Source organism: Daldinia caldariorum, assembly GCF_022478825.1.
Source record: "Daldinia caldariorum strain CBS 122874 unplaced genomic scaffold F4812scaffold_6, whole genome shotgun sequence".
NCBI lineage: Eukaryota > Fungi > Ascomycota > Sordariomycetes > Xylariales > Hypoxylaceae > Daldinia > Daldinia caldariorum.
In genome coordinates this window covers 47898-176065 of record NW_025953042.1, presented here as the reverse complement: position 1 = coordinate 176065, position 128168 = coordinate 47898, and the positions used below count along the sequence as shown (strand labels likewise).

General features: G+C 47.9%; 39 protein-coding genes and 1 non-coding gene across 40 annotated transcripts; 22 read left to right on the top strand and 18 right to left on the bottom strand.

Moving 5' to 3' along the window:
- Positions 1–2711: 2711 nt before the first annotated feature.
- On the top strand, positions 2712–3484 carry F4812DRAFT_450675 (uncharacterized protein; the record flags this gene model as incomplete). Its single annotated transcript, XM_047936117.1, has 2 exons — positions 2712–3239; positions 3362–3484. The coding sequence occupies 2 exons, from the start codon at positions 2712–2714 to the stop codon at positions 3482–3484; spliced, it is 651 nt and encodes a 216-aa protein (XP_047790968.1).
- Positions 3485–4759: 1275 nt separating this feature from the next.
- Positions 4760–5873, bottom strand: F4812DRAFT_458179 (Dihydroneopterin aldolase-domain-containing protein; the record flags this gene model as incomplete). Its single annotated transcript, XM_047937326.1, has 2 exons — positions 4760–4957; positions 5043–5873. 2 exons carry the CDS (start codon positions 5871–5873, stop codon positions 4760–4762), a joined length of 1029 nt encoding a protein of 342 aa, XP_047790967.1.
- Positions 5874–7171: 1298 nt separating this feature from the next.
- Positions 7172–9028, top strand: F4812DRAFT_458178 (uncharacterized protein; the record flags this gene model as incomplete). Its single annotated transcript, XM_047937325.1, has 3 exons — positions 7172–7786; positions 7887–8076; positions 8142–9028. The coding sequence occupies 3 exons, from the start codon at positions 7172–7174 to the stop codon at positions 9026–9028; spliced, it is 1692 nt and encodes a 563-aa protein (XP_047790966.1).
- Positions 9029–9718: 690 nt separating this feature from the next.
- On the bottom strand, positions 9719–12360 carry F4812DRAFT_423977 (uncharacterized protein). The gene has a single exon (XM_047933797.1). It carries the CDS (start codon positions 12221–12223, stop codon positions 10100–10102), a length of 2124 nt encoding a protein of 707 aa, XP_047790965.1. The 5' UTR covers positions 12224–12360; the 3' UTR covers positions 9719–10099.
- Positions 12361–12585: 225 nt separating this feature from the next.
- F4812DRAFT_338083 (protein serine/threonine phosphatase 2C) lies at positions 12586–14543 on the bottom strand. The gene has a single exon (XM_047931618.1). The coding sequence runs from the start codon at positions 14164–14166 to the stop codon at positions 12958–12960; it is 1209 nt and encodes a 402-aa protein (XP_047790964.1). The 5' UTR covers positions 14167–14543; the 3' UTR covers positions 12586–12957.
- F4812DRAFT_338067 (uncharacterized protein) lies at positions 14465–16405 on the top strand. The gene has a single exon (XM_047931614.1). It carries the CDS (start codon positions 14744–14746, stop codon positions 16049–16051), a length of 1308 nt encoding a protein of 435 aa, XP_047790963.1. The 5' UTR covers positions 14465–14743; the 3' UTR covers positions 16052–16405.
- Positions 16406–17870, top strand: F4812DRAFT_338068 (succinate dehydrogenase ubiquinone iron-sulfur protein-like protein). Its single transcript, XM_047931615.1, has 3 exons — positions 16406–17137; positions 17214–17365; positions 17440–17870. The coding sequence occupies exons 1-3, from the start codon at positions 16759–16761 to the stop codon at positions 17758–17760; spliced, it is 852 nt and encodes a 283-aa protein (XP_047790962.1). The 5' UTR covers positions 16406–16758; the 3' UTR covers positions 17761–17870.
- A 423-nt stretch (positions 17871–18293) lies between these two features.
- F4812DRAFT_338079 (uncharacterized protein) lies at positions 18294–19853 on the bottom strand. Its single transcript, XM_047931617.1, has one exon. It carries the CDS (start codon positions 19726–19728, stop codon positions 18376–18378), a length of 1353 nt encoding a protein of 450 aa, XP_047790961.1. The 5' UTR covers positions 19729–19853; the 3' UTR covers positions 18294–18375.
- Positions 19854–19945: 92 nt separating this feature from the next.
- Positions 19946–22214, bottom strand: F4812DRAFT_338033 (RNI-like protein). The gene is made up of 3 exons (XM_047931612.1): positions 21907–22214; positions 21473–21851; positions 19946–21410 (listed from the first exon to the last, which is right to left on the bottom strand). The coding sequence occupies exons 1-3, from the start codon at positions 22076–22078 to the stop codon at positions 20225–20227; spliced, it is 1737 nt and encodes a 578-aa protein (XP_047790960.1). The 5' UTR covers positions 22079–22214; the 3' UTR covers positions 19946–20224.
- A 1-nt stretch (position 22215) lies between these two features.
- On the bottom strand, positions 22216–23579 carry F4812DRAFT_338036 (Thioesterase/thiol ester dehydrase-isomerase). The gene is made up of 3 exons (XM_047931613.1): positions 23380–23579; positions 23234–23282; positions 22216–23173 (listed from the first exon to the last, which is right to left on the bottom strand). Exons 1-3 carry the CDS (start codon positions 23497–23499, stop codon positions 22413–22415), a joined length of 930 nt encoding a protein of 309 aa, XP_047790959.1. The 5' UTR covers positions 23500–23579; the 3' UTR covers positions 22216–22412.
- Positions 23580–24894: 1315 nt separating this feature from the next.
- F4812DRAFT_458170 (uncharacterized protein) lies at positions 24895–26470 on the top strand (the record flags this gene model as incomplete). The annotated part of the gene is made up of 4 exons (XM_047937324.1): positions 24895–25163; positions 25215–25590; positions 25649–26056; positions 26168–26470. The coding sequence occupies 4 exons, from the start codon at positions 24895–24897 to the stop codon at positions 26468–26470; spliced, it is 1356 nt and encodes a 451-aa protein (XP_047790958.1).
- Positions 26471–27205: 735 nt separating this feature from the next.
- On the top strand, positions 27206–29417 carry F4812DRAFT_423957 (FMN-dependent dehydrogenase-domain-containing protein). The gene is made up of 4 exons (XM_047933796.1): positions 27206–27407; positions 27504–28796; positions 28868–28941; positions 29028–29417. Exons 1-4 carry the CDS (start codon positions 27377–27379, stop codon positions 29118–29120), a joined length of 1491 nt encoding a protein of 496 aa, XP_047790957.1. The 5' UTR covers positions 27206–27376; the 3' UTR covers positions 29121–29417.
- Positions 29418–29447: 30 nt separating this feature from the next.
- F4812DRAFT_458168 (uncharacterized protein) lies at positions 29448–31205 on the bottom strand (the record flags this gene model as incomplete). The annotated part of the gene is made up of 6 exons (XM_047937323.1): positions 29448–29747; positions 29839–29984; positions 30038–30131; positions 30185–30421; positions 30572–30907; positions 31140–31205. 6 exons carry the CDS (start codon positions 31203–31205, stop codon positions 29448–29450), a joined length of 1179 nt encoding a protein of 392 aa, XP_047790956.1.
- Positions 31206–40661: 9456 nt separating this feature from the next.
- On the top strand, positions 40662–42875 carry F4812DRAFT_337937 (uncharacterized protein). The gene is made up of 3 exons (XM_047931611.1): positions 40662–41275; positions 41351–42295; positions 42346–42875. The coding sequence occupies exons 1-3, from the start codon at positions 41152–41154 to the stop codon at positions 42726–42728; spliced, it is 1452 nt and encodes a 483-aa protein (XP_047790955.1). The 5' UTR covers positions 40662–41151; the 3' UTR covers positions 42729–42875.
- A 1081-nt stretch (positions 42876–43956) lies between these two features.
- On the top strand, positions 43957–45670 carry F4812DRAFT_423946 (RNA-binding domain-containing protein). Its single transcript, XM_047933795.1, has 3 exons — positions 43957–44088; positions 44153–44527; positions 44601–45670. Coding segments are annotated over exons 1-3 (915 nt in total). The 5' UTR covers positions 43957–44086; the 3' UTR covers positions 45139–45670.
- A 284-nt stretch (positions 45671–45954) lies between these two features.
- F4812DRAFT_423943 (TPR-like protein) lies at positions 45955–48905 on the top strand. Its single transcript, XM_047933794.1, has 2 exons — positions 45955–46518; positions 46586–48905. Exons 1-2 carry the CDS (start codon positions 46345–46347, stop codon positions 48350–48352), a joined length of 1941 nt encoding a protein of 646 aa, XP_047790953.1. The 5' UTR covers positions 45955–46344; the 3' UTR covers positions 48353–48905.
- Positions 48906–50276: 1371 nt separating this feature from the next.
- F4812DRAFT_458165 (Ser-Thr-rich glycosyl-phosphatidyl-inositol-anchored membrane family-domain-containing protein) lies at positions 50277–51084 on the bottom strand (the record flags this gene model as incomplete). The annotated part of the gene is made up of 3 exons (XM_047937322.1): positions 50277–50398; positions 50455–50829; positions 50886–51084. The coding sequence occupies 3 exons, from the start codon at positions 51082–51084 to the stop codon at positions 50277–50279; spliced, it is 696 nt and encodes a 231-aa protein (XP_047790952.1).
- Positions 51085–53202: 2118 nt separating this feature from the next.
- F4812DRAFT_337723 (uncharacterized protein) lies at positions 53203–54669 on the bottom strand. The gene is made up of 2 exons (XM_047931610.1): positions 54021–54669; positions 53203–53959 (listed from the first exon to the last, which is right to left on the bottom strand). Exons 1-2 carry the CDS (start codon positions 54477–54479, stop codon positions 53324–53326), a joined length of 1095 nt encoding a protein of 364 aa, XP_047790951.1. The 5' UTR covers positions 54480–54669; the 3' UTR covers positions 53203–53323.
- A 1284-nt stretch (positions 54670–55953) lies between these two features.
- Positions 55954–58169, top strand: F4812DRAFT_423933 (FAD/NAD(P)-binding domain-containing protein). Its single transcript, XM_047933793.1, has 5 exons — positions 55954–56601; positions 56674–56831; positions 56883–57112; positions 57173–57575; positions 57638–58169. The coding sequence occupies exons 1-5, from the start codon at positions 56039–56041 to the stop codon at positions 58078–58080; spliced, it is 1797 nt and encodes a 598-aa protein (XP_047790950.1). The 5' UTR covers positions 55954–56038; the 3' UTR covers positions 58081–58169.
- A 647-nt stretch (positions 58170–58816) lies between these two features.
- Positions 58817–59390, top strand: F4812DRAFT_423930 (uncharacterized protein). Its single transcript, XM_047933792.1, has one exon. The coding sequence runs from the start codon at positions 58874–58876 to the stop codon at positions 59111–59113; it is 240 nt and encodes a 79-aa protein (XP_047790949.1). The 5' UTR covers positions 58817–58873; the 3' UTR covers positions 59114–59390.
- A 696-nt stretch (positions 59391–60086) lies between these two features.
- Positions 60087–63831, top strand: F4812DRAFT_458162 (FabD/lysophospholipase-like protein; the record flags this gene model as incomplete). Its single annotated transcript, XM_047937321.1, has 4 exons — positions 60087–60232; positions 60363–61396; positions 61470–61695; positions 61752–63831. The coding sequence occupies 4 exons, from the start codon at positions 60087–60089 to the stop codon at positions 63829–63831; spliced, it is 3486 nt and encodes a 1161-aa protein (XP_047790948.1).
- F4812DRAFT_337619 (pre-mRNA-splicing factor ATP-dependent RNA helicase PRP43) lies at positions 63802–66511 on the bottom strand. The gene has a single exon (XM_047931609.1). It carries the CDS (start codon positions 66447–66449, stop codon positions 64176–64178), a length of 2274 nt encoding a protein of 757 aa, XP_047790947.1. The 5' UTR covers positions 66450–66511; the 3' UTR covers positions 63802–64175.
- Positions 66512–66657: 146 nt separating this feature from the next.
- On the bottom strand, positions 66658–67420 carry F4812DRAFT_423911 (ACN9-domain-containing protein). The gene is made up of 3 exons (XM_047933791.1): positions 67131–67420; positions 66980–67079; positions 66658–66926 (listed from the first exon to the last, which is right to left on the bottom strand). The coding sequence occupies exons 1-3, from the start codon at positions 67338–67340 to the stop codon at positions 66853–66855; spliced, it is 384 nt and encodes a 127-aa protein (XP_047790946.1). The 5' UTR covers positions 67341–67420; the 3' UTR covers positions 66658–66852.
- A 121-nt stretch (positions 67421–67541) lies between these two features.
- F4812DRAFT_423909 (uncharacterized protein) lies at positions 67542–69640 on the bottom strand. Its single transcript, XM_047933790.1, has 2 exons — positions 68005–69640; positions 67542–67951 (listed from the first exon to the last, which is right to left on the bottom strand). Exons 1-2 carry the CDS (start codon positions 69253–69255, stop codon positions 67892–67894), a joined length of 1311 nt encoding a protein of 436 aa, XP_047790945.1. The 5' UTR covers positions 69256–69640; the 3' UTR covers positions 67542–67891.
- An 886-nt stretch (positions 69641–70526) lies between these two features.
- F4812DRAFT_423908 (uncharacterized protein) lies at positions 70527–73730 on the top strand. Its single transcript, XM_047933789.1, has one exon. It carries the CDS (start codon positions 71022–71024, stop codon positions 73629–73631), a length of 2610 nt encoding a protein of 869 aa, XP_047790944.1. The 5' UTR covers positions 70527–71021; the 3' UTR covers positions 73632–73730.
- On the bottom strand, positions 73567–74618 carry F4812DRAFT_337571 (Rab5-interacting protein-domain-containing protein). The gene is made up of 3 exons (XM_047931608.1): position 74618; positions 74282–74502; positions 73567–74203 (listed from the first exon to the last, which is right to left on the bottom strand). The coding sequence occupies exons 2-3, from the start codon at positions 74345–74347 to the stop codon at positions 73913–73915; spliced, it is 357 nt and encodes a 118-aa protein (XP_047790943.1). The 5' UTR covers positions 74348–74502; position 74618; the 3' UTR covers positions 73567–73912.
- A 761-nt stretch (positions 74619–75379) lies between these two features.
- F4812DRAFT_t69 lies at positions 75380–75451 on the bottom strand. The gene has a single exon. It is a non-coding gene; the product is annotated as a tRNA-Trp (tRNA).
- A 731-nt stretch (positions 75452–76182) lies between these two features.
- F4812DRAFT_423902 (Mysoin-binding motif of peroxisomes-domain-containing protein) lies at positions 76183–78929 on the top strand. Its single transcript, XM_047933788.1, has 3 exons — positions 76183–77372; positions 77429–77880; positions 77937–78929. The coding sequence occupies exons 1-3, from the start codon at positions 76549–76551 to the stop codon at positions 78572–78574; spliced, it is 1914 nt and encodes a 637-aa protein (XP_047790942.1). The 5' UTR covers positions 76183–76548; the 3' UTR covers positions 78575–78929.
- Positions 78930–79089: 160 nt separating this feature from the next.
- On the top strand, positions 79090–80831 carry F4812DRAFT_423895 (proliferating cell nuclear antigen). The gene is made up of 4 exons (XM_047933787.1): positions 79090–79499; positions 79558–79987; positions 80079–80368; positions 80435–80831. Exons 1-4 carry the CDS (start codon positions 79458–79460, stop codon positions 80450–80452), a joined length of 780 nt encoding a protein of 259 aa, XP_047790941.1. The 5' UTR covers positions 79090–79457; the 3' UTR covers positions 80453–80831.
- Positions 80832–80989: 158 nt separating this feature from the next.
- Positions 80990–82947, top strand: F4812DRAFT_423890 (Ribokinase-like protein). Its single transcript, XM_047933786.1, has 4 exons — positions 80990–81410; positions 81542–81621; positions 81701–82034; positions 82179–82947. Exons 2-4 carry the CDS (start codon positions 81582–81584, stop codon positions 82798–82800), a joined length of 996 nt encoding a protein of 331 aa, XP_047790940.1. The 5' UTR covers positions 80990–81410; positions 81542–81581; the 3' UTR covers positions 82801–82947.
- Positions 82948–83210: 263 nt separating this feature from the next.
- Positions 83211–83840, bottom strand: F4812DRAFT_458153 (deoxyuridine 5'-triphosphate nucleotidohydrolase; the record flags this gene model as incomplete). Its single annotated transcript, XM_047937320.1, has 1 exon — positions 83211–83840. One exon carries the CDS (start codon positions 83838–83840, stop codon positions 83211–83213), a length of 630 nt encoding a protein of 209 aa, XP_047790939.1.
- Positions 83841–84297: 457 nt separating this feature from the next.
- Positions 84298–85851, bottom strand: F4812DRAFT_337467 (uncharacterized protein). Its single transcript, XM_047931607.1, has 2 exons — positions 84518–85851; positions 84298–84409 (listed from the first exon to the last, which is right to left on the bottom strand). The coding sequence occupies exon 1, from the start codon at positions 85635–85637 to the stop codon at positions 84633–84635; it is 1005 nt and encodes a 334-aa protein (XP_047790938.1). The 5' UTR covers positions 85638–85851; the 3' UTR covers positions 84298–84409; positions 84518–84632.
- Positions 85852–87719: 1868 nt separating this feature from the next.
- Positions 87720–89245, top strand: F4812DRAFT_458151 (uncharacterized protein; the record flags this gene model as incomplete). Its single annotated transcript, XM_047937319.1, has 2 exons — positions 87720–88271; positions 88331–89245. 2 exons carry the CDS (start codon positions 87720–87722, stop codon positions 89243–89245), a joined length of 1467 nt encoding a protein of 488 aa, XP_047790937.1.
- Positions 89246–94057: 4812 nt separating this feature from the next.
- F4812DRAFT_423874 (Ser-Thr-rich glycosyl-phosphatidyl-inositol-anchored membrane family-domain-containing protein) lies at positions 94058–95942 on the top strand. The gene is made up of 2 exons (XM_047933785.1): positions 94058–94567; positions 94638–95942. The coding sequence occupies exons 1-2, from the start codon at positions 94345–94347 to the stop codon at positions 95321–95323; spliced, it is 909 nt and encodes a 302-aa protein (XP_047790936.1). The 5' UTR covers positions 94058–94344; the 3' UTR covers positions 95324–95942.
- A 2132-nt stretch (positions 95943–98074) lies between these two features.
- F4812DRAFT_458149 (nitrate transporter) lies at positions 98075–99848 on the bottom strand (the record flags this gene model as incomplete). The annotated part of the gene is made up of 3 exons (XM_047937318.1): positions 98075–99443; positions 99511–99590; positions 99684–99848. 3 exons carry the CDS (start codon positions 99846–99848, stop codon positions 98075–98077), a joined length of 1614 nt encoding a protein of 537 aa, XP_047790935.1.
- A 3464-nt stretch (positions 99849–103312) lies between these two features.
- Positions 103313–104928, top strand: F4812DRAFT_423854 (uncharacterized protein). The gene is made up of 2 exons (XM_047933784.1): positions 103313–103844; positions 104010–104928. The coding sequence occupies exons 1-2, from the start codon at positions 103651–103653 to the stop codon at positions 104665–104667; spliced, it is 852 nt and encodes a 283-aa protein (XP_047790934.1). The 5' UTR covers positions 103313–103650; the 3' UTR covers positions 104668–104928.
- Positions 104929–105123: 195 nt separating this feature from the next.
- Positions 105124–111250, top strand: F4812DRAFT_423852 (uncharacterized protein). The gene is made up of 3 exons (XM_047933783.1): positions 105124–105754; positions 105811–109637; positions 109693–111250. Exons 1-3 carry the CDS (start codon positions 105277–105279, stop codon positions 110833–110835), a joined length of 5448 nt encoding a protein of 1815 aa, XP_047790933.1. The 5' UTR covers positions 105124–105276; the 3' UTR covers positions 110836–111250.
- A 1279-nt stretch (positions 111251–112529) lies between these two features.
- F4812DRAFT_450664 (KAR9-domain-containing protein) lies at positions 112530–115733 on the bottom strand (the record flags this gene model as incomplete). Its single annotated transcript, XM_047936116.1, has 4 exons — positions 112530–114634; positions 114665–115031; positions 115062–115376; positions 115461–115733. The coding sequence occupies 4 exons, from the start codon at positions 115731–115733 to the stop codon at positions 112530–112532; spliced, it is 3060 nt and encodes a 1019-aa protein (XP_047790932.1).
- Positions 115734–118671: 2938 nt separating this feature from the next.
- On the top strand, positions 118672–121421 carry F4812DRAFT_423847 (uncharacterized protein). Its single transcript, XM_047933782.1, has 2 exons — positions 118672–120831; positions 120960–121421. Exon 1 carries the CDS (start codon positions 119215–119217, stop codon positions 120814–120816), a length of 1602 nt encoding a protein of 533 aa, XP_047790931.1. The 5' UTR covers positions 118672–119214; the 3' UTR covers positions 120817–120831; positions 120960–121421.
- A 96-nt stretch (positions 121422–121517) lies between these two features.
- Positions 121518–123572, top strand: F4812DRAFT_336993 (P-loop containing nucleoside triphosphate hydrolase protein). The gene is made up of 4 exons (XM_047931606.1): positions 121518–121923; positions 122034–122420; positions 122505–122961; positions 123034–123572. The coding sequence occupies exons 1-4, from the start codon at positions 121713–121715 to the stop codon at positions 123152–123154; spliced, it is 1176 nt and encodes a 391-aa protein (XP_047790930.1). The 5' UTR covers positions 121518–121712; the 3' UTR covers positions 123155–123572.
- The last annotated feature ends 4596 nt before the right edge of the window (positions 123573–128168 follow it).

Here is a 128168-nt window from a genome sequence, read left to right as displayed (position 1 = left end):
CTATCCAATCCAATCAACTCCCTTTTTTTTTCATCTCCATTTTACTTTCGTCGTTTCGTCGTTTCGTCCTACCCGGCTGCTAACCGGTAACACTAGTAAAAGTAGTGACGAAGCCAACTCACACTTGTTTTGAAGATCTCCGAGAATTAGAGCTTCCATGACGAAACGTATATTCCTTCTCATTATAAAGGAAGTAGTTTTCCAAGCCTCGTCGTCCTGTGCCCTATACTCTCTGTGTTCCTCTATCCTCGTGTCTCAGACTTGACAGTTCGCCTCTTCGTGTGGCGCTCAATCACATGCCGGACTCAAGCGGGGGGGGAATAAGGAGAAAGAAAAAAACATGCGATACGTTGCAGCCCTTAGATTGAAAAAAAGATCAGACACATACCTGGTGAACTTGAACGTCCTGTACCCAACTATCTGCAGTCTGGCCTGATTGGAAGTTGTGCGAAGAGGAAAGGAGGACCATCCAAGTAACCCAGGGGAGCATATCGTCCCCCTTTTATATGGCTTGGTTTTCTTCTAGTCGTCCGAACCCCTTGATGGTTGCTCCAGGAAATTATCGGTAGCCCCATGGCCACGAATCGTGCTTCTATTACACTAACCTTATTCTATTACAACCCATAAAACAGAATATCTCGACAAGTATCTCCGTTCCGATTGTTCTAGCCTTAGATTTAAACACAATTAAACAACACGAATGCCTAGTACTGAATAGGACTGTAGTAGATACTGTGCCAATTCGATATGCGGTGTAGTGTATATCTCCCTTGTACCGTACAGCAAGTGGTACTGCTATGTATAGCACTTCACCGCGAATATTCGAGTCTCAAATGGATCACCTCCTCGAAAATGCCCCCTTCAAAACAGGTCAGGCTAATCCACTTGCGGCATTTGTGGACATGGGTTAGACCCTGCTAAGCTAGAAAGCTAAGATGGCTGAAAGGTCCACCGCGACGATATTCACGTCGGACTTGGTACGGTATCCTAGCCACGATAGTTTAGGTATTTGGGATGCCCTTCGCGGGACGGAATACTGCAGTTTCTCCAACATAAGGAGAAGGCCCGTTTCCTACCGCAACGGACAACGCCATCCCACATTAGACAAGTACGGGTATAGGACGTAGGGTATCAATACATTTCCCAGGGCGTGCAGGCTTAGAGCGCTTCAAGGCTGAAAAAAAAAGGGATATCCAAAAGATCTATCACATTTTACCGACATTCGTTTGACAACAATGGAGGGTGGGTCGAAGTTCAAAAGTTGGCTTGGGCTGGCATCCGCAGTTCAAGTCTAGCCTGACCGGACTCCTCCAAATATGGGTGGGTAGTATTTTCACCTCCTTCAATGTCGTAGTTGGCATTCAAGCTACCGATAGAAAAAGATAGAGAAGAAAAAAAGACTCTTTCCTACCTACACGATCCAAGGTTTCTCGTTTTGGATAGGCGGCTTTGTCGAAAATGTTTTCTACGCAAACCCCTCTCGGACGACATTCGACTTGCCCCCAAGGTTCTAGTCAGTAATAATATATTGGCAACATTATATCTCGCAATAACAAATATACCTTCCTCTCCACTAATAATCAATTAGCTCACCCAATACATGGTTTCATTTCAGACCAGCGGGAACTAAAGCGCGTACTAAGTTCTAGAGCAATCCACTTGATATTCGTTTAAATGAAATTCTCATATCGGTTGGTTTGGAATAGCTACTATGTAAGGCTATCGAATACCAGTGAAACCGCCAGCCGAGATGCTTCGATCGAATCAGGTCTTAGCGAAAGGTGGGTTTTTCTGTTCAGAGTTGATTTGAGAAGGATGATTCAAATTGATCACTCTAGTGAGATAACGATGACGAGACTACCTTAACAACGGCTGCCACGTCAGTTTTGTAGCAAATAAATAATCGGGAGGTTTCCACGTGGGGGCTATGCGGTTGAAGAGAACATGGATTAATCAATGTAAGTACCTAGGTAGGTAGGTGACGTAGACTTTTAAACAATGTGTTTTGTCTTTTGACTCTTTATATTGACTTCATTGCTTATTGAAGAATACCTAATATTACATAGTATATATAAAACACCATATAAATACCCCTTAGGTAGGTTGCGCGGGATCGATATCTTCGCGACTAGGCAAATGAAGAGCCGCATCTGGCTAACCTTAATTGCTTTGCCAAAGCCTCAAAAGCTTGAGTTGGGATGTTGCCTTTTGAAAGTAAACAATGCGGCGATAGCGTTTATAGCATCTGTGGCGTTCGCAGGGACAGAGTCAAGGAAAATCCATTCGACTCCACATGGCGATGCCTACCACAGTTGATTGGCCAATGTTTTACGGTCAGCAGTGTCCCCTGAGGTTCTCGAATTCCAAACTGAACCGATTACCTCTCAGCCCCCTTTCCAAGATTTCGCTTCGTTGCACGGCACCTACCATACCTACCTAAGGTAAATAACAAATATTGACAATATTTCCCCAAATTGGAATTCTTTGGTTGCACTTCCCCGCTACCGTCCTTCAAAGGGGTATCGTCTACATATTAGCTAGCATTTATCTATCCGGTGATTGTAACCACCTGCTCATCTTTCGTCCGTTCTCGCCAAGGGGGGCGGATAGGGACGCTGTTATCAACGAAGATTAGGTACTGATACTGTTATCAAAGATACTTGTCTACATCACCTAACCTAGGTAAACGTGTACTCCGTTGGAAAAGCGAGATGGGAAGCGTCAGCGACTTGCCTTATTGGCAGGTGAACGTACCCGAAAACGAGAGGACGGAAGAGTGTCCGGAATTCCTTCGCAGCCTAAGCGTCAAGGATATCGGCATTATCGGCACGCCAGACTCGGAGTACACAGTGGCGACGTGGGCCGAGGTCCAGAGGATCGTAGCCGAGAACCAACTGGGCTCGTTCAGACGCATCCCCTCCGACCTCAGGCGGTACCTCGAGTACACGTGGAAGCTGAAGCGGGACTACGGCAGCGTCATGAACTTCGTTTTGACTCAACGGCTCCACTGGGACGCCCCCGTGAAGCCGCGAGGCGGGCCCTTCGAGTTCGAGGACGACATCAAGATCCTGTGGAACGACTGGCCGTACGGCATCGACCCCAGGATCGTCCACCTCGTCGTCTGGACCAAGTTCGAGCTCCCCGAGGACCCCGTCACCACGGATCTGACCGACGAGGCTCGGGCCGAGATCGACGCCTACGTGCAGAAGACATTTGGGTCCAGACTCCCGAAAGATCGCGTAAGTGAGAATATCTACAGCCCTTCAGTACCTAGTCTCGTCTCGCCCCCGTACCCCTAGGTACCTAAGTTTAGCCACGCTAAGATGTTTGGGGGGGGGGGGGTTAGTACATCTGGTTCAAGAATTGGAGATCCTTGAAATCCGTCCAAGCCGTAGAGCATTTCCACATCATGCTCTTCGACCCGGACCCCAATTTTGTCGAAGAAATCACGCACGGCGACGTCCCGTCTTGCCGCAAGGTTTGACGTGGCCTCGTTTATTAGGCGCCCCCTTCATGATAGATGATAGATGATAGACGATAAATATGATGTAGCCTTGGCTTTCTATGAAGACTCAAGATTAGACCAGCATGGACGGCATGTACCGAGACGCATCCTTGTATGCGTCAGGGATCCTGCATCATCATAACATGAATACCGAATCTGAGGTAGGAATCCATCGTTGGAGAAACACATAGACGGCTAAACCTGCCTCAAAGTTCGTGAGTCATGAATTGTGTATATTCATCGTGTTTGGAAACGAGGCTGACCAAGCCCTTGTAAATCCTCACGAATGTAGTTCCCCGTCCGGCTTCGCCTCGTCATACCACCCTTCTGTCTCAAGTATGATCAGACATTGAGGTCACGATGCTAGACCTTGTGCTGGAACACAGGCTATCCATGTTGATGGCACAAGGCCACGTCACAATCCACTTATGTAGCTTCACTTATGCCAGGGACCGTGTATCGTAGATCCCAACCCGGAGCTATGGCAGCCCTATCCGATCAATCAAAAGGTACCAACGGGGAGTTGATAAAACTACCATTCTATACGCGTGGCGACAGATTCCACCGTATTATGTTACACGCATAGAAGTCTCTCTATCTGATTCCCACAGATTTCATGTCCATTGGACGGCCTGTTGCATATTCCAGAACAGTTTGCTACCTCCTACGGTCTCTCTTTCACGGCACCCGGATGATGTTAAGTTATTTTTAGTTTACGTTAGATACCGATAATGGGGACAGTTGAACTCCAGTAAGTTTGATGTAGCTTAGGTAGGTTAGGTACCTGTTACTCGAAATTTTCAAACTTCGATAAGCTTTAGGGAGAAAGGCATAAGTTTACTAGCTACCTGTCTGTATAATGTGTTTCGATCATCACCATGTCCCTAGGAACGTTGACCGGATAAGACATGGGAATGCTTCAATACGGGACTTCACGAGAGGTATATAATGAAATTACCGACTTCCAGCGAAGAGCTCCGTGAAGGTAAACCAGTCTCTTCGTAGAGACATGTGCCCAAGTTAAGATTATGAAGCCTTCTATCTATAAGGCGACAATCTTGTAATATAGTAGCACAGGAAGGTTTTCTAATATGGATATATTTCCTACAACGTTAGAACAGGCAAGTTATATGCGTTGTATCACACAACTTACCACTTGAGATATCCACCGTCGTCCTGCATACCTACCTAGAACCTATATCGACGTTTCGTCGGAACAGCAACCCCTTCTTTCCCTTTCGCTAGGCCGTAGAATCACGACCCCATTGTCACTTCGACGGCTGGGAACTCGGCGGTAGGTATCGCAATCGGCTTCTCCAAGCAGACCTTTACCCGCCACCCCCGGTCTTTCATGGGCTTCGGGTCGTCAGCGATCCTGAAGTCCGATAAGATCTTATTGCCGACGTGGGATGCAAGAGCCTCTAGCGTCTCGAAGGACGAAGACTCTATTGCCTATTTGCATACGCGTAAGCGGCATTTCAAGACCCCGGGTATTTCTGTACAGCTGCATAGTATATAATCGCCTTGGTGCACTTACCTCTACTACGATAGCCTCCAGCTCGGTATGTATATCCTCCGCGACATCGAACTTATCGATCTCGACATCTACAACGAGCATCTGCTTGGCCTTGCGCTCATTCGGGTTAACACCAATGAGCGTGGGAATGTGCAGTCCATGGATGCGCAGGGTGCGAGAGTACGATTGCAGGGGGTTCTGGTTCGTGTCGCCCTTTTCTTTCTCCTGTTCTTTCGGCAGGTCTTCTCTGAAGCTCGCCGTCGTAGTCAAGCTCACGCCGGCGCCGAGGAGAGACGCCTTGGGCAACTCCACGGTGAGCGACAACGAGCGCAGGCGCGCCGCGTGCAGGAACGGCAACTGGTCCAGCGGAAGCGCCACGCGGCTGCCGTCCACAACGCGCCCCGTCATGCGCACCCACAGAAGCTCCATGACGTCCGCGGTGCGCGGGGTCGCGACCTCGGCTTCGTAGCCCGTAGCGGCTACCGCCGACGCCGCCGTCCCGGCCTTGGAATCAGGGTCGGCGGCATTGCCCTGACCTAGAAGCTCGAGGCTACCGAGCAACGCTTTGCTCAGATTGCCGTAGTGCACGGTGCCGGAATCGAGCTTGTCGGTGTTCGCCGACGAGGACTCGCTGACGGCGAAAGGGACCGCGAACGAGACCTCGGACGACAGGAGCACCGGCTGCAGCTTGCCGGAGCGGCCCCAGGCATCCCGGCCGATGGGGATGGAGCTTCGCAGGTTCCGCACGCGGACGACGGCGACGGCCTCGCCCGCGTCAGCGCGAGCGCGCCACGAGCTTACGAGGGGAGCCGGCGGGTCGGCTTTGTCGTTGGTTGGGGGCGCCGGAGACATGTTGGAGTTGAGGATTGGGGATGTCTTCCAGAAGGAGGACAGCATTGCTATAGGTGAGCTTTGAGATGACGCAAGGTCAGACTAGTAAATAAATAGCGGGTTTGCAATGGTGGGGGTTTGTTCAGCTGGAGGAATAAGAGTGAGGTGCCTAAGTCGTTACTAGGTAGTTAAGACTTCACATGTAATAGGTATCACACTTGACCTTGGAAAATTATAAGTGTGTACCTTTAAGGGATCTATTTCGAATAAAGATGAGACGACGAAATCATAGATATAAGGTTAGTTAATAAAGGAGGTTGAAAAAAGCACGAACGAAATGATGTATCTGGATTCTGAGCTGTATTTAAGAGGCCCCACTAACACAGTATTACTTCATTAATAGAAGACAGATTGAAATATTACTAGATGTGTTGTTGAGTTGTCCGTAAACAACTCACCAACTCATCTACTCATCTACTCATCAACATCAAATTATTCAACTTAGGCAAATGTTCATTAATGTATATTCTAACCGTATTATCAAGCAACCAATGTATAAATAGCTCGTTAATCAGACAGACGACAACTTCTGGTGAGATAGAATAACTCCATCGGTCCTGAATTCAATTTGAAGGTAACAATATATCGATCATAGCCTGGGTTAAAGAAGTGCAATAGCTTCTATTCTGCCCAACATATTTGAAATAGTTAAGTAATTTATGAGTTTGGCTTGCAACCGACAGAGCATTAACTAACGCTTATATAGGTAGGTACCTGTGTATTAGAGTAACAAGCACGCCTTATCTCCCAAATATGCCTCTTCCCGAAGCCGCACAATTAAAAGCCCATGGCCTTAGGTAGGTACGTGTCTTGCAGTTGGAATAGGAAAAGAAGGATCGTATCTCTCTCGGTGACTTAGACGACGCACGGGAGTGAGGACGTAATGTATAAGTTGTATGCTATATGAAGTGGTGAAACAGTACCTACCTAGGTAGACAATATCCTATCTTATCCTCAAGAGAACCTTACTACTTCACACGAAACAGCCGACACGTAATCGATACACTGTAAGGTTGGCAGGTACGCAACTATGCTACCGCGTAAAAAGCATCTACGACCACGGGAAAATTACTGGCGTTGAGGTTTTTTTTTTTTCTTTTCGAGTGCGCCAAACACTGTACAATAAATACATTTAACATCTTCGTCCACGCTTGGACCCACCGGACTTCCAACCCAATACAATATAACCATTTCGCAAACAACGAGACAAACGAGAAGGAAAGATAAATCTTTAATACCAGGGATCAGAGAGGTCCAAGATGGTTGCTTTACCGGATGGCCTAACCCTAGGCTCTCCGTCCCCAGCTCGCGGCCGTTCTGTCCTCGCATCCAAGGTTTTCAGCCCGGGATCTGTCGTCGCCGTGTTTGCTCACGGCGAAGGGGCGCCTAGTATAGCTATCCCGGACAACCTCCAACTATCGCGGACCTGCCACTACTGTCTGGCCATAGCGTCGGACGAAGATCCCGCTGCTACTTCGCCCGTGCGCGTGCGTGCTTGCACCGGCTGTCGCACGGTCTACTACTGCTCGCCGAAATGCCAGAAGGCCGACTGGGCGCTCGCACACGGCCGCGGCGAGTGCAAGGCTTTCCGACGGGTGCGGGCTCCCGATCCTGCTTCTAGCTCGTCTGGAAAGGGAGAAGACACCAGCCATCTAGTTCTGCCTACTCCCGTCCGGACTCTGGTCCAAGTGCTCGTGCGCCCGGAGATCCAAGCCGCGATGGCGGAGGTCGAGGGCCACGTCGAGACGGTGCGCGCTACCGACCCGGACGTGACCTGGGCCGGCATGGAGCTCCAGGCCCGCGCCGCGCTGCATTACTTGAATCGGGAGACGAGCCAGAGTAACCTGGCGGAAGCGATGGAGATATTGTGCAAGGTGAGTTGAAGCCGGGAATTTACTTACGGCTACGTACCTACGTACCTATCTATATACATGCTTGCTTGTCTCGCTCGCTCCTGAACCTAACAACAACCAGCTACAAGTCAACTCTTTCAACCGACTTGATCCAGACCTTGGCCAGAGCGGAACATACTTGAACCCTGCACTGGCTATGGTGAACCATTCCTGCATACCGAATGCGTTCGTGCAGTTCATAGGCCGAGCGGCCATCTTACATGCATACCGAGAGATAAAGAAGGGCGAGGAGATAGAGATCTCATACATCGGTAAGTTGTTTGGCATCGACAAATCTCCTCCCTTATTTTCCTTTCAACTACTCACTTTGTACCAGAGTCCACAGTGCACCGTTCGCAACGCCAAGAAGCGCTGAAGACGCGGTATCGTTTCGAATGCGCGTGCCCGCGATGCAAAGAAGACCTAGACGTCTACCAAGTCTGCCAGCGGTATCCGCATCTCGAGCTGAACTTATTCAGCCTCGTCCCCGACCTCGAGAAACTGCGACGCCCGCCCGTCAAACAGCATCTGCAGTCGAACAGACCTCTGCAGAAGTATATCGAGGAGATCTATCCAAACTGCACCGAGTCGCTGCAAGGCATGCCGCTGCCGGAAAAATCCAAACTGCTCCGCCAGCGCTGGAAGCTGTGCGCGCGGCTCCGCCAAGCCGAACTATACGCCATCGACCCCCTGACGCAAGTCATCGTTGAGGCGAGCGTCTATTTCTGCGAACAGGCCAACTTCCCCTACGCCCTGGCATTATCCTGCTTCCTCGCGCTGGACATCGACCCGTACCGCGGCCCCATGCCCTTCCACGGGCAGCGGGTCAAAGGCATGCTGTCGATCGCGAAGCTGCTCGCCAACACGGCTTCGACCGCGCCCTCGACCGCGCCGGGCGGCAATGCCGGGGCCCTGTCGGCCAGGATCTCGCGGGCGCTGGGCAAAATGGACCAGGCCACCATGTGCCAGACGGTGCTGGCCGTCGTCGTGCACTACTGCCCGGCGGCGCACTCGACCGAGTGGCAGGTCTACCGCCAGGCGAGCGAGCTGCTCCGGGACCTCGAGAGCCTGCCGGGCCGGGACGCCGAGAACGCGCTGATCGCCGCTTTCGCGAGGGACCCGACCCGCGCGGAAGAGGCCGAGTTCTTCAAGCTGCTGGTTCTGGACCCGATCCGGGAGCTGGCTGGGTTTGCCCTGGAGATCATGGATGCCGAGTTTGCGTGATGGGATTAAGAAAAAAAAAGAATTAACTGGGTTAGGTACCTAAGGCAGAAAGAGAAAGGGAAAGGGAAAGGGAGTGAACATTTTCACTGTGCGCAAGTCGAAATGCTGCGGGCTTGGTACCGTTAGGTAATTATAGTAATGCCTTATGACATATTTCTCTCTATTCTTGGTGTTGCTTACTAGTAGCACACCTCTTGTGCTTTTCAAACCCACTTCGGACATCTCTTTTTTAGGGGACTCTTCTCTATGGGATTTGACTTGGTATAACTACCTATGAATAGCCTCCTCTCCTCCTAAGTCGTTTGAAATGAGTACTCTCGCAAATAAAGGTGAACTCGCGAAGCCGTATTTCGTTGACTGAATATTACAACACTATATTGTATCTATTAACTGAAATAAAGGCACGAAGACATATTCGCAGTAGCGCCCCTTAAGCCGAAAAGTATACTTTCTACCCTTTGGTTCGCTCTTCGACCGATCTCGGTAGCTGTACTAGTAGTAAACGTGTACCTTGATGTCTTCGCTCTTGGATAGGCTCTTTGAGGGTCTTCTACTTCCACTATCCTCGGTAAAGATACTTCCTAATACTCATAGTGACTATGCTGTGCTTAGGTGTCTGCTTTACAGTTGGCCTTCGGAACTTAAGTAAGTATGCGCGCCTCGAAGAAAACTCTACAAGAGACACTACAATTCGCCGGCATAAAAATAGTTATATCATTAGATGCCTATACCTAAGCTCTCGAAATAGGACTGTATCTACCTAGGTCATGCTGACCCATACAGCACAAGTAACCTTAGGTAGAGGTAGGTAGCTAGAAAAAAAGCCCAACTACCTGCTTCGCAGAACTATCAACTACCAAAGGTAGCTATCCCTGACGAAGAATAATAGAAATTGGGGGTATCTTAGAATACCAATACCAAACACGATTCGTAGCTCGTAGCTCGTATCTCATATATCGCCTACCCATTGCCGTACATGCTTCCGGAACGATGAAACTGAAAAAAACACGAAACACGGCGGATTGGCCTATATGTATAAAAAGAAAAGTTACACGGAAGCTAACTTTTATTTCATTTGACTCCGATGAAACCGATGCCGTTACGCGCGACGCTAACTGCCTTCTTCAGCGCCTGGTCCTCCCTGTCCGTCCATTTCACGCTTAAATTGTCCCAGTTGCTGCCGGGTGTGTTGTATTCTTTCTTAAACTGAGCCTGCATGGCTTGCAGGCGCGCCATCTCGCGCGGGTCGCCGGAACCGCTGAAAACGATGAAACCCGTACACGGCGGTAAGGAATCGTATATGCGCTTGATTCGTTGGGTGAGGTTCTGAACACATGTTTCGAGGGACATGTTGGAAAGATCAGGAGGCGGAAAGTCGCTCTTCCCATTCCACCACCCCTGGAATGCCTCTAGCTCACGGAACCGGGCAAACACAAAGTCAACACCGCCAAAAGGTATCTCTTCTCCGGCGGGATCGCCTTGTACTGCACGCATGATAGCTTCCGCCACTTCTTCGTCCGAGTTGCACCCGATCGGGAACGTCGAAGCTGCTCCGGCACCCTTCATTGGGTCGCCCCAGTCAATCATAGCGCTCGTCTTGCCAACTTGAACGCCCCCTTTGGCTTCAACCCCGCCATTTGCGCGGTAAGCCTTCCCCGTTCTCGTCAGCCGTCGGAATAGATTTTCACCCGAGTCCTGATTCCCCCAAGCTTTTCCCTTTTCGCATTTCTGTTTCACAAGGTCCAAACATGCCTTTGCGTCCTCTATGGAATCGTGCCCCATTATGCCCTTCTGAATCTCACGCTTCAGAAAGCGCTGTGATAAGAACTTAAGACTGTTTTTCAAAGGAGGCCCTCGGTTATGTGGAAAGAGAATAGCAGTGTCAACGACAAACGGGTGAGTAAGCCGGAGCGCTTTTAGATCCGACTCTAGAGAATGTCCTACAAGGATCGTGCGTGGATGGAGAATTTGTAGAAGCTTGGCCTGTATGTCTCCAAGTGTAGTGGTCACAGGGGCTAACATCTGCTCCGTGATGCCAGAGAAACGAGTGACATAGTCGAGGATCGGCTTATCTGGCTTGACCAGCTCGTCGAGAACAATAGTTCCATCCCAACCTACGAGGCTGATCCTCGTAAGGGAGTACTCATCGGGCCCCGTCACGCACATCTCACAGTCGAGAGCCAGAATTTCTCGACCCGCCGTGACACTTCCTTGTTGGATTTCCTCTTCGGGAACGTCTCCATCTTCAAGGTTCTCCACGTTGGTATGAACCCATCCTTCTAGATCTTGAAAGTTTTTGCGCCGCTCCGCTGGTATGCAGGCGGGATGTAATACGTACCCGTTTGCTAGGAAGTCTTCTGGCATCGTTAGAAACTCGGTGATCCTTGTGCGCTCATCCTTCCAACCCTTCGGCTCCCTCGCAGGCTGTACGCCCCGTTGGCTCTTCTCTTCTTTCGTCTTCTCGGTCGGCGCCGTGAGTACGGTGCCGAGTGGTGAGCGGATAGTACCATATTTCTCGTTGCCGGGAGTCCTGACGGGCCACAGGTGACTGAACATGTCTGCGAAATCTTTCAAAATCTCAGGAAGCTCGTTCTTCTTGAGAAGTCGCGGATAATAGTCATCCGGAGATGTTAAAACCCGAGGTCTCTGGTCCGAATCAAAAGGCTGGTCATTATATGTCGCGAAATCGACGTCCTGCTTGAACATGGCCTCTTCTAGACCTGGTACCATGATGGCGACAATCTTTCGAAATTGTGGCCGCTGAGAGATTGCGACCCATTGAGGAGCTGCACCTTCTGCAAAGATGTAAAGGATGAGGTTTCGCAGCGAGTCGAGCGCGATCTTGGATTGGAGCTTGGCATTGTGATTGAAGGTGATTGAAGGGTAATTGCTTGATTGAGGCGCGGGAATCTTCTTTTCCTTGTTCTCCTTTTTCGACTTCTTGGACGAGCGCTTGCTTACGGTTTGCCATCCGTCGTCAGCTTCGTCATGAGGTCTAGATCGCTTCAGGCTACCAGCTTCACTATGGCTAGTACCGGTCGAGATATCCTCGGGGAGATCTGTGGGAATGTGCGGCGACGGAGCTTCGACGCCGAAAACTTCAGCTGGATCAGAGATTGACAAGGGTCCATCAACAGGTAGTTCAAGCGAGTCAGGTAAAAGCCCTTCCACTGAAGGGGTGATAGTATTGTCCATGATCGTGGGTTGCCAAGTATCGGACCAATTATAGAGACAATTATAAATAATAGAGGGAGCTACAAAATCGGATACATTGAAGAATGGGAATTGTATGTAGGGTTGTATGTAGTATGTAGAAGTTTTGCAAGTTGCAGGCCAAGAATTAAGATAACGAAATACTTAGGCGGGTCCGTTGTCCCACTTAGAGCTTATATATATAGTATGTGCATAGGTATGTACATATGCGTATAACTATGTGGGGGAGGCTGGGATTTCTAGGTAGGTACCTGACCAGGTACCTAAGATCGACCATAATTCCCCACAATAGTCCTATTGGCCAAATTTCATTGAGAATACCTTAGGTACAATATGAACCACGCCGCAGATCTAATGTGGTAGGAGGTAGTTAGAAGTGAATTAAGGGTATAATGCTTGTATACCACAGCCCCGTAGTTATGTCAGTACGATGGATTTACTCGCATGTCTACAGTCTACTACCTCTTATCCTCAAATATGCAAGTCGTTTCGAAACGTAACTAAGGTAGAGAGATATAAAGATATATATACATACGCAGCAGCGAACACCATACAAATACGACCCGCCTTCCCTTATCCGTTCGCCTGCTTTATATGCAGAATGCTCGTCAAAGATCGATTCCTTCCTTCTTTTGAACGCCTGATGATGCATAATTCTATTTTTTTTCTTCTTCTTCCAACTTGGCGTGCAATACAATACCATTCATCGTAGTCTTTTATAGTTTGCTCGTCATTGCTTCTGGCTTTCCATCTTCGGAGACTACTATAACGATGACGCAGATGTCGTCAATTTTCCCGCCGTGCCAGTTCTCTTGGGGATAGTATTTCTGGACCTCTTTAGCAAATGGCCCGTCAACGTGCTGGCTTATGCTCGCTAGCTTGGCTGTGGCCACGATTTGTGTTGCCAGTCCGCTTTGAAGTGTGAAGGGCCGCTGCAAGGAAAGTTTTGGTTGGGTGTATGGCAGCAAGTTGTCAGCGACGAGTATGCCGCCGTCACTTGCTTTCCAGGCGCCTATATCAATCATTCGCTGGCTAGCTATCCGAAGGATGTCTTGGTTGAACAGATTATCCCAAACTCCGTCACTCGCGAAAATGAGTATGTCGCCATGTTTTAGTGTGTGCTGTGTGACATCCGCATCTCTGGGATAATCGCACAATTGCGCGCCACCAAATGCGGCGGCACGTGCCAGCATGCTGGCCGGCACGATGGATAACTGATACGGAGTGTTAAAGGCGTGCGTCTGCGGCTCCGAATAGCTATGTACGGCATTCAGGCGCAAGTGCACAAATCCCGAGTCACCCAAATTAGCAACTTCTAGCCTACCATCCTCGCTCGCGATACCAATCGAGGCCGTGCTACCCCCAGCATGAATGGATCCATCCTTGCATACGTCATCGTATCCTCTCTGCATCAGTAATCTGGCTGTTAAGGACACACCAGTCGCATCTGATCTGTGCTCATAGGCTGCTGAGGCCATATAATCGCAAAAGCTATGCGAGAAGTCGGCTGGATCAACTCCACTGTCCTCCCAACCTCCAACGCCATCGGCAATGCCAAAGGCGATGGCGTTCGTGTCACCCACACGACTTATAAAGAAAGCATCCTGTCCGCTCGCAGGTCGCTTCGATTTGGGGCGCTTCTGCGTTTGGATGCGATTATAAGGATTGAAGTGGAAGACGTCAGTCGTCGAGTCGAACTTATTCTTTTTAGAGGAAAATGAGGCGGCTGCATGGTATGTGAATCTGCGCGGGGAGTCCGTTTTCGACTGCGACTCTTGGGATCGAAGGGTCGTTTGCACGGATAATGCTCGAGGGAATACGAATCGCTGTCGCAAAGCGGTCGAGGATGGAACCAGTGGCCTTGGTTGACACGAGATATTTGGAATTAAAGGCCTGGACAGTAACCCATATGTCTTGGAGAGCATCGTGATTTAAGCTGAAAAAGGTGGTTTCCCATGAGTGGCCACAATCGGTGATAAATAAACTAAACTAGGTACCCGACTTATCTCACCTTCTTCACCTAAATTTTATCTCTCTGAGATGCAATTAGCAATGTTCTAATTTCCTACCTTGAACTAGGTACCTTGAACTAGGGACACCGGACTGTGCTTGAAAGGCAAAGTTATGACAGACGGCAGCAGCTGCATGGAAAATGGTTAGCCTACATAAAATACCTTATGTACCTACCTAAAGGCCCAATGCATGCACCCCTTCTGACCCTCATATCCTTGGCATTAGTTTCGTTTTGCACGTGCCATCGTGGAAGACTCGCGTTTGGCGACAGACTGAACCCCACCTTAGGTAAGCCTACCTACCTAAGGTAGCTGGCAGCGCTGGGTAGGTACGTAGGTAGGGATCAAAGATAGAGAGATGTTGCGTGTTACATAGCTTAAGGCAGGTAGGTGCGCCTTGATCGTTTGCAGATGTCCATCAGTTCTAACTTCGTTCTAATTTCTCTCTAAACCTCAACCACTATCATCACCAAATATCCGCATAGCGACAATGTCCCCAAACCTCACTACAATCCCCTTGGAAATACTGATCCAAGTCACTTCATATCTCGATACTCGAGACTACGCAGCTGTTCGTTTGGTCTGCAGGAAACTCGAATTCTTGCTCTTCCGGCCATTTGCTCAAAAATACTTCACTCTCATCTGGTTCATGAGAACTGAATATGATTTGCAGGCTCTTGTGGACATATCGGAGTCCCGCCTATCACCCTACCTAAAGCACGTACTAATCGAGGAGGATATCTTCTGTTGGGGAGTATTCAAACAGAGAGAAAACGATAGCTATTTTATAAACAAAACGCTCAAATGTTTACGCCTCGTATCTCCGCGCGAGAGACTTAAATTTCTCGAATTCGCTGCCGAGCAGTCGGAATTCCTCAGTACCGGACGTGATCGGGAACTGCTTATCAAGGCCTTTCGCAATCTCCAACTTGAAACAGTCGAAATTCGTGGTTTACCTTTTTTCGGTCATTACAAGATTCGAAGTTCGGGAACTTATAAAGCCTACAAGAAGACCAGATTGCATAACAGGTTCTTTACGCACCCTGACTTGCGCCCTGACTTGCAGCCTGACTTGTTCGAATGGGACCTGTTCGCAAAATGTGCGCAATCCGTCCTACTTGCGTTAGTAGACTCGAGAGCGAGGCCGAGACGATTTAAAATTTATGCAATGTTGCCGGCAATGAATGGCCGAGCACTCAACATCCCTGACTTCCCAGAAGATGCCGTCCAGTCCATGGCTTCTAGCCTAGAAACTATGGAAATAGAAATAGATTCGGATCGCCCACCTGGTCTCGAATATCCTTTTAACAGCGTCATTTCACACGCAACCCATCTCAAGAAATTACGCATCGTTGCCCGAGTTAATTCAGAGTTTATCCAGTGGCTGGGGGCTCCAGTTTCGCACAATGGTTATAACATACCACCTCCCGCACTTACGGAACTTCATCATTGCTCGCTTAGAGGCTGCAATTTACCTATGCTGAGCCTCCTTTACCTCATTCAAAAGTGCTCGAGCCTCCGGAGATTGGTCGTGTTTGACGTGGAGTGCCTTGATTTCCGTATGATAGATGACTTGGGCTCCGACGAGGCTGCACTTGTTCGACTTTTGAAGAAGATACTCCAGTCAAGCACACATCTCGAGTTTATCTGCTTAGTTAAGTTGAATTTGGTGCGTTGGGAGAAGCGTGTCGTTTTTTCAAGAAACAATGGCCCTCTACGCCCATCATTCATTTACAAGGGGGAAAATATGAAGGAGGAGCTTGAGGAACTAAAGATTGCGGTGGAGGCGGTGGAGTAAAGCCATATAGTAATTTTTCGAATGATGGTTATAGCTTATGGCAGATTAGGCTAATAACTGAAGTTATTTAAATAGCTAAGAGGCATTCCTCTGTTGAGCGGTTAATAGAGTTGTCATCCTGTACCTGTGGTCTGTAATAACAGCGTTCAGTGATAGAGGGGGCCGGATGGGTACCTAAGGGACCTCCAGTTATCAGGATATGAAATGCATCTTCCATCATTGGTCTACCTAGTACCTACCTAACCTAACCTAGGCTAAGGTACTAGGTACATAGGTACAAATATTAATGCGATTCATCATTCATGTGCAGCGCTGAATCATTGACCTAAAACAGTAAGCGTCCGCGTGTGGAAGTCGGGTCGGAATGGAAGACGGTCCGTACGAGTTGATTAATTGAAAGCATGTGATTGGCCGGAACCTTCGATGCCAATAGCCGAGGGCAAACCGGGTCGGGTGGGAAAGTTCGATGATGGAAGACTTCCATTTCCTCTTTTGCCACTATTCCCGATAGCAACTCTTGTTTAGAATAATTGCTCGGCCGGTTGATTGATTCTCTTTCATCTTTAATATATTGTCCTAGATTTTTTTACTTGGCTCTTCTATAAACTTTCCTTCACCTAATTGCCAATTGCGACGGCAATCAATAAGGGAATCGACTAGCCAAACCAACCAAATCAGCCAAAACCACTCTCCCAAATTGGCCCGCAATGGCAGCTCTCCGCTCAACCTCGTCACGGCTACTTGCCGCTGCCGCCTCGCCGCGATCCACCGTGCTCCCTTCCGTATTCGTGCGATCAATGGCTTCAGTAGGCACCACCAACGTTGATGCGATCCCGAAAAGCAGCACCGACACTCGCATGAAGTCGTTCCAAATCTACCGATGGAACCCTGACACCCCGAGCGAGAAGCCGAAGATGCAGACGTACACGCTAGACCTGAACAAGACGGGGCCCATGGTGCTCGACGCCCTGATCCGGATCAAGAACGAGCTAGACCCCACGTTGACCTTCCGCAGAAGTTGCCGAGAGGGCATCTGCGGCAGCTGCGCGATGAACATCAACGGGACCAACACCTTGGCTTGCTTGTGTAAGTCGTCGTTTTGGCGGCGACGCTGAAAAAAAAACCAAGACGTCGTTTGCGGCTAACAATGTGCTCCTCGTAGGCCGCATTCCCACCGACACCAGCGCCGAGATGAAGATCTACCCGCTCCCCCACACATACGTAGTCAAGGATCTCGTCCCGGACTTGACGCACTTCTACAAGCAGTACAAGTCGATCAAGCCGTACTTACAGAGGGACACCCCCGCCCCCGATGTAAGCCACCAACCCGCCATAAATACTATCGTCTTTTTTTTAGTTTTTCAATACTAACAGTGTTGATTTCGTAGGGCAAGGAATACCGACAGAGCAGAGCCGAGCGCCGAAAACTAGACGGCCTGTACGAGTGCATCCTGTGCGCGTGCTGCTCGACGTCCTGCCCCTCCTACTGGTGGAATGCCGAGGAGTACCTCGGCCCCGCCATCCTCCTCCAGTCCTACCGCTGGATCGCCGACTCCCGCGACGAGCGCACGGCCGAGCGCAAGGCCATGCTCGACAACTCGATGAGCCTGTACCGATGCCACACCATCCTCAACTGCACGCGGACCTGCCCCAAGGGCCTGAACCCCGGTCTCGCGATCGCCGCCATCAAGAAGGAGATGAGCTTCTAAGCTAAGATAAGCGGAGCTGAGCTGAGCTGAGCTGAGTTAAGCTAAGCTGGACCGAGTTGGGCGAAGAGTAGAGAGAAGAAAGTACCGAGAAAACTTGTACGAGTCCCTATTAAACGACTTGACGAGACGAGATGAGTTGCGAACCAAGGGCTTGGCTAGACCGGGCTGGGGGTGGGGTTGCGAAGTGGGAAGAAAAAAAAAAGGGAGGGAGGGGAGGGGAGGGGGGAAGGCAACTGTATAAAGCTGGACGACGGGATATGTACCTACCTGATGCTAAGGGGCCCTTCTTCCCGTCCGGTGGCCGGTTTATAACGTCTTTAGCCGCGTTCCTGTTTTTTTATTATTATGTTTGCGAGCATGGTTGGAGTTGTGAGTCTCGTTTATTCGGCCTGGCAGCAATCAACCAACTGTGATATCAAATAAATACCTACACTATTTGCTTACGTTACGCCGTGCGACCACATTCAGGGTCGGGGATTATCTTTTCAAGTGCATGTATGTGTACCTAGGTACATAACCTAACCATAGGTACGATTCGCCTTGTTTATTACAAGAAACATCATCAGTCGCAAGAATTAACACAGCTCGACTCGAACAGTTTCTTCCGGATCCTGTTTAGATCTCAACTAACTTCTCGACTTTCTCCGGTCGAGTTTGCGCCTCGTCGCTAGCTGCAGCACTGGCTTTCTCTTCCGTAGTAGCGTCGCCCTTGCTCTCCTCATTTGCTTCTGGCTCCGTTGACGCCGTGGCGGGTTTGCTCTTACTATCTGATTCCTTCTCATTTTCCTTGCCCTTCTCCTTGCCCTTCCCCGCTCCCGCTCCCGCTCCCGCGCTTTTATTATTCTCCTTCTCCTTAGCCCTGTCCCTCTTCTCCTTCTCCTTCTCCTTCTCCTTCTCCTTCTCCTTCTCCACCTTACTCCTCTCCCCGCCCCGCTGGTCGTGATACCGGGGCGTGCCAGCAGCGGATTGGTGGACGTACCATCCTACGCCGGTGCCGGTGCTGTTGGCGTTGGCGTTGGCGTTGACGAAACCCCCCGGCCCGAAAGCCATGCTCACCGCCGTCGTGTACCACGCCGGGTGGTGCGCGAGCCCGACGTCGCGCAGCCCCGCGGCCGTCGCCGGCATCTCGTGCGCGTAGCGGCACTGCGCGCCCCAGCGGCACGTGCCGCGGTGGCACCAGTGCTTGCAGTACGTGCTCGACGGGCTGCCGCTCGTGTGGCTGTGGCCGCGACTGCTGGTTCCGGGGCGGAGCGTCGTGGTCCTGGTCGTCTTCGTCGTGGGCTTGCGGGAGGAAGGGGGGTGCCAGGATGGGAGGAAGTGGGGAGGGGGTATAGGGGGCGTGTGGTAGGAGGAAGGAGAGTACGCTGGCTCGGGCGCGTGGAGGATCGGGTATAAGGGCGGCGTAGGGCCTACGGGTGTAGTGGATGAATGGAACTCAGAGACCACTGGGTCGATTCGCAGGCTTGGCGTTGATATTTCCTCCGCTGGTGTGGGCGATGGCAACGCTGTTGTTGGAGGCGGCGGTGAGGCGCTGGTGGATGCTGCGGTTATGTTGTTATTGGCGTTCTGTTCCGTCTGTACGTGATGATCATCATTCTTGCGAGGAGCTGGTGTACCTTGGAGGCTGTCATTCATGAACACCTTGTAGAAGCCGGGATGTCGAGGCACAGTTCCTAGGTTCCTGAGACCCACGGTCTGCTCGACGCTGAGTTCTCGCGGTACCCCCGACAGTTCGAGCCATTCGGGCAGTTGGTCCACCGCGATAAGAGGCACGATAGGTCCGGGCGTCGTTACTGTGCCCGACGCCGTGATCTTCGTGCTCCCTGGGCGGACGATGAAGTAATGAGGAAGCGGCATCTGGTTTTGAGTTGATGGTGAGTCAGGGGGGACTGAGCTTGAGCTGCGGGTTCGCTGCTGGCTATTCGCTCTCGCTCCCGCTCCGCCGCCAGTGTAGTCTGAGTTAGCCATACTTGTATCAAGCTAGAGGTATAGAATATAGATCATGCTCTGGAACCCTAAGGTCTAATGCCAACCTGAGTGACAGTGTTGACTGAGGATGATGTAGGTTTATTACCTAGGTAGCTTAAGCTGTGTGTGGTATGTGTCTGGGCTTTGACTTTATGTTAAGCGTGTAGTAACCTATAAGACAAACCCTTGGAGAGCCGTCTGGGTAGATGCCGGTTCTGTTTGCTTGCCAGCGTTGCAGCGCTTGTCTGTTTGTAAAACTCATGCAGTCGAGCCCGTAAAGATGGATTGGTGTTAGACACTATTTACAAAACGCTGCAGTCTAAGGCATGTACATAGCCTGTCTCACTGCTCTCATTTTCTTGTCGAGAGATTTCCCAGCTTGGGCTATTTAAAGTACACGATTAAGATGGGCGCTTAAACTAGTTTGAATAGTCTCTTCGATTTTATAAAATCTCATACGGGTAGAATGATAACTGCTTGGATTACCGTTTCATCATCAGGCCTCAACTCTGATTTTCGCCTCCAAGCCATCAACACAGAACCCAAGCTGCCGCGGCCCGTCTTGCAGCTCTACCTCTCGTTTGACCCACTTGCCAGTCTTTGTATCTACTGGAGAGCCCTCTCCTGTATCCACGGCTTCTCCCGCTTCGCCTTTCTCTTGTTCCTCTTCTTCGTCGCTGCTGTCTTCAACTTCGTCATCGAATCCTCCAACCGGATCCCATTCCCCAGTCTCCCAGGTCAAGCGTACGCCAAGCGGGTTCAACCCAAACAGCTTTCCAGCGATACCCTTCACGGCATATATGTCGAAACTCTTCGGAATCCTTGTCGTTCTCTCTATGATTTCACCACCTTTATCTTTGGGGTGGAAGATGAAATGTACCGTAACCAGTCTCGCTTCCAGAAAAGCCGGATTGATTTCTTTTTGCCTGTTAACAACCGGTGGGCCATATAGCTCACATAGTTCAGCATAGCGTCTGTGCTGCTTAATAACTTCAGCTTCCTTGTTTTCCGGAACAGTAGCTAAGTGTTTGCCGATACGACCAAGATAAAACATCTCCGCATCTTGACGGTCGGTGTTCGATATGGTAGCAAAGTTGAGTATCTTAAGATTCGCCAAGCGGCCGACCGTGAACATGTACGCCTCTTCTGTGATAGCTTTCGAATTGGTAGAGAATTCAGGATCGGGATTATCGTATATAGGGTTGTGCGAGAACCGGAGGGACGTCATACCAGGGAAGCATGTTGGTAGCGCGTCGACGAACTCCCACGATAAGACTTGATTATATGAGACATCCAGGTATTTTAGACTTTCCGAAAACACAGGTAATTCATCGGATGCATTCTGAGAAATCGTCTTGATGAAATTGCCCTTAAGGTGAAGATTACGAAGTGACGTCAATGCGGCAAGGCTGGAGACATCCGTGATAGTAGTAAAGTTGTTGAACTCCAAATCCAGAGAAGTTAAAGTAGAAAGGAGTGTCGATAACTGGGTTTGGGGCAGAGAGAACAAGTGGTTCGCACTGGATGAGAGGGTTGAAAGTGCCTTAAACTTGGTCGCAACATGGCAGATTTCCTCCCAGGTCATGAGAGTCTCGTCCAAAGCTAAATCCTTAATGTTCTGTAAGGAGCTCTCTGCATTTTCAAGACCTTTGTCGGTTAGTATGTCTTGAAATCGATTGCCACTGTTTTGTAATTAGCAATGCAATTCAATATGGTCTCTTATTCCCGATCTCGACAGGCTTACTTTAGACGTAGACTTCGTAAAATAGGTAACTCGGAACAGATGGCCACGACAGTTTCGACTTTCTGAAATAAATTCCGGCTGAGATCCAACTCGACTATTTTAGGAAACGTCTCCCTAATGGAACTATCACCCTCCAAGTAAGCCGTTGCGATACGTGCACCATCAACGATGACGGCTCTCAGTTCGGATAACTGGGCCTGCTTGCGCTGGATCTTTTCGAATCCAACCTCCTCTGCTACTTTATTGGAGAATCTGATTTCAATTGTCTTCTCTAACTCGGAGGCGTACTTCTCGGTTACTGCCCTTACGAAGCTCTGCGGCTTCTCTATAGGTCGTGTCGGCCGCACAAAAGATGCGGCCGTTGCGGATTTAGATAGGCCTCGTTATATTTAGATTTATATTACTGATTATATACGGTTAATTTGGAGACTTACAAGTAAAATATCTCACTCCTTTGTGAGAACCGTCGTGTTTCCCGCGAGCTGGGTCGTCCCATTCGACGCCAAGCCAGCTACCAGATGTACCACTAACTTCGCCGACATATCGAACTGTACAAACAGCACCGTCGTAAGACAATCTATCGCCAACTTTTGGAGTTGTAGCCATTGTGATAGTATTCTCACTATAAAATCATTATGAACTATGTCTGATTCTGAGGTGGATAACAGATAACTGAACTTGGCCCGGCAATGTAGGATAGGTACCAGGTAACCTTTATAAATTATATGGAGAGTCGGATCAGGCAACAATTTTTATTTGTTACAAGAAGTTGTTGTTACCCCGTCACAGGGGGGGAAATTGTTACACACCACCAAGTTCTTATATTTTGACTAGGAGAAATCGCCATACGCTCATATTTTACATTAGGTACCTACCTATTCATACCTGATTGAAATCTTTGAAAAACTTGTGCTAATTACCCACTGAAATAAATCATCGCTTATAGCTTGCTCTTAGCTTCTCCCACTACCTTCATCAATGCTCGTCCGTTACTCAAACAGACCTTTCCACCCGCAACCTTGACCACAAACCTGATTTCTTCCCACTCTCCCTTCCTTTGTCCAGTTCTCCACACAGATGTAATCAACTTGTCTCCAGGTCTTACAGGGCTTGCGAATCGGGCCTGAAACTCTTTGATGTTGGCCGGGTCACTGCCACCCAACTTTTGTAGCAGGCCGTGACAAGCCGAGTTAAACGAGTATAAGCCGTGAATAATAACACCGCCGAATCCCATCTTCTTGCCCGGCTCTGGGTGCGCGTGAAGTGGGTTGTAGTCGCCGTTTAGTCGGTATAGTAGGGGTGTCTGCGCGTTGGTCTGGTCCTCGAACTCGACATCTGGCTTCTTGTCCTTTGGCGGCGGGAAGTTCTCGGTCGCGGGGCCCTTGGGACCACCCCAATTGCCCTGAGCGACGTAAAACGAGCTGCCAATGGCGCGCGTGTAGACTTCGCCCGTCTCGGCGTCCACTAGATCCTGCTGAATCTCGACGACGGAGCCCGGTCGGCCCTTGTCGTAGACACCGAGGACTTTGGTTCGGAGCTCGAACTTGCGGCCGGCCGACGTCGTAGGGAGGGGCTTGAGGAATTGGACTAGTCGCTGGCCGTCGACGACTCGTCGCGCATCGAATTCGGGCACGCCGGGAATCTTTACTGCCTTCTCGGCGGCATAGAAATCGACGACTTCCTGCTGGTTCTTTTTGAAAGCTAGGTAGTGTTGTTAGATTAGGTACATATATTCAAGTCTATGCGAAGTGTAGTTCTTACGGAGGATGACCGGGTAAGTCGGGAACACTGAGAAATTAGGATCGAGTTCCTGCTAGGGTGTCAGAACAACAACAATAATAATAATGATAATAACAACGACCACACGACGAAGCTGTTGGCGTAAATAGGTAGCCAGGAAGACTAACGTATAGGAAGTGAAGCTCGTCAGAAGTACAGCCTATGGTGTTGGCAAAGAGCAAAACATCGCGCTTTGTCCACGATACCTCGGTGGGAGGATATTCAAAGCCGGCTCCTGGACTGCTCATTTTGGATTTCACTTAGATCGAAGATCGTCTGGTCGGAATTGATATAGAGTGTGAATAGATGGTATATAGATTGGGGTTGAGCGAGTAGAGGGTTCTACGTAGGAGGGTATATATATAATAGGACAACTACTGAATATCAATAAAAGCAAGACCAGACTACCTAAGACTTAATAATTAATAATTGGTTGTTGAAGCTCAGATGCGACAAAGAAGGGCTAATACCTAGGTACCTAGGTAGGTAACTGTCCGGTATTAGGAATCCTAGGCCCACCACATGATACCTAATGCGATTCGAGCCGAGGTTCAATGGGTCTAAGAGACGAGTCTAGCTGATCTAGGTCTAGAGCTGATTGATAAGATAATCGGCACTTTATACCGGTATTTTGATGGGTAGATATATAAGTTATATGCATATATTTAGGTACCTGAAGTATGAATTTAAGGGAGGTGCATAAGGTTGTAAGATAGGTGCCAGGTACGCGATGACCTCAGTTATACTACCTAGGTAGAGATTACCTACAGGTATCTCTTACCTTCTTCAAAGTTCTCTATTTACCTAACCCAGCCTGATCCAGTAATTGCAGCAGTAATTGCAGCAGCTGGCTGTAGTGCAACTGCAACTGCAACTACAACTACCCTCACCTACTCAGAAATCTACAATTCAAGGTATCTGGGTTAACCTCCAAACCTGTGGCCAGGTAAAGAATAGGTATCCTGGATTTCTCATTCGTTATAAAAGCAGAAAGGTAAGCAGATCATTTCATTCTTCTCATGGAATATCATGTCACAATTCGACACCTCACCGTTACAACATTGAGTGTCGTATAAAGGTCGTGTAAAGGGGTTTCTGAAACATACATGAATATCCTACTTACAAATACGTCGACAAGGATAAATTCTGCTTGAAAGCAAAATTCCATTTACCAAGCGTCGATAGCTAACTCAGACAGAAACGAAAAGAAGAGTTAAAGCTCACTGATGAGATCTCACTCTAACGACAGTTCACGGCCTAAGCTCATATGATCTTTAACTCTTAGAAAACTCAACGACTTATCAAGTAAAATGAACAGCTTCATATCAAAGCGTACTAATCCATAAGATAAGACTCTCTCACCTAAGAGTGAATATGAGAAAACGAAGCCTAGTCAGAACGACTCACCGTTGAAAAAAAAGCTAGATCAAAAACAGAAACACTTGAGAAAGAAAAAAACACTAGCACCTTCAACAACTTTTTCATCTCAAAGAATTCTACAGAAAGGATTCCCTTTCTCAGCAACAACAACACTTTTACGATATTATTCGGCAACTGGGCCGTCATTTTAAGGAGAACCTCAGACTACCACCGGCATCTTACATAAACCCCAAGCAGAACACTATTGACGAGAGTCAAACAAAATGAGTTCTGACGAAGAATTCACCACGCCACTGCTATACTTAAAGGCTCGACACCAGCATAGCGATGCACCCCAATATCCAATGTTGAGCGGAATTTCCACTATGCGTGCTCCCACTGGAGAAGAAGTATGTGGCGAAAAGAGAAAGTCTGAAGACCATGGTGAGGCATCAGGCAAGAAGCGCAAGAAGAAGAAGACTTCAGGCGATTTAGATTTCTCAGCAAGTGCAGCAAGCGCTATATCCAAGTCGTCGAAGGAAAATATTGATCGGTTCGACGACGACGGCATCTAGGAGATGCTGTTGGATCCAGCCTTGTTTAGCGAAAAGGATAATGACGCTCAAGAAGCCGGTGACGTACTATCTCCAAATACCTCCACCCAAATCAAGGGTCATAAGTCGACAGAGAAACATAAGGCGAAAGCTGAGCGTCGAGAGGAAAGAGAGTCAAGCAAACGTCGAGGACGCCAGCATTCACACTCAGCAGTGAATGACGCCATAGCTGGCGCATCAACCTCTACCCATGATGCTCAGGCTGCCGACCTGGAGAAACTCGAACAGAGACGTAGACTGGACGAGATCGTCAAAGATCACATCGATGACTGGGGCATCGTTACTGACCGACCTGGTGCCAAGGAGAATGATGCAGATTGGATGATGATGTCTGGTGGGCTAGTCACCGCCCCCCTTGAGGTTCAGGTTAGTTCTTTATACTTTTTGATGTCTTTGCATTGTTCCTAATATTGCTATGTTGTAGGAATTATGGGATATCAGAAACCCCGTCTCAGGAGACCTCAGCGATGGCAGCGAACTTAAAGTCACAAGTCAGGAAACTTATAGTTCGGTAGTGCCTTCAACTTCCCAAGCCTCTGTAGAAGCTTCGTCTTCGTCTTCATCTGCATCTTCGTCTTCGTCTTCTGGATCGTCCACTACGGTCTCCTCGCCAACGCTCCATACTAAACAATCCCAGCGACGTCAGTCTGGAAATTTCGTTCGTCCTACGAAAATCAGCGGTCCCTTAGCTCCTCGGTTCTCTGATCGAACCATGCCTGCCATCACTCCTACATTTGCACCCACGACAATCCTCACTAATACTCAAGCGGTTGATTCAAACCAGGAAGAGGCCGATGAAGAGGAAGATGAATATTACACACGGCCGGGTGCAGTCAGCTTGAAACGGCCCCGACATACAACATTCCTCTCTACGCCGCAGCCTTAGGCAGGCCCTGCTAGCGGAAACACTTTTGGAAGCTTGAATTCTTACTCAATAAGCCAGCCCCAATCATACACCCAACCAAACGTGGGACTATCTTCGCACAGGCCTTCGACATCCTCCCATCCTCGTCTTGGACCGGCCTCATATGCCGTCCCGCAACCTATCGATGATCTCGTTACCCTAGTTGGGGTCCCGGGAGTTGAGTCGCCTAGTACAAGGACTAGTAACGGCGGGCCATCCTCCTTCGGCCATTACGGGGGACAACATATCAACCGTCAAGTCCCCCTCGTCGAGGCTCTTGCAAGGGACCGCGCGGTCTTGGAAAAAGAGAAGGAGTTGTGGACTAGAATGATAGGCTTTTAAAGATTTCGCATCCGCATTTCGCAATTTGCGCTAGGGTTGGTTTGTTGTTGTTCATTGGTCACGATATTCGGCTTTTTGCACAGATTTCTGCAGGGAGTTTGGCTTACCGAAGGCGAGTTCTCGTGATTTTAGGAGTGGTGGTTTTGCACACCCCTTCTTGTAAATTATCCGAGTCTATAGGCGTGGTAGTCTTGCACAGTACGATATGGCAGACAATCCCTAATTGCTTACTTGTTTCTTTAGAGTTGATGTTTACCTACCTTAGGTTACCTACCTTAGGTTAGGTAGGTATATACCTCTCAACATTAATTTGATTCTGATTACTTGTGTTAGTTGTGGCATAGGCCTTGTTGTATTAATAAGTCGTTTCCCTCCATTTGCTGGACCGTTATGGCATTAGCTACTTGCCTTTGTACCTAATGATTAAAGCAACTTCGCAAGTTCTTAATTTCAAACTCAAAACCCTTATGCTATATGAATTATCTAAGGCCCTCTTACCTCTTTATTTCCTCTTCAGAGGGGCGAATTAGCGGTGCTTCCGAGCGCTTGGGTCCCCTGGCAAATCAACTACGCCAGCTCTAGCTAGGCAGTCGTCTAGCCAATAGAAGCTATCGAATAGTAATAAACCCCATGGGTCATCCCCATTAATCCCATTATTTGGAGTCGCGGGGTCGCTAACTCACATACCTCCTATGTTAGCAGTTAGGTACTTAAAACTTATACCCTATTTGGGGATGCCGATCGAGCTCCGGGTTGCCGCGGGTTAAATACAACCGAGAGCGTTGTCAAAAGCTATTGGGACCGACTTTCTCAATTTCAACATTTTATTTAGTCGAACAAAGGAATATATACATATTGTGCTTGGGTATTTCTTTTTGTGGCATTATCGCTTGGTATGTTACCAAGATGGCTGAAAAGCTCATTAGCGCCGAGGAAGGTAAGATAGGTCTCCTAAAAGCTCTCTGGTACCTGTTCTTGAGACATGTACCTTTGGCTGTCGTAGTTAGCTAACCGGTGTATACGCGGAAATCAGTTGTAAAGCATACCACGCCCGAGAGTTGCTGGGTGGTACTATACGGGAATGTCTATGATGTAACAGAGTTCTTGCCCTCGCACCCCGGTGGTTCCAAGATCATTTTGCAGCTCGCCGGCCGGGATGCGACGGACGAGTACGACCCCATACATCCGCCGGGAACGCTGGAGGAAAACCTCAAGCCGGAGGCTAAACTAGGTCGTATCGATCCTCAAACTATAGTCCAGGCTAGCAAGCCGGCTGCCAAGGAGGAAAAGAAAGATGTGGACGGCGTGCCGCCCATGGAGAGCCTATTGAATCTCAACGAGATCGAGGAGGTTGCCACGAAGCGCATGCCCGAGAAGGCGTGGGCGTACTACTACTCTTCCAGCGACGACACCATTTCCAAGTCCTTCAACAACACCGTTTACAAGGACATCCTGCTGCGGCCGCGAGTCTTCGTCGACTGCACCAAGTGCGACACCTCCACGACCTTGCTGGGGCACAAGGTCGACATACCGATATTCGTGGCGCCGGCCGCGATGGCGCGACTGGGGCACCCGGACGGCGAGGCCGGGATCGCCCGGGCCTGCGGCCGGTTCAACGCGCTGCAGGTGATCTCGAACAACGCGTCGATGACGCCGGAGCAGATCGTCGCGGACGCGGTGCCGGGCGGGCAGATCTTCGGGTGGCAGCTGTACGTGCAGAACGACCGGGCCAAGAGCGAGGCCATGCTCGCGCGCATCAACCGCCTGGCCGACAAGTTCAAGTTCGTCTGCCTGACGCTGGACGCGCCGGTCCCCGGCAAGCGCGAGCTCGACGAGAAGCAGAGCTTCAAGAACGCCGTCCGGGTCGCGTCCGGGGTGAAGACCTCGGACGAGCCCAACCGGCCGGGCGGCGGCGGCGTGGGGCAGCAGCTCTTCTTCGGCACGGCGTCGGACCTCACGTGGAAGATCACGCTGCCGTGGTTGGCCAAGCACACGGATCTGCCGATCGTGCTGAAGGGCATCCAGACCCACGAGGACGCGTTCCTCGCGGCGAAGTATGCGCCGCAGGTCAGGGCCATCATACTGTCGAACCATGGCGGGCGTGCCTTGGACACCGCGCCGCCTGCTGTGCATACCCTGCTGGAGATCCGGAAGCACTGCCCGCAGGTGTTTGATCAGATTGAGGTTTGGGTCGACGGCGGCATCAAGCGCGGGACGGATGTCGTCAAGGCGTTGTGCCTGGGCGCCCGGGCCGTGGGCATCGGTCGGGCTGCGCTGTTCGGGCTCGGGGCCGGTGGCCAGAAGGGCGTTGAGAGGACGTTAGAAAGTAAGTCATGTTTTTGAATAAGCCCCATCCTCTGTATGTGTTTGTGCCAGTACTAATAGCATGGTTCATAGTCCTTAAAGCGGAGATAGAGACGTGTATGAGGTTGCTGGGCGTAGAAAAAGTGAGCGATCTGGGTCCGAGACATGTAAGTATTCCCCATTCCCTATCTCGTACCGTAAGACACACATTGTGTTTCTTAGATACTACACCTAGCTGACACAGTGCGGCCAGATCAATTCTAGAAAAGTCGAGAGAGACATCTTTGACGGAGACGCGGGATTAGAGACATTTGGGCTGTGGGATAAAGTCAAGTCTAGACTGTGAGTTACTGTCTACCTCTAGTGCCTAGGTGCCTTACCTTAGTATATACAGCCGTAGAGTAGGTAGAGGAGTTATGCCGTGTTATCATTCATGTACGCTCAGCGATAGTACTACCTTTGGATAAACCCAGCATAGCGATAGCGAAAGGCAGGTCTTCTATGATTACAATGTTATATATATTACACACTTATAAGACATCGAACTGGTAGTATCGAAATTGATATCCAATGATTGACTACCTACTTTCCTCGACCATTCTTATATATGCAATGTGAAGATATTCCTAACCAGATAATAAAAACACAACTCGGCTCAGCCAACGCCTTCACTTCAGTCCCGACCTGCGGTTGGGCTTAACACATGCAGAGAACCGGTAATCGAGACCTTGCCTTGGTCCTCCAAACCGCGAGCATACTCCTCGGGTAACGGCGTGTCAGCAAACAGAGCAAGCGCATGCTCCGGAGGATAACGAGCGCCGCGACACAAAGCCGTCTCGACGAGCGCTCGGATCCGCGCAACCTCGTCTGCCGAAAGCGCGACCGACGCAGCTGCGCAGTTTTCCTCCAGCGAGGCGGGTTTTGCGAGCAGGCCGCGTGACAGCGGCGAGTAGGCTACCACGGCGATGCCGAGCTCGCGACACGTGGTGAGGAGGTAGGATCGCGCACATTATAAGAAAAGCGAGGGCGAAGTCATCCATATCGTCTCCTTTTCCAGTCCGCACAAAAGCATCGAAGCGGAACGCCGATATAATCCATATAGGCTCCTCCCTCCATGCCTTATAAAAGTCCAAGGGGCTCTTGGCAGTCCATAGATGTCTTGACGAAGTCCATCTGTGGACGTAATACCAATCTCCAAGATCAGCTATATCTATCTGTACGTCAGAGCTAAGGACTTAAATTTCTTTATGCTGATGTCCTTACAAGGTAATTTGCGCCCTTTCAACACACTCCAAAATTGAATAAGTGCAGCAGATATCATATAGGTTCTCCTAACACTTTCCGCAAATAACCAGCGCTACGAAGTATCAGTAACCATGGAACTTTCTTGGATAGCTTTTTTACACCTACCTCCCAAGACTCTGGTGGCTTATTGCGAACTCTCGCAAGCTTCTTCCTCGTGGTTATTGATCCAACATTTGCTGTTGTTCTCGGATTATGAACGTTCTTATGGAGAATCTTCAGAGCGAGGCCACGAGTCGCCTCCGTCTGGTTCGCGTAGAGAACGCATGTCGAGAATACGTGTAGGATCCACGACGGCGTGTCAGTTAGGTACAGATGACGATGCATACATAGAGTAGAGTTGTCCTGGGAAACCGTAGTGTGGATATTTTTAAATGTTTTTTCATCGCATATGCAATCCTGGGTGAAGGGTCGGCAAGTTGCCATGGAGCGTAGTCGTCCTACTACTGCAAGTCTTAAGAAAAGAGAAGGTATTTCTTACTACATAGAACTTACGCATACAGCTGACATCTTAGAATAATCTTGGTGACTTAGGGTTTTAGTCCGTGAAATAGATACTATCTGCGTATCCTGCCTTACAAAGTCAGGTAGTCCCTGTATATCGCCGAATTCATGCCAATTCATCGAATCCAGTAGTGATTCAAACGTGTCATCGAGTTGGATAGTTTCGTCAAGAAGAATATCTACATCGGGTCCCATTGATGTACAGACCCCGCCGTCACCCAAGATGAAGCTGTCACCGTAGGACGTAGGCGGAGGACCGTCGAGCGAGTCTAGACCCGTCGAAACACCGGCGCAATTGCCGTACGACCGCGCGTCCGACTGTCGCCCCTAGATACATAGACGCCTCTTCTTGGTGCAGTTACCGCAAGCTGGTATCCGCTGGTCAGTGGTCACAGCGTCGCTTGCGGATCACACAGGCGTTGCAGCTCTTCTGCTTACCTAGATGAGCTTCCGCGCGGAGCCATGAAGTCCGCTCCAAGGAAGACCGCCTAGGTAGTGGAAGATTATTTTCAATTTGTCACCGATGGCTTTTTGTCAGTCGTAAATAACGGGTTTTTACCGCAGAGAAATTTGACATGAACACCATTACCGGTAGATGGAAATTAAAATCGAATCCATTAAGCATTGAGGAAACGGGCCTGCGGAGGATGACGCGTGAAGTCCGCAAGTCCGCCGCCGATATTCCTTCAACCTCCGGAAAACCCATACACCTTTGTTGTCCTTAGACTTGACGACAGAGCAAGCTGATTACAATACAGGATGAATATGAAAAATGACCTAGGTACCTATTTAGCATTACCTGCTAAGACAAAATAGTGTCCGTAACTATGTACCGTAGACAAGTCGAAATATTCGCTTGAACAGTTAAGGAAGTTTTAGGTACTAGGTATCTTAGGAGGTACTTAGCATCAAGATACGCGTTCGATAAAACGCTAGGATGGTGATTGAGATAGTTTTGGTCAAACCTCACACCAAGTCCATTTCTACTTGATATTCGCGTCTAGTCGAACTACACCGTCATGTCCAATCCAATATGGACAAACCTCCTGAATCTCCAATCTAACTATAAAAACCACCCTCGGCCTAATTTTACCAGACAATCCCATAGTCGAATTATTGCCAAGTAAAAAAAAAAGCCCATATGATTTTGTATCACTAATCATATAAGGGAGGGCGCTTTTCCATCCCCCAAGGCAAACCGGGAGCGTTAGGTCGCCGCAAATAGTTACCTATATTAGCATCATAGATTGGCGTTACTCCTCACGCGTACCATTACGACGATGGCTTTTGGGCGCTTGTTAGGCAGATATCTAAGCCGGTGGTTCTGGCAGTCTGAGTGACCGCCGTGGCGGACACGAGGCTAGCTGCAGATGTGCGTTCCGCCTCCAATCACACCAGTTGGTAACGCAGCACTTTATGGGCATCTCGGACGCGTTGCCAGAACCCCTGAAACCGTTACACCAGATTCGTCCCGAGAGCCACGGCGCCGGTATCACAAAAGGGTGTCGTGATGCTAGTAGCAGGGCCACATGTGTTTCAGTAACTAAAGAGAGATCTTTCTAGATAATTAGTTCTCTACCTAGGTACCTGGGTAAGTAGTAGAAAAGTGTGTTGGAATGAGACAAGAAGCCACGCTATGCAAGGGATGACAGATTTTATCATGGTATTTTATTCACTACCTATCTAGTAGGTAAAAATATGGGAATACCAAGTAAAAAAGGAAGAAAGAAAAAGAAAAGAAATTTGTTCTCTTAGCCGTCTTGCCGGATTTGTCCTCCCCAAAGGGAAAATCGGCACCGAGCTAAACCTCGGAGATGTCTACGTCTACCTCTCGGTCGCGAAATCCTGCCTATTCAAGATCTAGATTCGGCCGTCAAGCGGTTAACGGGAGGGCGCTGCGCTGCAGACGGGAGGCGGCAGACCTTCAGAGCAAACCGACAAGCTTTTATTTCCCAGGGCGTAACATCCGCGTCCGAGACAGACGGGTCTCACTGGGTGGTATCGTCGGGTTATCGCATCAGATCGCGCTAGGTACCTTTTCTCGGAATCTAGAAACGTGGTATACCGCACACAGAGTATGCTGTGTCTCCATGTCTCATTTGTTACCCCGAAAGGTGAGAGAGGAAAAAAAAAGGGGATATGCGCTCCCCGCCCCCATTAGAAAGATGGATTAGGGAAAAGCCATGGGACAGATTTTTTTTTGTTCTTCTCGTCAGCATCTTCCCCGTGAGGCTGGCTTGTAGTACCCCATTCCCTCTTGGTGCTACGAGAGCACTAAGACCTAGATCGGGGTCGAACAACGATTATTGTTTATTAGTATAGGTGTTCGTACGTAACTAGTATATAGTTACCATCGAAATAAGCAGTATAAAACTCCTCTAGGAGTCCCTTTCCCTTCTGGGGCCATATGTGTTGACAAGAAACGGGACGGTGCGACTGTATGCTGACATCGAGACTATTGGCCTAGCCGTGTAATGAAAGCCTGCGATTCACACTAATCGGTTGCCCCTGGCGCTGACTATTGACGGGTAACACTTACCATATGCTCGATTTTAGAATGGCTATGCCGTGTAGCCGCGAATGATGATTCCCTTTGTGGAACTTTCAAAGGCTTGTCTTTGCGATAATACATAGTAGTTTGAAGCCTCCCAAATCACTAGAGAAGAGGCGCAATAGAAACAGGCCCTAGCAACAACACGTGTGAACAGACCTCTCGAGAAAGCCTTACTACCTACCTAACGTATCTTAGGTAGGTAGAAGGTTATCATTAGACTTATTTGGCTCTCGGTGAGCCCGTGTACTGCGGCAAATGACGGGTAGGTGAACGGGAACCAAAGCTGACGCCAGTACGGGGTCGGCCGAGTTAGGATTCGAGCCATTCAGCTCGTGGAATGTCCATATAAATCCCCCTTTAAGCATATAACTACCTAAGCTTATACCTATGAAGGATTAAGTTCGTTCGCCATGACAGTAGATATGGTATTACTAACCATGGACCTGGGCGCATAAACTGACCATTCAGAGCTGGCGCTCTTCTCGTACGCACGTACGCGAAGGACCTCGGGTTGGAGTCACAGGCGGGATGGCCCCCCCGGCGGGAGTGGCGTGCAGATCTGTAGGCAATTCCTTCGGCGATAGATCTCACAGACCGAGCTCGAGCTATTTGAAGAATATCGCCGAAAGAGCTGAACGCATACCTTTATTAACTAGGTGATGTTGGGATTCCCACGATGTTTGATACTCACATGGGATCCGGGATCTTAAGAATTAATTAAAGAGCGGGATCAAGCAATGAATAAGCTGGCTTTTAGGTAGTTGCTATTTGCTACGATGTACCTAAATGGTAATGGTGACACCGAAAGGAATCGGCTCAGATTTAGGCGAGGGCGGAGGGCTCCTTCAAGGGGCCATTCCGCGGGCGGCGTCTAACTGATAATGGTCAGAGAACTGTGGTTATTTTGGAAACTCATTCGGGGTGCACATATCGAGTTTAGGGATCAGTTAACTTATTAACCTATGTGATACCGTTCAGCATGGGTAGTGTGGGCAGTGAACCCCATCCGGCCCATGTGATAGCAAGGGATATCGAGGGAAAGCAGGAGGCTATTGAAGAACCAAAAGCTATAATATCATGTTATCTGGTACCTAATAATAGGTAATAATAGGTAATAATAATAATAAAATGTGGCTGACTTCATGGGCGCCCAACTATTTTATATTGCCCTCCGAGAGGTATCTTATGTCCTGTAGTACGGTTTATTTCCGTTGGGATGTTTCCGAGCACTGTGCGTATCTTCGTCTGTCTGTAAGGCTGGATCTCTCTCGACCCCCCATAGGTCGGCGCATCGTTGATGCATAATGACCAATTATTATATACCAGTCTTGTGCGAGGGATGAATCGCGTAAAGAGGGAAACGAGCGGAGGTTACATCTGTCCATCTAAGATCTACCCCGTTTACTGATCAAAGTACAACTGTCAAAAGTAAAACTGTAACCAAAGAGGTGGGGGAGTTTTTAACAGATAACGAATATTTTCCTTTTCCCGCATTCGATAGTTCGTTGGTTCGGTGAACATGTTCACGCCAATAATAGAATATCACCGAAGTGATATGAAATACGGTTGAGAATAGTACAATTATTTCATTTTGATAGTGTAGAAAGATCGTTACATCGATGAAGAAAATATTAATGGTTAGATGTAGTATTTATCCTCTCCTGCGAACTCTTCCTGGTTGATACGGAGCTGCTGGATGTTACCAGCTAAGAAATATAAAATCGTCCTAAAACATTACGTACCTCCTATACTATGTGAATTACCGCGTAGTAACCAGCGGAGCCCTCCTATGTGCATTGCAGATAGCTGGCTTAGGTAAAGTTTCGGTAGTTATAGCATATCATGTTTATAAATATTAGGTACTGCTGACTCTTGTTGAGTAAGTACCTAATACAGGTAGTATCCTGTAGGAGCTTCTTGGCGCACTTATACCTAGAAGAGGCACGAAGTACAGTAAGCAGAAAGGGGTTAACAGCCTACCTGCATAGTATACGGATGTAATGCGTGGAGTGCATACATATGACTTCTCATTGTACGTGTTCAGTATCTATCCATGAATGTATGGATATACGTGCCGTCCACTACGTAGTATGATGTCCCTACGTACGTAGTAGCACGAGGCAGATTCTGTACTATGCTGCCATAGTATGTAAGCAGTAGACGCCGGGACACTACATAGACATGTAATCGACCGAGAATCGCACGGGTACCTACTTGTCTGGGTACCTAGTGTACCTATATTCAGGTTTACTCTAGTACCTATTAGGTACCTAAGGTAGGTAGGTAGGTAAGTAAAGAATTGGGAGGGCACGGCAATAACTCAGTTGCCCAGCACTGCTTCTGGGTACAACGTACCATGTCAGCATGTACAACTTGGATGGGATTGAGGGACTGCCCCAAGAGCAACCGGGTAAGAACTTGAGAACCACGGACCAGCACGAGGCTTGCCTTTTAATATCAGATCTGGGTTTTAAATCGAATAGTGGCTCGGTCAAAAAAGGACGGGGAACGGCCGAGCCAGGAGTTGGATCTCACTCCCGAAATGATGAGAACCACCGAAACAACCCCTGCCTCTTCCTAGCCTTACTACTAGCGGATGATATTTGGCTAGCTTGGCACTAGGCAGGGAATCGAGGATGGCGGAGACACTAGCTAGGGGAAAATTCCTTTTAAGTGTATGAGGAACGTGGCATGCCGCATGCCGCGCCCACACTCGCACGAAGTTTGGGGGGAGGGGGGGGGGGGCAAGGGATGGGGAAGCCTGCCAGCCAACTGCAAGCCAGCAGCCAGCGAGCCTGAACTGATCAATGGGAACATCATGAGAGAAATTTTAGGAGGGGTGGCAGGGTGGTAACTACGATCAACGTTATCCGCCTTGCAGACACACAAGAACCTTGACCTACATATGTATTATGTATTGTGTGACTGGTACCAAATCTTCACACCTACATGAAAAATTCTGACTGGTCTAACCGTTGGCGGAACCATCCTGTAGGCTATATCACATAAGTCCAGCTTACGTTTTGAAGTGCCGTCCGCCCCCAGATTTTATTTATGTACTATCTTAGGTATGGACCTTTGTCTCTATTTGGGAAATATCGAAACGTCGAAGCGTACCTAAACTTTATATTGTACCATGATTAAACATCATCTTGGCCGTGTTGTTATCATCAGAGAATTGAACCTTTTGCCTGGGTAAATCGAGGAGCGAGAGGATGGTGAGATACGTGTATGGTTGATGACTCGACGGCACGCCTTTAACCACGTGGACATCATCTATCTTAGGTAGGTAGATTAGGTGTAGGTACCTATCCATCTACATACATACAAACCTTACGTTACCTCTGCTTACCTTAGGTAGTTCCAATCTACACCTAGACACATTAGGTACCTATGGATGGTACTTATTTTTGTTTACTGCAACTACATCAACCATGCATTATACTGTATATATAAAGCGGAGAAAAATGTCTTAGTAAAAGACTTCCGCCTCCCTTATGCATACATCACACGCACGAAGTTGTATCGAGGTCGTACGAGCTTCTAAAGATCCAATTCGTCAACTGTAAAAAGTTTTGGGTAAGGTTGGTAACGTCTCACCCAAACCTCCCAGACCTTTGCATGTGGCGCGGATATTCTACGAGACAAGCATGCCTTGATGCTTTCTTCACTACCTACCTCCTAAGGCATGTATCTACCAAGGCACCTAATGGCAATAAACCTTGCGCGGCACACCGGAAGTGAGATATGCCAAATAGAATCACACCGATCCGATGACAAGCGGCAATCTAAATTGCATGCATCCTCTTAACATGTTTGTGTGCGACGCGTGTTGCGCATCCTTGGCAAAACCCGGTGATAGGTCTCTTGGTCCCAAGTATGCAAGAGGTCCACGAATGGGAAAAAACGGCATTATCCCTCCTTAGCTTCGGTAGACGACGATGACCGTAAATACTGTAATTCGGACATGAAGAAAGGAGTGTAACACATAGGATGTTCACGACCCCTGTGATTTGTTAAGAGGTATGTATAAGAATAACGGTTTTCCACGAAGACCTCATAAGTGTTGATCTGACTAAGACTGGCTGAGTTTTTATATCCATACGCACAATGCATGACGAAAACTACAACTCCGAGGACCGTGGGTTATCTAGTATGGCCGTGGACGATAATTAAACACCGAACTAGTGAAATGTCGGCCCGGCTTTTGGCATTCGCTGATAACGAGACGTCTTTATGCCCGAGACAAGATATTCAAGGCTTTCCGCCTTTTGTACATACCAGGTACCTAGGTAGTCAAGGCGGCGGAGAAGCTTGTCTCTATGTACCCGAAGTGGTTCCATGATACCTTAGGTAGGCTACTTAGATCTGAGGTATGGTATGTACGTAGCGAGGATGACGGCACAGGGATCTTGATTTACTCCTATATGTAATGTACGGAGACAACTTGCAGGTTGAACTGTAAGTTTACAGGATCGACTGTAGGCCTTAACAGGTCAGTCGGAAAGCTATCCGTTGCGAACGCACCCCGCATAATTGATAGGATTCGTTGCATAACACTCGTGGTGTTGGGCTTAGCCTCCTCTGCTTAAAACAAGCTGCTGATTTGGGCATTTGTCGATACGGCTCACGTGGCGGCGGGAGGATCACAGTGAACCAAACAGCCAAACAGGCATGATTATCGTAAGAAGCTCCAGTCAGAATCGATGCTGCTGCGGATCCTACCGAGTTCCTCCTTTTCAGGGACACCGACAGTAACGTGCCCATACATGATGCTTTACATCCTAGGCTAATTTATGATATCGAATTTTCAGACATTTCGTTCGTGGATGTTGAAATACGGATTGGCTATTATACAAATACCTATGCTTAACCCAATACCACTATACATCATACATTACTTCGTATACTTAACTAGCTTCTAATTATTAAACTTGTGATAACAAAGAATAGTTATACCTAAGCTCCTACTGGTTCTCGTTTGCCACATATGAACCATTTCAGATCTGCTTTATTTCGGATATTATTAGCTACCTGAATATGAAATGGTTGAATAAAGGCATATATCATGTACTTCGATTCGTTGATTAGACTAATAAGCAATAATAGGTAGTTCTTGGTCATATCTGGATAGGTAATTCTAATTATTTGACGCTTTGGGATTGTGACACCCTATTCCTTTCTTTCAAGGTCCTTTATGTCTCCCATACATTGTCTCCCGTACATAGGTATGGACATTACTTCCCATATCCTTGCTATTTACCAACAACGGTATTTGACTACTCTTAGCTCTGGCACGAGCCACCAAGTTACCGGTGCTTTAAACAGGGAGTTGAATTGACTTGGATGGATCTCCCTCCTCTAATACCTTTCAGGGTCGTTCCGATTGCCTGAGTTCGCACAGGCCATAAACAGACCACCAGTTCCCTGGACTCGGGCGGCTGACCCAAGCCTTTCCCAGCTCGCCTCAAATTGTTACTATGTAAATGGAACCATGCTGGCTTCGTATGGTATTTTAAGACGAGGGCGGCATATCATGTACCTATTAAGTACAACTGCAGGTAGGCAGTACCTAGGTAGAGACGAAGTCCCGTCTTGACGCTCCCTCGCGTCTCTTATCCCATCCAAAAAAAAGAGTAAGCTAGAATTCTTGCTTTGCGATTTGGCTTTTCCGACACTGACACTGGAAAAGAGGAGTGTAGCGTCATAGAATAAGAGTTTATGGTTGGGACTTGGATGGCCAAATGCTGAATCCTATCCAGAGTTGATGGAAGCAATACATTACCTATACAAGACCAAATCCGGAACCTTTCTTCGTTGATTTTAGTACCTTACACTAGCTGCCTGACTTAATTATGTATGTTAGGTTAGGTACCTACAATAAAATAATTCAGTACCTAATTGCTCCTGTGCGTGCTGATGTGGAAGCCGCAAGCGTACATATCTGTTAGTACTTCTATAAACGTGTTGCATATGCCGTACATGGAAGTATTCTGCTACGTCTGCATCGGCATGGATGCCATATGGAATGGCGTACATAGTACATATATAATCACTTCAGTGACTTCCAACTTCGGCCACGGGGGAGCTCCCTGTCGTACTCCACCACCCATGCACATGTGCATAGGTACTATGGCAATCCCTGCTTGACTTCACTCACGTGTGCCCGGTACATGGCTAGCCACGAGGAAAAAGAAACGACAGGCGGCACATTAGTGACACGCTAGCGCAGAGCCCATGGCACAACATGTATCTTATACTCTCGGTCGGGGTATCCTTCGCTAGCAATCTTCCTGGAAATAGCCATGCGACAAATCCTTAGCTAAAGGGCTAGCTGCATCGTCTCATCGTCTCATCGTCTCATCGTCTCATCGTCTACCTACCTACCTAGGTAGACGCCCATGAACAAACCTTTCTCCCACTAGACTACCTCCTACCTCCCACACGCTGCAACCCTTAGCCACCTTAGGTACCTAAAGTACCTGGTACGTCTTAAGGTTGATACAATTGAACGCATTTGAACATACATGATGCGTGGCTCTATCCGAAGCCGCAGCCAATGACCTCAATGTTTATAGATACCTATAATGCAAGTTGACCCTATACACTACTATGTAAGGTACTTATACTCACTAGTTATGTAACTTCGAAAACGTGTGTATCTACATGCAATTTAATACATGGGGGGGGGGACACTTGCATGGAGGTAGCGTGCTAGGCATGCATTAGGAAATACATAGGAATGGCCATCCTCTCGGCTCTTTTTTGCTCTTTTTTTTTTTTTTTTTTTTTTTCTTTCCTGCTCTTCTTCTCTGACCTGCCGTATCTCTTGTACCTCTAACCTACCTGTTCCTCCACAGCAACTGACACGCGCAGGGCCCCCTTCGATCCCAGCAAGGGGGGCCCTCTTTTTTCCCATCCTCCATTATTTTCATTTGGGCCTTTTTTTAATAGTAATTCTCCAAGAGAGCGCTTCACCTCATCCCCCGTTCTTCTCCTTCCACACTCCGTTATACTACACTCGACTAGGTACCTAGCTCCTAGTGGAGGTACGTACCTAACCTAGATCAATTCTTTATACACATAGACCTACGAAGTACATACAAGATACATTTATAGGTACCTAGGTACACACCTAATGTACAAGAAGCCCTTGTGCTTACGGGAACTAAGTACTCGAAACTGGGGGGTCCTTTATTCTCTCTTTTACTCTTACACCTTCATCCATTACCTGTCAAAAACTCCTCTTTCCCTTATTTGTTTTTTTGCTACTCTCCTTCTATCGTCCAAACCCAACCGTCCAATAGATACGATATCTACCTAGGTAGTTATTTCTGATGCGCATCCTCGGTTCGTGGTAGTGCTATATTTGCGTGCTAGGACCAACGACACGTTCCTGACGCTTCTTGACCTGTCGTTTTACATAGTTTCCCCGTCGGCTTTATTACTACGACTACTAGCTAGCTACAACTACATACTTACCTACCTACCTTACTTTACTAATAACTACCACTATCGCTACTATTATTATCTTTTACTTCTTCTAAACTACCGCTACCGCTACCGCTACCGCTAGGTACTACTAACTAGCCTCTTTTCGGAAACACTTTCCAACTTTCCGCCTTTTCGCTCTCTGCTTTTTCCTTCCTTTTCCCACCAAGCATCAAATACCAAAGCTCGAGCTTTTGTCGGTCCAGTTGCGCCTAATTGCGATTGGTTATTTAACGTCAATGCTGATCAAACCCCGTTCGCCAATGTAAACCGATGTCGAGCGCTACCGCGTCCCAAGTCTATCCGTCCATCTATTAACTTAGTTCGGGCGACTTGAGCTCAAAGCACCAACTTATATCGCGACGCCGCACCCGCACCTTTTTGCGTATCTGCGTATCTACGTCTCTGCTGGGCTTTAATGAACACCGCTTGCTCAACTTCTCATTAAAGCTACTATTTAGCCCCTCGATAGTCGTCTTCTACCTTCTCTTCTCCCCTTCATAGATCCAATTCAAGCTTCGCAAGCATGGCGACAGATCAGTCTCGGCCTGCGTCGCAGAAGATTCCAGCTGGGCTGGCTACGGTGTTGAATGCTCCAGATGACAATCGCGATTCGGCCTATTACTCGAGCACAGATGCGTCTAGTAAACGTATGTAATTACTATAGCCACAGCTTGGGTTGAAAGTTGAGTAGTAGCGTCGCTAACTACTGGAACCCCTTATAGATACTTCCGCAGCCTCGGGCATAGGCATCAGTGTATACCACTCCGTTCATGACAAGACTCCTTCTCCAACCACTACGAACTTAGTTCCCCAGTCGGTAATATCTTCTGCGACCAACATGAGCGTGGCATCCATGGTATCACCGACAACGCCAGGTGGTGGACGTTTTGATCGGCCACAGTCGATAGACTCTATATCAGGTGGCATGTCTTTGGGTGCAGCAAGTGTCGGACCAGATTCGCGACGGGAGAGTGTTGACAGCAGAATCAACCAGGGGTTCGGTGATTTGAGATTGGGTGGTTCTCCTTACGCGAGCCAGAACCAGTCAACTACCTCGTTCCATGGGAGTTTGGTACAACAGCGGAACTCCCGCGCGGGAATGGAACATCTCGCGGTGCATAGGATATCCAATGGGTACCAGCCGAATGTCGAACGTACGCCTGATGGTCAACATCCAAAAGCTGCTAGGACCGCACCCGCTATCACAGGTCCTGCTACAAGCACGATTGCTAGGGCGGCAGAACCGACGAAAGGTCAAGCCTGGGCATTCCCAGAGGAGGAGATTCAGCGCATGCCATCTACTGGTAATCATACCTTTTTTGATTCTAGGAGAAGTAGCATCTCGGAGTCGATTGCAAGTAGCCAATTTACGACTGAGTCTCGGTTACCGCCTGGACAGCGCCGGCTTGATGATAGTATAGGCCCAGATTTCCAAACCATTCACCATCACACCCTTCAACACAAGCAGTTATCGGATCTTCATAGCGAGGAATCCAGCCCACATAGCGGAAATCAGCCGTATAGTAGGACACCCGAGCTTCGGAAGAGTCACAAGCTAGCGGAACGGAAGCGGAGAACAGAGATGAAGGAATTATTCGATCAGCTTCGCGATCTGATGCCACAAGAACGAGGATCAAAAGCGTCGAAATGGGAGATTCTGACGAAAGGTATGTTGCTACAAAGTCAGGTACCAGCTTATTTACTAACGATGATGCAGCTATTGCCGAGCATCAAAAACAGAGCGAAGCTCTTAAGAGTATTACGAATCATTGCCAAACGGCTATGCAAGAAGCGGAAATGTTACGTCGTGAAATCGATAGATTACGCATGGAGAACGCTCAGCTTCGAGGAAGCATTCCGATCCCGCCAGGCCAAGGCCCGCAAAACACTGCAATGCCATCGCAACCGTCGGGGGATCCGTACGGCCAGGACCCGTATGGTAGAGCTTCTCGGCCAGAACTTCCACCCTTACGAGCCTTGAGTAACAATATTCCCAATAATCCCGATTCCATGACCGGCGTCCAATATGACTCTCAAAGATCAACTAACGGATATCGCCAAGATCCACATCAAGACCCTCGCCAAAACCGGTTCCAATAGCTGAACTACTATCATTCATATTTCCCTTTGTCGTTGTGAACATATCATATTGGGGAGCGGTAGCCATGAAAAATTAGAGACTTTCGGCGCTTTTTCATCGATACCCGTATAAGCAGACGGTTATACCCGTCCACGAGCACTTTGAAGCTAGGCGCGGATGGACTCGATACGGAGGATGTTACGTCGGAATAAGGCTACTGCCTAGGTATTTTGGCTGTCGTGGCGCTGGCGGAACTGAGGCGGGTGGGCTATTGGATCCCTTCAGACTCGCCGACGACGTTAAGGTGCGGATTGATGCTAGTCATCCCTTCTCATACCCTGGCCCCTAAATATCTAAGTCCCGAGGGACAGCCTACTTTTCACCTACAGAAAAGGATCGAAGTAGGAAATTCTATTTTCAAGCAGCGGATGGATTGTCTGGTTGTAGACATCGACGCTCAGTCAGGTGTTTCCCAAGTACCGGCTTTCGATGCGTTGTTCCTGGTTACACCACTGCTCGCGTTGAGCTTATTGGAGTGTATATACATATATACCCGCCGTCTTGTTGCTCGGCTTATTTTGTTACGGGTTTGGGCAATTTAAATTCACGAGGTGAAGCCACGAGGGTATTCTTAGGATGGGAGGGAGGGACATAGTAGGAGAGGTTTTTATAAAAAAGAAAAGGGTTTTGTGGTCGTGGCGGGAGTTAGAATGGCGTGTAACGATCCTTTAAAACTTGGATCAGAAATCTTATCAATACTGGTCAAATAGACCGTAGCTCGGCACGACGAGGATATGATGCAGTCTCGTGTTTGACGATGTACTGGCAGTTTAGGTATAACCTCCAGGGCTATTATGCCCGTGCTTCCATTATAAAAAATCTTGGGTACTTATTTTTGCCACAGCCTAAGGTAGAAGGTAGATTTGGCCGTATACGTACCTAGTAGATTTAACTCGAATTACCTTTATTTACTACATGATTCAACTTGAAGTTAAATAAATTTTCTAGACGACGATGGTGAGGCGCTATATCACCTAGGTATTACCTACTCCGTGCTACCTTTTCGGTTATTGGGTACAAAAGTACCTGACTTGCCTGGTGGTGGGCCAGTGGGCTAGCCAAATTCAACTAAGGTTAGGTAAGTCAGGTAAGGGTCGGTGGCGTGAATTGTGCGGATAAGCAGATAAGGTTAGGTACGCACACTATGTGGGCCAAAGTCCCCTAGTGGAGTCGAAATTTTTTCAACGATTAAAAAAAAAGTTTCTTCTGGAGAATCACATATAAACTGAGATTTCTACATATTGTGAATCTTCCATCCTAATTGTTCAGTAGGGATTTTCTTTGATTCAACAAATTTTGCAAAAAACCAAAAATCAAAATGTACGATCGCAATTCTTTTCCTTTCCTAATAACTCAACAATAGCTAACAGTTTGGTTTTAATAGGCATTCCCTCCGACGCGCAGCTGCTAGAGCAGCATGCTCTTCAATTGCGGTCGCTACCCCGCGCAAGCAGATTGCTTCTTTTGCCATGCAGATTTGCAAGGCAAGCGCGCGCCCGGCTACTCTCATGCCTGTAGCTCGTCACTTCTCCATGACATCGCGCATGGCCCAGGATGAGAGCGAGAATGCCGCCGTCGAACAGGCTATTGGTTCTGCTGAGCAGAACCAAGGCCCGGTGGACCCGGACCTGGCCAAGAAGATCTATATCAGAAACCTTCCTTTCGATGCGACGGAAGATATGGTCAGGGAAGCGTTCAGCAAGTACGGAGAGATTACGCACCTTCAGTTAGCCCGTGATCCCTCGGGTGCCAGTAAAGGGTATGTAGATGCATTGATATTATAGAGCTTTCCCCCCTTCGGTTGTCGGTTATGTTTGCTAATGGCTTTCCAGCTTCTGCTTCATCTCCTTTGCCGATGAAGCTGAGGCAACTCGGGCCATTGAGGAGGGAGACAATTCATTCTGGCAGGGCCGTCGCCTCTTTGTTCAACCCAGAACATCAGGCACCAGTTCCTCGCGGGCCCCCAAGGCCCCGGCAGATCCCTCAACCTCTCTCTACATTGGTAACATCCCGTACGAGACATCCGATGCCGACCTGAACACCATCTTCCGGGATCTGGAAAATGTCGTCAACGTCCGCGTAGCTGTGGACCGCAACACTGGCTGGCCTCGTGGCTTTGCCCACGCTGATTTCAGGACTGTCGAGGACGCACAGAAGGCGTTCGACAAGCTCCAGGGTTTCATGCTCGGACAGCGTACTCTACGTATTGACTTCGCCGCCCCTCCTAAGCCTGCTGGATCTGGACCCCGACGAGATGGATATGGCCAGGGCCGAGACAACAACCGCGGCCGAGACAACAACCGCGGCCGGGACAACAACCGTGGCCGGGACAACTACGGCTCAAACAACTATGGCTCAAACAACTATTAGCCCGTAGACAGGTTTTCGATGGGAGTGGTGCTTTCGCCTTGGAATTAGGTAATGGCCATAATTATATCTTCTGGCAAGGCATTTTTCGGGCAAACGATGCGATATGTGACATGTGATCAGGAAAGCCACGATGGACGAGAGGTTCGAGGCTTTATATGGATCAGGTCTTGCCAGTAGCTATCCATCCGATAATGGAAAGCTGACTAGGTAAATTGTATGTAACAACATGAGTTCAGGTTCTTTTAAGAAAGAGCCGCCTCTACCAAAAATTCGGTAGTTAGCACGAAACCCAGTTTACTAGGAAACTGAATGTACAACTTCTCTCCGATCATTTTTCATTCTTCAATACGTCTTCGCTTAACGATTAACGTAGTGTGTATGACATGGAAAATATTAATATAAAAAAAATACTCAGTAGCTCGCATACGGTAACTACCTAAAGTAGTATAATATGTGCAAATTTGTCACAAGTTCAGACTTTTTTCAAGAATAACTAGTAGTAGTAGATGTATGAATACCTACCTACCTCAGGTACTTAGGGTTATACTTATACAATGTGTACCTAACCTACACATGAAGCCAGCAAAATGTGGTTTGCACGGACCATTGATCAGTCAAATGGAAGGTTACCACGAAAGCATTTAAGTGGGGGTAATCCAATGACCTCGCTACCTCGGCGGATTCTAGTTTGTACAATACCTAAAGTACCTCCTAGTGAAAGTTCTGGCCAGTGCAGGTGGCAGGTTTCCTCGGCATCTTGGGACAATTTAGGTACCGTAGTAACCTAGGTACCTAGGTACAATACAATACGGCCAGCACAGTGACCTCACTTCCATGTTAAAACGCCCGGCTTTGTAATAGAGTAGAATTATGGTAAACATTGGGAAATCACCGCCCATCTTCAGCTACATGTGAATACTCCTTCCTCTTTTTTTCAATTTCAAAACATTTTCACTACAGAAACCATCCGTTTCTTTTCCCCACAACATCCCGACAGAATCAAAAGGGTTCTGCACCAGGTGTTGCCATACGATAAACCACTAGTGGCACTAACTTCCGCCACCAACTTTCTACCTTACCGACGATCGACTTTATTTCCAGTACCTAACAGTTAGCATTCGTTTGCATCGTTTGCATTATTCTAACTCCTACCATCATCATCGCATATTACTTATCTATCACGTTGTACATAAACCATCCCTCAACATGTCTTTCCTCGGCGGTGGGCCCGAGTGCTCGACGGCGGGTAACCCTCTCAGCCAGTTCGCGAAGCATACCCAGGAAGACAACAGTCTACAAAGAGATCGCATTGTAAATGGAGCTCCTCAGGCTGGTATGGGTGGCTTTCGCAGTGCTGCACAACATGGACCGCAAGATGAGGTACGGTTGATAATCTACAGTTTACCTATCACGTCTGCACAAGCTAACAATAGTCCCGTCTTCATAGATGATAAACGGCTTTCTACAGCAGAATGGCCAATTACCCAATATGCCCCTTGAAGGCATGAACCAGATACGATTAGATCACCCCTCCCATGGTGTCCACCTCCGAGCGAACTCGACTTCACCGTCGTGGGCGAACGAGTTCCAGCAGAATCCGCAAGCAGCCATGGAATCCGCGTTCAAGGTCCCGCAGGGTACGCAGTTCAGCCCGGAAGATTACGCCAAGTTCCAGCAGATGACCGGCCAAGCAAACGCATCCCGAGCGAGTCCCATGCCTGCAGCCATGCAATATCAAAATCCGATGATGGGAGTGGGAATGATGAACGGCATGGGCATGGGCTACAGTATGAACAACATGCCCATGTATCGTCCTATGCCGCAGCAGCAGTTCTCGCCAAGCGTCCAACAGGACAAAGGGAAGGGCAAGGAGAAGGTGGTGGAATTGGACGATCAGCAGTGGGAAGAGCAATTCAAGCAGCTCGAGCTACAGGAGAAGGATGTCCAAGAAAAAGATGTTGCCGCCAACTTAGAACCTGAACTCAACAAGCTTGACCAGCAGATTTTAGAGTCGGAGACGAACGAATTCGGCGACTTTGAGTCGATCTGGAGAGGCATCCGAGCTGAGGAGGCGGCCGCTAAAGAAGCTATCAACGAAGAAGAGTGGGTTGAGCAGCTGGGTGAACCCGAGTGGTCCGACCGCTTTGGAGATTGGGGCATGCCTAGTGCCAATAGCAGGCTAATGATGGACCCTGCAATAGAGAACTATCTCTTCGAAGAGGAGAACCTATTTAAGGACACCGCGAATCCCTTTGAAGAAGGTATGCGGATTGTCGACGAAGGTGGTAATCTTTCGTTAGCCTCTTTGGCTTTCGAGGCGGCCGTTCAAAAAGACCCCAAGCACGTGGAAGCGTGGGTTCAGCTGGGCATGGCTCAGGCACAGAATGAGAAGGAGACGGCGGCTATCCGGGCTTTGGAGCAGGCCAAGAACCTCGACCCGAATAACGCTCCCGCGCTCATGACCCTAGCGGTTTCTTATACCAACGAAGGCTATGACAGCATAGCTTACCGAACCCTTGAGCGATGGCTATCAGTTAGATATCCATCTGTTATCTCACCTAGCGATCTCTCCTCCCCGGCCGAGATAGGCTTCACAGAGCGCCACCAACTTCACGATCGTGTTACACAACTCTTTATTAAGGCCGCCCGTCTCAGCCCAGATGGTGAGCACATGGATCCGGATGTACAAGTAGGCCTGGGCGTGCTGTTCTACGGTGCTGAAGAGTACGACAAAGCCGTGGACTGCTTCTCGGCGGCGTTGGCGTCATCTGAGCTCGGAGCGTCTAACCGACAAAACCAAGTACACCTGTTGTGGAACCGGCTAGGTGCGACGCTAGCCAACAGCGGCAAGAGCGAGGACGCGATCGCGGCGTACGAAAAGGCGTTAACGCTGAAACCCAACTTCGTGCGTGCTCGCTACAACCTCGGAGTCAGCTGCATCAATATGGGGTGCCACGCGGAGGCGGCGGGTCACCTGCTAGCCGCACTCAGCATGCACAAGACGGTGGAGAAGGAGGGTCGCGAGAAGGCCCGCGAGCTCCTAGGAGGCGGCGTCAGCGATGCTCAGCTCGAAGCTATGACCACCCAGAACCGGAGCACAAACTTATACGACACCCTGCGCCGCGTCTTCACGCAGATGGGTCGCAGGGATCTCGCAGAGAAAGTCCTGCCTGGTGTTGACCCCGAGGTGTTCCGTGGCGATGTCGACTTTTAGCGAATTCTCTTCTCCCCGAAAATACACAAGTGGTATAGGCAACCTGGGAAAAGGAGGAAGCAAAGTTCTACAGACTAGTGAGGAAAGGAGGAAAGGGACACTGGTAAGATAGGACAAATTCTACGGCCTCGCGCTCTCTGGATACTAGGAGATTCCAGAGTATTCTTATATCGAGACCGTGGCCAGAAATAGCCGTATGAGGAGGCTATTGAGGTTACGGCAAATAACGTAGCCAGCCATCCAGCCAACCAGCCAGCTAGTAACCTCACCGTATACAGGACATATTATGGGTGTAACGCATGTGATTTATTTCAGAAGACATTCGCTTTCAAACGGGGATGTCCATCATAGTACCTTGCGAGATAACAGGGTAGAACGGGGTAAATGGGATTTATTATATGTTAAACGTCTGAGCTTTCGTGAGCATATCTGGTTATTATAATTGCCATCGGCTTATTAACGTCGTCTAAGCAGCTGTCTATTGAGACCCAGCAATGGTAGCGTATTGATATTGTAACATGCCTTGAGATAATTTTAAAAATTAGGTATCGGCTGTGTCTGTGTCTATGTCTGTATATGTGTACCTAGGTACCAGGTATGTTCATATATCACCATTGGACCGAGCTAACCTTGGTAATCCACGCAGCTATAAATACCTACCTTCTACCTAGGTACCTAGGTAATCGAGACATTAGAATATTCCATCCGACGAGACATTCCATATCAACATGCTGAACGATGATGGATCAGCCGAGATGACGAAATCGAAATTGCAGTTGGTGTCGTCGATGTTATATGACTTACATCCACGCCGTGATTCAAGCAAGACAAGTTTCGAAGGAATGTCTGACCCGTTAATAGGTAAGACCTTATTGGCCTATCCATACCAAGAGGTTGTTGTTTATTTACATATGCGAACTTGACGTCATGATAAACTCAGGTTGTACCGAAATATTTACAGCAACTAGGTACCTAAGGTATGTCGTTGTTATCGTTGTTATCGGTGTTATTATTATTATTCTCATCATTATCTTGTTGGCATGTAGATACATCTATCGTCCTCCAGAGCTACCTAGCTGGTCTACATCAGCATACCTACCTAACGTAGGTACCTAAGTCTATGTTACTCGGTAGATATTACTTAAGGAGAAGAAGACGACTAGGTGACTAATACAAATCGCGACCTGTGGGTTAGCTCTGCATAGAAGGGTTCGTTTAGCTAAACTACCTCCTAGAAATTAACGAAGAAAACTCGACGGCGTCCCCACAACCCTAAGACCCTGAAAACCTTATTGTTATTTTTTGTTATACTTCCGCCGATGCCGATAAAAGCATGCCTAAAAGTTTTGAAACACGAGCTTTGAGACCGTTTCAATTACTTCCGCATGCTTACTTTAGGTACTTGAGGTACTTACCTATTCTCCTATTGGGTCTTTCTTCGCATACAAGTTTCCGCAGCGGAAAAGTCTTAGATCTGATATGTAAGTGGAGCAGGACAGGCTTGGCAAGACGTACCCTTAAACGACAACTAAGCGTCCTCCCAGTAGGTATGGAAAGACCTTTAGGTTTAACTGATTGATCTGAATTTTATTATGTAGAGGTTACCAAGTAGGTACCCGTTACTGGCAGATGGATCCTATCACGACTTATGCGAGGCAAACTAGGTTACCTTTCGCTGAGAAGATTATACATCGATCTGGGATACTTTACGTAGGTATACTACGAAGTAATCCCAACCCGGCTTCATATGTCGAGATCCCATTAACAGCAATAGCTCATAAAACACATGTTCCCTTCCATTAAACGTAAACTACCAGTACGTGCCATTGTACGGGAGGCGAGAAGCGTATTTTGTACAACGAAAATTACCGGACCGAAAGAATCGTGTTACTCCCGCTGGGTAGCGTGAGTCGTTATCATGTGTTTACATGAAAATCGCACCGACTGCCAGGAGCATGGGTGCCACAAACGGAGCCACCGTCTGAGCGGCATTCGTGTTGGGCACCGTGTCGGGGGTGGCAGCCGAGGTCTTGGTCGCGGAAGAAGCTATAATCTTGTCAGATCCTCGAACCTAAATAGGCGCGTGTAAATGTTAGACTAACTGGAACTGGCATGGGTGCTAGACGAAGTGGTAGCAGAGGTTGAACCACTGCTAGTGCTTGTGACGAAGCTGGAAGATCCGGACGACGCGCTGGAACTAGTAGGAGCCGAAGAAGTCTCACTGCTAGTAACAGAAGCACTGCTAGTGAGAGTAGCACTGCTAGTGGTGCTAGCGATAGTAGACGACGACGAGATGGCCGAAGACGTGCTAGTCTCCGAGACTGTGCTACTGGCCGAGGTACCGCTAGCAGAGCCGCCAGAGATCTCGAACTGCTGGCTGTAGTTCACGTCGCTGCCATCGTTGATCTCGAGGGCGTAGGTGCCAGAAGACAGATCAGAAGAAGGAACCCAAGTGTAACTCGTGCCAGTCTCGCCAGCTGCGTGTTATTAGTAATTAGTGATGAGTTAGGCTATGAAGGTTTTGTAAACTTACAGGTGAGCTCAGAGACGGTCTTGAGATTGTCAGACGGGCCATCCTTCAAGGTAAGACTAACAGGACCGGCGGCATCGGACCAGGTAACCTCGAAAGGCTTGCCAACCTCGATATCGTCAAAATTGCTGTTGGTAATAACGACAGCATTGACCCAGGCCGGGAGGACGGCAAGGACAGCAGAGACGAAAGAGACCTTCATTTTGACTCGTGGTGGAGTATTAAAGTAATTAGAGAGTGACAAATATCTGTGGAAAGACGAGAGGAAGATTAGTAAAGCGCTCGCGCGGTAAGGAATTATATAGGTTATCTTGCGACAATGACGACTCATATAGTTCGCTGATATGTAAGACGAGTCATAAAAGGTAGAAAAAAAATTCAGTCCCATAAAATCATGACTTTTCTGCTTGTCGATTGAAACCTTGGAGACTTCTTGCGACGTAGTGGGCAAGTCAAGCAAAAGTGGGATTTCTGAGACTTCTGTAACGGATCATGTAACTTGCATAAAGAAATCGTAAACTTACCGGTTTTATTGGAATTAGTTGGAATTAGAAGACCGTACGCGAAAAGAAAGGCGACGAGAGAAAATGGGCTCGAGTAACGAACGTGAAGGTTGTTGTTGTAAAAGGAGTGAAAGCTCGAAGGAGTGGCTGGTAGGAAAGAAAAAGAGAAGGCTCTTGTCCCAACTTACATGCGCCAGCAGACCAGGAAAGTACAAAGCCGTGTCCCGGGGGAAATTAGCAATCGCAACTTACAACACCAACTTTCCATGTTTTTGACTTTTGGAGCTAGAAACGGCTAAAATCTCATTTGGCTAAGCCCAATCCGGCCTTCGAGGAAAGAGCTAACCTTGCTCGGCTGCTTTGTAGGTACCTAGTAGGTAGTATTATAGATTCAATCCTAGCCAATTATCTACGGCCGTTAAAGCCTGGGACCTCTTTTGACTTTTTGGTCTGGGCCGTTTATTGCAATTGCTCCCAACATTTGCCCTTTTCTATCCAAGGTTTTCTCCCTCTAGCCTTGAGGCCATGACGAGCATCATTACCATTGCTAAATACATGCCTACATAAATTCGAATCATATACGCACATAGCAAAAATGTCGCGAGAACCAAGATCAGAACACCACGACGTCCAGGACGTTGCAGCCTCGGCCATCACAATCAGGGGCATCCGTGCTTGCGTGCTAGTACAGCGCTTTTAGTTGCATTGTGCGCCAATGAAAAAAATGTCATATGATTTCATTCAGCGGTGCTTGCTGCCAACTTCAGTACTACCACCAATCTCCCTAAAATAAGTTCCATCTCTCATTGAGCATACCTATGCCATCCCGTCTGCTTCAGATACCGAGAATATCAAACACTTCCAGGTTATACATTAGGCACCTACGTAGTACATGCAGTACGATATTCTTTGATTCACCCGCATTTAGGTTTCAAGCGGGACTCGAGATATTTGATCCATCGACGAGATCTGCTGAAAAAAAGGAAGCAAATTGGCAAGGCATGGACAATGAAAAAGTGCAAGTCCGGTTCGCGGCAGGATCTCGACTCGTCAGCTCGTACAGCTGTGTAACTTAAAGCAGACGTGTGGGGCCGCGCAATCTCGCCAAAGTCCAGGCTAACAATCTTAGGTGATTGGTTCCTGCATGAAGGACCCAATTGAATCTGAGTGAGAGGTAACAAGGGCGCTCCCGGTCAGAACCCTCCCTGCAGCTTTCCCCAGGTACTCCATTATGCAATTCAAAGGGTGTCTCCATAACCGTAGTCATAACCATAATGGGCAACAAAGCCCACCACCAACTCCGGGGTCCCGGATCTACGAATGACCAATAAACATACGCACCCCTTATTTAAACATCTAGGTACGCTCCGCAATAATTTACACAGCTTGACTTCCTTGAAGCTAGGTTGATAATCGAGACGGCGCTCGACTGGAATGCGGTTATAAATGTACTTTAAAGGAGTGTTTATCTTTTCCCCCTCATTCTTCTGCTAATCTTCAGGAAGATGACATGCGCTGCTAGCTATTTACATCCCCTTGATTTTGCAGATATTACAATAGCAAGCTCGGGCTTTACTAGTGCCGGCATTCGCATTGAAAATCAGGATCCCAGCTTTACGCATCCGGAGAGCTTGACCGCCAAACCCAAAGGCAAATCGAGAGCCGAAGAATCGAAACATGGGTCAACCCTTATCTGACGACTCAACTGTGAAGTTGCGGCTATGGAAATTTATTTGCATATTATGTAGACAGCACTACCTGTAACCTCTATATTGATTATTTAATAGGATAATGGCGTCCTCATGGGACTGAAGATATACGCCTTAGTAATCCGAGCCAGGCATTTCGGACTAAGGACAAGAACCCAACTCTCCCTTAAGCCATAATCTATTGTTGTCGCAGGTTTACCTGGGGCCTAGAACGGCTATGGCTATCGTGCTACGTAAGGCTGCAGCGAACAACGCCACGACGGACGCCTTCCGTCTCTTCTCGAAGCTCTTCAACGCTTGCACCCATCTCCCGAGCTTTAACGACAAAGTCGTCTAATGAGCCACCCACGCCAAAATAGAGCTTTTTAGCACCCACCAGTGCTTCAGCCGTATTACCCTGCGCCTTCTCCTCTTTTAGAATAGAGAGGATGGTCTGTGTAAATGCGCTGAGCGCGAATGGGGAATATATGGTCTCAGCGCCAAGGATAATGGTTCGCTGGCCGGCTTCATTTCCAACTTTCGAAGCCTTATCAGCGTCTAAGAGGCCGATAAACTCTGCAGACCAGGCGCCGGAAAAGAAAGAGAGAGATATCTTGCGTGACGTGAGAAATTCTTCAAAGGCTTTGAGGACTTCTGGTGTTAAGTCTAACTCTCCTTCCGATGAAAAAGCATCTTCTAGTAAGGGCGAGTCTGCTCGTTGATGAAGAGCCCAGGTCAGGATAAAATTGGGCAATGTTACGAGCTGCAAAACAGTTGGATTATAGTCGGCTAAGACCATAGAGAGGGCAGAACTCTTGCCGGGTGTTCGAAGACTAAGGCACCACTGGAAGAGAGCCAATGAGGGAAGAGCCGTGCCACAACCGAGCTGGAGATATCTAGTTGGTTATTTCTGCAAAACTTGTGAAATCACGACAGAAAAGACTTACCTCGATCAGTCTCACGGTCTTGTCGGTGTCGGAAAGGAAGGATTTGGACAGCGAGAGGACCTTGACGAGATCCACGCTGCTCTCCCAGGATTTGAATCCGCCCTCGTAGACTCCGGTCTTCACATCATGATTGCCTAGCCCGGGTTCGGTATCGCCGCCGTCATCTTCGGCCATAAGCTGAACCCGGACATCCCATAGCTCTCGGCGGGGAAGCTGAATGTTCCCAGCGCCGTCTAGATCCACGTCCAAGATGCCATAAGCAATTTTGGAGGGTAGCTGAGATAGCATGTGATTCAAGTCATGACTTTTGGCGGGGAGTAAAGGTTTTCCTGATACAGGAAATGCACTAGCCGACGCCTGCGGCTGCTCAGGCGCGCTGACCTGTGGACCTGCAGAATTTGACTCCCCGTCATCCTCTATATCATCACCGGAAAACCCAAACGAGAACTGTCCAGACATATCAGATGAGTAGATGAGCCGATTAGGATCCTTCCTTGGCCACTTTATCCTATATCTGATACTATAAGATAAGGCAAGTGGCACGACCTGAGATGTGAATATATTGGATTAGGTAAAAGTGTGTCTTCAGAATCCAGACCCTTGAAAAATGATAGCGCAAGCTGGCGGGGAAGTACATGTACCGTGTACCTAACGCATTGTACGATATATCCGGCAATACAATGCTAGGGTAACGGTACTCTGTACTTGGGCTGCTTTGGCTAACGATTTAGGGTACCTATGGGCTACCTATAATTGACCGTGACTTCTTAAGGCACAGTACAATACCTGGCACTAATCAGACTGCCAGACTGCTATCGAACTTAATTGAGCACTTACACATGTGTAGGTCTTTTTTCATCTTTTTTTTTTCAACTCATGATAATTCCGAGCTTAGAATTAGATGCATCCATACCTCGCATTCCGAGTTAGCATCTAGGTATAGTACATATTGTACGACCACCCTTTCTTACATTAGTATTTTTTACACAGAGCTCATCGCGATCATTGGTTAAACCACAAACTGCTTACACCTTAGATCACATCTTCAGTATTACACATACATACACAGATACACACACACACATACATACATACATACATATGCAGGTGTGCATTCGAAATTGGGTATTCTCCCATGGATCTAATCCCTCTAAGCTTCCCATTCCGCTCGGCTGCTTCGGAGGGTAGCTCGGTAGATGCACGCCTCAGTGGGACAAATGTCCATCATCCCATGTACTATGGTAAAGTTCCCAGTACAGTGCAGCACAGTCGTTAAAGCACAGTTATAAGGAACGTGGAAGCCCCTCTACGACAATGGGCGATTGGCTGAAATACGATACCAACGTCCACGCCCCATTAGTGATAGCCATGATAATCATGATAACCAAGCAAGACGACCTATCAGGCAACTCGCCATCGGCTTTCGAGTTGAAGGACTTGGCAATTCAATCCTAGTCTTTCTCTCCATTCGGCTTGAACTATCGTGGCAAACAAGTCCAGTTGCAATGGGCTGCTTTTATCATCCGCACGTCGGCAGGGGGGATGGCTGTAAATAAAATATCATCAGTCCGAGTATCAGTCCGAGTAGATGCGCAAACACTAGCCATATACGTAATGTGATATGTGTCGAGGGGGTAACAGATAGATTACATTGTGAGTGGATAGCGGGCCATGTTGCTTCCCTGACATAGCAAACCACCGAAAGGAAGCTTCCGTCGATGATGGTAGGCTGAGATACGCAGCTCCCTGTTACTCAACTTCTTTTTCCATCCTCCAAGTTACAAGGTCTTTAGGCTCTGTATCCGCTTTCAGCTAAGCCTTCTATAACGCCAAGGGTAGTAGAGAAGAAATACGAACTTACGTCTATTAGTTCGTTTTTCTTTTTTTTTTTTTGTTCTCACAACTCGAGGCACAAGCTCAAGCTTATATATAAAGCTTGTACCCTTAGACACGACGGTATGGGCAACATTTCAAAACTACAACGTCGTGTGTCTCGTCTTCTCACCATTCCAGCCAGCATGACACGCCATAAAACCAGTCACAAAGAACCCCAAGTGCCAGACTATGGTGAAAAAACTATAAACAACTCCAAGACTCCTGATATCGTATCAAGACCGCCTTACACAATCAGGGAAGCGCCCCTCGGAACTTCCAAACATGTCCGGATCGTAGGTATTGGGGCGGGGGCTAGCGGCATAAACATGATACGGACCCTCAGGAGAAATATAACCAACTACGAATTCATAATCTACGAAAAGAACAGGAAAGTCGGCGGGACGTGGTTCGAGAATCGATACCCGGGATGTAGATGTGACGTACCAAGTCACAACTATCAGTTCTCATGGCGTCCGAATCCCGAATGGTCCAATTTCTTCGTGCCTGCCGGGGAGATTGGGCAATATCTAGATCGGATATGCGAAGAGGAGGGTATGTTGGACGTCATAAAGACTCAACACAAAGTTGTTGGCGCCTGGTGGGACGAGGACCGTGGCCTTTGGGACTTGAGCGTCGTGAATCTTGAAACCGGTCAAGAGTTCAGGGATAGTGCCAACTTCCTTGTTAACGCAGCAGGCATTCTAAAGTAAGATAGAAGATTGAGCATTGACTTATCCCCTATGTACCTAAGGGAATGCTACTAATGAAGGTATTCCAGTAACTGGAAATGGCCAGATATCTCGGGTATAAATGACTTCAAGGGGGACCTAATACATACTGCTAGCTGGCCTAAAGACTTCGACTATACTAACAAGACCGTCGCTGTGATTGGAAATGGCTCGTCTGGTATCCAGCTACTTCCCACGATCCAGCCAGGTCAGTGAGCTTCTATTCTAATTGCGAACAACACGAACTGACGTTTAGGAGGTGTCAAAAAGCTGTACCATTTCGTCCGTACTCCGACATGGATCATTCCCCCACGAATATTGTCTATGAAGGTGATGGGGGGACCTGCGAAAGAGATCTTAAGCGAGATAGAGCTCGACGAGAAGGAGAATTTTACGCCACGGCAAATCGAGAAGTTCAAGGCTGACCCTGCCTTTTACCGCAAATTTATCAAAACAATTGAGAAGGACAGCAACGGAGCGTTCGCACTCGTAAGAAGACATTTACTGTTTGCTCTCATATTACATTACCGTTAACACTTCCATGTATAGATCGTGAACGGTAGTCCGGCGCAGAAGTTTGCAACGAGTAAGGTTGTCGAGTATATGACAGCAGCGCTAGGGGGCGACGAGAGGCTTTGCAAGGCCCTAATCCCCAAGTTTCCTCTGGGAACTCGCAGAATAACGCCGGCGCCAGGCTATTTGGAAGCTCTTAGGGCTCCGAATACAGAAGTCATCACAGAGAGGATTGCTGCAGTTGTGCCGGAAGGTATCCAACTCGAATCAGGCGAGGTCATCAAGCTAGACGCTATAATATGCGCTACGGGCTTCGATACATCCTTCGTCCCACGATTCCCCATCGTTGGCAGACACGGGAACGTTCAGGACGCGATGAAGACAGAAACGCCGAAGGGCTACATGTCATGCGCGCTTCCCGGCGTGCCCAACTACTTCAGTAAGTGTTCCCAAATAATTTACTCCTATGATTATCTGCCGCATCCTAACACGTCTTCGAAGCCTTCCTCGGTCCCAACGGGCCCATCGGCCACGGCAGCGTCTTCACCCTCAGCGAGCATATAGCCAGGTACATCACACGCATAATAGCCAAGTGCCAGAAAGAAAGCATCAAGGCGATCGCGCCGTCAGACGCGGCAGTCGCCGACTACGCGCAGCACGTGGCGGCCTTCATGCCGCGCACGGCGTGGGCTGCGCCGGGGAAATCCTGGTTCAAGGGCGGCGCCGAGGACGGGCCTGTGACGGCCCTGCACCCGGGGAGTCGCGTGCACTTCTTCCACATGCTCGAGCACTTCCGCGGCGAGGACTTCGAGTACGTCTACGACGGCCCCGCGGGTAATAGGTTCCACTACTTGGGCAATGGCTTCTCGGCTAGGGAGCTTGATCCTAGTGTCGATTCGACTTGGTACTTGGACGAGGCGGTGGACGGTCCTGTATATATGTAATTGCCTAAGGTGCCTAGGTACATATATAAGGCACTTATAGATAGCAGGAGCCAAGTTTATAAGGATTGGTATTGTGAATGTCTACCGCCTAAGGTAAGGTAGGTAGGTAGGTAGGTAGGTATATACATATTTGTGGCTTTAGACCCGGGAAAGAGTATATGAATGCACGTTACGACTTTTCTTCTCTGTTGAAATGAGCTTAATATAAAGGTACCTACCTATGAATCGTCTTGCCTACCCAGCTTATACAGCTTGTAGGTACATTAAGTACCTGTTATATGTTAGTCTTGTTTTAGTCTTCTAACTCCTAGCTACGTGCTATTTTAAGTGAGTTAGCTACCAGTAAGACTTCGCGTTCCCAATATTCCAGAAAGAAAAAAAGGCTCGTAGTTTCATCTTGGACCAACATGCTTTAGTGGTGGATGCTATCGTGTAATTGACGCTGGCATTAAAACTTAGTGGCGCTTAAATAGGTAATCCACTTCAGCTAGTTGACTTATTCTCTTTAGCACGAGATGTAAAAATAGGTAAGCTCCAGCTCGCAAATACACAATCCAATACATTATGAATAAACTCATACAACTACTTGATAATAGGTTATTGCTTCGTTGTTTGTCTCCCGCTGTTTGGCAAGGGAGAGCCGACCCAAGCAGCTGGCTCTATTGCAACGCCTTTCATAGGCGTGTTAGCCCGTTGGTGGTGGGGGTCACGGGTCGTTCCGAGCCATTGATAACCTGTCACGTCCATAGAGCTTACAAGATATCATCTTTTGAAACACCGCTATATAGAATCTATGTGGCGAATTACTTACCTGTTATTACTTCCCCTGTTTGTAAGAGGAAGAGGTTATCATCTATTGGTAATGGTCTTGATGAGCTTACGGAGGGGATGTATCTTGGGAGAAAGAGAAGGAAAAAAAGCACAGGCGCTTCGGAAAAGCAATGAGGCTCTTAATACCAGCGCGTCGGAAATCTCTTCATGCCCAATGATTAGGACTCATATATGGGTTATTATTACCCTCTCCCATCCATAAGTGGAAGCGTAGTATGCATTTTACCAGAAACAGAAGCTGAAGCTGAAGCTGAGCGAAGCTGAAAACACTTCGTCCTCGGGAAGCCCAAGAGGCCACAACACGGGCCGAGTGGTGCTTTTTTTTTCGCGGCCCAACCCACCACCCAACAGTATTCGGACCATTCGTATTACTCCATATACCGCCGCCTGTTTCGACAAGCCTCCACAACGTACCTACCTAAGGTATGCAAGGCGTGTCTTTCCCAGGCGGCTATTTGGTCGAACTCCGCACCCTTGGGGATTTTCGAAAGCTTGCTGTTCGTTTGCTGTTCATTTTGCCCAATCGAATCGAATCCCACATTGTCGCGGACATTTACTGGTAGGTAAGCCCAGATGGGTTGTTCGGTTTCCATGTTGCACCACCAGCAACTGCGTGGGATCCTTGCGCCCTGCATTAGGTACTCGCCTATTGGCCCGCCGTGATGCTGTGTTTCTGGCACCGCCCTCTCGCCCACATGATTTCTTGCCATGTATGTAGGTAAGATAGGTAGTGCATGTGCATAATATATATCTGGTTGGCCTCACTTGCCATCATTTTGAATCTTCCCTAGTTTTTCTATTTTTCGACATTATTGATACCCTTGTTAATTTGCTTTTTTTTTGTCCTTCATAGCGATAACTCATCGGATTTGTTTATTTTTATTTTTTTTGGCATAACGTTGTTATTATAGATCTCTTTTCTCGCCCCTTTTGGATAATACCTTACTAGAACGAAGCCTCACTTGTAGTGCGCGAGGCCTCGGCAAGTTAGATCCGTGTAAAAGACCGGTTCGGAAGAGAGGGAATAGGGAAAGAAGGAAGAAAAAGACATGTCTAAAAACGATGGCACACCGGTAAATCTACTTGCGTTAGGTATATACACATTTTACTTATATTCATGTGACTAGGTAGTCATCTAGTAGATGTTCAAGTGTAAGCGGCTAACCTTTGTGTCAATGGCAGATGGTGGAGGAATTCGCGGGATATGCGAACTCAGGGTCTTAGACGAGATCATGAAGCGAGTCCAGAAAGCGCAAAATCTAGCCACCATACCGAAGCCATGCGACTATTTTGATCTCATGGGAGGCACGAGTACTGGCGGGTAAGAAAACCTAGCGAGTTGCCGTTCCCAGGGGGTGGAGATAGACGTCAAGGGGGGAACACAGATGTTGAGGCAATAAACAGTATGGATGATGTATCATTTCACTAACGAAAGCGATGTGGGAAATTAGGCTCGTTGCCATCCTCCTCTCGCGGTTCAAAATGACGACGACGGAAGCGATTGAGGCTTACTACGACTTCTCGGGTAAGATATTTTCGAAAAGAAATAGGAAGGGGTTTATGGCCTACTTGGCTGGTCATCCGTTCAACGAGCGTCCTCTTGAGAACATCATCAAGGAGATGGTCGCCGCTCGTCAAATAGGAGAGCTTATGATCGATCCTAGGCCTGAAGCTCGGTCTAAGGCCTTTGTCTGCTCGCAGCCCGCGCATAAACAGGGACAGGCGACTCGCTTCAGAACGTACGAACCGCCACCGCCTTTGAAGAGAGACGCTTCTCTGGACATCCCCTCTCCATCAGGATCTTTATCGTCGTCATCCTCATCTTCCCATTCCTCGCCTTCGAACGCCCCCTCTCGATCCTCGGCTTCTTCAGTGGAGAGTACCCCCGTGGCTGGCTCGCCTAGACTCGAGGGCCCCATGCCTGTGGTGAGTGACCCGTGGAATGAGTACAGAGATATCCAGATCTGGGAAGCCGCTCGCGCCACGACCGCCGCGCCGTCGTACTTCGACCCCATAGTAATTAGCCGTGGCGGTGATACTAGGACTTTCATCGACGGGGCAATGGGCTGTAATAACCCGGCAAAAGAAGTCGTGGATGAGGCGGCGGCCCTTTTCGGAACGGACTGTGTTCTGGGCTGTCTTGTCAGCTTAGGGACCGGGTTCTCCGGCGAGGTAACAATCGGGGAAGCCCAAAAGGGGGTTAAAAAGATGGTCGGTTTGATCAACAACCTGAAGAAGATAGCTACGAATACCGAAAAGGTACACGAAGACCTCCGGAACCTGATACGGGCTGACCTGGACACCTACTTCCGGTTCCAGCTCCCTGCTGGAGCCGAAAATATACGCTTACACGACTACAAGAAGCTCGATGAGCTGTCTCGGCTCATGCAAGTGTATATCGAGAAGGAGTCTTCAGAGATCGACAAGGTTGTGCGAATATTAGTGGACAAGGCAAAGCCGCGAGGTATTAGCCTCGGCCAGATCGGTGAGTTCTTGACTTCTTATTGCCAGTGCCCATGTATTTTCTTAGCATTGGACTAATTGCGAGCGACTCAAAGCGGGTGCCGACCATGGCCAGATCACCCCACCCAAGAAAGATATTCGCAGCCGACCACATGTGAGCGAGTTCTTCGTCGGAAGGAAAGAGTATCTCGAGACCCTTGCCGACGCTCTGTGCCCGGATCCGCAGCGACCAAATCGCAAGAGGCATCACCTCCTCTACGGCCAACCGGGTGCCGGCAAGTCTCAGACAGCCGCTAAGTTCCTAGACGATTACGGACATTGGTATGGATTACCGTACTATCGATTGCTTTCCCATTTTCTGACGTCTCTTTTGCTAGGTTTGACATGATATTATGGGTCGACGCTATGAGCAAGGAAACACTCGAAGCTGGGTTTAAGGAGCTCAGGGGCTGTTCAGAATTCGGCTATACAGGCGACGGTTCGGCTCAGTCAATACTCCACTGGCTCCAGACGACAGAACATTCCTGGATTCTCGTGCTTGACGATGTGCGCGGCGATGTAAGCAAGTATGTGCCCCAGGGCAATAACGGAGCCGTCTTCTTTACGAGCCAGGACAAGTTTATGCAGCCCACTCAGAGGTCGGCGACCATGTTGGATGTTCTGGGCGAAGGGGAGGCAGTCGAGCTACTGCTCAGCAGCGCGCAACTCGAGGAAGAGGCAGACGACAAAATACGCAGGGACGCAGTGAACCTGACGAAGTCCCTTGGCTACTTGCCCCTGGCCATTGAACAAGCAGCGGCGACGGTCCGGATGCAGCAGTGGGGAATTGAAGAGTACGCGAAAAAATTCGAGAGCCACCGTGACGTCTTACTGAGCAGAGCAGGTTCCGACTCCCAGAATGATTCGCTCGGCCTCCAAGCCGTGCACGCATCCTTCGACGTCACGTACAAGGTCATAAACACGCAAGCCCACGACGTTTCCAACGAGGCGAAGGCCGACGCGGCGAAATACGCCCTTCAGCTGCTAAACCTGTTCTCCTTCTACCACAACGAAGGCTTGATGGGGAACATTCTCAAGCGCGCGGTCAAGCTCCGCCCGGAAGATAGGAAGGAGGATGATTACGGAACCGGCATATGGTCGTTCGCGGATCTACTAGCAACAGACGAGTCTGGAGAATGGATCGAGCACCGGTGGCAGTTAGGCGTGGACCTGTTGATTTCATACTCGCTGGTAAAAGTGGCTAAAGACGACCAAGTTCGAAGAGTGTACTCTATCCACGGTCTCGTGCATGGTTGGGCAAGGGAAAGAATGCCTGAGCATCCCCGCTCCGTGCGAGCGAAGGCTGCCAGGTTGATCCTTTTCGACTCGTTTACTGAAAATCAATCTACTCACGATGACTTCCAATACGGGTTCAAGATCCTTCCGCACACAAGGGCCGTTATGAAGACTACAGAAAGTGTCTCGAGTGACATGTCACTAGAGATCACTCACCAATATAAACATTGCCTCCTACTGGAGGCAGCAGGGGTTAGTGGTATTGACCTTAGTGAGTTGGTGTCAGTTCTCTTGGCTAGCCAAGGACATCACGGAGGGCTTTCCGAGAGGTTTCTCGAAATCGCAGACACTGTTATCGAAGCGACGAAACGTCGGGGGATGCTTCTTCCAGCCCTTGAGCTCTCAAGGAGTTGCTACAGGGCACGGGCACTGCTCTACGGGATGGAGCATATGAATTCGGTGCGTAATCTGGTAACCACTGCATCACTCTGCATCGAGTTGGGGCAGTATATACGTGCTGCAGAAACGCTGTACCTTTGCCTCTGGATCTACGAAGAAATCCATCCGGAGGAGGATAAATTGCCGATCAAAACCGCCTTGGCCATAGCTCATTTCCACAATCATCAAACAGACCAGGCCAGAGACTACCTACTTGAAACGGTAGAAGAGGCTAAGAGGCGGTATGGTACATCCCATCCGAAGACTCTCGAGTGTCTATCCAACCTAGCTATCTTCCAGACAGCCCAGGAGAATTTCGAGGAAGCAGAGAGCATGCTGAAACACGTTATGGAGATAGAGGATAAGCTTTTCGGATCCAGATATATGAGCCGAACCTACACTCTTCACAATCTCGGGATAGTGTATTACTACCAAGACAGATTCGACGAGGCGGTAGAATGTTTCTCGACAGCGTCAAAGCTAAGCAGGACCCTCTCTCATTTCGATGTCAGATATTATTACCAACAATACGCGTTGGCGATGGCAGTATACCATAAGGGAGACCGGAAATGGGCTATCGAGCGCATCAGTCGGTGTTGCACAAGATTCAAGCAAATGCTGAGCGAGCAACATCTTTACATAGAACAGGCCGAGCGGCAGAGGGATTTATGGATAGAGATAGGAGATAAAGATCTAGACTCTAACTATGACGAGGCTCCCTTATTTCCGATCTTTCGGTATTAGGAAGGAGGGGAAAAGGGAAAAGAAAGAAAAAGGATTGCTTTGTCCTGACTGCCCGATACTATCCAGCTTTGAATGAGCCACATACAATTTAAAAAATATTGCATACACGGTTCTGATGATAAAGTAACCCTATGATCTGACTTTGTAAATGATAATTGTAGGTCTCACTGAACTATTGCTGTTCATACTAAACTGGCTCTAGACTCAACAAAGGTAATCGTCTTGAAAATCATCTACTATTCGAGTCCAGGTGTTTCCCACAATGCTATTTGTAGATGGTCATTACCGTATGCTTGTGGTAAAATTGGGGAATCATCGTGTTTTATCCTATATGGTGTAGAATATCAACTGCGTTCCATGGCTTCGACGATCCAGTCTGCTTGAACAGTGCTGACCTTCTTAACATAACTCCTCTGTGTAAACACGTGCTCCAAGAACATTATAGCCTCCCGTTTCTGGCCATGTAGAACACTGGATGGGTGGATGGCAACGACATGCTTCCCTTGGATTGTAACATAACTCGAATCTGGAGCTAAAAGGGCACATTTCGTGCCAAAGCCTTTCATGAAACACTTTAATAGCAATGTTGCCCTTTCAGGAGACATCGGTACAAACGGTTGGGGATCTGGTGGTGGTGTCTCTGTAAGCAATTTCTCCTTTAAGCATATACCTCGAAGTTGCTTTCGAATGTTAAGAGCTTGTTTCATGTTCCGAATATTTACTTTGCGCCTCTTACACCACTCAATTCGATCAGTATTCTCCGCCGCATACCGTTGCATAGTAGTCAAATACGTAAGAATATCGCCTTCTCTTCGATATAATTCTTTGCGATATTCTTCAACTTCTTCTCTTGCTTCCTCGGACTGCAACTGGTGAAAGATATTCTCCCCGGAAGTGATGCAGGAAATAATATCAATGACTTCGAGGAGACAGTCATATTGGGGCTCGCTTGCCGCAAGAAGCACTCTCCCATAGGGCGCAGAAACTGGGAAAAGAGCTAGCTTCCGCCCGATTTCCGTGATAGTGCCGTCATCTGCAAGTGCACCCAGGAAATGGAGATGTATCAAGGCCTTTTCCACTGACTCGATATCAGGAAAGTCCATTAACGGAAACGAGAGAATATCATTGATACCGCGTGCCTTCATTGTTAAGACGGCACCTAGAACGTCATTGCGCAAAATTTCTGGTAGATCGGCCTCTTTGAGCGAGTCGTATGTTGCTGATGTGTAGAGTCTATAGCATTTGCCGGGGCCTTCACGCCCGGCTCGGCCAGTCCGTTGTATCGCTGATGATTTTGAAATTGCTTTTGCCAATAATGATTCCATTCCCAATTGTGAACGGAATTGTTTAACTTTAGCTTTTCCGCAATCTATCACATAACGCACACCTGGTACGGTGACGGATGTTTCAGCAATATTAGTTGCTAAGACTACTTTCCGCGTAAAGCCCTTCTTGGCGGGTAAAAATGCGTTCTGCTGCGCCTGAATTGAGAGCTGGCCATACAGGGGACAGACTAATAGCTTCGGTACATCTGAAGCCAAAGTCTCGCAGTGCTCCTCGATAAGACGCTGAGCAGACTCAATTTCCTCTTGACCAGTCAGGAAAGCTAGGATATCGCCAGGTAATGGTTCGTGTAAATGGATATCGAATATTTGCTTCAGAAGAGCCTCTTGAATGTCTGTGACAGGCCTACTCGTATGCTTGATCTCCACAGGGTATTGCCTTCCTTTGATTTGGAGGAGCGGAACAGCACGACTCGAGTCATGCGGCGCAAAGAAAGTTTGGATTTTCTCTACGTCCGCTGTGGCGCTCATGATGACAACTTTCAAGGGTATACCTCCCCTTCCGGTTTTATCTCCTGACAGTATCTGCTTCAAAAATCCAGCGATCAAGTCTACGTCAACGCTCCTTTCGTGAATTTCATCGACGATTACGGCGCTATACTGACGTAGGTTTGGATCTCGCAAGAGCTCCTGCAGTAGCATACCTTCTGTAAGAAACTTTATCTTAGTACCCTTTGGGACATTATGATCGAATCGAACAGAGTATCCGACAGAACCCTCGCGTGATGCTCCCAGAGGCGTTCCCATCTCACGAGAAACCCTATTAGCTAGAGTTGTCGCAGCAACCCGTCGAGGTTGGGTTATAGCAATCATTCCACCGACGTTTACCATGTCGGATTGCACTTTGACTTTTTTTCTTCGACACCAGGGCTCATCACAAAGAAACTGGGGAACTTGCGTACTCTTGCCCGAACCAGTCTCACCCACAATGAGTAGCATATCATTATCACCTCGCAGCCGGGCCTTAATTTCGCTCTGATGAGCCCATATTGGTAAGGCCTTGCGGGATTTTAGTAATGAAGGGTCACCATTGCTGCTCGTGGACCGCTTAGGGGGGTGTGATTTTCCAGTTTGTGGATTAGGTTCGTTAATAACATCTTGCTGTGGTTCTTGAGTTGTAACTGGCTCCTGAACTGATGGCGGTTTCTCTAATGGCTTCTTCTCAGGTGCGAGATAGGCACTCAGAGATATAGTTTTATTTCCAATTTTGACCACTGAAGCATCATTCGTAGCCTTAGTTTTGCGTCTCTTGGGTTTATGTTCATCGTCGGCCATTTTGAGGTTTTGTTGCTAAGATTGAGAACAAAGCTGTAGACCTTTTTCTCACTAAAAAGTTTAGAGCAAACACTTAACATATGCTACCAGCTAGCACTGTGCTACGGTGATCCAATTTCTACGTAGTATCCAAAAGTCACGTGCCATACAGTGCTAAGGCCAGGTACGTAGGTACCTATACCTAAACACATACGCCAGGAGGAAATCCCATCTTTTTATTCGGATGGTTCAACTGTCGACTCTATGAAGTAATACTTAACATCATGGGCGTAATAAGAGTTAGATAGCTATGAACCAATTAGTGGCATAAATTTTTGATACAGGTAGATATATCAACAGTTTGTACGGCGATTATAATATATATATATCAGAATACGTTAGAGAAGAGTAGCAATGCGAGACGTCATTCTTCCTGCTCATCCTTGTGTCTCTTCTGAATCGCTTTCATGAGTTCATATAATTGCCCTATTTGCTGATCTGGTAGTTTCTGTTAACGAATCGGTTCTTCGGTATAACTGAGGTCGACGAACCACTCATTTTCTCAACTTTCGCTGGATCCAGTTTGTCGCCAACCCATGATTTCCCTTCAATGTCCTGAGCGTAAAGCTGCCATTGTGTGAGGAATCCAATCTGGGGCAGCTGTTAGTCATCGTATATGTACTCATCGAATAAATTCCGTACCAGATGTACTGGGTTTTCGACATTCCTATGGGCGCGAAACTCGGCCTTGACATATTTGTCGCCCAGTATACGCATCTCAGGATCTAGGAATTTCCGATGAGCTCTAAGTAAACGTCGATAGAGGGGAATCGGTGGTAATAATGCCATTGGTTCCGGCCTCAGGCCTTTTCCCGCCGTTGCTGTAGCCCATAATCTCAACGAAGGTCTCATGGCGAATGTGTTTTGATATTGAACTAGATTAGTGACATCGAAACGTGGTAGACGTTGTAGCGATGCTTCTCGTACCTACCTTAGATACCTCTGGTAAACTCTTGAGATTTAGATCACACAGTAAATTGAGAATTTACTACGAGACCCCACACGGTGCAGAGTGACGCATTGCCGTTTTAGAAGCACGATAGCTATCAGACTCTCGCGAATATAAAATAAGATCAATATAATTTATGCTTACAATCTTCAATAAAAAGCACTACTGAAATGCCACTATCCTAGGCTGAGAACAAATACCACTTTGCATCTCCAGCAAGAACCTCGACGGGAACTCTGAAACATAACTGCATACACGACTAACCACTATGATGCATTACTTATACTTCTCCCAAGGTGTCCATCCGATCAGGGTTGTCAACTTTGAACAGGTCTATTGTTCCAGGCGAGGGAATTATCGCATACTATCAGAATGTTGTAGTACAACCTATCCACCATATCCAAGAGAACTATTGTCCCCTTCATTAATGTTTTAATGTAGTACCCAATCAAAATTATCTGATGCTTTGAAGTCTGCGGGTATGTACCACCGTTCGATCGCTCAGCTGGTCGCTCTATCTAGTTGTTAGTCCCACGAATGTGTAACGAGTATGATGCGATAACTTACCTTACTGCCGATCCTATCAATGGTCTTGTTCTGGATGGTAACTTCATCGCTCATCGCATGTGCGAACATATTCAGCTTGCTGACGTCTCTAAACATACTATCCTCAGCATTCTGAATTCTCTGTTCCGATTCAGCGTTTTCTTCGTCGTCGTCATCTTCAAATGCATATTTAGACTTCTCGGCAGCAGATTGCTGAAGGCCATTAGTCTTTGCCTTGGCTTCTATCCTCCTGAAGGTCTCTTCCATGCGTTGATTCCCCTGGTAACCGTCTTTGCGAGTGGCTTCGCGTAACTCTCGATCAGCACGGTGCTGCTCTAAGACTTGCTGCTCCATCTCTGCTGTCCTCTTCGAAGCCGTGAAGGGGTTTGACACATGGACAGCAAACATGCTACGATTTAGACTCTTCAACTTCTTCGTTGACTGCTCAGCATCTCTGCTTGCCATGCTGCCCCTATCAATTAGACTTTCGGTGTAATTGAGGCTCTCGCTCTGTGCACCTAGACGAGCCATCGTCTGCATGGCAACATTCACTGCTTGAGAGGCGACACGGGCGCCATTTTCAGCCGTTTGTGCTGTAGCCAATTTCTCTTCTTTGATCTGCCGCTTAATGTCATCAATTTCTGCTTCTTCCAGCTCTTCTTCCGTGAGTTCGCGCTGTTCTCCATAACCACCGTATTTGCTAACGCCGGAATCGGCACCAGATTGCCCGTATGTTCCATTTGGCTGGGTAGTCTGTTTCTGATCATAACGTTCGCGAACCCCGGAGAATAGTGCATCTCTGTTGGCATCCGTATCATTGCTATCGGTGCTACTTAGTCCGCCGTAACCACCGGGGCGTGCCTGCGCACCTCCGTAACCGTTTGAGTTGCTATATTTACTCGCGCCATAGCCTGATGCCGCACCATATTTATCATTGGCGAAGCCGTTGGCGGAGTGTTGATTCGCAGTACTTGCCGAGGAGTAACCACTATCGCCGGTATTGGAGTGTATTGGAGGAGCGAAACCATTCTGAGGAGACGGTCTACCAGGTAGACCATTGGCTGAGGGTTCGGGGAGACGCGCGCGAACTTGTTGGTAAGACGTCATAGGAGCATATTTGTTGGTGTCGTTCATATATGGGTCATTAGCGGGTTGAGATTGAGCGTAGGGGTTTTCGGACACAGGCGCCGGGGAGGCCTTCTTCCCGAAGAGGGCCTGACGATTCGCATCGTCGTCGTCCGCCTTCTTCCTTCCGAACGTGAACTTCTTCATTTTTGGCTAGAGATTTATCGCAATGTTTTGAGGGTTGATTGATTGGCGAGATGGATTGTTGGGATGGCTAGAAAGTGGGAGGTCTGACGGTTATAAGGAGGCGGATTACGGGACTGAAGACGGAGGATGTCTTAGGTTACGTTTCGAAAAGGAGGGGACCAGCTGGATTAGAAGGGAGTTAAAGGAAGCCGATCAGTTCTATCCAAAACAATTCGTCAGTTCCATGCCGCAGCAAGTTATTTAGTAGGGGTAGTAGGGGCAGTAGGGGGAAAGCTCCATAAAATTTAAATATTTAGTTGGCGGTCAGTGGCGGTAAGGCCGTCAGCCATTGGGGTGGCAACTTCTATTTGGTTGAAGAATTGCCTATTCTAAGTTTGGGTATTGCCTGTTCGTATTGTTTTTTTGTATTTTTGTATCCATGTACACGTATGATATGCATGCTTATTACCTTAAGTACCTAGGTAGTGTACAGCCACTACATAGTACATATTGCACTGAAGTTTCCCTCAATGTTTGTATTGTATTAGCCTAAGTTAGAACCTAAGCTAGAATAGGTATGTGCTAAACCTTCGTCATCGGTAATGCTCTCACATAAAGAAGGTACTGTCTATTATATCCCTATCTCCCTATCAATGAAGCAACTGTTATTTCTTGTTCGACATTCGCAACTGCCAGCGTGGGTATTTGATGATTTGTACCTAACGTAACCGTTTAGATTTAGGCGGATTTCATTAAGGGGCTAAATGTTGTACTAACAACCCGGACAATACATTATAATGTATTCCATAACACTAGGCGTTTCTATCCGTGGCAGCCCATGAGAGTCAATGTTTACCTTTCTGCCACATCGCGGCATAGCCACATGGCCTGACCTTGAAGATTTGTTGGAGCACCTGAAGGCATATGACCATTTTCCAGTTGACCTACTTCGTTCAAAATGTAAAATACATCTCGTTGCATAGGATTTTATGATGAGTGTACATGTATACTACCCTGCCATAGGTTGGTGATGTTAGGTAGTATGTAATACAAAGCACAATTAGAGAGGTAGGTACCTACCAATACATGGAAGACTGCACTATTAAAAAGCATAAGAGATAGAGCTGGTAGAGGCATGGCATGAGCATGTGTTAGGTATTCAGCTACCGATTTATGGGGACATATACTTACGACATCTCCAAAAATAGCACTTGCTATATGTACTCCGGGTGAGTCAAATACCACCCATACTAGGTAGGTACTGTCTTTATGGATTATGGCCGGTCGAATTTATACCGACGAAGCCCATTACCAACTTCACATAAGATACTTATCATTTTCAACATTTTATTTCTAACGTAGGTATACCATATCGCCAACAACGTACAAGTCACAATGGCTGGTCTAAAGTTGCATTGAGACTGTCCTTCTATCAACTAACAAACAGCATACAAATTTGAACTTTCCGTACACACATTTGTGAGCTTTCTAGCTCTAACTTCTCGAAGATGATACTACAAATGCATCCTCTTTATACACAGCGAATAGCTCAAGACCATGCAATAGAACCAATACAAAAACTCTTCATAACAGCAAACAGACTATAAGCCAGGGACCAAAAGAATCTGCATCCTAAAACAAAACAAAAACAAAAAAACAGCCGGTCATAGCTCCCTTAACGAGGATTATATAACGCCAGAGTATGAACGGGGTTCAACCTAACTGCTAGGTATTCAATTCACCAACTTACCAGTGTACATAATCGATCCGCTGGCTGAGGTTGGGAAATGGCCTCTATATTCACTTTTGATCATGACCCTCCACGGGTGCACTCGCCTTGGCGGTCCGGCCAGGATTCCGGAAAGAGGCCTCAGGCTGAGCGTTCCGTAACTACCGGCGCTATCCTCGAGTCGGAACAGCTATCCGATCCTGACTTGGAGAGACTCGAAGCAGAGCCGCAAGATGGCCCCATCGAATACAAACTGCACCTCTTACTACGCCCTCGGAGGATCTATAATAAAATGAGTACCACGCTTAAAGTCTCTGGGTCTCAGCAGTCCAGGCAGATACGAGAATCAAAGCAGCCAAGACAAGGAGGTAATATTCCCCTCGCTGCTTCGAATCAAACTAGGCAGAACCGCCTCCATCACTTAACCACTCAGTTACTTTGGAGATTACAGCAGTCGTCACCAAATCATTCCAATGCGAGACGTGAACTTATACTACCGAAATTACCTGAAGACATTGCCGACCTCGCAGCACTGGAGAAGCCCCAACAGCTTCTTCCAGGCCTGGAAGAATCTAATGGAGCATTGTATGAAATAGGAGTAGCTGATGATGGAACGTTCGTGGGGCTGACTAAGGATGAGATGGATGAGAGTATGACGACTCTGAAAGTTATGGCTGCTAGTTTGGGATGTAGGGTTGAGGTCCAGCGCATGAAAGCTGTCGGCAGCTGCGAGTGGACAGATAGCACGTCGGAATTGAGCGACGAAGTTCATGTCGCGGATCTCTGGGTGGCAGAAGCACTTGTCATGCCAGTGATGAATACCCGGAGCAATAGAAACGGTCAACAAAAAAACCAACCGGATATTGAGGCTAGGAGAGGTGCCTCAGTTACCGAACAGCTTCGAGTTTCGCTTATCGGCCCGACGACTTCTGGTAAAACGACACTTCTGGGAACACTGTCAAACGGTACATTAGATAATGGCCGAGGAAGTAGTCGGATCAACCTATTGAGACATCGGCACGAAGTCGTATCCGGACGGACCAGCTCCATCGCACAGGAGCTCATCGGCTACGATGACCGGAAGATATTTAACTATAATGTCGACAATATCAACGAATGGCCTGATATACATGATCGTGCGGAGAATGGCCGGCTGGTCTTTCTGCTCGACTCTGCCGGACATCCTCGATACCAGCGGACCACTCTTAGAGCTCTGGTTGGATGGGCTCCTCATTGGACTATCCTATGTATCCCCGCGAACGAAGACGGAAACCCTACCTCTGGAGTACACTCATTACAGGGTGCGGATGGTGCCATGGGAATTGGAATAGCGCCGATGGATCTGGCTATGGCACATCTTGATCTGTGCCTTAAACTTACCATACCTCTTGCCATCCTTATAACTAAGTCTGAGTTGGGACAGCGCGCGCTACTAAAAGAGAAACTAAATATAGTATTCACCAAGATCAAAGCTATGTCGAGGACACCGAAGCTGCTTACTTCCGCGGTACGTGACGAGGATAGCCTTACAGAGGTATCCGAAAACGACTTACAGAAGGTCAAGGACGAGGTCATCGAGCCAATTTCCAAGTCTACCGATCCATTATCGATTGTTCCGATCATACTCACGAGCGCTGTCAAGGGCATAGGTATCGGATTAACCCACGCTTTATTAAGAAGCTTGCCGGTCCCGCCTTTGCCTACGGCTCGAGACTTTGTCCCATTGGCCTTGAATCCGGAGCAACCAGCCGCATTATTTCACATTGACGAGGTTTTCGAGATGTCATTGAGCCGTGCCCAAAGTGCCGCATCGTCCACGTCGAGCGAGAGTGCGCCGGTGGTAACGGGGTACCTACGATTTGGAAGGCTATCTATCGGTGATAATGTAGTATTAGGTCCTTTTCCAGGGGATGACGATGACGCCGGTGCTCTGGTGCCAGAGGACTACCCTTCGCCTGGATACGGCCTGTCAATCCCACATCCATCATCTGCGGAATTTGCTCGTCTTAGCTCTCGTCACACACTCTCGGCCTCCAAAATCGAGGGTGAGTGGCGGCAAGCAACGATCGTAAATATCCGCGATTTGAGACTTCCGGTGCAAACAATCGAAGCAGGACAAGCAGGCTCTATTCAAGTAGTTTTTAGCAAGCCTCGCGAGGGCTCATCTGACACAGGCGGCGCTGCCCTTGAAACTTTAAGGATATCTAGTACTCGACTTCGCAAAGGACAGGTCCTCGCGGTGCCTAGCCAGCACATGATTGATACGGGTCTCTCGCTCCAAGCCGCCTCCAGTCTAATAGCTTCTTTCAAAACACCGGATGTCAAGTTACTAACTGTCAATAGTCTAGTGAACGCGTACGTGGGGATGGTTCGTGCGGCCGTTCGGGTACTAGGGGTAAAACGTCAAAGATCTGACTTTGGTGCGCGAAAGGTCGCGACGGAAGATAACGATGATGTTTTCAATATGAATGATCATATCGAACTTGAGCGTACCAGGTCAGAAGCGGACTTGGAAGAATACCATACGCAGTATCATGTCTCCCTGGAACTTTTGAACCATAGGGAATGGATCGAACTTGGATCTCAGATCGTGCTCGTGGAAGGCGGGTCCAAAGAGAAGTCGGGCCTTGAAGGGTATGTCGGTCAGGTAATTGAAATTGGAGAGTAAACAAGCGATGAATAATAGACCGTGTAGCAGTATTAACGGTCTATTTATTAGGGGATATCACAACGGGAACAAGCAGTGAGATAACAGTGATAACGACGTATTTAATATTATTCAAGACTGAAGGTTTTTGATGTCTTGGACTGGTACACCACAAACGTCCTACGTAATCGTATCGTACCTTATTACCCAACGCCAACCAATGCTTCGCAAATACTTATTCATAGACCGAACCACCCATCATCATCATCGTCATCCCGGCTCTGCTATGCCTACCTCCTATGCTATGCCCTCACCAGACCGTAGAACAGCGTCCAAGTCAACGTGTAGCCCGCGAGCCCGCTGAACAGCCCGCCCGTCCAGAACTCGTACTGGGTGCGGAAGTACCTGCTCGTGTCGAACAGGCCGTGGCCGGCCTTGAGGGAGGTCGGGGCGACGCGGGCGGCGTAGAAGAGCACCGTGGTCAGGATCGTGAAGACGAAGTAGAACAGGAAGCCGTGGTAGGACTCGAGGCCGAGGATGCCGGCCGCGGCGCCGAAGATGGATGCCGTGAGGGTCTGCAGGTTGGATAGAGTCTGGCGTGAGAGGGTGTTTGTTTAGCATATAAGAGGTACCTAGGTGTGCGAATGGAAGGATTGTATGTCTGGACTCACCCTGGAGTTGTGCATGATGGACTCGGGCACGATGGGTGCGATCTGGAATTCTCTTTCGGTCGGCATTGTTGCGATTGTTGTAGAACCACTATCCTATCCTTCTCTTTTGGGGTATGCGTTTATAACCCTTCGTGGTATTTCTTGGTGTCGCTCGAATCTAGTAATGGGTAATGGGTTTGGGCGTTTGTGATATTGGCGTCACAGTACAAAGTAGTAAGTACCTGTAACGTAATGTTGAAGTTGAGCAACTTGAAAGTGAAGGTTTTAAGTGGGGAACGCTACAGCAGACGAATAGCGTGAGGTCCACGGGTTTACTAAGCTTGCTACAGTACCTACCAGCATAGCCGACTTACATGAGAGCAAATCCCCTGGATCCCCAAGTCGTTTCTTCATTCCAAAATATTAAGGCTTTCTTATTTTTGTCATATGCTAGATTAGTATGAAATCTTTCATACTACCTTCAATGATCCAAGTACTCATAACTGCGTGCTGCTTCAATATATTATACCTCGGTACGGGAAAAGTAACAGATATAGCAGATCAAAACTATAAGACCGTAATCTTACAGGACCGCAAGAAGGCTTAAGCTCAGGTGAAAGTACATAGTCGGCCGAATCATCGGGACTCGGGAGGATGGCATTGAGCTTCGTCAACTCACAGGGCGGAGCATAAAGCAACCCTGCTGAGGGAAGCACTGCCAAGTAAGCGAGCGAGGATGTTTCTTCAAGGATCATAACGTCGCAGTGGCTATTGCATCAAACAATAACAGCAAGACTTGTAGGACTAGGTATCTGTATATACTATTAGTTCTCGTCATAAGAACTAACTAAAACGCTATAAGAGTGAGTCTCTTGGCCATAATTGTGTCAAGTTACATAGTTTGCTGGCATGACAACTCAGTTATAAAAAACAAGCCCGTTTCGACCGACTGACAAGTCTACCGTTTGATAGCTTGTGGCATTTGTCAGGCAGCGTTGGCGTAAAAAATTAGTGACTTATCAGTCTAGACAGCAAAATTATAGACATGCGCATAATCTCAACTATAGAGGATAGGAGACTAAAAGTTAAGTCTTGACATGAAGGCAAAAATATGATCTTTGACCCCAACCCGATTTGAACGGATAACCTTTCGATCTGGAGTCGAACGCGCTACCGTTGCGCCATGAGGCCGTTGGATAAAAATTTTGAAAGTTAAGTCTATATTACTAGCAACAAAGTGTCTGGAGTGGCTCAGCACGATTACCCGGCAATTGCCCTGAGACTCCACACTTCAACGTTCTTGATTGGCTAACCTCAGAGAGAAATGGAATGAAGCTTCTAAAATAACCTAGGCACGTTTTCGTCGGATCATTGGTTCATATCGGACTGCAAACGTTTTGGCTAAGGCTGACTGCAGGCGCTAAGGCATGTTATAGTTTAGAAATGTATGTACAATTCCACTTCTAAATTCATCGGTTTAGCAATTCAGCAAGTTCTAGACGTTCTCGAGGTCACTCCCCCCCCCTTCCATGACGAAACGGCGCTGATGAAGGCTAAAATGGAGGCTAATGGAGACTTTTTGAATACGGGGCTTTCTATGGGGAAAGCTTTAGCTTTAACCCCCTTGACGGGATCTCGGACATTACTCACTGCGTACCTACCCGCCCCTACATGTAGCATGCGCCTACCTCATTCATGTAGGGAATGGTATAGGTAATGTATATTACCAAGTAAATAAGGTTTATAGGTACATACGGTAGAGGTAATCTTTCAGTCCCGTCTACTTAGATTGCCATTTTTGCCAGGATGTAGCTACTTAGCTACCTAGGTACTTTACTTAGCTACTTGCCTAATTAGATCAATTGTGCTACCAGTCAGGGAGACCTAGGTATTAGGGATCTTATTAATCTACTAAGGATCAACTTGTTAATGTTAATCTCATGTGTACATACGAGTCAAGTGAACAAAGCACTTGTTACCTCACTTCTTCCGTTAACAACCTTTCATTCCTTTTTTTTTTAACCGTTCCCTTTGCTATTCCTTTGCAAACCCACCTAGAATCATTTACGTACCTAATTTTCCTTAAAGATTCTATTGTCGCTCTTTTTCCTTTTTTTTAGTGAAAACCAAACCTTGTCATATTCAATACGACCAAGTGCGACTGAGCGTTGAGCGAATCATAAGTCGTCTCGCGCCAGATGGACGCGATCCGTCGTGCGACACTTGCAATTACATGGAGACTCACGTAGATGAGGGCACGCCTTTGAGCAACTACCTCGAGGGTACGTATGCTGGTTCCGTGCTATACATTGGCCCCTCAATTTCTTCGCTGGAGCATCCCTCCTTTAGCGACCGAAATGCCCGGATCTCCCACAGTCCTAATCATAGTTACAGGCACGGGGGAAAGAGAAGAATCTCAGTGGCAGGAATCCGACGACGATAGGAATTACGATAGATCGCCATCGTCTAGTCCACCGCGAGACTTCGCCCCGAGGGGGTTTGCCAAAGTCCGGAAGAGGTTTAGGGAACACCTCCCTAGACCCCTGCATCTCGATGCCAACAATCTCCCATCCCGCCTCAACTTCGACGAGTTCCATAACCATGCCTCCCCTATCTTCGATGTGCTGCGACTGTTAGTCGAGGCCGTAACCTCATCTATCGATCATGCTCGGTCGATCGGTTTCCTCGAGCGGCTGCGTCTCGCAATTATACAGTCCCAACTTCTAGACAACCCCTTAGTTCTAGGCTATCAAGCTTCAGACGATCCTACGCTATCGCAACCGGCTGGCGAATCAAATTTCCATGGAATTACAGTTTCCGGCGCTGTTGCCGCGGTCGTGTTCGGCTTCGGAACGGCGTTGGTCATCCGTTGGTTCTCGTTAGGGGGATTTGTACCGACTTGGAGGGGACTGCTAGTTTTCGTTGTCGTAGCGTCTCTAGCGTCTCTATTCGTAAGGGCGTACGTGCGAAGACAGATTCTAAGGAATATTCAGAAGCAAGGGCTAGTAGAAGCCTCGAAATTTTTCTCGCTCTCCCGGGAATATGATTGCGCAAACAGTGCAGCATTAAATTTCGTAATGGAAGTAGAATTAGTCTCTCGTGGATATCGACTGTGAGTCTAACTTTGCGCCTAAAACTCGGTAGTTTGACTAGCTAATCTATAAATAGGAGCACGCCTATCCCTCCTATCAGTCGATTGGAGAATAACGGACAAAACGTTAAGTGCCTTCAGCTAAGGAAAGCCCTCCGAAACAGTTTAACGGAAGTCATTTCCAAGTATTATCATGTGGCCTTTACGATTTGGGCATTCGCAGAACAGACCGAATTGCTGCAATTGCAATCGCAGTATCAGTTCACAGTCGCCGATGTGGTGGAAAGGTTCCAGGTGTTTTCAAAGACTGACGCCCAGGACGCTGAGAAATTGCAACCCTTGAAAGATGCCGCATTTCTCTTCCACGATATTAGGAAAATGTTCCTAAGTGGCTTGCTTGCTCTTCACACTGCCGGTAACGACTCTGACCGACACCGTTTTACGACTATACTAGAAGCATTTGAGGAATTAAATATGGTCACGAGGCAAGCCTACACGAGGGTGAGAGATATCCTGGCTGATAATGACTGTAAGTGAGCTAGCTCTACGTTTCATAACTACTATTTTCTAATAATCCGGTTCTAGTCCAAATTCCCAAGAGTCCTCGGGGCCCCGAGACGCCAAGTCATGATCGATGGCGTCACCAGGTTCGCAGATTGAATTCGATGACTATGAATATCCGCAGTGTGCAGGCTAAACTGCATCTCCTGCGTGAGGAGTCATCCAAGGCTCTGAACGAAGCTGACGATATTACCGACTTAGGGCCATTGTTCATGGCCCAGTATGAGTCAATTGGACAGGACCTACGGGATCTAATGGAAGCGTGGCAGTCAGGAAAGGCTTCGCTAGCGTCTGGTATCGACAGAAACGAGAAACGGTTATCCTCGATGGGTTCTACGCTCATGTCTCCCCTAAGCACGATGAGCGGGCGGACCATAGCGGAGGAGGATGAGAATAGCCAGGACGAAGGTGTTGCCGACGCATATAAGAAGCTTACTGGGGGCTCTTCGCCGCCGTCAGAGCCGGAGCCGGAAGTATTCGAGGCCATCTCAATTCCTCGCCCAAAGAGTTTACTCACGCGGGAAGAAAGAATAATCAAGATGAGAGAGGATCGAAAGTCTAGAGAAATCGCCAAGGCAAAGGCCGAAGCCCAAAGGGGCATGATGCGAGAATTACAAGGCGTATTAGAAAAGAATCCCGGACGTGGTCGAGTCTCTCTTTGAAAAATTTCGTTAAACACTGTATCATTTCGACTAGCAGCACCAGTTGGGCCCAAGGCGCAGGTAACGACTAGATTATGAACTGGGTCATCGGTTGTAATATGGCGCATTTGGGATAGAGAGCGATCCGATTCGAAGTTGACTTCGTCATGGCGTTTTCTTTATTTGGTTTTTCTTGGGGGGGTCGAATTTACTGCATAGAGAGCTGGTCATCCATACGATCTTTGCTTAATGTCTTTTCTATGTCACTCGTACATACAATATAAAAAACAAGATTCGCCTGACTTATGTAGGTACGTAGGCGTATACATAAGGTACATAAAATAATAAAAAGAAACTCGAATGAGTTGAGAAGACACCATGATGAACTACCTACGCTTCTTACGATGTGAAGTGCAAATAAAGGGGTATCAAAGTACAGTGTAGATGATAACGAAAACTACCTATGGCCCTGTATTTAGGTAGGTTAACCATTAGGTAGGTACATGGGAATGACGAGCCTTGAGATCAATTGATTGGCTGTTTAGGTATGTACATGGCGTATTAGGCTACCTAACCTTAGGTAGGTACCTGCTGTAGGCAGGTAAAGATGGGGCTTTCGCGCGTCTGCCTTCAATTAAAGACGCGTCCAACCACCCAACGCGTCTCCATTCCCCAGCTTATCCCACTAATTTCTAGAATTATATTTCTTAACAATATTCTCCAGCGTAACCCAATTTTAGAGAAAAACCATCTGGATAACAACCTCACTCTCAAGAAATTCTTACGACAGTAATCCCGTTTCGATCCTTCCTTTTTACCCATCCATATACGACATTTTCAAATACCCAGCTTTTTTTTTTTTAATAGCTTATTTTTTCTTGTCTTTTATCTACAATTAATCACCATGTTAGAGGCACGACTTGAGCAGGCTCAGATCCTGAAGAAGGTTTGTCTAATCCAATGGTATATATTTCCTACTGCAAATCAAGCTGACAAGTTCTTAGGTGGTCGATTCCATCAAGGATCTGGTGCAGGACTGCAACTTCGACTGCAATGACTCGGGTATCGCGCTGCAGGCCATGGACAATTCGCACGTCGCCCTGGTGTCGATGATGCTGAAGGCCGAAGGTTTCTCTCCTTACCGATGCGACCGCAACATCGCCCTCGGCGTAAACCTCGTCTCCCTCACAAAGGTCCTACGCGCGGCACAGAACGAAGATATCCTCACGTTGAAGGCCGAGGATGCCCCCGACTCCCTCAACCTCGTCTTCGAGAGCAGCGAGAACGATCGTATCAGCGAATACGACCTGAAGCTCATGGATATCGACCAGGAGCATCTGGGTATTCCTGAAACGGAATATGCCGCGACTATCTCTATGCCGTCAGCCGAATTCAGACGCATCTGCACGGATTTGATGGCTATGTCCGAATCTGGTAAGTGATAAGTGATGGTTCTGTTGTTCCTCCCTCGATTAGCACTAAACTACACATATCATGAAGAAAAAAAGTAGCTAACGCGTACAAGTGACAATCGATGCTACCAAGGACGGTGTCAAATTCTCGTGCAACGGTGACATCGGTAACGGTGCCGTCACTCTCCGAAGCCACCAGAACGTTGACAAGCCCGAGCTCAATATCGATATCGAATTAACCGAGCCCGTCGGCCTGACATTCTCCCTCAAATACCTAGTCAACTTCTGCAAAGCCCAGGCTCTGTCCAGCACCGTCAAGATTTGCCTGTCTAACGAAGTGCCTCTTCTGGTGGAGTACGGACTGTCTGGTAGCAGTTATTTGAGATTCTACCTCGCTCCCAAGGTATGTCAAGACCGCAACCCCTTTTGCTATAACCATCACGTCAAATTACTAACACCAAAGCTACAGATCGGTGATGAAGAGTAAAAGGAATTAAGGGTAGCAGAAACTAGTGAGACCCACGAATATACCACGAAAATGTTGGGAAGGTGGTCGACTACCACGGGATTTGCCATGGGGGGGGGGGGACTTCTCGTGGTCTACGAATTGGTTACGAATGAATAACCGCATGCAAAAAAAACATAGGTAAATGTCAATTGCATAATTAGTATAGGAGGGTTTGTTGGATGCATTGACTTTAGATGCGGTATCAACCCGTAATTTTCGAGACGATTATGGGGTTTTGTGGCCTTAATATAAAGTTTACTTTCTTACCTGATGAGACTACATACCACTTAATAAGTCGTCGTCTCATGCTGCTGCTGTGCTGCTGTGCTGTTAACAACTTTTGAAGCAATGAAAACCACCTTAAGGTATGTACTAGGTACATACACTTACGCTCGCAGCCCTGAGGATGAACCAAGCTGAAAGCAGCTTAGTGCGGGGCTATCCGTCATGGCGGGGCAACTCCTGCAAGCTGATTAGGTGCATTAGACTCAGCTTTTCTTTTCAATGGTCACTTATCGAAGAGAGTCATGCGTCTTATTGTCTTCGGCACTCGGCGGGAAGGTCATATTATTATCACGGCTTTCCACCGTCTACTAGTCTTCCCTCCGCTTCTTCTTTTCCTCATGCTTATTGTCTTAACTAGATTTGTGGAACATAGCCAATTACTTGACTTTCTCTAATAATACACCCACCCGATCGTATATACTTTTAGATACTCATTCAAGTTCGCATTTTATCTACTAACATCACCATTATCATCACCACTATAATCATCGTCGTCAACAATAACCGTCCGCATGAGTGCCGAACCGCCGTTCGTCCCGGAGACGAGCGTCTTAGCCGTCGCCAGCCATGTAGGGAAAAGCCAATGCTTCTAAGCAGTCAGTTTCCTATTTTTCTAGTAGCTAATAATTCCCTCTTTGAAGGTTGTCTCAGGGTGAGAGTTCTCTAGATTTATATATACCTTATATACACCTACCTACCTACCTATATATCTCCCTATATACCATAAAATAATCGTCAGCGGCACCCCTTTTCCCGTTAACACCTGTTTTTTTCTACGGATAGGAACGTAGGGAATAAGATCGCCGTCTTCGCGCTCCAGTCTATGGGTTGCGATGTCTCTGCTATAAACACCGTACAGTTTAGTACGTATATACTTGTTGTCAATTGGGTACCCCATAACCGAACATCGCGTGTCCTAACAGGAATGTCAAACCTACAAAGGCAACCACACAGGCTACAAGCAATGGAAGGGCACGCGCGTGTCGGCACAAGAGATCACGGATCTGTGGGAAGGGCTTAAGCAGTCGTACCTCGACGACTTCGACATGATGCTCTCCGGCTACGTACCCGGCGCGGCCGCCGTCGAGGCAGTCGGGAATATCGGCAAGGAACTCAAGCGTAAGTCGAAGGACCAGAAGCCGGGGAGCTTCTTCTGGGTGCTGGATCCGGTTATGGGCGACAATGGCCGCCTGTATGTCGCAGAGGACGTCGTACCCGCGTATAAGAACCTGATACAATATGCCGACCTTATCTTACCCAACCAGTTTGAAGCTGAGTAAGTCCACTGCTCTCAGATACACACAACACCTCCCTCTCCTAGATCAGTGGATGGGGGACTCGGTGAAATCTGGTCTTAGATATCTCAGTAAAAGGGGGGCGGGGGCGAGAGTGCGTCAGCTAATAACTGCGTTTTTGATAGACTTCTTTCTGGAGTAAAGATTACCGATTTTGCCTCCCTCGAGAATGCGATTCGAGTCCTGCACCAAGACTTCGGCGTCCCCCACATCGTCATCACGTCCGTCTCTTTACCGACCCTCGACTCCTCCCCTTCTCCGCAGGCAACCCGTACCATGTCGGTAGTAGGCTCGACCATGACTTCGGATCGACAGCCGAGGCTCTTCAAGATCACGTTCCCGGTGTTCGAATGCTACTTTAGCGGAACAGGGGACATGTTCGCGGCGCTGATGGTAGCCCGCATGCGCGAGGCGGTAACGAACTACGACAAGCACAGCAACGGAAACGGAAACGGGAACGGGAACGGGTCCCTAGTCGAAAAGCTATCGTGGCTCAGTCCCGACGACGTCGACGCCCTGGACCTGCCCCTCGCGAGAGCGGCGGAGAAGGTCCTGGCCAGCATGCACGAGGTCCTAGATCGCACTTGCGCGAGCTCGACGGCCGAGCTGGCCGAGAAGCAAAAGGGCAAGAACTTGGACGAGAAGACGCTGCATCTGCTGAGGTCGAGGGCTGCGGAATTGAAACTGGCGAGAAATCTGGGGAGTCTGCGGAACCCTAAGGTGGAGTACCGCGCGGAGAAGATGTAAGTGGACTAAGTAGATACTGGCTGGCTGCATTGATACTGCATTGGGGAGGGCGGGTTAGGTTAGATCGTGACATTGGGGCATTGGTGTACTCATGTCTACTACCTAAAGCATAGAGAGAGAATAGAAAGTGCTACATCATCACCATCACCACCACCAGAAGCAGACCCTGATTTTCATAATGTGATGTAATATGATGAGTCCTTAGGATATTTCTTGTAGAATATGTATGTATGTATTCATTTCTATTCATATCTCATCCTCTATTTGTCCACGAGAGCTTCCAACCCAAACCTTTGGTAGCCGTCCTAACCAGAGTCGTAACGAAGACATTTCCAGTTCTCGTATTCCCATTTGCATGCTGTACGCCATGGTAGGTATCTACCTAGGCTCCATAGGTAAGTACCGCCAACCTAATTCTTCCCCGTGCTCCCGAACCCGCCGGCGCCGCGCACGCTCTCCTCCAGCTCCTGGACCTCGACGACGTCGGGGGTATAAATGCGCTCGACGACGAGCTGGGCGACCCTGTCCCCCGCGGCGACGGCGAAGTCCGCATCCGCGTGGTTGAACAGCAGCACCTTGACGGGCCCGCGGTAGTCGGCGTCGATCACGCCCGCGCCCGTGTCGAGGAAGTGCTTCGCGGCCAGCCCCGACCGCGGCGCGATCCGCCCGTACGTCCCCGCCGGCACGGCGATCGCGAGGTCCGTCTCGACGAGCGCCTTGCCGCGCGCGGGGATCGTCGTCGCTTGCGACGCGTACAGGTCGTAGCCTGCGGAGAAGGCGCTGCCGCGCGTGGGCAGCTTGGCGTTCGGGGAGAGCTTTTTGATGAGCAGGGGCGGGGATTGGTCTAGGTTTGGGACGGGGACGGAGGGGGTTTCGGAGGAGGAACCCATTTTTTCGGTGGTGGTGGTTTCTGCTGTTGTTGTGTTGTTGTTATTTGGGGCGGTTGAAGCTGCGTCTGCTGCGGCGTCTGTCTTGACTCTTTTCGCGGGCGGAGAAGTCGGCGGAGAAGTGGCAGATGCAGATGTAGCAGCAGTGGTCATAGTCCTGTACGGAGAAGAGGATTTATAAGAAGAAGAAGAAAGAGGAGGATAGAAAGAATGATGATGATGATGATGAGTGGCAGGAGCTGGGTTTGTTGTTTGTCTTGGACTGCCCACCCTAAGTGAGCGTTTGTAGTTGGGTAGTTGGGTTTGTAGGAATCGGGTTCCAGCAGTTGCGGTGAAGAAAGATTTACACACGCTACGGCGGAAAGTGGGATTATAAAAATACATGACGGTGGGACACGCGCGGGTTGCGGCGAGTCGGCGACGCGTTGAGGGGCGTCTGCATAGGTTAAGTCATGTATGTACCTACCTATAATGCTAAGGGGAATGAATGGGATTGGCCAATGGGCCTAAAGGCGTGCTGAATTGGACGCCAAGAATTTTCATGTACCCTATCTTATGGATGTACCCGTGTATCTAGGTTAGATAGGAGGTACCTAACGTTAGGTACATCCATACACAGAATGTAGGCGTGGTCAACCATGATAGGTAAATCATTCCTCATGTCCACTACCTATCTCGGGACTATATATTTATCGCAAACAAGACACGTGGAGATGTATCACCTAATTTGTTGGTCTTCAAGTTGCTCCTCTTCAGACTGGATAATCCCCCGGAATGTTATAAGAAATCTATAGGCTTTTGAACCCCCTAGGCTTGAAATTGAACTTTACCTGATACACATTTAGAAATTGGCCTGGTCAGGTTTGATGCTGTAGTCTTTGCGTTGTATTGCGTCTTGTATGTACATCAATATATCGTGAAACAGGAGACGAGAGCTTGAGCGTATTATTCGTCCAGGTCTTTACCAAAGTCGATTAGCCGAAGCTTCGTGGAGTCCCTAGGGTGAAACTGCGCAACTTTAGATCTGACTAGGAACCTTGCAGCTGCCGTCTCCCTGGGAAGTTGGACGTAGGCGGCCGAACTATCACCATCAGATTGTGCTAAGGCGTTGAGTAGTTCCTCCGTTAGAGTACGCATCTCCTCACCAGCAGCTGCAGCTTCATCCCGGCTACCTGCTTTAGCTTTCCCTGACGACTCACCGTCCTCTCGTATACCCCATATTTCATCAATGCGTCGTTGTCGTTTATCCTGGTCGGGGTTCTCCTTTGCCTTCTTCAGCTTGCCCTGTGAGCTAAATCCAGCGGCGAGATCGTCCCCGTCAATATCCATGATATCGCCAACAACAGGGCCACCCAGTTCCTCAGCGGCAAGCATACCCGCGAGATGCTCGTCGATGAATTTTTTGAGCGCTTTGAGAAGGGTTGAAGTTTCTTTATCGTAGTACTTTTTCTTTTGCTTCAGCTCGTTCATCCGTTCTGCAGCAATGTCTTCCGGTCCCATCTCCATTCGGCTTTCCAAGCCATCCCGCAACGATTGTATGCGATTGCGCAAACTTTGCGAAAGGGCTTTCTGATCTTCAAGATTGGACTTTTCCACCTCAAGCCGTCGCCTGGTTTTCTCAACTGATTCCCTATGAGAGGCTAAGTAGGCCTTGGTTTCCTCCACAGTCTGGTGAGTTTTGCGGAGAGCTAGGAGAGCAGGCAATACGGATTCCGGATATGGTAGGAAAGGTGTCTGCGATGCCAGTTCATCGTAAGCTACCCTCATGATATCCCATGGTGCCGTCAGGGGATGGTACTGATTTGAGAGATGTGCATTTGAAGTAGCGCGCAGCTCGTTCAGCGCGGCCTCATGTTCTTTGACTTTTTCTTGAAGCTCCCGCAAGGTCTCTTGAAGGTGGGACGTGTGAAACAGATCCGTGTCGTCGCTAAGACGCGCTCCGTTATCCATTTCGTCGTGGGAGCTACCTAGGTAGTTAATGATTCAGACTGCCAAGACAGGCTCTCTCTTGTATTTCAAACAACGTTACTTGAGGTAGGGTAAGATACGGTTGATGTCTTGCAGCTCTCAGTTTTTACAAATGGACGTCTATATTTCCCTATTGTAGAATATATGCAGCTAGCAGCTTTTAGCAGCCTTTAGCAGCCTCTAGTTGAGAGCATGGATTCAAGGGGGGTGCCAAGAAATGCAACAACAAGGTCAAGTGCCGACGGATCTGCGGCACAAACACTCCTGAAGCAGGTCTTGTTGATTAATCCCAATTCTATTGAATACCATGTATTGAAAAATACACGTGGTATATTAGTATAATCAACGATTCGAGAAGGTATCAAAAACCTAGCATTATCAAGTTAGTACCACTAGTTAGAGAGAAAAAAAAAGATGGAGATGAAAGATAAACTAGAGTTGTTAAATTCAAATTCTCGGAATAATAGTTCAAGGATATCACGTACTGCAAAGAAATCAACGGAATCAACCTTCCTTGATGTACACGGTGTGTTGTACAACATAACATTCGTACATAGGTACCTACCTACCTAAGTAGCTGGAATGGAGTTTGGAAAGAGCCTACTTACCTCGTTGGAGTACAAGCACACTACGTGGGCAAACACCAAAATCAGAAGTATAGACGATGGCTGACGAATGTATGTGTACTTAGCAAGCGTGCTGGCGTGCTGGTGTGGAGCTGAATTTTGGAAGGCATAGTTTTAGCGCTAGAGCCAATTAGGTGGGAATCCATGACGCTTGGACAACCATCTCCCCTAAGATTTTGTGCGGAGGAGAACCCCATCGCCCTTGCAAAAGAGAGAAGAAAAAAAAACAAGCACTGGGCGCACTGGCACACTGGCACACTGGCACGGTGTCCACTCTAGGTTAGATCTTTCTTGCATTAGAGTGAGACAACCTTTATGTAGACAACCTCCAACCTTACAATACGCATCTTGCCTCCTTCAATTCAATCTTTTATCCACCCCCCCTTCATCCTCATCCTTCCTCGCAACTCGTATCACCCATATCGCATTCGTTGCGAGTTGCGATCTCAGCACACTGCACCTCTTTTTTCTCTGCACCCCTTCTCCCCCTCCCTTCTATTACTATATCTTCGTTTAATTACCCCATCATCCCGCCTTCTTCCCTTGTTGAGGATTGTTGAGGTAGTTTCGCAATTAAACTTCTCTTTAACAGAGACAACGAGCAATAGTCGCCTTTAAGAGTCTCCTTTACTGCACCTACCCGCAGCAGGAGAAGACATTTTATAATTGCTTGAGCGCATCTTTAGTTCACTGCGAGAAGACCAAACGCGACGCGGGTCGACCTTCCCTCCACCGCCCTAACTAAAGGTGCTTATCTGCTAGAGAGGCAGTTTCTCTCGTTAGAAGGGAGAGAAAAGTGCGCAACATAATAGAAAAGAGAAAAGAAGAAAAAAAAGGAAATCGGTGTCGAGTATCCGCCTGAGATCTTTCCTATTTGACGGAGTAAAAGGTTTGAGAACTGACTACGTCTCTGATCCTGCCACTTCTTTCCATACCATCACATCCTACTTTTGTCTACTTCGTTCGCCCTTCCATACTTCTACCGCCAACTTGATCACCACATCTTCGTTTTGGTCAAGCTAGCAAAATCCTCCACCTCCATCAAATCGCCCTCAGCTACCGTTTAAGGTCATCACCACCACTCTCGTCCTACCAAAATTCCGCCTTGCAGCACGAGCGTCTAGGTCCCAGCCGGATCTTTCATTATCATCACTCTTCTCGTTGTCCCTGTCGTCATCTAATTTGACGACTTCGATCTCGTCCCATCATCGACCCTGCCTTACAAGTCCGACCTGACCTCCAGATCCCGCATACAAAATATTCATCAACTTGAGGGTACTTAAAAACCATATCACGCCCCGAACCATTGCACCTGCACGTTTTCCTTCGAAAACCCTCAAGGTGTAGATAAAAAGAAGTCGATAATTCAATCTCAATTCGACCGTCTTAACGGCCTACCGTAGCGTCCGCTCAAGAGTGAACAAGTTCATAGAACAATATGTCTGCCTCTCCTACTCACCCTACTAATCCGGCTAAACGCCCTCTGGAGGATGCCTCCTCTCCTTCCCGCGGCGGTGGCGATCAACCCGAAGCCAAACGGCCCGCCCTTGACAAAGTCAACAACGCAGATAACGACAAAGATGTCGAGATTCCCGAGAGCAATGGTGACATCGCCTCATTGCCGCTGGTTGGAACTAACGGCACAGTCAAATCCGAGGATACCAGTCAGGATAAGGCTGAAGTCAAAGACGACCAGGGCGATACTGTCGTACCTGATGTTGATGAAGCCAAATCCGCCGTAGATGCCGCAGTTTCTGGTGCTACAGGTGTGTCCGGTGCCGCTGCGACCAACACTCATGACGAGACCACCTGGATTCATATCCGTGCTGTGATCTCTAGCCCTGAAGCTGCCACCATCATCGGTAAAGGTGGCGAAAACGTTTCCAATATCCGGAAACTATCTAATGCCAAGTGCACCGTTAGTGACTATCAGAAAGGCGCCGTAGAGAGAATACTTACAGTCAGCGGAGCTGTCGAGGCCGTAGCCAAGGTATTTCTTAGCCACTCATCCTGTAATATTTTCAAGACAGTAGCTAACATTGATTTTAGGCATTCGGTCTAATCATCCGGACATTAAACAACGAACCTTTAACAGAAAAATCCAACACGCAGTCTAAGACATACCCTCTTCGCCTGCTCATTCCGCATGTGCTTATCGGTTCCATTATCGGGAAAGGCGGTGCCCGCATTCGTGAGATTCAAGATGCTTCGGGAGCGCGGCTTAACGCCTCTGACTCGTGCCTGCCGCTATCCAGCGAGCGTTCCCTCGTAGTCATGGGCGTAGCTGACGCTGTTCATATTGCTACTTATTATGTAGGAAGCACGCTCCTCCAGCAGCTTAACGAACGCTTTGGGGGGCCGGCAGCCTCTGCCTATGCCACTCGGAGTGGTGGTCCGACCGGTGTGATACCCGGAGGAATGCAAGTAGTTCCATACTGTCCCCAACCCGCTGGCGGCAACTTCGGTCAGCGCGAGAACTATGGTCGACGACCTGACCCCCGAGCTCATCACATGCCGCCCGCGCCGTATGCGCAGCCCTACCACCCGCATGCTGCCACCCCGCAACCTAACCCTAGTGTACCGATGCACTATACACCCCAGGCGGCAGGCTATGGCGCCGCACCACACATACCGCCTCATCACGCTCCTCACGTGGGTGGCCCCCACCCTCACGGCGGTCCTCCGACCCAACCAATGCACGGTGCTGCTATCGCAGGAGCGCCTATGACCCAGCAAATTTACATCCCCAACGACATGGTTGGTGCCATCATTGGTAAGGGTGGTCAAAAAATCAATGAGATTCGGACAATTAGCGGTAGCGTGATTAAGATCAACGAACCGCAAGATAATAGTAATGAGCGGCTTGTAACAATCACGGGAACCGAGGAATGTAACAGGATGGCACTGTACATGCTCTACTCTCGACTGGGTGAGACACCTAAAGCACCACGCGGCCGCGCGTAATAAGGGTCAACCGAGAACTAATCATTACCATGACGAGCAGAGAGCGAAAAGCACCGCATTTAACGATTGATAAAATAAAAATAAAAAATTATATCCCGTCGGCTCTCGGCTTCATCTTCGAAAAATTTTGGTCGCGTGGGGGGGCATTTTGTGTTTCAGCACATCGTGTTCATTGTTATCTGGTCCTGAACCTATTTGGTGCATCGCCCCGGGGAGGAGAAAGGTCACAGGAGATGGTGGCGTAAACGGCTGGGTTGCTAGTAGCTTCATATGATTTTTTTTAGGTAGTTGGGCAAGAGTGAGATTTTTGATCCTAACGAGCGGTAGTGCCATTTGACACGGCCGACGGACGGACGGGTACGAGATAGGAGGCTGCTTAGCTTCATGTGATCTCTGCGTCTTTACTAGTCAGGCAACAAATACATGTTCTTCATACGGATATGCGGTCGACCTACGCTACGTGCTCCTTGTTAACCTCGGTGCCGTTGCCGTTATGAGTCTACGAAATTTGCATTTACGACATATCGGTGGTACGTCTTAATCTAGGTAGTTACGTTTTGGTAGGAGAAAAGAAATATGCTAGCTCTGAAGTAGTTTTTGCTATGTAAATGATTTATATCGATCCTGCTTTTGTCATGATGATATTTCGTACAGTTTACGCCTACATCAAGCATAAACTGGTGAATATATAGACGAATGTATGTATAGAGGCAGATACTAGCGGTAGCTAACGAGTAAAGGAAACGTTGAGATGCCTAATCCATCCATCCATTACCTTGCGCCTTAACTGCCGTTAAGGACTTGTAAAGGCCAGTCCGTCTAGGTTGTTGTAGACAAGTAGTTAGGTTAGGTACTTATCTCGTTTAACTACACCAAGTTCATCGCTGCTTATCCAAACAATGAATGGTTCGGCTCAGGGTCGACTACTATATGTCCCTGTTTATGGGTATATGGACATTTCTTCAGTGGTACAGCAATAGTGGCGTTTCTTAAGCACTCCTCCTATGCGGACAGTCTAAGCTGTTACGCTTCATATGGGAGGGAGGTTGTTAGTTCTGCATTACAAAGGCTTTACCAGTTACCAGTGATATATGATACATAGGGTTAGGTAACTATGTAACTACTAGTGTTCGTTTTGAGCAGGAAGTTTCATCTAGACGCTGAGATGAGTGCAATGGCAGTAGTACTTGACCGTCCATGATGTTTGGTACCAGCTACCTCTTAGCTGCAGTAGTGGTATAGGTATATTGTCCCTAATACAAGTCTCAAGTTCTGACAGCACGAATCGGTATGCGACGTAGACATGGCAAGGTATGTCCTCTAGCTTACGGTCAAGGTTGAGTAGCTCTCTGCGAGTGTTCTCATATTCTAGATAATGAATCGGGGAATCACGGTCGAGGTAGAGGGCACCAAAACTATTTCCACGACTACACGGCTTTCCATTTCCCCAGCCTGGCTTAAGATCGCAAACATGCTCATAAGTGGAATTTGGCGTCCTGGAGGTTAACTGGACCATAGTTACCTAATCCAATATATCAATCCGATATAATGGATTGTGATTCGAGATTGGTCATTTCTTACGTGATACACTATTTAGTTCTAGCAAACGTGGTATGATAGTTGACTTACCAAACACATGGCTTGATGGAACAAACCCATCGTAGAGCTAGAGCTGGGATAAAGCAACTTGGTTGATGTTTGAGTGGCCCGAGGCATTTAGTTTATTTAGAAGACCTGGACAAGATTTGCTGAAGTAATATATTTTCGTACGTAAGTCCGTATATATGTATTACCGCATACATATGTTGCTTGTTGACCCTTGGCGCTATAGCAAATAGACATTGGATGGTGTGATGCAAGTCGAGGTAAACAATGCTGCTGCAGACGTAGAAGAGGCAGTAATAGGCGAGTAAAAATGAGGGCTTTTGGCGTTTTGTTGGCTTGTTACCCAGAAGGCATCTTCTTCGCTCGCTCACTGCGTCTCGAGGTATAACCCGTTTAGAAGGGGAAGATATTGCTAGTTGAACTAGTCAATCACTTACCTACCTAGGTAGACATATACTCCCTTCTATAGAAATATTGTGCGAGAGGTTCGAGGAATTACTCGGGGCCAAACGCAACGCTGCGATACACGGCATATCATCTGCTCTGTACCTATGTATTCATCGTCGCGCTCTCTATAGCCAACTTATAAGACGGGACAATACCCAACCTTAGTAGTGCCTTCGCCAGGTAGTAAAAGTAGGTAAGCAATGTCTTACCTACAGCCTCGTCCAGCGTGTTAATTAGGGAGGTAGCACGCCACGAGTTTGTATTACCTACTGGTAAGATTATACCTTCGGTATTGTACAAAGCCGGACCGAACGCCCGAAGTTTTGCGTACAAGGGAGTTTAATGATTTCCCCCATTATTACGCACGAGCCGTCGTAGTCGTCGTCGTGGTCGTCGGATATTATATACCCAAAGAATTCGAATGTTTGAAACAAAAGTGCGCTCCCTTACATCTCGATTGTCTTCAGCCCTACGCCACCGCACATGGGAAAAGCGTTACAGCATCGGAAGCGTTCTAGACCTAGCTTAGGTTAGGTTAGGTTAGGTTAAGTTTGTATTGGATTTCCAAGCGTGGCTGTCGATGATTTCGCTAACCGCCCTGGCCCGTCCCCTTAAATAAGTCGGGCTAATATAATAATATAAGAGTACTATAGCTATATCGTAGGGTCAGCGCTAAGAAACTAGAACCACTACTAGAGGACGAAAAGAAACAGCCTGCTATTGTTGCGGCCTGGCAGCTTAGCAGGGCAGGGCAGGGGGGCGCGTGAAGCGAAGGATTCCTTCAGCTTGGTTTAGGGAAATTGAATGTACGATGTAGGACCAATGCGTGCAATCAAAAATGCTATTCGCTTACACTAGTAACATCTAGCATCTTACCCATCAGGCGGTGTCTGTCGCACACGGGGAGGCAAACTTTAGTAGTTATTTCATCTTACATTGGACTTTTGTAAGCCGGGCTTGATTCGTCTGTTCCTTGGTAATAGGGGGCTAGGACATGACATTTGAGCCAAGTAGGTTATGGGCTGAGCTGGACACGAGCTACGCGACAAGGAGAGCAAAAAAAACAAAAAAAACCAACCCGAATCAAGATGTCATTCTCGATATCGTCTGCTATGCTATGCCGTGCCATGTTATGCTATGCTATGCTATAGAGCGGAGTAGAGGTGGACTCGATGACGTTTTAAGGACGATGTCACGCCAGGCTTACCCAATTTACGAAATTTGCAATATGTATCGTATGTATTGTATAATACGAAGAGTGGTAGTTTGGGACACTAGGTGAGGCCAAGAAAGCTTCGCGCAGCCTTACAACGATCTCTCTCGTGTCGTGCTGTGTAGAGAAATTGGTTAACGAGAACTGGAGAAAGGCTATATCGAGAGTTACGATGTAACAAGAACATTTACGAGTGTAACGTAGACGTTGAGAGAGGTAGCATAGCATAGGACGATCCCCCGGCTTTTGAGCATTAACACCGTGGGTAGTTCTGCCATAGTTAAACGCATTAATGAGTTTGACAGGTTTGGTTGGAAATCGGATGATTCGCCCGAAAGTCCTAGGTAGGTAATTGTATAATAGGTCATAGTTATTATGCATACCTACCCAGCCTAACCTAAGGTACGAAGTATTACCTAACATCCGCTATACCAACCTAAGGCCATAAAGCCGACCCCGATAGAAACGGGTCCAGTCATACCGGATCGGACTGCAAGTGAGGTTAGCTGCAGCAGGAAGTTGCCTTCCTAGATGAGCAGATGGGCGCCAGGAACAATCGCCCACGCTCCCCATTCTTTAAAGTAGGTACGGATTACGTACCTCAGTATTGTACAATAGTACTTAATATGCTATCTACCAAATTTGGAATTGTAAACTAAAAACCTTGTAACATTCTTTTAAACAGGTAGGTAGGTACCTAGAGTTATTTTGAATCTCAACTCAGCCTCGAGGCTTAGAATGCCTCAAGTGGCAGAAGTGTGCGTGTAATATACGATTAGGTACCTACGTAACAAAAGCGACGTTTCAATTTATTCGTTTATTTAACGCGCATAACCAGCGCTACTTTGTGACTTCGCCTTACTCCAATCACTCACTCAAATCGAAGCTATTTACGGGTTATTAAGTAGGCGATGTTACATCCAACAGCCCAAGGGCAACCGGGGTGTAATAAAAGAGAAAAATAAAATAAAAGCCGGCTTTTTTTATTTTTTATTTTTTACATGCCCCCCTTTCGCCTTCGCTAACTCGTTTGGTCTTCCTTCGCGAGGGTCTTTGTAATTTTACCGTTTTTGAAAACCCATGCGACTCCGGCCCCATTGGCTCCATTGGCCAGTCAGAGTGACGAAAGAATGGATCTTTAGGGGCAGGTGGACAGGTGGGCTGCAGTCTGACCAGTAAAGAAATCTGGGTTGGCGGATATCACATGTACCCAGCTTAGCTTCTGGCCAACTGGAATGTATCTTTTCTTGTTTGCTTTGCCTGTGGGATACCTGTCGCGTCATTAAGTGAGACATGAAGAGAGATCTAGCCCGCGAAACTGGCACGCCTCCGTCGACTAGGGGCCCATCGCCTAGGGGATCGCCCAGGGGAACGAGCCCAGGATTGCCATGACTGGAACTGACAGGTTCTGCCAGGCATAATAGGCATAAACAGGTGCAGCAGGCAACGCCAGGCAACACCAGGAACCAAACATCTGTTTGTTCTTAGTACCTAGGTAGGTAGGTAGGTACCTCTAGATCGTATCGCGCCATGAGCTGTGCCTCTCTCTCAGTCACCCTCCCCTCCCCAGTCTTAGTCAACTAAATATCATCAACCATTTTTATCTCACGCCCTCCTGTTTCTTTTTCTTCTTTTTTTCTTTTTTTCCTTCTTCCAACATCCAGCCGTAAATCCAAAAGTCTTTTTTTAAGACTCCCACATTCTTTTAAATCTTCGCAGCTCCGCTCAGCTCGCGTCAGCCCAACGGCACCTTCCACTCCTTTATCAACCTGCCTCTCCTTCTCGGCACTCGTGGTCCTCAACAACCTCCAATTCCCTTCCAACTTTAGTCAAGATGCGTTCTACCGTTTTCGCCTCCGCCTTGGCCTTCGCTGCCTCGGCCTTCGCCCAGACTCCCGGCTACGCCGTCATCTCCTCTCCCGCTGAGGGCCAGCAGGTTCCCTCCGGCAAGACCTTCACCATCAAGTGGGACGCTGGCAAGGACTCTGGTCCTGTTACCATCACCCTTCTTGGTGGTGAGACTCCTACCACTCTCTCTATCGGACCTGTCCTCGCAAGTAAGTAAAATATCGTTGGTATCCGAATTGGTGATTTGTATGCCCGTATTAACAAATATTTTTTTTATAGCTGTTGATGTTAGCGAGGGCTCTTTCACCTGGAATGTTGACTGCTCCCTCGGCAAGGACAAGACCTACGGTATCAAGGTCGCCTCCGTCGCCAACCCTGCTACTTTCCAGTACAGCTTTCCCTTCGCCATCGCTGGCCCCTCTTGCGGTGCTGTAGAGAGCAGCAGCAGCAGCAGCAGCAGCAGCAGCGCTGTCGTCTCTATCGCCACTAGCACTGCTGGTGGCTACCCCGTCTCTGTCGCTACTAGCACTGCTGGTGGCTACCCTACTCAGGGATCCTCTACCCCCAGCAGCAGCTCTGTTGCCACCAGCTCTGTTGCCACCAGTTCTGTTGTCACCAGTTCTGCTCCCTCCAGCACTGCTCCCTCTTACCCTACCCTGAGCGTCTCCAGCTCCGTCAAGAGCAGCAGCAGCGTTGCCAGCAACACCACCAGCGCTAAGAGCACCCCGAATCCTACTTACTCCGTCGTGGTTCCCTCCGGCAACCTGTCCACCACTCACCAGACCCCCACCTATGTTCCTACGACCATCGTCACCAGCGCCAGCTACGCCGTCGTGACTCCTACCCAGAGCGGTAGCCCCTCCACCTCGGCTCCCGTCACCATCCCCACCGCTGGTGCCAGCAACATCGCCGCTGGTTCTCTGGCTCTTTTCGGTGGTCTTGCATTCGCCCTCTTCGGCATGTAAAAAGCTTCTTACAGCTAGAAGATTTTTTTTTTTTTACTTGTTGAGAGATGACGTTTTAATATAAAGATTTGGTTGCGTTGTTTTTAAACCGGCGTGAGCAAGGGAATCGGAGCTAATGAACTAATTGTGGCCACACAAACCGAGATACCTTTCTGAAATGGCACCGGCTGTAGATGCGGACATTATATCCAGGTTCTATATGATGCTCAAGTAAAGCATTGTGACCAAGCCTCTATTCATGTCAATATAGACAGGCCTGCTATACCCGAATATACCCCCCCATTAAAAACTCATTGCTTCTTGTCTTTATTTGCACGTGATTTGGAGATGAAGAATTGCATTGCGCACTTGCTTTTTGGCTCTAATAAGTCGTTTCTGCGCTGATGGAAACGAACTATTGATTTGAGTATTTGGTACAAGATGATACCCGTAGTCTCAATCGAGGAACGTCGTAAGGTTCAGTTCGTCAATAATTAATACTACGTAATTGATCTGACTTGGAAGTACTGAAGTCAAGATAAATAGTATCGACGTTTTCCGAGTCGAAGTTTAAAGTTAGTTACCTAGGTACATAACAGGTAGTTCAACGGTAAATTTTTATTAGATTTTTTCCCGCTAATTCTGCCTACGATATCATTATCCCACGTGGAAATCAACCCATGCCCGTGTAACGATTGAAGATCGACAAGATATAGATATAGACATAGACAGACGTACAACAACGGGCACGATCCCGATCGCCGGTCTTTCCTTTTCCTTTTCCTTACAGCGCATCACCGAATCGGGAAGAAGCCGATGACGATCACGGATGGGACTTAGGACGTAAAGTACCTACCTAAGCTACTTTTCCCAATATCTCCTCGGATCTTTTCTCCATTGCTTTAGGTAATCTGTCGCATACGAGAGGGGAATGGAGGAATGGAAAGGCTGCTTTTGTTGCTCGTTTCGGCTTTATTGGCGCGGGTACCCCGGGGACGCCATTCCTCCCTCAACCGGCGCTCGAATAGCCTACTGGGCTCGCTAACTGCCGAACCCGGGTATCTTTGAAACCGGTGTTTGGAATTGGGAGGGGGATGGTTTTCTTGAAACCCTGACCCTCTGACACAGTTGGGATGATGATGGTTGTATTTCGTATGAATTACAGTTTTCACTTGTTCTACTTATAACAGCTACCTACCTAACAAGAGAGGAATCCTATGGAAAGAAGGAATTCCAAGGTGTCAGCACAGTGATATTCGAAAAATTGTTAATTATTAAAAAGCAAAAAAAAGAAAAAAAAAAAAAGATATGGAAAATACTACTCCCACGGGTATGATGTAGAAATGAGCGTCCCAAGCAAATCGGTTTGGTGGTCGACAACTTCCTCGTATTGCGACGATAACCATCCATATCCACCGCAGTTTACATACCTGTTAAACACATAACTAATAGTTACCTAGGTAGGTACCTGTTATCTATTCTTAAGTATCGTTATATTCGAGATCTACACTTTATAGTTACCCTAATTCCATACCAACTTCTGCTGGAACCAGTTAACCGTTTCGTAATTATAAACCGTCTTTTTACAGTTAATATTTATTAATATTTATTATTTTAAATATTTATATAAAAGTAACGTTTGACACGCTTTTAATAATAAACGTTCGAAAGGCTTTCGAACGTTCAAGCGTTTATCTCCTTCCCGTTGTCCCTGTTACCTTGATCCAATACGTCTTGACGTACGTACCTAGGTAGGTAGCAAGAGGCCCGGCTGATTAAGTCTTCGGAATCGTCTATATAAAGGCCTCTCCCTCCCTCCTTTGAAAGCGATTCTTCTTTCTTTTCTTCTAAGTTTTCAACCCTCAGCCAGCCAGCCAAGCCACTGTAGCCAGGACCTAGGACCCAGGAGTCATCGTAGCCCCGTAGCCTCATCACGTAGCATCGTAACATCGTAGCATCGTAGCATCGTAGCATCGTAGAATCTTCAATAGCCTCAGAATCCTACTGCTTCTAATTGCGTTTGTACGCTCGTTTGTACGTATATACGTACCTAATATCCCTTCCCGTTAGCTCCCGTGGCTCCCGTTAAGGCTTTTGTACCCCTTTTGGTAAACGCGTAAACGTTCGAAGTCAATTCAAACGTTTAAAAGATTAAATTCTTCATTAAATTTTAATAATTTAAAAATATAAACGTTTGAAAGCACTTCGAATATCTGAGATCTTCTTGAACGCTTGCCAAAGTTATTCAACGTTCAAGAAGTTGGAATTTTTTTAATGAAAAAAAAATTAAATGGTGAATAGACGGTTAATTAACGGTTTACAAGAACCAGCGGAAGTTGATACGGTTCCATCCAAGCTCCAAGTCCCATCGTTATCCATCTATGCTATCGCTAATCGACTTAAACCAACTAGTGGTTATTGACAAATTATCCTTAGGTACCTCTTTACCTTACCTTTGCCTGCAGTACCTTATACATAATAAGTACCTAGACGGGGTATATACCGAAAAACCCACGCTCCTCCCCCTCCCCCTCCCCCTCCCCTTCAAAAAACGCCAGCCCCAAGCTTCATTCCTCCGTGTCAAATCCCCAAAAGGAAAAATTCCAAACGCCAAGATAAGATCCCGTATAAGTCGATAAATCAATAAATAACCAAATCGTTAAATATAGTAAACAAGAAGGTCAAGTTTCATCCTTCACCAAGGAGGAAGAGAGGAGGGGGACGCCAAGACCAAGCCCAAGCCCCAAAAAATAAAATAAAAATAAAAATAAATCACCGCCCACCGACCTGCCCCTTCGGCACGGGCGGCACCCAGCACAGCACGAGGTTGAGCGCGATGGTGATCACGCCGATGACCCAGAAGGCGGCGGCGTAATCCGTCCCGGCGCCCATGAACCGGAAGACGATGGCGAACACGACGCCGCCGAGGTTGCCGCCGGCGCCCGCGGTCCCGGACACGACGCCGTTGGCGTGCGGGTGCACGTGCGGCACGAGCGCGAAGTTGGCGCCGTTGCCCGCCTCGATGAACAGCGCCGCGAGCGTCACGAGCCCGACCATGGTCCCCAGGTCGTGCGGGTCCGTCTTCCCGACGACGACCAGCGCCGCGCCCCCGACGCACCCGCACGCCACGATCCAGATCTTCTTAGCCCAGACGCTGCCGCCGCCACCGCCACCGCTACGTCCGCGTCCCAGGTTCCGATACAGGACGTCCGCTACGGCGCCGCCGAGAGGCCGCGTCACCACGTTCAGGAACCCGAACATGGCGGCCCAGTTCGCCGCGTTCGTCTGCCCCAGCCGCGGGAAGTTCTTGACGTAGTACGACCCCAGCACCGCGTTGATCGCCAGCTCCCCGCCGAACGAGCACATGTACGTCAGCACGTGGAAGATCGTCTGCGGCGAGGCGATGACCCGCGCGGCTTCGCTCCACGTCGGCTTCTGCACGACTTCGCCCTTGGCCGCGCCTAGGATATCGCTCCTCGGCATGGGCAGGGGCAGGGGCAGGGCCGCTTCGTGGTCCCATTCGGCGGTGAGCTTTGGAGGTTTCTTGGTATCCTTCTCGACATCCTGGATGCTGTTTGCGCCCGTGGAGCTGGAGCTGGATTTGTCCGTGATGTTGCCAGGGACGTCGACGACGCTGTCCGCTGCCGTGTTCGGGGTCGCGTCGCCGTCTTGAGTGGCCAGGTTCTGCTCGACGTGGAGATGTCGCTCGGACCATTTACCGGTTGGCGTGTCTGGACATAGAAGCAGCATCAATATGCCGGTGGTGATGGTTATAACGAGAGGCACGACGAAGGTAAGCCGCCATGCAACGCCGTCCGAGTAGCCCAGGGCCACGAAGGAGTCGAAGACGGCCGGCATTATGAAGTAGGTAATTCCCCCGCCGGCGTTACCCCAGCCTCCCGCGAGGGCGTTGGCGGTACCGATAACATTCTTGTCGAAGAACCCCGTCGACCAGACGAGACAGGGCACGAAGGACCCGCCGAGGATACCTATGAAGAAACGGCTTACGTAGAGGCCCTGCGCGTTATGTACGAGAGGGGCCAGGCCAAGGGGGATCGACCCGATCAGCAGCGTGCCGGCAAATACCCAACGAGGCCCAAACCGATCGCAAGCAGGACCGGCCGCGAGCCGTACCAACAAACTCCAGTAGGTCAGCTTTTGAAAAAAGGCAACGATAAAAACCAAAAAATCAATCATAAAACACATACGTAGCACACAACGAGACAATATTGGAATTGGCAACTTCGGCCGAGGTAAGGTGAAGGTTGGATTTGATGGTATGCGTCAACTACGGAAGCGTGTGTAAGTATCAGTGTCAGTTGTTTGCTTCTCCCCTTTTATTGTGAAATTTCATAAAAGGCATGAGGTGAGAGATACTGACCAGAGGTGGGAACGTATACCACGCCCAAAAAGCTACCATGAACCCCCACCAGGAGAAGAAGAACACGCGCCCGTAGACATTAAAGACATTAAGAACAGGGACAGAGCGGGCCTTGCGGTTAATGGGGTCGATTTCCGGGGCAGCCCAGAGGCAGGACAGCTTCATCTTGAGTATTCAAACACTAATGAGCCCTGAGAGAAATCTTACAATCAAAATATTCGTATATTCTCTCAAAGGGGGACTTCGTTGGATGAGTTCCCAACACGAAGCTTTAGTTATGGTGATTTTGACTGTTTACTGGTATGAACTGGCAAACTGATGGGCTGAAAGGGGCCAACGTATATACTCTCCCGTCCGAATAGCGTATACTCTTAGATTAGTGAATAGAATTACCGTGCAATTGAGCATCTCCGGACGAGTCGTCTCTGAAGCGGGTCTAGAGTAACGGTCCCCACCCGAAGGCTACGCAGGTGTTTTCCGCGGAAGCTTCTCCTGGAAGATAAAAACTGAGATGTGCCGAATCGGAAACGTCTAACCCAAGTGGTGAGGAAATGGCGTGATGGAATTGTCCAATGACTTATCGAGAATAGTAGATCTATAAGTGGCGAGGAGGCTCCTCTCCTATCGATGACCTAAGGGAAAGAGACAGAGAGGGAGAGCTACGACTAGGAGCTGATCTCGACGGGCCTGATAAGATATATCCCTTTAAAGATTGGTGATGTATTGACTAAAATATAGCCATTAGCGTAAATTCTGATAACTGATATAGCCTCATTTGCCTAGCCGCGCTACCCACGACGCACATCGATAGCGCCGGTGGCTTGCTGACGGTAATACGAAGCAAGAATGACCGGATACGGGAGTTGTGATCTTCCAACAGTCAGCCGAATGTGTATATATGCACCAACGAGTTTGAGTTGTGATAAACTCCGACCTCATTAAGTGAACGCCGTCCACTAACTAATAGTAAACAAGACAACCCGAATACCGACTGGCTGGCTGACTGGAAAGAGAGAAATAGATTGAGAGAGTGAGTGACGTTTGAAAGGCCCACCTTGCTTCGCCGTAAAATTACAAATCAGCCAGGGCGCGCACCTGGAAGAGGACTCCCAGCAGCGAATCAGACATGGCATAAAGTAATTTGACAAGTTTCCCGTCGTAAAAGCAGGTAAAACGAGCAGCACGGATATTCGCAGACGCTCAGATGGACCGGTCAGGGGGTGTACGGTGTACGCTAGCCAACGCCGACGTTCCAAACGTCCAACAGGCCAGGCCTCCTTATCTTATCTGGAGGCGTCTAGAGACTAGGATCTCTTCGCCGATGCGTATATACTATACCTAGTAGGAGGTAGGCAGGTATAGGGCTAAGACTTGTTAGACGATGGGTATTTCCCACCACCACCCCCCCCAGCTCTCAGAGATAAGGATGAGGGCCGTCAGTGGCTATTATCTAGGGAAGAGAGAGAGAGAGAGTCCGGGACAGGATTATCGCGTAAGATCTCCGCGGCCCCGTTGGGAAGCTTATGCTTTTTAACTCCGGAATGTTATGTCATATCATAACAGTTGATTAGGTAGGTATATTTCAAAAAAACGATGATCAATCCGGGGTAAGAAATGTAATGTATCTTGAACGCAATGCATATGCTGTAGCAGCCAGTCCCTTGGTCCTTTGGTCGCTCGGGAATCCGACGAGTTGGGTTGACCCCGAACGACTGGCGCGTTCAGACGCAATTATCCCTGCAAAATGTCAGCTTGTCAGCATCGAGGTTTGACAAGGAGGATGTAATTACTACCCTACGAGCTTTTTTGGCACAGGACTCTCTCACACTCTCTAGGACGACTTATTACCCAGAGTTACCTTAGGTTAGGTTAGGTACGTAGGTAGATAAAAATAAAAAGGGAGATGGATGGGGAAACTTGGAGCCCCAAGAGCCGCCAGGATCTTGATGGCTCGAAATCTTATGAATTACTATGTAGTAATTATGAAGTGTAGTTTTTCGATTTAGCGTAGGTAATTGTTGTTATTGAATAGATAAAGACCAGCTCCAATGCTCCACCAGATTGGTTTATCCATCTTCTTTTTCTTTTTAAAACCCCCCTGTCTCCTTTATACCCCCACGTATTTTACTTAGTACATTACCTGGTACAATACAATACAATACAATACCTACAATGCGACTTTGAATGTTCTCTTTACCCAGCCTTACCATCAGGGAGAGTGATAAATCACAATTCAGCCTTACGAATATTTGGTTGGTTAACCAGACCACAAAGCCTTTGTGTACCTGCGTTGCGGATATACGATGTAACGATATTATCAATCGCATGAATAAGAGTGGACAATAACTAGATGCACTCGTTATACCGTATGGCATAGAGGTGATACGAATAGGTAATTCCTTAACTTCACGACCTTTGATAACTACCTAAGGTACCATTAAATTGCTATCGCTTTGGTCCTATAGGTTTTGTAATCAGGAGGATTTGGAGGTCAGCATCCAATAAGTATGCAAACAAAAGAGGAAATATAAGAAACAGAGATATGATATAAAGACAGCCCAAAATTGCCAACGTGCATGACGCACATTTGTCGTCATGTTAGTACTTGAAATGGCCAGGCCAGTATTTGTAAGTGATAACGTTTAAGAGATGGGCACAGGTTGATTTTGGAATTGGTGTCGTTGATTAAAAACGGTTGTACTAATTTATATAGTAACACAATTGCCGGTAGTAACGTTTAACCAACTGTCGGGATGGGACAAAGTCAAATAAGTGCGTAACATAAGGGTCTGAATTTAGGTTTCGAATTTGTGTAGACTTATGACCCTCATTGGATATCAGACATACCTAGGTACCTATCCATCCTAATAGATCGGCTTCTCGAACCGGATACTGCCTTTCTTATCCCATCTTCACCGCTGGATATGGGTACCTGTTACGGATGTCGTTGTGCTTCCACTATTGATATCGGTTCTCCCACGGCACTCCCATGGTGCTCCTGAGAGCTTAAAAGTCGTAGCCGGTACTATAATAATGCAGATCCTAGCCGTTATTGGGGAACCTTCTCGTCATTGGCATAGAAATGCAAAATGCGGTAACTTAACATCAAAATAGTGGAGCGGCTATTGGCTACGGATCTCGGAATGTTAATCCGGTAGTCGGTATTTTGGGTGTTGAACGAGAATGACATTAGACTAACTAGTGAAGAGCCTTGTCAATTGAAGTCGAGAATAGATCATGACTAGGCTAATGCTTAATTGTCTAGTTTTAGCGTATGTCTTTAGGGTGTTCTAGACTCGTTAGACGGAATAAGGAAATAACCCAAGTCGATTTCTTTTTATTGTTTAGAGTATGGTATTTACTGTGAGGCATGTGAGGCTCTCTAATATGCCAATGGTCACAACATCCACTGAACCATCTGTTGAAGCCTTCCTGATTTTGTCGACGTATTCTGCGGCCGCTACTGGCGAACTGTTTGTGCTTCTTGGCTGTAAGCAATGACTGTGTATACCTAGTTAGGATCTCGGGTCGGCTTGGTGGGGCCGTGTCCCGGTAGTTTAAAAGTTGGGTATGAATCTACTAAGATCCAGCGGTGCCGTTGCCGAGCTTGATTCGGATACTATGTGGCTGTTAACTTTGCGGTTTACTTCCTCTTGCGTCGGTTGTCGGTTTACAACCCAGACCAGGATTTTCTCCAACCAAATCTGAATGATGTCAAAGATGCTGGGACAGTTACATATTTTTATGGAAGCCGTGCCGACAAAGGCATTAGAACGGCCCCGGCCGCCATATGTGAGGTTTATATCCGTGGCGAGTTGACAAAGTCGGTGTGATTCCGCTTCTTTACAAAAACTTGCCTATGTGTGACTCGTAACTTTCCTTCGAAATAAATTTTTATTAGGAATTTTGATATTCGAAGGTTACTTGCTGTTTGCTGTTTAGAAATATTCTACTACTGTTAAAAAACATGGCAGACCTTAAAGTCGATAAACCCCAAGATCCCGAACAGAGGAGATCTGATAGTATGCAGACCACTAGCTCTAGCTCTTCGTCGACTCTATCATCTAACATGGACTCGATATTTTCGAGGGCGTGGTGTCATATGATGGAGCCTGTTCGTCCTTCCGGGTTTGCGGAGTTCGAATTACTTATTCTGACGTTGTAAGTATCTAATTTCCTGTATGATAAACCAGACTTTGAAAAGACGAAGAGGCATCCGGAACATAGTAGATGCACAGGCCGGCTAGCTGGACGTCTAGAGTTTCATGAAATATGTTCCAGTAACAGGTACCTACCTAGCATTAGCTAACATATTCTTGATATTAGTTGTACGGGCATGCAAGATGCCATCTCTTTCCCCGATTTCCACTGCTTCGCGTCGAATCAGACGGGAAACACAGTTTTCCTCATGCTGGCCATCATATTGCCCTATCTCAACGGTGAGACGTTCATTACGGCAAATATCGGGGCAGCGCTGGGTTTCTTCCTCTTGGGCGGATGGGCGACGGGCCAGATCAGCCACCTCGTCGGACCGCGACTAAGACTATGGCTTGTCTGCTGCAACTTTACCCAGTCGTGCTTAGTATTCGGCGCGGCGGCTATGCAGTACCGACACGGAGTAGTGTTAAAGGGAGGCGACGCAGTGATCGCTATAGGACTTCTGGCGTTTGCTTCTGGTAGCCAGGTTGTGCAGTCGCGATCCCTCCAGATGACGGAAATAAGCACGTCGATGGCCACGGCAGCGTGGATCGATCTGCTAATTGATCCCAAACTCTTCCAGCTAAATAATCGGCCACGTACAAGGCGTGCTATGTTTCTTGCGACGCTTGTTCTCGGGTCACTTGCGGGTGCGGGTATCTACCGATCTGCTGGTTCTTGGGTAGCCATCCTGATATCGGCTGCTGGAAAGATGCTTGTGACGATCATGTATCTATTCAACGGCACCGAGAAACCAAAGACGACGTCTGGCCAGGATGCTTGTTAAGTGGATTCAATTTCTATGTAGGTAGACATATCACGTTGGATACTAAAGAGCGAATATGCAAAGATGGGTAGTAGGTAATATTTAATTTTAATATGTTTAATAGAGTTTATGATCATTAACCGTCAATTTTATGAGTTATGGACGAAGTGATGACTTGTAACTTAGTAATGAGACGGCATAAAAAATGATATAGGGCATAATAAATAAGATAGAAGTAGCGACGAGGTTTATGTACCTATTTTAACTTATTGAATGTTTACCTTACCTAATCTAACAGCGGGATGGCCCCACAACTTTATCTTGCCTGCTCAGATTGCTTGCAAAACGCGGCGTTGCTAAATTGAATCACCTGCACACGCGACTTGGTGTCACATGGCCCGAGCTTTTTTTTAGAGGGTCTGTCGTGAATTCGGACTTTTCATACGGTTTACATACCTCCCTCTACCTAGGTACATAGTAACATTCAAAACCTGCCAAATGCTACTTTAGAAAACGAAGAGAGGGGACGACATTACTGATGTCCTATTAGCCTTTCCTTTTTTTCTTTCCACAATTATTTCTGTAAAATCTCATGGAGCTTCTATAGAACATTAGTTCCAAGGCGCCTTCATGACTCGAAACAATCTTCGCGATCAATTAAGTTGGTTACTCGCGAATGTTGCTCTAACCTCGCCAAACGCGCCTATTCTACCACCCGCTCGAGACCAACCTTTCTCCGCTATCTCCTCTTCTCTCACCAATTCGACCTCCTCAAGTTCTGAAACGCGTCCCAAAGACCTTACTGATTCGCCTTTATATCCAATTCTTCCCGATATCCAGTCTTTGCACCCAGAACCGCCCGATGGGTCAACGAAACCGGTGGCGAAACCGCTCCAAGCGTCCGGGGAAGATACGGTGAGAGAAAATATGGGGAGATTGTCTTCAAAATCTGGCTCGAAACGGCCTACTCTCATTTTATGCCAGGAGCAATTGCTTAGCCCAGCATCTACGAGCGGAGGCGCGGGGTTGACATTGGGGTCAGGGTCGGGATCAGGATCAGGATCCGGGTCTCTTGCTAAAGAATATAGCGCGTTGCTGAAAAGTTCAGGTTGGAAATCCCCTTCTACCTTAAATTATGAAAATATAACTAAAAGGATATCAAAGGTGTTGCGAATTCTGCTAAGAAAAGAGCGTCTCCCCGAAAGCAATTTCCAACCCCAGGGCCCGCATTCGGAAGCGATCGTACTTACGACACGGTCGATCTAACCAACGATGAAGAACTGACTTCGGTGAATTCTGTTGCATTCGGAAGTAACATTGGACTATGGCGGGAAGATTTTGCTGGCCGGCCCGGACCAGCATCCACTACCACCGCACCCTCAGTTGCGTTCGGAACCGACATCGTGATATGGGAGGAAGAACATGCTATGCGACCAGAGCCTATAACTACGACCGAAAACTCGGTGGCATTCGGGAGTGACGTTATGATATGGGAGGAGGAACAAGCTTCACGGCCTGCGCCGTTGACTCCCAAACGAGGTAAAAAGAGAAAGAGTGACCAAATCAGTCAACCGCCTACTACCACTGTCGCTTCAGCAGATGACTTTCCTGATATCTACGAAGTTTTGTCCGAGGAAGAATCCATGCATTCTCACCTGAAGAAATCCCCAACGAGATCACCAGCCAAGACGAAGCTGAAGAGGGCTAGTCAGTCGCCATCGAAAATTGCAAGCACGTCCAGGAAGGACACGACTCGACGGGCCAGAAAAGAAGAGATCAAGGATGATTCTTCGTCTGTCGATGAGCGTATTATAAAGCGATCCCCCGCGAAGCCATCGCTGAAAAATGTTGCTCCTTATGATGCATCGGGCTCTGAGGACAAGTCTGCGATCTCTTCCGTCCATGATTCATGCTCGGAAGATACTCCAGAAACTCCCAAAGCGCAGACGACGGAAAGATTTCGAACTTTGAAACATGATGACCGGGTTATTGAGGACTCGGCTGATGAGCTCATAACACCTCCTGCCTACAACGCACCAGACAGCACAGCTCATTCAAGCAGTCGCCCGAAGCCTTCGGCTCGGAGGTCTTGGGATGACGGTGACGATGACGTTGTCGCTTACGATACGCCCTCCAAGCCAAGACAGATAGCCCAAGTTGAAAGGCGTACGCCATTTCGCTCGTCCCAGAAACTTAAGCGGGATGTATCTTCTCAGGTTAGTATGACCAGGGGCTACGACGAGGACCTGGAAGCTGGTCCGTCGCAGAGAACTCAGTTGATTAGTGAACCAAGCATCACAATTGACGAGGATGAGCAAGACGCCATCCTGGAATTATTCCTGGCGCAACCTTCAGATACTATAGAGAGAGCCAGACAGATATTGGAAGGACGAATACAAAGCAATAAGGACGCATATAAGCAGTCCTTGAAAAGTGGCGACCTCGGACCTAGAAGTCGCCTCAAGCAGGAGAAAGAGCAGTTGACACGACGGCAGGCTGCTTTGAGTGACCTCTCAAACGACTTGCGTTCTTACGAGGAAATTCAACACAAGAAGGATGCATTGATTATACGAATCTCGGACGCCTACGACCAAGACTTAGATACACAGGATGACGAGGCTCGACTTGAAGAATTAGAGGATGTACTAAAAGAACGCCGGTCAATCTTGAAGCCTAGTCTTCTGAGGGCCGGCATCGACAGTCGGAGCTTTTTTGAGGCTAGCGAGAGTCTCGGTACCGAAGCCGAGCATTCTAACCCTGTTGTACGCGCGACTCAACCAGCCAGATCTGCACCGTCGACGAATTTTTCGCGCGAGTCGACGCTTATCCCACGAGGCAGTACCCAAGTCATTCTTCAAACTCAGCTTTCTCACCAAGTAGACGATTCTTTCCCAATCCCGGATCAGGACTATGAGGAACCACCGTTGCCACCGCCGAGTACCACAGGTAGACCCCGTCGCCGAGTTGCTTCTCCTATACCAGAATTGGACGAACAAATCGACGAACAACCACCGTTCACGATAACTAGTAACAGCAGGCTGGCAAGATCCCCAACTCGTCAGAAACAGCCTGTAGCTATAAGTCAGGATCCTTACAATTTTGACAACGACGACGACGGCCTATTTGAGGAACCGATACCCCAACCTAGTCGGCGTATACCAAAGAAGACGACAAGTTCTCAACCAGGGAATGAAAAGACTCGCAAGAGCCCGGTCAAAGCGAAGTCTAGCCAGAAAGAAGGCTACCAGAGTGACTATAGTGACGATGTCGACATGGTCCAATTTGCAGAGGAGCTTGATCTTCGGCAATCATCCTCGGAGAATAGGCTACCTAAGACTCATCGTCCCGTCCTTTCGGAAACATCTGGAAATGCAGGGATGCGACCCCAGAAGACGGCCATCAATAAGACTGTGGACCCATTGATGTCGGCACAAATTCCACGTGAGCTCAAGAACCGTCCGTGGTTTAAAGATGTGAGAAAGGCGTTAAAGGATAGATTCAGAATGACTGGATTCAGGCATAACCAACTAGAGGCGATCGATGCTACCCTAGCGGGTAAAGACGCGTTCATACTAATGCCTACAGGAGGTGGCAAATCTCTTTGCTACCAACTCCCGGCTGTGATCACGAGCGGAAAGACGCATGGTGTTACAGTGGTCGTGTCTCCCCTTATCAGCTTAATGCAGGATCAAGTCGCACATCTCGAGGCATTGAATATCCGAGCTGCTGCCTTCAGCGGTGAGCTTAATCAGTCAGAACGGAGTAAAATCATGCGTCATTTGAAGGAAAGCCATCCTGAGCATCACGTACAACTTCTTTACGTCACCCCCGAGATGATCAAGAATAGCCAGGCTTTCCTAGATGGCCTGGCCACCCTCTATAAAAACAAGAAGCTTGCACGTCTCGTAATTGACGAAGCCCACTGCGTGAGCCAATGGGGTCACGATTTCCGCCCTGACTACAAGGAGCTGGGTAGCTTCAGAGACATGTTCCCCGGTGTACCTCTGATGGCACTCACAGCGACTGCAACGAAGAACGTTATCTTGGATGTGAAGCATAATCTCAAGATTGAAGCATGCCAGGAATTTTCTCAAAGCTTCAATCGTCCTAACCTCTACTACGAGGTTTTGAAAAAGGAAAAAGATAGCGTCGAAAGCATTGCCGAACTGATCAAAACGAAGTACAAGGGAAAGACGGGCATCGTATACACGCTTTCCCGTAAATCGGCAGAGAAGATTGCTGAGAAACTACGAGGTCACAGAATAGCCGCTCGGCACTACCACGCAAGCATCAAAGTCCACGAGAAGGTAGAGGTCCAGACAAGCTGGCAAGCCGGTGAAACCAAAGTAGTTGTAGCGACTATAGCGTTTGGAATGGGCATCGACAAGCCTGATGTTCGCTTCGTCATCCATCATTCTATCCCCAAGAGCCTCGAAGGATATTATCAAGAGACCGGCCGTGCCGGTCGGGATGGGCTGCCTTCCGAGTGCTACTTATACTTCAGCTACGGAGATGTTTCCTCTCTCAGACGGATGATAACAGACGGCGATGGCAACGAAGAGCAGAAAGAAAGACAGAGGAATATGCTGAACACAGTGGCTGCATTTTGTGACAACCAGAGTGATTGCCGAAGAGCAGAAATTCTCCGTTATTTTGGTGAAGCATTTGACAAACGGCAGTGCGGAAAGACCTGTGATAATTGTCTAAACGAGGAGGTATTTGAGCAGAAGGATTTCAGTCCGTATGCAGTCGCAGTACTGTCGATCATGAAGTCCCAAGGAAGGCTCACGCTCGTCCAATGTACGGATTTCTTAATGGGCAAGAAAAAGCTATCGGAATATAGGGATGGGACGGATCAGTATCGTGGAATCGCTAAGCAGATGCAAAAACACGAAATACATCGAATTATCGACCGACTTGTTGCAGAGGACGCACTGATAGAAGAGAACATCTTCAATAACAAGGCTCGAATGGCCATTCAATATTTCAAGGTAATAGGGTTCTAGCGATCTTCAGCTGCTCTCTTCGCTAATATTTGTTCTATAGGTTGGGCCTGGTGCGCGTGCCTTCTTCAACAATCAACGTCGTCTTTTCCTGACTACTCGAGTTAAGGACAAGGGTAGCCAGAGCGGCGTATCTAAGAGGCTGACACGAATTAACGAGCCTGCGACCGCTGCGACGAAGCGGGCTACTACTAGTAGTCACATCCCATCTACCAACGTGTCATCCCCCATCATAGGTAGAGATCGCAAGAATAAAGGCAAGGCTGCGATGGTCTCGGAAAGCGAAGGTAGCGACGACGATTATTCTAAATTTAGCAACGGGTATGCTAAAGATGGTTTCGTAGTCACCGACGATTCCGAGGATGATTTCGAGGCGATGCCTCCTCCACGCTCTAAAGCCCGGTCTCAACGAACTGCATTAGGGCCGCCAATATCCCACGATGCGCGTATGAGCAGTGCTGAATTATCCGGTCTTCACGATGACATACTCCACAGCTTCTTAGAAGCGGCTAAAGATCTGGAAGAGAAAATCCGGAATTCGAAGAACCTGCGCTCGCCTATTTTTACCGAGCAGCAGCTTCGAGAGATGGCTATCAGGTGGACCATTTCGCTGGACAAGATGCACCTAATACCCGGTATTAACAGCGACAAGGTGGATCGGTACGGTAGTAGAATCCTACCCTTAATACAACAATACCACAAACAGTATAAAGAAATTATGAGTCAGATGAGCCCCCAAGCTACCGCTGTTGCATCCGGCTCTCACGATATCGTTGATCTCGTGTCGAGTGACGACGATATGGATGATATCGAGGATGAGGCGGATGGGGATATCGACGATCCAGGTGCAATATCGTCCTACTTTGCATCACCCGCAGAGAATGCAGGACGAGGGGCTACAGCATCCCGCGCACGCTCCACACCGTCTGCGGCTCGCTCGTCGAAGGGAAGCACATGGCACGGAAGCAAGAAGCCTTTCCAGCGTCGGACATCTGGAGGTTCTACCAGGGGAAGCAAGCCATACGGAGGCGTCAAGAAGAAAGCTACTACTAGCAGTCGAAAGACGACATCGTCCGCTGCTTTCGGCGGATCGAAGCGAACAGGAAAGTCAGCAGGTGCTAGTAGTAGCAGTAGAGCGAGGACGCAAGGCGTAAGTCATAGCGGTATTGGACTCATGGAGCATTGATGGGTCGAGGTACTTGACGGATTGATTCAATAAGGCGCATTATACAAGCTGCATTGCGCGTTTGATATTTTGCCATGGCATGGACGATCGATGAGATGACAAGGGATTGGACTGGACTGGCGTAATTGCGGGCGTTTTGATATTCTAAAACCTACTATTCTACTTCGGCGTTGACAAGGAAGCAAACGATACCTTCTGTTCCCCAGCATGGCGGTAGATAGATACCTAGATACCTAGACGTCTTTGGGCAGTGCTTATGACTTTCACTGCGGGAGTTAAGTTTAACTTAGTACGCGATTCGTGTCTTTAGGGCTGGTTAACCGGTCTTTCAAAGGGGGCACGAATAAAAGGAGGGGACGATATAGTTACTACTGCCTAGCGTATGTGTCCCAATATAATTTTATCAAATCGCAATATTACCTTATGGCAATATTCCACAATCCTGTACCCGCGAACCTCATCCGTCCGAGCACGCCAGATGTGGGCGCAGTCTATCACGCTATTACGAAGTATGTGGCCTACTCGTCGTCCGCAGTAGCGTCTCGACCTCAATGAGCTTCTGAAGAGGGAAACTATCGAGTGAAATAGAAAGGACCTAGTTACATAAATAAACGGAACGAAAAGACGGGATTCGAGTGCAGATAATAAACACGACAATGGAAGCAGTTAGTTTCTAGCTTCTTTTCGGACCCTCGAAGGGGGATACTAAAAGAACAGAAAAGAGGACAATGGAAATGGCACGTATTATACCAGAACTTCATCATTAGAAGCCGGCGTGGCTAATTTTTTTTTCTTTTGTTAAAAAAACCTAGACGCCATGGCTTTAATACCAATTCTCAAATTTATAGACTACGCCTGCCTGCTAATCCCGTTTGATTTCTTTCATTCCTAACCGTACGCCGCTGCAGGTCGAGAAAAAAAAAGCTAAAACCGACCGATGAATGAATAGGATACGTGGTAGGTACAATAAATAGAAGATATATCGTACAGTAACACAATGCTCGCTCTTTGGTTCAGGAGTTCACCGTTCCTCTTACTGAAGGGTTAAACGGGGACCCGGGGAAATATGCTCCTCTCTCACCTTGTCTCTTCCGCACATCTCTTCTTCCTCGGTATGCTCAATCTGTTTAACCTCTACAACCGCAAAAAAAGCGCTCGATTGTCCCCTGAGTTATATGCCAAAGACTGCCCCTCCCCCCCTCTCCAGAGAATGCTTATAGTAGAGACGGACGGGATATAATAAAAACATAAATAAGAGGTATCACTATGATGGGACCATTTCCATGACGACCCGTGCTGAAACCTAGAAATACCCTAAGAACGCCTTGGCCTACCTCCGCATTCGCCATGCTGCGTATACCCTCGTTTCCGCGTCAATTATGGCGGGATAAATATGGATAGATGATAGATAATCCAATCTCCAAGGGAATAATATTAGCTCAGCTCGGTTGTTGATTCATGCCGACGAGATGTTGGCCGCTAACCCATTAACGATTGTATAATTTAAATGCCAGTAAGACCGAAGGGAGAGAATAAACTTCCATGGTATCATTGAAGTAAAAGCGAAGACAAGGAGGTGAGGCCCGTCTTGCGGGACCTCGACAAATGGATGGTACAAGGAAGTGATCTGATCCTGTCTAGAGCCGCGTCTGCCGTAACAGCAAATCTATTTCGTAGGACGGCGAGGTCGCTACTTAGAAGTGCCAACGGGGCTTGTTATCTTTCGGCTTCGACTCTGTTACGCTGCTACCCCTGCTCATAGCAGCACGAGCCGCCGCGGTAGCCTGCGGACTGTGGCGGCCACTTGAATCTTCCATCTTTGACTTGGGTTGAGGGAGTAAACTAATGCGCCGGTTACTCATAGACAAGGAACTAGCTGATCGCCGAGTATCACTCATACTGAAATCTAGCCTCGGCGGCTGGAAAGAAGCTCGTCGGTTATCGAAGGTAAACGATCCCTGCGAAGCCCGGGACTTGGCTGCCGACGCTGGAACGGACTGTCCTGCAGAAGCAGCCGCATTAATCCGGTCACGGAATGAGAGACGAGAAGTGCTCTTCCTTGGTAGCGTATCCTCAAGAGCTGGCGAAGAAGAAGCCGCCATAGATAATGGACTACGGAGGGGAAGCTTCGAGCCCCCAGAAGATTGCCCAAGAGAAGATGAAGAGCGGACAGGATTAGGCGTTGTTTTGGCGTATGGGCTAGGCATGGTAAGGGTGAGTGGCTTAAAGTTATGCCCAACATCAGAATCGTTGGTATTCGTGGATGTATTCCATCGCGGACGGTTATCGGCAACATTCGAATTGGATTTCGAGAAACGACTAAGGGGGGTAACACTACCGCTTCGAGGTGGCGTAGTCAGGCTAGTAGTACTAGGCTGGAATGTAGAAAGTCGGGATCCAGCGGGCCGTCGCGAAGGAGGCGCTAAACTTGAACTACTTCTACGAGCAGAAGCAGGTTGAGGCAGATGACTCCCACCACTTATAGTGCGCCTCTTGTGCTGTGTTAGGGAAGTGCTTGACTCCGGGCCTGTGGACATGATAACCGATGATGGCGGCGAACTTCCCGGGGTCTCATTACCGCTAGCGGTAGTTGATCTATCGTTGGAGAGCATGCTGGAGATAGAGTCTCGTAGCTGTTGGTTGTGCTTGTTTGACTGAATTTCCTCTATGATGACGCTTAACTTTGTCATCGACTCTCTTGCTTCCTCCCACTTAGATTCCAACTCGTTATGCAGCCGAAGAATTTCGCCGTTCACAGTAAGTCTATCCTTAACTCCCTTGTCGATGATTGACAGTACACGCTCAATCGCAGGTCCGTAGTGCACCTTCTTTGCCTCATAGCTCTCGATCTTCTTTGTCATCGCCGCGGGACTAGAGTGTTGTAAATCTTGATCCACCGCCTCGTACACCTTTGCCATGCTACGGTCTACAGACTCGATCATTTTCTGGGCTTGCCTACCGGCACTACGAAAAACGAGGACCCATTTGTCTTCACCGAGCTCCTTTCTAAGGGATTCGGCGTCCTTCTCGAGTTTCTTATAGCTCGCTTCCAGCCCGGCTCTCCTCATTTCTAGTTCTTCGCAGGCTGTCGGGAAGGACGCAGAAGCTCTTGCTTCAAATACCGACAGTCGCATTGGCAAGAAGTCCAACGACGCTCTCAGCGGCTGCATCCGTGCGAACAGTGCAAGTAGGCTAGAGTCATCCTGGGTGAGTGCGGGAGTTCCCGGGGAACTTGGGCTAAGCGGAAACGATGGCACACTAAATCGATTATTGCGCATGACAGCCGGTGGCGTTTCCTCGACAATGGTCTCTAGATCGCCTATGTCCATCCCGTCCCCATTTGAAACGGCCATCATGGACTTGTGGCGCCGTTCCTCCATCTCGAAGATTAGTCGACTTAGCTCGTCCATTTCGTTCTGGATATCACCGAGAACCATGTTCCACAGCTCCTCCCACTCCATCGCCGTCTCGACCTGGCCTTTGACGTCATTCAGGGTTTTCCGAATCTTCACCCATGAATTCATAATAGCTTCCATCTGTGTGACGGCCTTCTGTAGGTCTTCGCTGGATACGCTTGCAATATCTGGTCTGTTTTGGAGTTCCTCAATTGCGCCCACGTAGACATTGATAAGTCCCTCGAATCTCGTAATGGCATTTTCCACTTCCTCGTATCCTTCTCGGCCCCCAGCCGCAGCCCACTCGACATCATCATCGCTATCTAGGCCCCCAATAACTTCAGAGGCCTTCGAAATCCAACTCCGTATCTGCTCGGCGGCGCCCAACAAGGCCTTCGACGCCGCTTGGGCCGTAGGAATAGCAGCGACCTTACTCGAGAGTAACTCGGCATCGGGCAGCTGAAGTGCGGTAAGTTGGGCAAGCTGATTAGCAAATGACGCGCGGGATATCGTATATATGGATCCTGCCCGTTGAAGCCCGAGGGGGTTAAAATAGTTAGGTAGGTCAGATGTGAAATCGGCAGGAGTTGCACTCGTAGGGGGCGTATCTTTGGGGGGTAAAGGAGGTGGCGTTTCGGATTCGTCGTCCAACTCTAACTTCGGAACCTGTGAGTCTCGTTTGATATGCTCCCGCCGAGTATCTAATTGTGCTTTGGTGCCATTTCCATTCGTGTGGTCGGGCAATCGATATTTATTGGTATCCATTTCCAATGGCGGCGCCTCGGATATCTCTGGTAGTAGCTCAGGCCTGGGTAAGGGTTCAGGCTGAACCAGCGAGACGGGTCTTTCTTCCTCGTTGGTATTCTTTATTCGAAACGAGTCGCGGCTAGATTTAGACCTTAACAATTGGAAAGGTGTACCAGCGCCCTTCCAAGGACGACCGCGTCGCTCGACGACGAACTCGGTAGAACTGTTTTGATGCTTTTGGTCAAGTAGCCGCAGCTGGTCTTCTGGTAAGCGGCCAATGTGTTCATGGGATGGCGATGTGGGCAAAGACGATGCCTGTCTTTGTTGATTACCGAAACCTAAAGCCTTGAGACGAGCTGCTAAACCAGGGGAAGGTCTACGTGCTTGATGATGTTTGGGCTTAATTGTGGGAGAACTATTATTATTATTATTGATGTTGTTGTTGTTGTTAAGGATGTCGGCAGGGAGAGGTCCAAGCTGTACCAGATCGGTCGGGACGTCAGAAAATGTCAAAAGATCGAGGGGCGGGTCGGCGGCATTTTGTTGTAGACGTTCAGGATCAGGAAATCCTGGGTCCGAAAAAGCGGAGGCCGTCGGTGTGCTAGGAGATTGGTGAGAGGATGAAAGCGGCCGGGTTATAGCGTATTGATCGTGGAGATAGTTTTGTGATGGTGAAGAAGTTGGCGCCGCTGCAGCAGCATCTGATACTGGTACTGGTGCTTCTGCAGCTGGACCGGCTCCAGATGGCCCTGTCATTTACTGATGTAAGTGATATGTAAATGCCTTGAAAAAAATTATATCACTTTTTTTTTTCTTGTTATTATCCTTCTTTTTCTTCTTCGGGATTCTTAACCCTTAACCCTTCTTCTTCTAGCGTCTAGTTGAGGCAGCAGTCTGTGTTGTTGCCCACTTCTTTACTGCAACTGCACAGACATAGGTGATGGGCTTCCTTGTGATTTTTTTCCCCTTCTGCAGCCCCGGGATGATCTCCTATTTTTCTGGGATAGAATTACACGTAACGTGGTCGGGATGAGGAGGAATTGGCGTGTCGGCGGAGTCGTACAGGCCTGATTGGTGTGGGGGGTCTGCGAATTCAATGTTAGGTACTTGTCACAAATTAAGTACAGTTGCACTGGCACTGGCACTTTTATGCTGTTTGTTGCTTCTTCAGTGTTCGCGGGTGTCGCTTGCCCTTGAACCTTGTACGGGACTCAATGTATTGTGTGTACAATACAATACCTCAGTACAATGAAAGCAGGAGCGGTACCTACACGCGCAATTAGTCGCTAGAACCAATAATGTTCTCGTCGCAATAAAATTTCAGATAAGGTACCAGTACCTCCCCCTTTCAGAATGCAGTACCCTCATGTAGTAGTTACATATGCTATGAGGTAGCCAAGTAGCCAGGTAGCTAAGCTATCTAGCTAGCACAGCTGCACAGGCAAGGTAGAAGGTAGGCCTAAAGCTACCACTCAGGCCTTGCCGTCTGATGACTTCCAATTCTGAGGGTCCGGTGGGTCGAACCAATTCCGGCGTATATTGGTAATTCAGCACCGCCGGTAATTGGGTAATTGGCCCGTATTCTTTTAAAAACAGCCGTTCGAGCCTATCCGAAGCGATCGAAAAATCCTCGATGATTCTATCCGGGTCAAGATAGAACCAATAAACTTTGGGTCGCCTTGTTAGGAGATACGACGCTAGTTTGGCGTTGTTGATTTTTACGATGTTCGCGTCGCAGATGCAGGTCGGAAAAGTAGAACGAATGGCTAAGACGTCTGTTTGATTATAAGTGAACGTAAGGGCTTGAGGTCGCGTGGTTGGTAATTTGAGAATGAGGGCAAAAAGATGGCAAGGTTTTCGTCTGTGTTAAAGGGTGTCAATGCCCAACCGGTTCAACTTTCAAGCCACCCAGTTGTCTCGGACCGTTGCACTCGTTCAGAATGGATAAAAAAGCAACGATTCCCGGCACGCAGCTGGATGTGGTACATATGATGGCAACACAAGATAGTTAGAGTTAGGTGACGAACTAAATAATGCATAGGGAATTACCAAAAAGAAGGAGGCAAAGATGGTATGAGACGAGAATGATCTGTTTCGTCTTTTGAGGCTTCTATTTGTTTTAATTAATTAATACCTGATAGCCAGTAAGGCAACTCGAACCTTTTCCCTCTCTTGTCCTCACTCCAGGGCAAGAAACACTCATCCACCAGACCCAGTCTCTCGTAATCTCATTCTCCCGCGTATTAATAGCAAGAAAATCAGTGTTGAAAAGTGACAAACCCGTTCAGCATGATGTTGCAACGCCTTCCTAATCTAGCATTAAATTTGTTATTTATGTCGCTTCGTTATTTGGTTAAAGATCTCACTACCCGTCCCTTGTAACCCTTATGACAGCAAATATTAAAGTTAACGCTTGGAAAGCATCTTGTGCACGTAAAATCTGAAGCATGCCACATGGGTAGGGCCAAGGCTTAGAGGAACCGTTGGTTGGGATAGCAAGGGCCGCAAGGGCCAAGTCATCTACTATTGTAGTATGTCCTATTCCGAGCCAGTTTTACTAGGATTGGGGAAAATGCAAAATGAATATTACGACGCTACAGAATTTGATCTACCTAAAATGAGGACATGAATTGAGCATATCTGTTCATAAGAACTCATGAGGTTCATTAATAGCACAACGCATCTACATAGTATATGAGTTACCACACGTATGAAAGGTACCTAGATAATTATAGGTACATACGAGGTAAGTACCTGGTATAACGTTAGGTAGTTATTTTAGACCATACGTCATCATCATCATACTCATCTCATAGCAATTCTCGAATAATGTTGGGATAATGTTCCATATAATTAACTTGCCTAGGGGGTATGCTTGGTCGTTACAAGACAGAGTATATCCCCCCCGGGTTCTAGAAGCGCCATCACGCGCATTATGCATTTACCTTGCTGCAGGACTGACAGTTGTCTATACGCCATTCGTGTTGTTCGCGGGGTAGTTGAGCAGCGGAACGTTGCTACTTAAACAGATGCATGCTCCAAGCCTAATGCTCGATGTAGAGAGAAGAAAGTAATGTACGCAGCTTTGTAGCAAGTCGGGAATCTCGATGAAAGTAAAAAATAATGAAAATAATAATAAGCTATTGTAATTAAAGGAGAAAAGGGGGGATCCGTAACGTCAGATAGTTCCTGTACATAACTTAGGTACCTAGTATTGTAAGAATGTAATTAAATCTTGTTGCCCAGCCGGTCAGCACCTCAGACGAACGCACCGTCTTCGATTACACAGTACCTAAGTACCTACCTACCTACCTTAGGTAGGCAGGTATCTGAGCTGCTTGAACAACAACTAGTGAGTGTATATGCCACATTATACGGCACAAAGCAGTCAGCATAAAGTCATTATCATGATGAACTATTGTCACACTTGTGGATTCTAGTAGTAACTCTATTGAGTTGGATATACATAAAGAACCCAAACATGGAAGATTCGCTTCCAAGAGCTTGTGATATAAGGAACTGTATCGAAAGTACTAAGAACATAAGAAAAAAAAGGGGGGTGATGGGGCAAAGTGCACAAAGGGTATTGGCTAATCAGATATCCATTTTATTATACGCGTCTCCACTAAGCCGAGGACCGGTTCGACGCGAATAAAGTAACCACCTTACTAAAAAAGTCGATTGTACATAATCTTCTATATATGGCCCCCTGGTTCCTTCCCCGAAGTCCCACTTCCTCGCGGATGTGCTGGATGACTGGATAACGCTAGATACGAAGTAGGCAAGGTAAGATATTCCTGAATTGCCCAGTTGCCTTAATTGATCTCATTAAGGGTACCTAAAGTAAAACGGGAAACGGCCACCTTTTACGATTGTTTATTCTTCAGGTTGTTCCTTAGGTTAACACATGACTCGATAGCTATCAACCCTCATTTCATATTATTTACATTCTTTCATATTCTTCACATCTCTCGTGGATGCACCAGCTCATGCGATCATCAGGCAACTCATTCTTTCACATTTATAACTAGGTGGTATTTGACCCGAAGCTGTTGAACAGCCTTGACCCACGCTCATTTGGCCCTGCGCCCTCCGCCTTTCAATTTTTTTTTTCGCCTTTCCCTTCTCATCGATCACTACTCCGCGATTCGATCAACCGCGCAGCTACTAAATTCAAACCGCCCGCCGTCTTCCCTAACCAGATCGCTAGAACCCCATATTTGAGAATATCGAAATCATGGCAGCTAATCAGAAAGAGCGACCAACATTTCGCCGGGACTCTCCCTCTCCCGAGAGGGCCCCTGGTCCCGCCATAGGTCCTAGTAGGGCAGACTCAACTCGGTGTCTCTCGACTACTTCGTCCGCCTCTCGCGCCTCGAGTGCTGACGGTTCCTATCGAGATTCACTGGTCAGCGATACGTCTAGACTATCTTCTTCGAGCTATGCCTCGTCACGCTTGTCCACGATAAGCTTGGACAAGCCTTTGAAAAAGCGCGGGTTCACAAAACCGCAAGGGACAGACTTTGCCAACAGCGCAAGGCATCGAGAAAGCGTTCTGAGTTTGGGAAGTATATCGCATCTTCAGTACTACTTTGCAAGGACAGGGCTACTAGATGGGAAAGGAGGGCGGCTAGCTAGAAAAAGGCACCCGAGAGCCACCTTAGACTTGTCCTTGTTAGATCCCTCCGCCGCGCAGAACCGGAAAGCCTCAGGCTCGGATGTGGACTCTTCTTACGCCTCGATGGGCAGTAGCCCAGATCTTGGTGCTCAGAATATTACCGGTGGTTCAACAGTCGAGTCGCCTACTGACGATCCAGAAGAATTCTATTGGGATGAGTACGAGGAACCAGACTTGGATATCTTGCCCCCGACTACGAGCACTTACATTCACCGGGAGAAACATATCCCTAAACCTCCTACAATCGAAGAGATGAAAGCAGACCTGACCAAAGCGTTAGACGCTGCCTCGAAGGCTCTCACAGAAGCTACTCCGAAAGCGGGCAATTCGTCAAATCGTCCTGTCAAGCTAACGCAAACCGAATACGAAGTCCAGGGAGTGCAATTACTCGACCTGATGACGCTAGCTATTCGCGCTGCAAAGATCTACTACACGGCGCACGAGCACCCAGACCGTTTGGACTCTATCAAGTCCGAAAAGGAGATACGCTCGGAGCTGCTCTCCGTCATGGAGGTACTCAAGCATATGGCAAATAGGTTATTTGCTGGTGGTCCTCGTAGCGAAGAGTGCGAGACGATGACCTCATGGATTGAAAGCATACGCACCATGCTCAGAAAAGAGGAAGAAATAGAGAAAGCTGAGCGTGCCGAGAGAGCCAGTTGGACATGGATAAAGGGCGACTGGTCGGGAAGGGAAATCGAGCGTGAGATTGCATTTTTAAGCTCGATTGACACCGAAAACGAACCGTTGCCTCCGTGGACGCCAGTTGACAAGGCAACACAATTGCCAACACCCTTCCTAGAAAGCCTGCAGAACGGTCTGAGGCTTGTCCAACTTCATAACACAGCAGTCAAGAAGTCACGCCGACGCTTCGGCGCTATCGGGGCCTTCCACACAGACACTCAGAAGCCATACCGCTGTGCAGAAAACTTGCGCTACTGGATCAAAGCGGCTGAGCTACGATATGAGGTGATGCTGAAGGTGGACGTCATGGGGGTGGTTTACAATACTGATCCCCAAGTATGGGTGGACTTCGAAGCGGCCATTTGGAAATGGTGTCGGACAGTGCGAGAGGAGATTACAACCGAATGGCAGAAAGCAGAAGCGGAAGCGGAAGCGGAAGCACAAGCAAAAGCACAAGCTGAGGCGGCATCTCAATGATAGATGCGTTTGTGTGTGCGTGTTTTTCTTTTCTTCTTCGTTTTACGAGGTTACGCTTATGACGTTCTACATAGAACGCCCGGATACGGGATTTTGCAGACACTCTATCAGCTCAGTTGCTGATGACCATGCTACATATGTAGGTAACGAGGACGCTGCTGCATCACGATTTACACCATATACCCCAAAGAGCATAGTATTGGCTGCACTGTACACTTTTGATCCTTATTGAGAGGTTCGAATTGCAGGATAAGTTAATGAACGGATCGAGCTTTTTTTATTTCTAATTCACTTCTTCCATAGCAGATAGCTTGTTTAGCTAACTTTTTTTTAAACTTTTTTTTTTTGAGATATACAATACTTCAGACTTTGCAGCAATGCAAGAAAACATTCCCAGGCCATTCGGCATTAGTATATATATATGTATAATAGACACCATTTGCGTCTTGTTGATATTGGAAGGATAGGTATCATACAACAAAGGACTGGGCGGTTATTCATTATTATTATTATTATTATTTTGTATTTTACATAGCTACTAGGTAGTATTACATCGCCAGTGCTATTGAATAAGGTTCCCATTCGATTCCAATCCCATAGACATGTGAGATTACGTAATGCATCCGCAGCTGGCGCGGTAGAAGTTCGGCCTATAGTGGGTCTAAGGCCCGACCAGGCAAACGGAAGCTTCATCAGCAGCAGCTTGTACCAGCAACGGCTAACGACCTCATCATTAAGCTCCATCTAATTAACTTTCCATCCGCACACTCACCCATCCCGATTTCCTCTCTCAACGCCGAACTACGATTTCTCTATATCGAATACCCGATATTCATAGTTCCTAACTATCACTTAATACCTACCTTTTTGAACCCGTATCGTCATCAATACAGACCATGGCCTCGGACCAGGAACGGGAGCATGCGCTCCAAGCACTCCGAACCAAGCTGATCGAGTCGCGAGAATGGGAATCGAAGCTCAAGGCCTTGCGCCTGGAGATCAAGGGATTAGAGAAGGAGTTTAACCAGACCGAAGAAAATATCAAGGCTCTGCAAAGTGTCGGACAGATTATTGGTGAAGTCTTAAAGCAACTTGATGAGGAGAGATGTACGTCGCCGCCGCCGCCACCACCACCACCATTACTACTACTACTACTACCGCAAGGCATTTTGAACTTAGGACAGAAAACGTATATTAACATTAGTTTGGTATCGTAGTTATCGTGAAAGCCTCTTCGGGACCCCGATATGTCGTCGGATGCAGATCAAAAGTCGATAAGGCAAAACTAAAGCAGGGAACCCGTGTAGCACTCGACATGACGACCCTGACGATTATGCGAATGCTACCCCGAGAAGTCGACCCCCTCGTCTACAACATGTCGCTGGAGGATCCCGGCCAAGTATCTTTCGCGGGTATCGGTGGTCTCAACGACCAGATCCGAGAACTGCGTGAGGTCATCGAGTTACCGCTAAAGAATCCCGAGCTATTCTTAAGAGTGGGTATTAAGCCGCCCAAGGGTGTGTTATTATACGGACCTCCAGGCACAGGAAAGACGCTGTTGGCAAGAGCTGTGGCCAGTAGCTTAGAGACGAATTTCTTAAAAGGTATGCCTATAACCTCTGCTCTACAGCACATGACGATCAGTTAGTTGTCCGACTTGGCTAACATTCCAATTCTTCCACGGATAGTCGTCTCTTCAGCCATCGTCGACAAGTACATCGGCGAGTCAGCGCGACTTATACGGGAAATGTTCGGGTACGCAAAGGAACACGAACCGTGCATCATCTTCATGGATGAGATCGATGCCATCGGTGGTCGGCGATTTTCGGAAGGTACCAGCGCGGACCGAGAAATTCAGCGCACGCTTATGGAGCTACTTAACCAGCTAGACGGCTTCGACTACCTAGGCAAGACCAAGATTATCATGGCTACGAATCGACCTGATACCTTGGACCCCGCGCTGCTGCGTGCCGGTCGTCTCGACCGTAAGATCGAAATTCCCCTGCCGAACGAAGTCGGCCGTCTGGAGATTCTCAAGATCCACGCCCAGAGCGTCGTTACCGAGGGTGATATCGACTTCGAGAGCGTAGTCAAGATGAGCGATGGCCTGAATGGAGCCGATCTACGAAATGTGGTCACGGAAGCGTAAGTTTTAGCCCCACGTGTTCTGGCGGGTGGTTACGAAGAGGAAAATGTGCTAATCCTTTACATTCTTAGTGGTCTTTTTGCTATCAAGGCCTACCGGGATGCCGTCAACCAAGACGACTTCAACAAGGCGGTCCGAAAGCTAGCGGAGGCGAAGAAGCTTGAAGGCAAACTCGAGTACCAGAAACTATAAGGCAACAGGCATGGCTAGTGTTTTCGAAAGAGCATTAAGCTACTTGAAATATGTTCGACTCTAGCCCGTATTTACCATCAATAGATTAGAGGGGTCAGACCGAACATGGAAATCATTACGAGGCGTCGGTAGTGATCGATTGATAGGTAGTTGCTTGGTCCTACCTTTTCCGCATAAGATGGACTTCTAGGTAAAGCCCAACCAGCTGCACATGCAACCTAACTACAACTTAGCCCTCGATGTACGATTATCAAATATACAGACGGCAGGCATGGTCTCACACTGGTAGCCTTGCTAATAATATGATCAAGGACACGATCTTATGAATACTTTGTTGCGCATTTCCCTTGCTTGACTTGTGTGTATCGTAGAGGCACCGACGTATTATGTCTAGGTTATGTACCTATTCGCCCGTCTACTTGAATTGTTTTACGCCTCTCAAAGTGTCCGCACGTGTCTAGGAAACACAACATGGGTCCTAGCGGCTTCACAACCGTTTCGTATACATATTTGATTTGATTTGATATCCGGGGTGCATGATAGAATTTCTTGGTGCAGTTTGTTGTTGGCAATGGATAGTTTGTGTGGTGTAATCCTACAAACGCAAACATTTCCCAGTACCTACCTACCTAGGTAGGTATCTAAGATATGTAGCTACTGTAGACACGGTGCTCGTGGCACGGGAGAATAGGGCCCGACTGTTTATATGTGAGTGAGGTAGTTTCTGGCGTTTAGTCCCTTTTCAACGTCGCCTACTAAACTCCTTTGGAACACGACGTATGTTTTTGCTCCTAATAGAGAGGATATTACACTTGGTAGGCTTACCACTTCTCTAGGAAGACTAGGTGAGCTTTTCCTGGTGTTATTTGGGGTTAATGTTATGGACCATATCTTTGAGGGGCGTCTTGTGAAGTAAGCTTCCTAAACATTTACTCTTTTAACCTCCTACCTTGAGCGGTTTCTCTTTAACTATAAAATTAAGTTAGAGTTATGGTACCCTCCACCACTAGTAATGACCTTCAGAGGCTAGTTCCTAAGGTATAATGCATTTTCTAGTAGAGATCATCCGAAGCAAGTACTAAGAAACTAACAACTAGTACTGCAAACCGAGCATAGTAGCATGCGGTGAAGGTGAGCAGCCTGTTAGGGTAGAGCAGCGTTATCTTCCTAGCTACTCTACTATCGATGGACACATTAAGATGACCATAGAAGGGCCAAGCACTTGTATCATTAATGAAGATGGCATACATACAATACGATTCGCTCTACTAAAGCTTACCTGAGGCAACGGCTTCAAGGCTTTCTAGCCAGATATCATATACGGAGTACACGTTCAAAGTATTTCACAGCATTCCGTAGGTACACAGTGTTCCCCCAAAGACGACTGAACAAAAGCGGTGAAGAGAGTTACATGGTAGTCCGTAAGAAGCAATCAGTAAGTGGAGTCCGGGGCTTCTTCCATATTCCTCATTCGCGTACGAGGGCAAAGGTCTCGTTGGGAAAAAAAAGATTCTAGTAATAGGGTCATCAGTTATCCACGTCCCAAGAACTACTAAAGCTACCTATCTGCCTATTTATCTGTTCTCGGCTGGGGGGGCCTAACCTGAAGTAACATAGTAGTACCGCCCACGTCGTCCCCAAGTTCGTGTTAACACGGAAGGCTACTTTAAAAAAGCTTGGCAAACCTTCTCATAGGTATCTTCTACCAACTCCTCCTCGCCAATACTTATCACATTGGAAGGGATGGTGGATAGGAGTGATAAAGTCCTAGGATTTGTCTAGGTAGGTAGGTATATTAAGTACAGGACCCCTACAAGCGAACGCAACCGCCAACACATAAACTCACTTCTGATTCCAACGAGACGATACGTTGACAGGAACGCTAATACTTAGCCCAAGAGGATTATCGGCCCAGGCTGCCCATTGGCTCGAATATACGTCGCTCGGGCGGATAGGATTGTAGGGCTGAGAAAAATACATGGATGGGAATATGTACACTACGGGTATGGCCAACCATTTTCCATGGAGTGACCCAGTCCAGCCTCGGACCCCCCATTGTGATACTAAGGATAGTATGCATGCATAGGTATGTTCAAGGTTTGATGAATATGAGCCTCTTACTAACTACCTAACTAAGAGCTGTTTGAGACCAGGGGAGCTCCTTACTCTAAAAGGGGAGGCTCTTCTAGTTCTAACCAAGGTGCCCTAGTTGCATGGAACTTAATTCCCTAGCATTGAGAGTCAATCAACACTTTAGATTAGAAGCCAATAACACATTAGGTTAGGTACTACGTATGCCAATTGGAAACCATCTGCACATTTCTGACCTCATGCGGGGTGACGAAATGTTCCTGAGACATAAGGACGGGTTCTCCCTAGCGTAAAGAGCTATCGAGATAGCTACCTAGCTATGATCATAGAAGGACCATGCTAACCATGCCTGTGAGCTATGCAAGTAGGCTCATGCCGGCCAATCTCCAAACTGGTAAAGGAGTGTGATAGTTTTAGGCAGATCTAGCTTATCCATGGATAATTTTGCTGTATCGTTTAATCTAATCCGTACCGCTGGAGCAATTGACCTGAAAGCTTTAAAGCTTTAAGGGATAAAATAGAGAGCCTCGATATGTCATGTCATGTATTCATCTACTTGGAGCAGAGGTACATGAATCGTGCAGAGCACGTATGTAAAATATTGCAAAGTTGCATTTATAAAAAAAACAATGCTGACCCCAAACATGCTTTACAACCTCGTAATAAATAATTAAAGTTTATTAGATGGCGTTACGCGTGGCGAGGTGAACTAGATTGAGCAGATGCGATACTACCACGTGCTGTGCTCAAAGAGATATCGTTCGGATTTTCACGAACTCTAGGCCTCCGGGATAAAAACACCAAGCACTGTTTCCCTGTCAATCTGACATCAGAATGGATGGGTTACCTACCGGCCATGCTGCATGGCCGGCATGGCTGGTAACCGGCGGCCAGGTGCCCAGGATGCGAACCTTGCAGGGATGCCTATTGGATAGATCGCATTTATACCTCCGCCAGGATGGTAAGTTACTAGGGGGTTTCGTATGGGAAATTCCCTGGCCTTTACTTGCTCATCGAGAATCTCTAGTCTTATGGCTTGTGCGAAGAAAGATGCCTTGAACTTTTAACGTATTTTTATCATAGAAATTGCTTTGTAAGTTACTTGCGGAATATGTATGGATGGGGCAATGGAGCCGCTAACACTTACCTTACCATACTGGCGGAGGTGTATGCGTTGATGCTATTCTTAGGTAGCTGACCTTGTTAGACGCGAGTTACTAACTAAGCGACGGCGCGGGTGACGGCGTATGTTGGTAACAGGCGGAGCTGACTCGAGTAGCCATATTGGCGTTTTTAGCTCCATCACGAAGAAAAAGCTGAAAAAGTGAGTCGGTCATATGACGGGGAAAAAAATAAAAGGCAAACTCGGCGCAATGGTAATACTATTACCGTAAATATATTACTAGAAATTCGTCCTGGCAACTGGAGTAAGGAACTAAATTGAGAAGGGACGAGAAGATACGGTGTCTGATAATTGGGGCATATCCATATCCTCGTATGTAGTGTACTGTACGGGGTTTGGTGACAGAGGAATGCTGGCGCTGGCGCTGGCCCGTCTAGGCAATGCCTTATCTTTTGGAAGGATCAATAACCAAAGATCTGGGTGACTGACTCGTGTTGGGCGGTTCCGTTCCACTAAATAAAAATAAAAGCTCAGGCACTCAGATAGGGTTAGACAGATCAGGTATGTATTACCAAGGATGATGGCGACATTCCTATGCGGAATTGACCGGGCTTCAATCGAGTCGATTCTTTCATCTGAGCGGTCCTATGTACAGAACTTAGTCCGAATGCCAGAAAATACTGATAATGATATTATTTATTGCCGTAGCAACGGCATTGCAGGTCAAAGTACTGATATGTGCGACGCGTCATTCTCACTGCGTGCCGTTGACCCCTTTTCGAGATGTCGTCAGAGGTCGTGTTCGGTCGCTGGATTTGTTTCTGATATTCGGGACTTCCAACAAGCTAGCAGGGAGCTTCAACTTCCAAGTGGAGGGTAGCATTCTGGCCGGCTTGGGCCAAGCCTCACCTGTACATAGTATGGCTCCAAGTCTAAACCTAGCTCAGGTACAGCCCCAAAATAAGGGGCCGCGGCCAGGATGACGATCCGGCAAACGGCGAGCCCTGCACATCGAAAATCGATCTTCGCTGAACACGAAGACACCAATGAATAGCGTCGACGCTCAGTCGGGTGGTGGCGCAGGGATCGATAGCATCTGCTTCGGTACTATGGATTTGGTAAGATTTTCATAATACAGCTAGCTGGTTGGAGATATTATTTTACGAGAAAATGGGAGAAGAAAAATCAAGAAACAAAGTGGCTTCATGGGACAATCATTGGCGACGTTGAGAATATGTGCAACATGATTCTTTTTCGTTCTCGGAGCGCCGAACCGGATGTGGAGGCGAAGTTGAGATGGGCTGGATGTAATTCTTGTAGGACAACAACAAAATAATTTTATTATCGTCGTATTAACAATGCTAGCCATTGCCTAGATGACCAAAGGCTCGGCACACTGCATAGATCTATAGCATCGATTGGCTGCGTTAAAAAGGATAGGAGGTTAGGGGCAATGAAGACAAAGAACAACATGGGAGAAAAACAATGGGCTGACAGCTGGATTCCGCCCTTTGCAACGAATAGAATAATACAACTCGAGACTGGGAATGAGGGACATAGGAATGTAACTTATAAGTAACTTAAATAACTCAAGTGGTTTGGATTGAGTATTAAATGACGAGATTGGCTCTAAAAGATATGGAAGGATTGAAAAAGAAGTTTCCTTTTTTACAGTTGCAGCATCTGGAAAGCCAGGTAACACTTTTAGCAGGTTATGAGGTACATATGTACCTACACTATGTGCGTGGCATACACGTACGCACATACATGTACATACCTAGGTACTTCCTAAAAACTTGA

Excerpts from the sequence above, each read along its gene's own strand:
- F4812DRAFT_423977 (XM_047933797.1), bottom strand. The coding sequence starts at position 12,223 with ATGGACAATACTATCACCCCTTCAGTGGAAGGGCTTTTACCTGACTCG.
- F4812DRAFT_338083 (XM_047931618.1), bottom strand. The coding sequence starts at position 14,166 with ATGCTCTCCAAGACATATGGGTTACTGTCCAGGCCTTTAATTCCAAAT.
- F4812DRAFT_338067 (XM_047931614.1), top strand. The coding sequence starts at position 14,744 with ATGTCCCCAAACCTCACTACAATCCCCTTGGAAATACTGATCCAAGTC.
- F4812DRAFT_338068 (XM_047931615.1), top strand. The coding sequence starts at position 16,759 with ATGGCAGCTCTCCGCTCAACCTCGTCACGGCTACTTGCCGCTGCCGCC. Across the intron at positions 17,138-17,213 it reads CAACACCTTGGCTTGCTTGT|GCCGCATTCCCACCGACACC; the intron begins GTAAGTCGTCGT and ends TGCTCCTCGTAG. Across the intron at positions 17,366-17,439 it reads GGGACACCCCCGCCCCCGAT|GGCAAGGAATACCGACAGAG; the intron begins GTAAGCCACCAA and ends TTGATTTCGTAG.
- F4812DRAFT_338079 (XM_047931617.1), bottom strand. The coding sequence starts at position 19,728 with ATGGCTAACTCAGACTACACTGGCGGCGGAGCGGGAGCGAGAGCGAAT.
- F4812DRAFT_338033 (XM_047931612.1), bottom strand. The coding sequence starts at position 22,078 with ATGGCTACAACTCCAAAAGTTGGCGATAGATTGTCTTACGACGGTGCT. Across the intron at positions 21,852-21,906 it reads AGGAGTGAGATATTTTACTT|GCCTATCTAAATCCGCAACG; the intron begins GTAAGTCTCCAA and ends AAATATAACGAG. Across the intron at positions 21,411-21,472 it reads TTACGAAGTCTACGTCTAAA|TGGCAATCGATTTCAAGACA; the intron begins GTAAGCCTGTCG and ends ATTACAAAACAG.
- F4812DRAFT_338036 (XM_047931613.1), bottom strand. The coding sequence starts at position 23,499 with ATGAGCAGTCCAGGAGCCGGCTTTGAATATCCTCCCACCGAGGTATCG. Across the intron at positions 23,283-23,379 it reads ACGAGCTTCACTTCCTATAC|GAACTCGATCCTAATTTCTC; the intron begins GTTAGTCTTCCT and ends ACACCCTAGCAG. Across the intron at positions 23,174-23,233 it reads GACTTACCCGGTCATCCTCC|CTTTCAAAAAGAACCAGCAG; the intron begins GTAAGAACTACA and ends AACACTACCTAG.
- F4812DRAFT_423957 (XM_047933796.1), top strand. The coding sequence starts at position 27,377 with ATGGCTGAAAAGCTCATTAGCGCCGAGGAAG. Across the intron at positions 27,408-27,503 it reads GCTCATTAGCGCCGAGGAAG|TTGTAAAGCATACCACGCCC; the intron begins GTAAGATAGGTC and ends CGCGGAAATCAG. Across the intron at positions 28,797-28,867 it reads CGTTGAGAGGACGTTAGAAA|TCCTTAAAGCGGAGATAGAG; the intron begins GTAAGTCATGTT and ends CATGGTTCATAG.
- F4812DRAFT_337937 (XM_047931611.1), top strand. The coding sequence starts at position 41,152 with ATGGCGACAGATCAGTCTCGGCCTGCGTCGCAGAAGATTCCAGCTGGG. Across the intron at positions 41,276-41,350 it reads CACAGATGCGTCTAGTAAAC|ATACTTCCGCAGCCTCGGGC; the intron begins GTATGTAATTAC and ends AACCCCTTATAG. Across the intron at positions 42,296-42,345 it reads ATGGGAGATTCTGACGAAAG|CTATTGCCGAGCATCAAAAA; the intron begins GTATGTTGCTAC and ends ACGATGATGCAG.
- F4812DRAFT_423946 (XM_047933795.1), top strand. Across the intron at positions 44,528-44,600 it reads CCCTCGGGTGCCAGTAAAGG|CTTCTGCTTCATCTCCTTTG; the intron begins GTATGTAGATGC and ends ATGGCTTTCCAG.
- F4812DRAFT_423943 (XM_047933794.1), top strand. The coding sequence starts at position 46,345 with ATGTCTTTCCTCGGCGGTGGGCCCGAGTGCTCGACGGCGGGTAACCCT. Across the intron at positions 46,519-46,585 it reads AACATGGACCGCAAGATGAG|ATGATAAACGGCTTTCTACA; the intron begins GTACGGTTGATA and ends CCGTCTTCATAG.
- F4812DRAFT_337723 (XM_047931610.1), bottom strand. The coding sequence starts at position 54,479 with ATGTCTGGACAGTTCTCGTTTGGGTTTTCCGGTGATGATATAGAGGAT. Across the intron at positions 53,960-54,020 it reads AGACCGTGAGACTGATCGAG|CTCGGTTGTGGCACGGCTCT; the intron begins GTAAGTCTTTTC and ends AGATATCTCCAG.
- F4812DRAFT_423933 (XM_047933793.1), top strand. The coding sequence starts at position 56,039 with ATGACACGCCATAAAACCAGTCACAAAGAACCCCAAGTGCCAGACTAT. Across the intron at positions 56,832-56,882 it reads ACTTCCCACGATCCAGCCAG|GTGTCAAAAAGCTGTACCAT; the intron begins GTCAGTGAGCTT and ends GACGTTTAGGAG. Across the intron at positions 57,113-57,172 it reads GCAACGGAGCGTTCGCACTC|ATCGTGAACGGTAGTCCGGC; the intron begins GTAAGAAGACAT and ends TTCCATGTATAG.
- F4812DRAFT_423930 (XM_047933792.1), top strand. The coding sequence starts at position 58,874 with ATGTGGCGAATTACTTACCTGTTATTACTTCCCCTGTTTGTAAGAGGA.
- F4812DRAFT_337619 (XM_047931609.1), bottom strand. The coding sequence starts at position 66,449 with ATGGCCGACGATGAACATAAACCCAAGAGACGCAAAACTAAGGCTACG.
- F4812DRAFT_423911 (XM_047933791.1), bottom strand. The coding sequence starts at position 67,340 with ATGAGACCTTCGTTGAGATTATGGGCTACAGCAACGGCGGGAAAAGGC. Across the intron at positions 67,080-67,130 it reads TCGAAAACCCAGTACATCTG|ATTGGATTCCTCACACAATG; the intron begins GTACGGAATTTA and ends CAGCTGCCCCAG. Across the intron at positions 66,927-66,979 it reads GAAAGTTGAGAAAATGAGTG|ATCAGCAAATAGGGCAATTA; the intron begins GTTCGTCGACCT and ends AGAAACTACCAG.
- F4812DRAFT_423909 (XM_047933790.1), bottom strand. The coding sequence starts at position 69,255 with ATGAAGAAGTTCACGTTCGGAAGGAAGAAGGCGGACGACGACGATGCG. Across the intron at positions 67,952-68,004 it reads TTGATAGGATCGGCAGTAAG|AGCGACCAGCTGAGCGATCG; the intron begins GTAAGTTATCGC and ends ACAACTAGATAG.
- F4812DRAFT_423908 (XM_047933789.1), top strand. The coding sequence starts at position 71,022 with ATGGCCTCTATATTCACTTTTGATCATGACCCTCCACGGGTGCACTCG.
- F4812DRAFT_337571 (XM_047931608.1), bottom strand. The coding sequence starts at position 74,347 with ATGCCGACCGAAAGAGAATTCCAGATCGCACCCATCGTGCCCGAGTCC. Across the intron at positions 74,204-74,281 it reads CCATCATGCACAACTCCAGG|ACTCTATCCAACCTGCAGAC; the intron begins GTGAGTCCAGAC and ends CTCTCACGCCAG.
- F4812DRAFT_423902 (XM_047933788.1), top strand. The coding sequence starts at position 76,549 with ATGCTGGTTCCGTGCTATACATTGGCCCCTCAATTTCTTCGCTGGAGC. Across the intron at positions 77,373-77,428 it reads GTCTCTCGTGGATATCGACT|GAGCACGCCTATCCCTCCTA; the intron begins GTGAGTCTAACT and ends ATCTATAAATAG. Across the intron at positions 77,881-77,936 it reads TATCCTGGCTGATAATGACT|TCCAAATTCCCAAGAGTCCT; the intron begins GTAAGTGAGCTA and ends ATCCGGTTCTAG.
- F4812DRAFT_423895 (XM_047933787.1), top strand. The coding sequence starts at position 79,458 with ATGTTAGAGGCACGACTTGAGCAGGCTCAGATCCTGAAGAAG. Across the intron at positions 79,500-79,557 it reads AGGCTCAGATCCTGAAGAAG|GTGGTCGATTCCATCAAGGA; the intron begins GTTTGTCTAATC and ends ACAAGTTCTTAG. Across the intron at positions 79,988-80,078 it reads GATGGCTATGTCCGAATCTG|TGACAATCGATGCTACCAAG; the intron begins GTAAGTGATAAG and ends AACGCGTACAAG.
- F4812DRAFT_423890 (XM_047933786.1), top strand. The coding sequence starts at position 81,582 with ATGGGTTGCGATGTCTCTGCTATAAACACCGTACAGTTTA. Across the intron at positions 81,622-81,700 it reads TATAAACACCGTACAGTTTA|GCAACCACACAGGCTACAAG; the intron begins GTACGTATATAC and ends AAACCTACAAAG. Across the intron at positions 82,035-82,178 it reads CCCAACCAGTTTGAAGCTGA|ACTTCTTTCTGGAGTAAAGA; the intron begins GTAAGTCCACTG and ends CGTTTTTGATAG.
- F4812DRAFT_337467 (XM_047931607.1), bottom strand. The coding sequence starts at position 85,637 with ATGGATAACGGAGCGCGTCTTAGCGACGACACGGATCTGTTTCACACG.
- F4812DRAFT_423874 (XM_047933785.1), top strand. The coding sequence starts at position 94,345 with ATGCGTTCTACCGTTTTCGCCTCCGCCTTGGCCTTCGCTGCCTCGGCC. Across the intron at positions 94,568-94,637 it reads TATCGGACCTGTCCTCGCAA|CTGTTGATGTTAGCGAGGGC; the intron begins GTAAGTAAAATA and ends TTTTTTTTATAG.
- F4812DRAFT_423854 (XM_047933784.1), top strand. The coding sequence starts at position 103,651 with ATGGCAGACCTTAAAGTCGATAAACCCCAAGATCCCGAACAGAGGAGA. Across the intron at positions 103,845-104,009 it reads GAATTACTTATTCTGACGTT|TTGTACGGGCATGCAAGATG; the intron begins GTAAGTATCTAA and ends TCTTGATATTAG.
- F4812DRAFT_423852 (XM_047933783.1), top strand. The coding sequence starts at position 105,277 with ATGACTCGAAACAATCTTCGCGATCAATTAAGTTGGTTACTCGCGAAT. Across the intron at positions 105,755-105,810 it reads CGCGTTGCTGAAAAGTTCAG|GTGTTGCGAATTCTGCTAAG; the intron begins GTTGGAAATCCC and ends AGGATATCAAAG. Across the intron at positions 109,638-109,692 it reads TGGCCATTCAATATTTCAAG|GTTGGGCCTGGTGCGCGTGC; the intron begins GTAATAGGGTTC and ends TTTGTTCTATAG.
- F4812DRAFT_423847 (XM_047933782.1), top strand. The coding sequence starts at position 119,215 with ATGGCAGCTAATCAGAAAGAGCGACCAACATTTCGCCGGGACTCTCCC.
- F4812DRAFT_336993 (XM_047931606.1), top strand. The coding sequence starts at position 121,713 with ATGGCCTCGGACCAGGAACGGGAGCATGCGCTCCAAGCACTCCGAACC. Across the intron at positions 122,421-122,504 it reads AGAGACGAATTTCTTAAAAG|TCGTCTCTTCAGCCATCGTC; the intron begins GTATGCCTATAA and ends TTCCACGGATAG. Across the intron at positions 122,962-123,033 it reads CGAAATGTGGTCACGGAAGC|TGGTCTTTTTGCTATCAAGG; the intron begins GTAAGTTTTAGC and ends TTACATTCTTAG.